Raw genomic sequence first — 128,344 nt, 5'->3', positions numbered from 1 at the left:
AACGAAGTGGTATTAGAGTGTTATAGGGTTATGGAGAATACCTTCAATTACCAATTACAGGTTTTAAATTTACCTTGGCTTTTAAAGGAATAGGGTACACTGTTTTTTCCTTAACTAGTTGTCTATCTCTCCCTTTTTTTTCTTTCTTTTTCTCTTTGACTTTGTCTCTCTCTTTGACTTTCCTTTTGCCTCTGTCTTTTCCTCTCTGTCTCTGTCTCTCTCTCCATCTCTCTCTCTGTCTCTCCTTGACTCCCTCTTTGTCTCTGTCTCTTCATCTCTCTCTGTCTCTTTTCCTCTCTGTCTCTTTTTTCTCTCTCTCTGCTGGTCTTTCCTTGCCTCTGCCAGCCACTTATGCTGCTGTTCTCTCAACCACTGTGGGAGGGGTCTAAAACCAGCTGTAACGAAGTATCTATGTACGGGAACTGGTCTGGGTGCCCTGGCTTACAGGTTACCTTGTCCCATATCTTTGAAACAAGGGACCTGTCCAGGCTTCCTTCTGATGGCCAACATACCTTTAATGCTGGCCAGTTTATCTTACACAAAGTTTCAAGTTTTCCTGGTGTCGTAGTAGTCCATAGTCTCCCTTAAATCCTTTCTTGAAAATTTTCAACATAATTCCTAGTGGGGTGGGCTTACTTTATGCCTCACCCATGTTTCCTCGAGACAAAATACCATGCTCACACCACATGCACACCACAAAAGAAAGAATGGGTAAAAAGGGCACATACACACTTTTATAGTTTATGCCAAACCAGAATCAAAATCGAAATCAGAGTATCAAGAAATCCAAGCTAGGTCAAAATCAAAACCAAAGTATCAAGCAATCCAAGTCAAGTCAAAAACAAAAACCAAAGTGCTGGTACAGGCACACCGTGGGTGATCAGGCCACGCTTCCACTCAAATGGAGTAGGCAAGTTCCCAAGACCAGTCCTGTCAAGCAATTCAAACCAAGTCAAAACCAAAACCAAAACCAAAGTGCCGATAAAGGCACGCCATGGGTGATCAGGCCATGTTTGCACTCAAACAGAGTGGGCAAGTTCCAAAGACCAGTCTTACCAAGTTTTAGATGTCCGGACTCCAAGTGCCAGTTCTTTCCCGGTGTTCAGCCACTGTGTTTATCCTGCTACACACTGCTCTGGCGAGGTGTCCCACCGGGGCAAACGCCTACCTGGAGTGCTCTCAGGATCCGCGTCACTCGGGCTGGTTGGAGTTCCCCGCATGGACGTTCCACAGGGCAGGCCTGAGCCACCTAAGGAGCTGCCTCGACCATCCGCCATTCACCTCGCTTCCTGGTCAGGGAACAAAGAAATGTAGCAGGACAAGCCACACACAAAACTCCTCAGACACCGAGTTAAAGAAGAAAGGGCTTTATTCAGCTGGCAGCTTCGGCAAGACTCACGTCTCCAACAACCGAGCTCCCTGAGTGAGCAATTCCTGTCCCTTTTAAGGGCTCACAACTCTAAGGAGGTCCGTGTGAGAGGGTCGTGATCGATTGAGCAAGCAGGGGGTACGTGACTGGGGACTGCATGCACCAGTAATCAGATCGGAACAGAACAGGACAGGGATTTTCACAGTGCTTTTCTATACAATGTCTGTAATCTATAGATAACATAACGGATTAGGTCAGGGGTTGATCTTTAACTACCAGGCTCAGGGTGTGGTGCCAGGCTGTCTGCCTGTGGATTTCTTTTCTGCCTTTTAGTTTTTACTTCTTCTTTCTTTGGAGGCAGAAACTGGGCATAAGATAATATGAGGGGTGGTCTTCTCCCTTAGTCCTACAATTCAATTCCATTCTGACGCTAACTTCAGTAGTTAGTGTCAGATTCCACAGATTTAAGGACTCAGCCCTACCATACTGCCTTCATTTCAAACATCAGCTTCAAGTCCCAGCCACATGTACTTCTGACAAACCAGCTGTAACTTGGGGATTCCCAGGACCCTGTCTTCAGTTTTGACAATTTGGTAGAACAGCTCACAGAATTCAGGGAAACACTTTACTTATGTTTACTGCTTTATTATAAAGGATACAACTCAGAAGCAGCCAGACAGAAGAGATGCATAAGTCAAGGTATGGGGTGGGGGTGCATGGAGCTTCCATGCCCTCTGGGGCAGGCCACCATCCCAGCACCCCCATGAGCTCAGCACCCTGGAAGTTCATCAACTCTTGTTCAAGAGTCTTCAGAGAGCTCGTTTTCCAGTGAGTGGGGCTGAAAGTTACAACCTCCTAATCACCTGGTCTTTCTGGTTACCAATCCCATCCTAAGGCTATTTAGGGTCCCCACCATAAGTCACCTCATTAGCATAACTTAAAGGTTGCTAGAAAGGGACTCTTTAACACGGACAAAAGCCACTCCTATCATTCAGGAAATTCCAAGCGTTTGAAGAGCTTTGTTGCAGAAACCTGAGACAAAAAACAAATATATATATATATGTATTTTTCTTTTTTTTAGACAGAGTCTTGCTCTGTCATCCAGGCTGGAGTGCAGAGGCGTGATCTTGGCTCACTGCAACCTCTGCCTCCCAGGTTCAAGCGATTCTTCTGCCTCAGTCTCCTGAGTAGCTGGGATTACAGACACGCACCACCATGCCCATCTAATTTTTGTATTTTTAGTAGAGACGAGGTTTCACCATGTCGGTCAGGCTGGTCTCGAACTCCTGACCTCGTGATCTGCCTGCCTCAGCTGCCCAAAGTGCTGGGATTACAAGTGTGAGCCACTGTGCCCGGCCAAATATATTTCTTGTTATACCATAGTGCAGAGCCAAAGGGCTTGGATATGTACTCAAGCACCACGACTTAGGAGCTGTGTGACTTGGGTGCCTTAAATAATCTCCATGAATCACAGTTTCCTCATCCGTTAAATGGTGATAATAATAAAACCTACCTAATAAGCTTGTTGTGAGGATTAAGCAAGTTAACAAAAGTATTTAAAATAGTACCTGGCACATAGTAAGCAATTCGAAAGTGTTTGCTCACTATTCACTCACTGGCTCACTCCTTCGTAAGGTAACATTCTAACTATGCTCTTCCCTACAGGTTAAGTTCCCAAGGGCTTTCAAGGTTCTCTATTTTGCAAAATGTTAAATTCCATATTATTCACAGCAAGTAATTTAATAAGTGTTAAATAGAGGTGAGACTGGCTAGAAGTGATCTTCATTCTAAATGAAAACCTTGGGAAGCAGTGTGTGTGTGTGTGTGTGTTTGTGTGTGTGTGTTTATGAGAGTGCATGAGTGCATTTGTATTCTAGAACTCCACCTTCTGGAATATGAATATTTAGGAAGAACATATCTAGGCTTTCAGTACACCTATTGAAATGGGAGAGTTCCCTTACCTCCCTCACATTGCGTGTGACTGGCTTCTTTGGTGCCCTGCTGCTCAAACCCCTAGGGGAGCATGCAGACGGGCAGGTGCAGAGGTCGTGGGGAGCGTTTTTGGGCTCTGACCCCAAGGCAGGGTCTGGGGGTGAGTGTTTACGACTCCTGAAGCTCAAGTGGGCGTGTGTTACAGTGTGCTCCTTCAGCTTTGCTGTCTGCTGACGGCTTGTGTTAATCAGCTTGATAGACCCTCTGCCTTACCGCAAGGGCAGAGGGCTTCCTGTATCCTGAGTTCTTGCCCAGTGTACTGGAAAAATCATATCACACGTGAGCTCAAAGGATGAGTGCAAGGTTTTATTGAGTGGTGGAGGTGGCTCTCAGTGAGATGGGTGGGGAGCTGAAAGGGGGATGGAGTGGGAAGGTGGTCTTCCCCTGGAGTCAGGATGCCCAGCGGCCCCCAGTCAAACTCCCCTCTGTGTCCACGTAGTTCCACCATCCCTGGTCTGCCGGTATCTGCTGGTGTGTTCCTCTGCTCCTCTTGATGCCCAGCCACTTGTGTCTGTGCCTGCTAAGGTCTCAGGTTTATATGGGCACAGGCTGGCGGGGGCATGTCAGGCCAGAGAGGTCTTGGAAAATGCAATATTTGGGCACAAAATCAAAACAGGAGAACCTGTTCTCATTTAGGTCTGTGAGCACAGGGCCAAGGGTGGAGCTCTCGCCAGGGACCCTGCCCTTCTTTACCCAGCACTTTCCTGCCCCCGCTCCCGTATCACTGTCAGTATAGTAATATATACAGGTAAGTATCAAACCCTTGCTTGAAAAATGAAAATCTTTTCAAATCAGAAATTAAGTGATTTTTGGCAGAGGCATTGAAATAAATTATGTTCCTGGTTGCTGGTGGAATGTATTTCCATTATAAATGTCAATTCAAATTCAGATGCCATAGGATGGAGTTCACTGTGTTCCATTAAAGCCTTTGAATTCAAGGATGTGTGTGCCCTGATTCCTTTCAGGTTATTATACAGTTTTCCTTGAAACATGGATAAAATTGGCTGATTCATTAAACTCCTCATGACATTATTCTAAGTAATAAATTCAAAGACAAACCCATACAGGAAAATCAGGTCGCAAAAACTAACGATCTTTCTTACACATCCACTTGTTTCATTTGTAGCCATTTTTATGTACTTCAGTTTAATTTATGAGGAGTTCAGTTTAATTTATGAGGACTCCTAGAATCTTTTGAAGGATCTGCTAGGAATTTGTTGCTCTGTGCAAGCAAAGACCTATGCTTCCTTTAAGACCCAACTCAAGTCACACCTCCCATTAATCTTACTTAACCCGAAATCTTAGGTAACTCTTCTTATGGACTGTGTGTTGTGTTCCCCAAAATTTGTATATTAAAATCCTAGCCCCCAATGTGATGGTGTTTGGAGCTAGGGTCTCTGGGAGGTGATCAGGTTATGAGGGTGGAACCTTTATGAATGGGATTAGTGTCCTCATGAAAAAGACCCCAGAGAGCTCCCTCGTCCTCTTTCTGCCAAGTGAAGATACAATGAGAAGTCAGCAGCCTGCACCCAAACAGCGCCCTCATAGGAACCCAGTCATGTTGGCACCTTAATCTCGGACTTCCAGCCTCCAGAATGGTGAGAAATACTTATTTATTGCTTACAAGCCACCCAGTCTATGGTACTTTGGTATAGCAGCTTGAACTGACTAAGGCATTCCCTGGCCCAGTGTTTCCACTGGTTCATCATCATAATCACCTATGAGTTTTTGAAAAAAAAAAAAAACAACAAACCCAGGCCAGATTTCTAAAGATTCCCATAGGTAAATCTGGAATAGGCCCAGTAACAATTGTAAAAGTTCCTTTGGGGATTATGATGATCAGACAGATTTAGAAGCCACTTGTCTATCTCAATCTTCTAGTACTTAATAGGTGTGCAGTAGATGAGTTTAGAAATACTGAGCTCTTGCAGACCTGCTTTTCTGAGAACTATTTCTCTATCCACAAGTAGTGGGTCCTGACAAGTTTAATTTGGGTACATTATTTTCTTTTGGGGCACAGTGATTTGACCAACAGAAGATATCTGACCTAAGCTGAGCCAGACTTTTTTCTTGTTTTATTTGAATTGAGAGATTGAGCCTGAAAGAGGTGGGAACTGTGTCACTTAGAAGAGCATCAGACTCAAGGTTCACAGTGCCCCTGCTGGGCTTCTGGGGCTTTTCTGCTTCCCGCGTTTTCTGAGGCGCATTATGGAGTTCCTGTGGAACACTCTGTATTAGGGCCCTAGGACTGCCATAAAAACTACTGCCACCTGAGTGCCCTCAAACAATAGAAACGGATTCTCTCACAGTTTAGGAGACCAGAAATCCAAAATCAGCATGTTGGCTCACGCCTGTCTTCCTAGCACTTTGGGAGGCTGAGGTGGGTGGATCACCTGAGGTCAGGAGTTTGAGACTAGCCTGGCCAACATGGCGAAACCCCATCTCTACTAAAAATACAAAAATTAGCTGGGTGGTGGGCACCTATGATCCCAGATACTCAGGAGACTGAGGCAGGAGAATCACTTGAACCTGGAGGGTAGAGCTTGCAGTGAGCTGAGATCACACCACTTCACTCCAGCCTGGGCAAAAGAGTGAAACTCTGTCTCAAAAAAAAAAGAAAAAAAAAATTCAAGGTGTGGGCAGGATTGGTTCCTTCTGGGGGCTTTTAAGGAGAAACTGCCCCAAGTGTCTCCCCTAGCTTCCTTCTGGTGCTGCCAGCAATCCTTGGCACTCCCTGGTTGCAGACACATCACTCCAATCTCTATGCCCCTCATTTTTTTTTTAGGACACCAGTCATTGCATATAGAGCTCATCCTAAGTCCAGGAAGAGTTCATCTCAAGATCCTCAACTAATTACATCTGCAAAGACCCTATTTCCAAATCAGGTCAGATCCTGAAGTTCTGGGTGGACTAGATTTCAGAGGGACACTATTCCATCCCCTACATGCTCATTTGCTTGAGTGAGTTGCCAAAGACAACATGCTCAAAATCTCCAAGAGAGAGGGGATCTTTCTTCCCCAACATTTATATCAGTCCCATAAGGAACTCAGGAGTCAGCTTGGGTCATGTGACCACCCCTGGACTGTATCAAGGGAGGCGGGCACTCTGATTGGCTGGCCTGAGTCACATCGTCATGTGCATTGGGGAAAGAGGAGTCACGTGACTGACAGCTTCACCAGAGTCACATGGGATGGAGAAAGGAGTTTTCCAAAAGGGAAGGAATGCTGGGTAGATATAATTGCAACTCATCTGGTTTCAGATTTGAAGGAAAAATAAAAATTGCAATTGATATTTCCATAGTTCATAAAATTTATAGCAAATTGACCCCCAAACACTCCCTCTTTCCACAGACTTAGTAAGCTTTAGTTACAGGGTTCCTACTACCTATTAATAAAAGATAAAAATTCTCAGATAAAGGACTTAAACCTTAGTCTCTCCATCTCAAAATTGTTATCCATAAAATCACTGACTATGTTCAAAGAAGTGATAGTTGTTCACATTGACACAGCACTTTGCACGTTCATATCTATTATCAAAATTGATGAGCACAGTGACTTCGGGAGACGAGCACAGTGACTCCCGGAGACAGGCACGTGCTATTATCTCCATTTTGCGGATCTGGAAAACGGAGGGGCAGAACATGTAAGACATTTACCTGAGGTCACATGATCAGCTTGTGCAGAACCAGCCTCAGAATCCAGACCCGCCTGATTCTTGAACAGCCTCTGCACTTATTATAATGGCCCGATTCTGGGATCCCTTGAAAGCCAGGAGAGCACTCTGGAGAACACTGTCTTCCTCTCAAGCAGCTTCTCCATGACACAGGGTTGCTCTTTTGCTGGGAGACGCTGACAAACTTTTGATCTCACAAACACGTTTTTCTTCCTCAGAAACACACATTCTCATTCCGAAGAAATGCAAAGCTCAGAGGTTGTGGAAGAATCAATCTTTGCTCTCTTCTAGAAAATGAAAAAACACGGAGCTTTGATATTGTCTTTTCCTCCTTATAATAAAACAACAGGCCGGGTGCGGTGGCTCATGTCTGTAATCCTAGCACTTTGGGAGGCCAAGGCAGGGGGATCACTTGAGGTCAGGAGTTTGAGACCAGCTTGGCCAACATAGCAAAACCCCATCAACACTAAAAAAAATACAAAATTAGCTGGCGTGGTTGAGTGCCCGCAAGCCCAGCTACTCGGGAGGCTGAGGAATGAGAACCGCTTGAACCTGAAAGACAGAGTTGCAGTGAGCTGAGATCACGCCACTGCCCTGCAGCCTGGGGGACAGAGTGAGACTCCATCACACACACACACACACACACACACACACGTATGGCTCCATTCTCCTCTAGAACTTTGAGGACTGAGGCTTAGGATGATGGGCTTCAGTTGTGACAGGAGGGACTCGTCAGGACTTGGGAAGATATCTGTGCGTAGGTGTGTCCATGTACTTCGTGGGCATATGCATGTGTGTGGCATGAAGTAACAATGTTAATTTTCCCGCAGTGTGATTAGTTCCCAGGCAATAACAACAGAAACCAGACAGCTTTTCTTCACTATCTGCAGAATTGCAGGAATTTGCACCATCTGCCTCATTCCAGGCCTCCTGAACAATTGAAAAGGAACCCAGGAAAAAGGGTGGAGAAGAGGGTTAATTTTAGATGTCAGCTTGGGTAGGTCATGGTATCCACATATTTGATCAAACACCAGTCTAAAAACAAACAAACAAAAACAAACACAAACCTTTGTTGTTTGTTTGCTTGTTTTTGAGTCAGTCTCACTCTGTCACCCAGGTTGAAGTGCAATGGCATGATCTCGGCTCACTGCAACCTTCCCCAACTGGGTTCAAGCGATTCTCCTGCCTCAACCTCCCTAGTAGCTGGGACTACAGGCACTGGCCACCACACCCGGCTAATTTTTGTATTTTCAGTAGAGATGGGGTTTCACCATGTTGGCCAGGCTAGTCTCAAACTCCTGGCCTCAAGTGATGTGCCCTCCTCGGCCTCACAAAGTGCTACGATTACAGGCATGAGTTCCGCACGCAGCCTCAAACACCTTTGTTGCTGCAAAGGTTTGTTTTTTTGTTTTAGTTCCTTTTATGTTTTTTGAGACAGGGTCTCACTCTGTCACCCAAGCTGGGGTGCAGTGGTGCAGACATGGCTCACTGCGACCTCCACCTCCTGGGCTCAAGCGATCCTCCCACCACGGCCTCCCAAGTAGCTGGGACTGCAGGTGAGCATCACCATGCCCGGTTAGTTTTTGTATTTTTTGTAGAGGGGGTTTCCTCATGTTTCCCAGGTGGTGCAGAGGTATTTTAAAGATGAAATGAACATTTAAATCACCAGACTTTGAGTAAAGTAGACGGTCCTCTGTAATGTGGGCGGGCCTCACACAAGCAGTTGAAGGCTTTATGAGAAAACTGACTGAGGTTCCCCTGAAGAAGGAATTCTGCCAGCAGACTGTCTTGGGGTTTGACCCACAGCATCAATGCTTCCCTGGGTCTCCAGCCTGCCGGCCTACCCTGCGGACTGTGGGCTCACCAACAACACTGTGTGAGCCTCCAACAGGACTGTGTGAGCCAATTCCTGGGCACGAATCTCTGAATATAAATCTCTACACGTCCTATTGGCTCTGTTCCCTCCCACACATCCTCGCACACATGCTTCTGGCCACCCCAGGATGCCTGCTTTCTCCCTTCACTGGTCACATGGCTGCTTTGTTTCCCTGTCACCCACCCCGGGCACATGGGCTCTGCTCTATCTTGTCTCTTCCCATGTGGGCCGGTCCTACCGAGTACAGGGGTTGTTTTCACACATACTGTCATTGTCTCATATCTCTCCGTCCCCTGCTCAGATACACTCTGCCCCTTGGGCTGTCCTTGAGCTGATGACTACCAAGCATCGCTGCCTTGCATCGGCGCTCAGGGACGTCAGCATCACAGCTCCTTCTGGTTTCCTAACTCCTCTTTGAAAGGCATTTCTAGGGGAAGCCATCGTTTCTAATTACCTTCAGAGGTTATCACCAAAACCTCCTTTCTGAAAAAAAAATTAGTACATGTATACAGTAAGTCCTCACTTAACATCACAGGTAGGGTCTTGGAAACTGTGACTTTAAGCAAAGTGTATGTAGCAGGTCCTTGAATAACGTTGGTTATAATGTCGATGAGGGAAAAAAAAGCTGTTTCATTATACATTGTTTTGCTTAAAGTTACAATTTCTAAGACCCTATCTATGACATTAAATGAGGACTTCGTGTATATTCAAATGAATTCTCTGAGTCTCTAGATACAGACTATAATGTGAATTCTAATCATCACGTTATTTCCTGAGCTCCTGTACGCTCAGTTATATGCCTTAGCTTTGATTTTGGATATGCTAATCCTCATGTTAAGTTCACCATCATTTGGAAAGTGAAACATCAGATCCTCTATCAGCAGGCTAGGGATGCTCACATTTAATTAAATACAACTGGGAAGATACTTCTTTAACAATTGTTTAGTCTACTACCACTTATCAAGCAAGTATACAGCAGCTCTCATCTTCAGGAATAAATGACTTTCACCTGCCTTCTTTTCTGTAAAATGCACAAATTGCCATGAGCTCTTCTTGGTATTGGAGCTACTTTTCTTTTGAGGGTGACAATCTGTTCCTTTACTACAGTACTTGAAAACTTGTCCTTGAAAATGACCCAAGAGACCAGGGAAAAATGCAGTGAGCCTCCTCTTTGAGAATCACATGGTCAGTGCTTTTCTTTACCTCCCTCCCTAGCTCCCAAGATCTAATGAAAAGGATATACAATATCTTTTCTTAAGAAAATCAATCCATTCTCCATCACAGAGATGGGAAGGAAGAAAGGCTGCCATCATTAAAGCAGAATTTGGTGGTGGTGGGGCGGGTGGTGGTGGTACAGATTTCTGGAATATTGAAAACAAATGGCCTCAATTTAGAAAGAAACTAAGGCAGAGAGTTCCACCACTAAACACAGGCATTGTCAGAGGCGTGCCATTCTCCCAAACAGAGACCCAGAGAAACTCTAAGCTTAGGGTCAACAGTAACGAACACAGACCTTAGTTACTGACTGTAGATTGTCATGTCTCACTGCCACTTTGCACATAAAAATATGAAAACATAAACATCAAATAGAGATGTGTGTAAAGGATACTGATAGAGAAATACACATGGCCCTTATGCACATAAAAAGATGCTCGAATTCTCTAGTAGTCTAGTAGATAAGTGCAAAAAGAATGACGACAATATACCATATTTTACTCATTTGAAATTGATACTATCCTGTTTCAGTAAGTGTATGGGTGAATGGTCTCTGCCTGTTGGTAGGAATGTAAAGGTATAGTTTTTTCGTTTTCCTTAGCTGCTCCAGAGCTAACTCCTAGGCAGTGCACCTAGAGTGAGTCTAAAAGTACAGTCTTTTGGGATAATAATTTGTCATCATCTAACAAAATGTCCCATGTCTTCATACAGCAATTCTTCTTCAACTTTACAGAAACATTGACACATGCAGAAGAATACAAGTGCAGGAATATACCACGTAACATTGTTTGCAATGGCTAATAATTAGAAACAATCTATAGAGAAATTGATAAATTACAGTCTATTCACAGTAAGGAAAACTACGTTTAAAACATCTGACATGGAAAGACCCTCAAGATATATTGTTTAAAAAAATAAGCAATGTGCACCCGGGATAATCCCAGTGAACCCAAGGTAATGACAAGTGTCCTTACAAGAAGGAGGCAGTGGAGTTAGGGTTGGAGAGATGATGTGAGGATGAGGCAGTGGAGTTAGGGTTGGGGAGATGATGTGAGGATGGACACAGAGGTCAGAGAGACGAGACGATGCTTTGAAGATTGAGGAAAGGGTCTTGAGCAAAGAAATGCAAAAGCCAGAAAAGGCAAAATCTTCTCTGTAACCTATACCGCTTTTGTTGTTGTTGATTTTTAAACAATTACGAACATACTGAAATTTTCAAGAATAGTAGGACTTTTTTCCCTGAACCACGTAAGAGTAATGCTGACATAATGCCCCATCATTCTGAATTCTTTAGTTTGTGATTCCTACAAACGAGGAGATTCTCCTACACAAGCAAAAATACCACCAGCAAAATCAGGAAATTAACAATGAAATCTTCCTATCACCTAACTTTACAGATTCCACCCCAGTTTCTCCAATTGCCCCAGTCATATCCTTTATAGCCAAAGGATCCAGGACAGGGTCTCCCGCTGCGTTCACTGGTCATGTCTCTACCCACCTTCAATCTAGAGGCTGTCTTCTCATTCTATCTATCAGGTGGCACATGATTCCGATTTGTCCATTTCTGCTGATATCAACTTGATTAAGGTGGTATTTGTCAGATTTCTCCACTGTGCATGACTAGTCTTTTGGAATCAGTAAGGAAATGTGAGACTATTTAAATATCCCATTTCTTTCTTTCTTTTTTTGAGATGGAGTCTTACTCAGTTACCCAGGCTGGAGTACAGAGGCATCATCTCAGTTCACCGCAACCTCTGCCTCCTGGGTTCAAGCAATCCTCCTTCCTCAGCCTCGTGAGTGGCAGGGATGACAGGCGCCTGCCACCACATGCAGCTATTTTTGTATTTTTAGTAGAGATGGGGTTTTGTCATGTTGGCCAGGCTGGTCTGGAATTCCTGACCTCAGGTGAGTCGCCCACCTTGGCCTCCCAAAGTGCTAGGATGACAGGCGTAAACCACTGTGCCCGGCCTCAATAACCCATTTCTTATCAAACATTGACTCACTGATTTTAGCTTCCATTGATATTTTTGGATGAATTAATTATCACCCTATTAATCACCGAACAGTGCTTTTTCTAATTGCACCATTTTTTTCTACATTTACTTGTTGCCACTTGCTTGAGTGTCCTATTGTATGTCATATTGCATTCGTGCTGCTATAACAAACTACCATAACCTTAGTGGGTTAAAACAACTTAAATGTATTATTTTATAACTCTGGAGGCCAGACGTTCCCCATCGGTTTCAATAGGTTAAAATCAAAGCATTGGCAGGCCTATGTTCCTCTTGAAGGCAGCAAGGAAGAACCCGTTCCCTTGCCTTCTAGCTTCTAGAGAATGCCTGCATTGCTGGGCTGTGGCCCCCTCCTCTACCTTCAAGCCATCAGCGTAGCACCTTCTCTCCTCTCTGATCTCTGCTTTCATCCATTTATCCTCTCTCTGATTCTGCTCCTCACGGCTGCCTTGTGTAAGGACCCTTGTGACCACATTGGGGACCTCTCCCCCATAATCCAGGACTATACACACTCATCTGTATTTAAATCTACATATTATACATAATATAGACATATATTTATATATGTATTATATCTATATTTATCCATATAATTTTTTTTGAGACAGGTGTCATTCTATCACCCAGGCTGGAATGCAGTGGCACGATCTTGGCTTACTGCAGCCTCAAACTCCTGGACTCAAGCGATCCTCCCACCTTAGCCTCCCAAGTAGCTGGGACTACAGGTATGCACCACTGTGCCTGGCTAATTCTTAATTTTTTTGTAGAGAAGGGATCTCACTATGTTGCCCAGGCTGGTCTGAAACCCCTGGCCTCAAGTGATCCTCCCACCTTGGCCTCCCAAAATGTTGGGATTAAAGGCAGGTGTGAGCCACTGCACCCAACCCTTATCTATGTATTCAAAGTCATGAGTTTGCACCAATGCCTTTAATTCCAATCCAACACCGTAAGGTTCAGATTAGTTGTCTTATTCACCCTGCAGGTCATTTCCAACAGTGAAAAGTCTGACTCCTACCACTTTCAGTATCTTTCACTATTGGACTAATCCCTCTTGTGTGTGTTCATTCTCCCTTCCTGGCCAGACTCCTCCACTCTCCTTACCCTACGCGGCCTGCCTGGTGAAAACAATACAGAGACTGCCACTAAGCCCTACTTTTTAAATTTTATTTTTTTCCCTCCCTCCTTCCCTTCTTTCTCTTTTTCCTCCCTCCCTCCCTCCTTCCCTTCTTTCTTTCTCTTTCTTTCTGTCTCTTTTTTTTCTTCCTTTCCCTTCCCCTCTCCTCTTCCCCTCCCTTCCCTTCCCCTCCTCTCCCCTCCCCTCCTTTTCCTTCCCTTCCCATCCCTTCCCTTCCCCTTTCTTTTTTTTCAAGGTTGGTCTGGCTCTGTCACCCAGGCTGGAGTACAGAGTGACCCAATCTCGGCTCACAGCAGCCTTGACCTCCCTAGGCTCAAGCTATCCTCCTGCCTCAGCCTCCTGAGCATCTGGCACCACAGGCCCGCACTACCACACTGGGATAATTTTTGTGTCTTTTGTAGAGACAGGGTTTCATCATGTTGCCCAGGCTGGTCTCGAATTCCTGAGCTCAAACGATCTGCTCACCTTGGCCTCCCAAAGTGCTGGGATTACAGGCATGAGCCACCGGGCCCAGCCTGTTTTGTTCTTAAATAATACTACTTATTTAGAACTAAATATCAAATCATCCAAATTTCATAGTATCCCAAATTAGATGAAGATGATTACTGTTGACTGGAAAAGGTAGTATTACATGTGGCTTAATTCCTTTACTGTGTAGTCCACAGAGATTGAGACTTTAATCTTCACATTGAGTGGAAAATAAGAGCAAATATGTTCAGATGACAATAAAAGAAAGATTAGATTTTCAGACAAAATTACATTAAATATATTTCGACATCGAAACAAGTGACCAAGAGCAGTTAAGGAATTTCCTTGACTCATGACCTTTATAGTAAGAGTTAACAATAGAATCCAGGCACAGTGGCTCACACCTGAAATCCCAGCACTTTGGGAGGCCCAGGCGGGCAGATCATGAGGTCAAGAGATCGAGACCATCCTGGTCAACGTGTTGAAACTCCGTCTCTACTAAAAATACAAAAATTAGCTGGGTGTGGTGGCACACGCCTGTATTACTAGCTACTCAGGAGGCTGAGGCAGGAGAATCGCTTGAACCCGGCAGGCAGAGGTTGCCGTGAGCCGAGATCGCGCCACTGCACTCCACCCTGGGAACACAGCAAGGTTCCTTCTCAAAAAAAAAAAAAAGAAAGAAAGAAAAAGAAAAACTCAGCTGTTAAACATTTCTTGCTCAAATAACTTCTGTAACATGCTTAATAGAATATAATCGTATCAGTCAGGGTTCTCCGGAGAAACAGAACCAATAGGAGATACATATGTGTGTGTGTTTGTATACAAAGAGAGAGAGGGGGAGAGAGATTTTAAAGAATTGCTCAAGTAATTGTGGAGGCCGTCAAGTCTGAAATCTCTGGGACAGGCCCACAGGTTGGAAATTCAGGTAGGAGCTGATGTTGCCATCTTGCATCCGAAATCTGCAAAGCAGGCGGGAGGAGGGGGGGGTTGGTGGGGGGCGGGGGGGGGGGGACGGGGCAGGGAATCTATTTTCCTCAAAGTCAGCTGATTATACATATCAATCACATATACACAATACCTTCGCGGCGACATCCAAGTTAGTGTTTAACCAAGCAGCTGGGCCCCACAGCCAAGCCACGTTGACACATAATGAACCGTCACCGTAACTCTCTCTCTTTTCAGAGAAACATTGATTTTCTTTCGCAATCACTTCCGTAAGTTTGACTTACTATTTCCTACGCACTGTTTAACTAACATTGAATTAAGTCTTAGTTCCTAATAAAGTTTTGTTAACACAGACATACAAATCTTATTAGAAAATTGATTTGCATGTGTTAGAAAACATATTTATTGCGTTATTTTGGAACAGTTTTTAGTTTTTGCATTTTCTCTTCTGTGGTCATATATTAGATTTTCTTTGATGATTTTCACTGATGTCAGCTATTTGGGGGAAAATATAGATTATTTTTACAAAACGTGTCACTGAAAGGGTTTGGGCAAACAACAGTGGGTCTTTTGGTGCAGGCTGGCACTCACACGTAGAGATGCTGCAGCTCAGTCTCCAACCCTCAGACCTCTGCGGAGGGACACTTGGGTCTGGCTAGTTGGACTAACACAGCCCCGGACTGTAAGAGAAGGCCTCAGGGCCCCCACCCCCACTCAGTTGCGTTCTCTTTTTAAAGAGCAAACCCGAGTGGCCTTGCCAGGGGGAACAAAATGTCTGCTTGGGCATCGGGCAGGCTGGGCTTAGGTGACAGCTGTTCAGGCAGTTCGCTGTCTGGAGTGCCTGTTGCCAGCACCTGTTGACCTTGTGGGAAGTTCCATCTGGGCACAGCCCCTCCTGTGAGGGGAGGGGGGAGGTTCTGGTCCCATTTAGATTGTTGCCAGGCAACCCATATCTTCAGGGTCAGACTGTCCTGTTTGTCTTTCCACAAAGTATACAGACAACCATAAACAAAGCATAGCTTAAGTAACATTTAGATTGTTGAGGGAACATAAAATAGGGCTTGTTTTTTCAAAGATGTTACTGATTTGAAACAACTTTTAGATGATCTGCGTGCAAGAAAAAACACAGGGATGGCCAGGCACGGTGGCTCATGCCTGTAATCCCAGTGCTTTTGCAGGCGAAGGCAGGCGGATCACCTGAAATCAGGAGTTCAGTTCCGGCCTGGCCAACATGGCGAAACGCCGTCTCTACTACAAAATACAAAAATTAGCTGGGCTTGGTGGCACGTGCCTGTAGTCCCAGCTGCTTGGGAGGCTGAGGCAGGAGAACTGCTTGAACCTGGGAGGTGGAGGTTGCAGTGAGCCGAGATGGTGCTACTGCACTCCAGCCTGGGTGACAGAGTAAGATTCCGTCTGAAAAACAAAACAAACAAAACAAAACAAAAACTAAACAAGGACAAATATCCCATAAGCTAACGCTGTGATGATGATGTCACAAATTACGAATGGCCTCAATGGAGTGTGGTAGTTTTACAATTTACTGTTTAAATAATGCAACAAATACAAAATACTTAAGTGGTGTATGTTCAATAACACCATAGAACTATTTAATTGTTTAATCATTTAGGGCTACATTTCATTATTTCATCTCTGTTATATTTTAATCCATCCTCTATCAACACCATAGCAAACCTTCCCTCTAGACCTATGTGTCCAATAAGATAGCCACTAGCCACGTGTGGTTATGTAAATGAAAATTGCAATTAACTAGTTTAAATGAACAGTTAGTTCCTCCCTCACCCTAGCCACATTTCAAGTGGTCAATAGCCACATGTGGCTAGTGGCTACTTTATCAGGTAACACAGCTAAAGGACACTTCCATCATTGCAAAAAGTCACACTGGACAGTGTTGCTGACCTTTGGCAGGAAACAAAGTCTTGAAGTGTCTGGTGTTCAGGTTTCATAAAAAAGCTTGTTTACACCAGAAATGGGCAGAATAAAAAAGAAAAAAAAAATGCCTGCTTAGGAGAAGCAATATTTACGGACGATTGGTGGAAGGGTGCCCATCTCCGTAATTTATTTGAGTTTTAGCTTTGAATCAAGCAAGCCATAGCAGTGTTTCTGGATCACAGAGTCTTGGCGCTCTAGAAAACTTTTCTTGGAGCCACATTTTAGGATTTTGTCCAAGAACTCATTAAGAAATAACCCTGTGAATATTGCTGTGCAGAAAGTAAAGAATTAAGCATGATGGGGACCTGTCAAAGGACAGATGTGCTAGCCTGATGTGGCATTTGCTGGACAAATCTGAGAGAAATTGAGCAGCAAAATAAATAATGATGAAATGGATTACAGAATTAACCCAACAAGAAAATAGTCTGTACTGGCCGGGCGAGGTGGCTCACGTCTGTAATCCCAGCACTTTGGGAGGCCGAGGTGGGTGGATCACTTGAGGTCAGGAGTTCGAGACCAGCCTGGCTAACATGGTGAAACACTGTTTCTACTAAAAATACAAAAAAGTAGCTGGGCTTGGTGGCAGGTGCCTGTAATCCCAGCTTCTTCGGAGGCAGAGGCAGGAGAATCACTTGAACCCGGGAGGCAGAGGTTGTAGTGAGTCGAGATCACGCCATTGCACTCCAGCTTGGGCAACAAGAGCGAAACTCCGTCTCAAAAAAAAAAAAAATTGTCTGTACTGACGTAAATTAATACGTGGAGGCGAATGGGAAGTTGTTTCTAACCATGGAATGTCAACAAATGAATGCCGAGGGAATAATAGAACTCAAACATCCCCACTTGGCTATTGTTGTAGACATAATTGTTTTCTGCAAGAGTCAGCAAAGAAACTAGTGGGTTGGATATGAGACAAGAGATTTTTATGACACCAAAGTGTCTCCTTATAAGTATTTATTAATTATAAAGGTAAAAAATAGTAACTTTACAGTGGAGAAACAGCAGACCCTACCTTAACCAAGCATTCAAAGGTAACGTCACCAGTAATGGGAAAAGTAGATATCTCATGCCCCCTGACGGGATACACTGAGGACTCACTACTACTTCTGAGATGTTCCTGCCAAAAATACTGAATCTGGATCTAATGAGGAAGAAGAGACAAACCCAAACTCGGAAACACTCTACAAAGCATCTGGCCTGTGCTGTCCAAAATGTCAAGGGCTTGCAAGACAAAGAAAGATTTAGGAAGTGTTCCAGATTAAAGACCAAAGAGACATGATAACAAATACAAATTTGAGCCTAGATAAGATCGTTGAGCAAAAAAGAACCTCTTTTTTTTTCTTTTCCCGTAAAGGTATTTAAGAAAAATGATAATATCTGAAAAGTCCTATATATTAGGAAATACTACTGTATTCATGTTAACTTCCTGATTTTAGTCATTGCACTATAGTTACAGAAAAGGACATTCTTGCTTTTAGGAAGTATGCACTGTAGTGTTCAGAAGTAAAGGGACACAGTGTTTTCAGCTACCTCTCAGATGGTTCAGAAATATGTAATCCCCCACTGACAGTCCAAGGTCTCCAGCGGATGTCTGAAACCAATCCACGTGTATACTGTATTTTTCCTATATGGGAACACCTATGGTAAAAGTCAGTTTAGAAACATGGCACAGTAAGAGATTAGCAACAATAGTTAATAAAAAAAAAAAAAAAGAACAATTATAACAGTATACTGTAATAAAAGTTATGTGAATGTGGTCTCTCACTCTCTCTCAAAATATTTTCAGACCCCTATGATGCAGGCAACTGAATCCACAGAAAGTGAAATCGCTGATAAGGGAGGATTACTGTATGTATGTACATGTATAGAGAGAAACAGAGAGAGAAATACATTGGGAGAGAGGCAGAGAAGGAGAACAGTAAAGAAAATATATGGGAGGCCGGGCACGGTGACTCATGCCTGTAATCCCGGCAGTTTGGGATGCTGAGGCAGGCAGATCACCTAAGGTTGTTGTAACCAAGAGAGTTATAGAGAAACACTACACTTTGAGACAAATTAAGGAGTCCTTTATTAGCCAGCGACCGAGAGGCAGCGACCAAGAGGCAGCTAACGCTCAAAATTCTCTCGGCCCCGAGGAAGGGGCTGGTTTTGTTTTTATACCGTGGTCTAAATAGGGGAGGGGGAAGTTTAGCTGAAGCAATTTTTACAGAAGCAGAACTGGCAAAAAGTTAAAAAATTAATTGGTCACAAAAGTGTTACAAAAAAATAAACAGTTCCAGGTGTAGGGGCTTAAACTATCACAAAGAGATAAATGCAGCGGCTTTGGGTGCCATCCACAACGCACATCCCCAGGAGCTGCTGGTGCAACTTACCTCAATATCTTATCAGTAAGTGCATTCCTGGACGTGCTTTGAGTCAGTTTACACTAGTTATGCCCTTAAGGGAGGGAGGTAAAGGGCACTGCAAGTGAAGAAACGAAAATGGAGTCTGTCTGGCTCTCTTTCTGCTAGGAGAGAGTCACTCAGGTTAAAACAAGGTAGGGTATCACAAGGTCAAGAGTTCAAGACCAGCCTGGCCAACATGGTGAAACCTCATCTCTACTAAAAACACAAAAATTAGCTGGACGTGGTGGCGCGTGTCTGTAATCCCAGCTACTCGGGAGGCTGAGGCAGGAGAATCGCTTGAACTCAGGAGGCAAAGGTTGCAGTGAGCCAAGATCGAGCCACTGCACTCTAGTCTGGGCAACAAGAGTAAAACTCCATCTCAAAAAACTAAAAAAAAAAAGTGAATATATGGGAAAGTACAACAAATATAACATTGGGGAATCTAGATGAAGAGTATTAGCAACTTCTTTGTACCTTTTTTGCAATTGTTTGTGGTCTGAAATTACTTCAAAAATGAAATGAATACAAGAAATAATCTTATGAAATCCGTTACTGTACTTGTGGGAGGCTTAAACCTCTGCATCCCAATTGTGAAACTTCATATGAGCAAATTCTTACAATTAAAAGCTATAAAAGCTTTAAGTTTTTCCAAAGATTGTACATTTTCTCTTTTTGCCTGTTAAAAGTATGGAACTGTTTCCCTTTCATCCTTTATGTTCAGAAGGCTCAGGGCTAAGTAGCATCTGTAGTTCCTAGCTAACTGTAGTGACCACGGAGGACCCTATAGAAAATGCTCTGTGGGCCGGGCATGGTGGCTCACGCCTGTAATCCCAACACTTTGGGAAGCCGAGGCGGGTGGATCACCCGAGGTCAGGAGTTCGAGACCAGCCTGGCCAACATGGTGAAACCGTTTCTACTAAAAATACAAAATACTATACATAGAACCCCACCAGGTGGCGACTCATGTTCCTGTCCCCACTTTACAGATGGTCAAACTGAAGTACAGACAAGTTAGGGAGCACACAAGCTCACCAGCTTAGAAAGCAGGAGAACCAATGGTGGAACCCAGGCAGCCAGCATTGTTAACAAACTGAAACCACGCTGCCATTCAAAGGTGATAATCACAGAGGGAGGGAGCTCACTTCATGTTTGCATGAAGATCTCAGAGCAGATCTCAGTGCAGAGTTGACAGAGGCAACAGTTAAACAGTGTTGAAAATAAATACACGTCCACATTATATTGTTAAAATTTTTTTTTTTTTTTTTTTTTGAGGCAGCATCTTGCTCTGCTGCCCATGCTGGAGTGCAGTAGTGTGATCTGGGCTCACTGCAGCCTCAACTTCCTCAGGCTCTAGTGATCCTCCCACCTCAGCCTCCTGGGTAGCTGAGATTACAGGCACGTGCCACCATGCCCACTAAATTTTGTATTTTCACCATGTTGGCCAGCCTCGTCTCGAACTCCTGGGCTCAAGCCATCTGCCCACCTCGGCCTCCCAAAGTGCTGGGATTACAGATGTGCACCACCGCGCCCGGCCTATTGTAACAATTTTTAAATTAGCATGTGGAAACGTCTAATAAAATAAGAATTTTAGCAAAATACAGGGTATTTTTCCTGAAATTTTCTTATAAATAATTGAAACCCATTGCATTTATTTTGGGGGTTTTATTTATTTTTACAGAGTCTTACTGTCACCCAGGCTGGAGTACAGTGGTGTGATCACAGATTACTGCAACCTCTGCCTCCAAGGTTCCAGTGATTCTCCTGCCTCAGCCTCCTGAGTAGCTGGGATTACAGGTACCCATCACCATACTCATCTAATTTTTGTATTTTTAGTAGAGATGGGGTTTCACCATGTTGGCCAGGCTGGTCTCCAACTCCACCGTGCCTGGTCTCCCGTATATTTACTTTACTGTTCTCCTTCTCTCTCTCCCTCCCAATGTATTTCTCTTTCTCTCTTTATACATGTACATATATTACAATAATCCCCTCTTATCGGCGATTTCACTTTCTGTGGATTCAGTTGCCTGCATCCACCCATCTCAGCCTCCCAAAGTGCTGGGATTACAGGTGTGAGCCACCGCGCTCTGCCCCCATTACATTTATTGATGATGCTCTCACGTATGATACCAGAGAAGAACTGGGCCAGGGAAGGGAGGACTTCCAGGCTAGAAAAATATTGTTAGGGAGTCGCAGATAAGGCAAAGGTATGTGGGTGACTATGAGTCACCCTAGGACAGGAGGGTGTTCTGGCCAGGGGGGGTTCCACCTGGTGCCCTAAGCTGCTGTGAAGGACTGTGTGGCCACTCCCGACCCTGAGCTGGAATAAGCAAGTTTTTATCTGACTTGTTTCGATTAATCCAAGATGTGAAAGGAGTAGGAAAGCTGGCTGTTTCTCTCCATTATTGTTGTGTAGGAAAAAATTTAAAAAAGACCAATATAGATATAGTAATCCCTCAGTATCCACAGAAGATTGGTTCCAGGACCCCTTCAGATACCAGAATCCAAGGATGCTCAAGTCCCTGATATAAAATAGCTTAGTATTTGCCTAGAACCCATACACATCCTCCCATATACTTTAAATCATCCCTAGATTCCTTATAATACCCAATACAATGCATTGCTATGTAAACAGTTGTTATATTCTATTGTTTAGAGACTATTGACCCTCCCAAAAATGTCTGTACATGTTCAGTACCGGCACAATTTTTTCCGAGTATTTTCGATCCACAATTGGTTGAATCCAGCAATGCAGAACCCATGAACATGGAGGGCTGACCATATACGTATGTGTGTGTGTGTGTGTGTATGTGTGTGTGTATATATGTTTTAAAACATACATATGTATATATGTAAAACTGTTTAAACTGTTTTTAAACATATGTATATGTATATACATATTTAAACATATGTATATAAGTATGTTTTTAAACATTTGTATATATGTGTATATATGTATATACATATGTACATATATACATATATACACACACATATATGTGTATATACACATAAACACACATTTAAAAACATATACATATATATACACACACGTTTAAATATGTATATACATATACATATGTTTAAAAACAGTTTAAAAACTGTCTGCGGGGGAGAGGCTGAGTAGAGAAATGTGGTCTTTGGGCCAAACACAAGTACCCACCAATGATAATAAAAAAAAGCAGGAGTAGGCCAGGCACAGTGGCTCATGCCTGTAATCCTAGCACTTTGGGAGGCCAAGGCGGGTGGATCACTTGAGGTCAAGAGTTGGAGACCAGCCTGGCCAACATGGTGAAACCTTGTCTCTACTAAAAATACAAAAATGAGCTGGGCATGGTAGTATGTGCCTGTAATCTGTAATCTCAGCTACTCGGGAGGCTGAGACAGGAGAATCGCTTGAATCCAGGAGGTGGAGGTTGCAGTGAGCCAAGATTGCACTCCAGCCTGGGCGGCAGAGCGAAAACTCCGTCTCAAAAAAAAAAAGAGTATTTACTAGCTGACTTGAATGTCTTATGTACCATCCCAGGCTGGCCTGGCCTGGCCCAGCTGGAGTCCCAGAGGCCTAGGCAGGACGCTGCCTGCCTGGAGCAGGGATGGGGGATGCAGAGGTTGGCTACAGGCACCTGGCTCCCTTTTCTTAGCATGAATTGTACCTACCACCTGGCTACTGCCAAACAAGTGTGGGTTCTTCCCATCAATCTAGCTCATAAAACCCTGTATTTTCCTTCATAAAATCTACTGTAAGTTGTAATTATAAGCAAATGTACTTCTACTTAACTTTTAACAGAACAGCTTGCACAGAACTATCAAAGAAATTAACCAAAGAACCAAAGAAATTAACATCATGAACAGAGGCTGGGCACAGTCATGTTGAGGGTGACCAACTTGTCAGTAATTTTCTTGTTCTATCACTGAAAGTCCTGTGTCCTGGGAAACCCCTCAGTAGCCTTACTATTGGGTGGTTTATCTTGGCTGCAGGATAACTGCTGGGACACACAGGCAGCTTTGTGCAAACTGGGAAAAGAAGACCCATCCTTTTGGCAGACCAATCAGGAAAAAGGTTTTCTTTGTCCACATTGAGACCGTCTCAAGCCTGGGCACACAGCTCGGTGATTCACGTGAGCCCCTTGAGCAAGTACAAACACAAAGTACAAAAAGGATGGCCTTGCTTTGCTGGGATCACAAACTCATGGTCCAGGGGCTGAATTCTAGCCCATGGCCATATTTTTTAGGCCTGTTTTTACAAATATTTTAAGTATACCGGTGTGTAAAATTCAGGAGAGTCTACATAAAAACACAACTTTTAGGCCAGGTGTGGTGGCTCATGCCTGTAATCCCGGCACTTTGGGAGGCCGAGGCAGGTGGATCACCTGAGGTCAGGAGTTCGAGATCAGCCTGGCCAACATAGGAAAACCCTGTCTCTACCAGTAATACAAAAACTAGCTGGGTGTGGTGGCACACGCCTGTAATCCCAGCTACTTTGGAGGCTGAGGCAGGACAATCGCTTGAACCCGGGAGGTGGAAGTTGCAGCGAGCTGAGACTGTGCCACCACACTCCAGCCTGGGAGACAAGTGTGAAACTCTGTCTCCAAATAAATAAATAAAAATAGAAACACAACTTTTTGTCTACTCTTTAAAAGATCTAGTAATACTCTACTTTTCTTCTTCCATGGCACCAGCAGGCTGGAGTCACATAGCAGCGGCTAACTTTGAACTCCACAAATCACCATACTCCGCATTACCCCTCACTGTCACTGACTTGGAGGCTGAGTAGAAACTCATCATTCCTTAGTCCTTTGTGTTGTTTTTTTCTCTAAACCGAACCTGCTTACGTTTTGTGACAGCCCAGCCCCTGTAGGCTTTGTGGTTTTCGTCTGTTTGAGACAGGGTCTTGCTTTGTCACCCAGGTTGGAGTGCAGTGGTGTGATTATACCTCACTGCAGCCTCAAACTCCTAGGCTCAAGTGACCCTCCTGCTTCAGCCTCTTGAGTGGCTGTGACTGTAGTTTGAGCCATGGTGCCCAGCTCCCGGGCGTTTTTGTAGCATTCAGTCCCTGCTACTATCTGACTCTCCACTGATGACAAGGTGAGGCTGCAGCAAGTTCAAACCTTACAGCCTCTTGACTTAAGCCAGAAAGCAAGAGCATCTTCCTTGGAGTCCTGCCAAATCTCATTGCATACTACTGGTTCGTAGTAAGTCCAGACCAAACCTTCCTTGTTGGTTTTTGTTGTGGTTGTTGTAGTTGAGACAGAGTTTTGCACTTGTTGCCCAGGCTAGAGTGCAATGGTGTGATCTTGGCTCACTGAAACCTCTGCCTCCTGGGTTCAAGCGATTCTCTCCTGCCTTAGCCTCCTGAGTAGCTGGTGTTACAGGTGTGCACCACAATGCCCGGCTTATTTTGTATTTTTAGTAGAAACACAGTTTCACCATGTTGGTCAGGCTGGTCTTGAACTCCTGACCTCAGGTGATCCACCCACCTCGGCCTCCCAAAGTGCTCGGATTACAGGTGTGAGCCACTGCACCCGACCCAGACCAAACCTTCCAACAGCACATGAATGTTGTATTTTTGCACTTCCATTTGCTTGCAATCTCAGATTTGTCATGCATGTCTTTAGGGTTCTGGTGGCTTGGAGGAAGGATCACGTATCTACTGTGTGTTTAGATTTCAGGGAGAGTAAGGCTTCTAGGAGGACATTGCTCCGGAGCCAGATTTTGAGGAAGGTAAAGGACAAGAGGAGCGGGATGAGTATTTCCGATTGAGGATGTGGGCCAAGGGAGAACCGACCGCCCATAGCGAGGGAGAACAAGCTGCCCTGGGGCTCCTTGCAACTTTCCCGGCTGTCTTTCTCCCCCTTTCTGTAGAGGCTGATGCTATTTGTGATGCCCATCTTCTATAGGCTGTCAGCCAGAAACATCTGCTGAAATAAAAGCCATCTGCTCAGATTGCTGAATGCGAGGTTGTTGGGATCTCCCGAGAAACACACACACACAAATGAACTTACTCCAAGGAAGCCAGACTTGACATGGACCCTCTGGGGCTTTGACAGCCCTTGGCCTCCAGTGGATGTCCAGAATCAGGGAAGACATTGCTGTGGCCTTCTCGGTCCACCATGGGCTCCTATCAGGCAGAGGCCGCGCTATGTGAGCTGGTGTCTCTGTTTGGACTCAGGGAACGTGCTTGCTTGTCTGCACTGTAGTGAGTCCCCAGTGAAGTGAAACGGCAGGTCTTCAGAGGCACAAAAATGCCAGCCGTTGTGTGTCATGGAAAGACACACCAGCCTCTGAGTCAGAGACAACCCAGAATAAATGGATCCACTGTGAAATGGGATTAACACCGGTTTCCACCCCATGTGGAGATCAGAGACTGGGCAGTTATATTAAAGTGGATCTTTGCTGTGCAGGTCAGCAGAAAGAGGGGTATTGAGCTGGGATGGGTGGGAGATCAACCAAGGGCTTCCATTTTTGTTATCTGAGAGATACTAGAGCATGCTTGTTTGCTGAAGGGAATGATCCGGTAGATAGAAAGTGGATACAAGAGAGAAAAGGTTGACTTGTGGAAGCCTTTTGAGAACATTAGAGGCAATGGGGTTTAGAACCCAAGTGGGCCTCGGGTAAGAGCAGAGGCGTTTGATCCTGTGCACCAGGAAATCGAATATGGGTACTCTTATAGCCAGGATGTAGCTGTGGTGCTGGGCGGATGAGTTACTTAAAGCAAAGAATTTTCCTCCAAACATAGAGTGGCACTTAATTAGAGGCATTAATATGAGTTTCATGGGGAAAGGGGACGTGAACTTAGGATATGGTTGAGAGAGGCAGGTAAGGGGATGGGACATGAAGTTGGAACTCTGGGGTTTTACCGTAGCATGTGGGCTCTGAGCGTCTATGGAACAGTGCATCTATGCCGGGACAGGGAAGAGAGGTGGGAAACAGAATTGCCATTCTTTACAGTTTTGCCTAGGCTGTCTATGGTAGTGCCGCAAGTTTTGAGTTAATGACTCTTCACCAAAATCTTTTACTTAAGTGTCCACTGATCTACCTATTCCTGATTTAAGCTGTAAATCCAAGAAACCAAATTCTGTTGAACCAGTCAATGAAGATCAGTTTCAGCCGGGCGCAGTGGCTCACACCTATAATCCCAGCACTTTGGGAGGCCCAGGCAGGCAGATCACTTGAGGCAAGGAGTTCAGGACCAGTCTGGCCAACATGGCGAAACCCCATCTCTACTAAAAATACAAAAATTAGCCGGGTGTGGTGGTGTGGTCCTGTAATCCCAGCTACTTGGGAGGCTGAGGCACAAGAATTGCTTGAACCTGGGAGGTGGAGGTTGCAGTGAGCCAAGATCATGCCACTGCACTCCAGCCTGGCCGACACAGCGAGACTCTGTCTCAAAAAAAAAAAAAAAAAAAAAGTTTCCACCACAGGGAAGAGTTAAGAAAATTGCTAGGGAAGCTGCCCAGCCCAATAGCCTCAGAAGAGGGACAGAATTCCCTGGAGTCAGATTTAGACATGGGGTCAAGTGTTTACTTTGCAGCTAGACCTGGGCCCATAGTCTAAGTGGAGATGACTGCCAGGTCTTCCCTTCTGACACACTCACTCAGCATTTCTTTCAATAACAAATAAAATCACTGAATGTGCGAAAGGGAAATGATTTAAGGGTGACATTTAGAAAGATGAGGAAATTTTAAACTGATTATCAGCTTCTTCAGAATGATGTTTCTCCTTTCACATAAAGAATCACAACATGGAGGCCGGGCACGGTGGCTCACACCTGTAATCTCAGCACTTTGGGAGGCTGAAATGGGTGGATCACCTGAGGTCAGGAGTTCAAAACCAGCCTGACCAATGTGGTGAAACCCTGTCTCTACAAAAAATACAAAAACTAGCCGGGTGTGGTGGCACGTGGCTGTAATCCCAGCTATTCGGCAGGCTGAGGCAGGAGAATCGCTTGAACCCGGGAGGTGGAGGTTGCAGTGAGCCGAGATCATACCGCTGCACTCTAGTCTAGGCGACAGAGCAAGACTCTGTCTCAAAAAAAAAAAAAAAAAAAATAAAAAAAAATCACAACATGTCAGTTAATAGGATTGCAAATAAAAGAAAAAAAATCACAACGTACGTGTAGAAATTGAGTATCTTTTTGGTTTTTAATCACTGACACAATGCAGAAGTAAAGTAGATGTTCTGATTTCAAGCATGATGCAGTTGGAGTGACAGGTACAGCTCAGGAGGGAAACAGTGTACAACAAATTCTGCAGCTTATTAAGAAACAGCAGGCTTGCCGGGTGTGGTGGCTCATGACGGTAATCTCAGCACTTCGGGAGGCCGAGGCGGGTGGATCACTTGAGGTCAGGAGTTCGAGCCCAGCCTGGATCAACATGGTGAAATCCCGTCTCTACTAAAAATACAAAAATTAGCCGGGCATGGTGGCGGGTGCCTATAGTCCCAGCTACTCAGGAGGCTGAGGCACTAGAATCGCTTGAACACCAGAGGCAGAAGTTGCAGTGAGCTGAGACTGTGCCACTGCACTCCAGCCTGGGCAACAGAGCAAGACTCAGTCTAAAAAAAAAAAAAAAAAGAAAAGAAAAAGGAGGGTTAAGTAAAATGCAGGATTTTGCTCTATATTATACTTTGCTCCATTGTATAGGTAGAAAAAAAAATAAAATTTTAAAGATGTTATTTACTAACAGTGGAAAGTGGTCAGGTTTTTTTTGCGTGTTGTTTTGTTTTTTCAGTCTCAGACTGGACTCTCTAGGACATTTGCCCTGTTAAATGGGTTGGTGCCAGAGATAAAACGCTCTGGACACTCCAACTAGTGGATTGTTAGAATTCACCAGACTGACTCCCTGCCACCTTTGGCCCAATCTAAGCACTGTTCTGGTTCAATTCAAGGTCATCTGATTTGATTCCACTGAAACCCTCGCAACCATTGAAGTCAAGCAGCAACTTAAGATTTAGAAAAGTGGTTTTCAATTTTTAAAAATAGAACTCACAGATTTTATGTCACAACCCAGTACTTAAACATACACACACTCATTCTAAAGCAAGCCAAAAATGTTTCACAAACAGTATCTACTCTTAGACCACGTATTGCATTCTGATCAATATATTCTATTCAACTCTGTTCTGTTCATTAAAAAAGATGTTGCTAAAAATCTACTACATTGACATTGATTTTTTTTTTTTTTTGAGATGGAGTCTTACTCTGATGCACAGGCTGGAGTGCAATAGCACTATCTGAACTCACTGCAACTTCCGTCTCCTGGGTTCAAGTGATTCTCCTGCCTCAGCCTCCCGAGTAGCTGGGATTACAGGCGCCTGCCACCACACCAGGCTAATGTTTGTATTTTTAGTAGAGACGGGGTTTCACCATGTTGTCCAGGCTGGTCTCGAACCTCTGACCTCTTGGTGATCCGCCTGCCTCGACCTCCCAAAGTACTAGGATTACAGGCGTGAGCCACCGCGCCTGGCCCTAAATTGAATTTTTATCCACTAATGGGTTACAAACCAGCCTGCCTGAAAAACACAGGTTTAGAAAATGTATTTTTCTCTAGTTTAATCATTTATGTATTAGAATAACAGCCAAGATTTTATAAACTGGAAAACATTTGATATTAATATTCAAGGACATCTGATTAGAACAAAGGTGACAAAGGTATTTATTTTAAAAATAATGACCACCACTTATTGCCTACTCTTATAGTATTAGGCTCTTTACAATATAATATTTTCTCGAATCTCTGCAACAACCTTGTAATTTAGGGTACATTCCCACCAAGGGATGAACCCCAACCTCACAGAGGATAGCCAGGAGTAACAAGACCCCAAAGGAGACGACCAAGCAAGCAAACAGAGGGTCCTGCCACAGCGCATGGTTGCTGGCAGTAGATGAGACTCGGTGGATCTGAGCGAGACAATTCATGACTCTCAGCACAGCACACGACAGCAGCTCAGCGTGACAGAGCTTGGTCTCCTGACCCCAAGTCCCGTGGCATAGGCCAGGCTCTGCACCTTTGATAGCAAGTGGGAAGAGCCCGTCTCCTCCCCGTGGGGCAAGCAGTGGCCTGGCAGTCATGCTGTGGTTGCCTCTATGAGTAGCTCCACAAATGGCTACTGGCCAGAGGGTGGAGGGCCTTGCAGGTTGGCACAGTCTGCAAAGACACGCAGGGTCCCGGGGCCCGTGTGGACTGACTCTCTCAATAATTCTCCATTTTATAGTGGAAAGACACCATTTTCTTTCTTTTTTTTTTTGGAGACCGAGGCTTGCTCTGTCGCCCAGCCTGGAGTGCAGTGGCGCAATCTCAACTAACTGCAACCTCCGTCTCCCAGGTTCAAGCGATTCTCCTGCCTCAGCCTCCCGAGTAGCTGGGATTACAGGCGTCTGCTAACACGCCCTGCTAATTTTTGTATTTTTAGTAGATACGGGGTTTCACCATGTTGGCTAGCCTGGTCTCGAACTCCTGATCTCAGGTGATCCACCTGCCTCGGCTTCCCAAAGTGCTGAGATTATACAGGCGTGACCCACCTTGCCCGGCCGAAAGACATCATTTTCTTAAATCTACACAAATAATGTGGCAGGGTATCCATTCTCATACATTCCCCTTACTCTGATGCAAATGCTTTTCTTTGATCCCCTATCTAATCTGACGCCTTTGACCCAGGACATACCTGAAGATACTGATGAGTCTGGGCAAGTAATGACACAAGACTTTATCCCTTGTACATGGATCACTTCACACAGACAAGCATAGACGTGGAAACAATTTCTAGAAGTGGAATTTCTGGACCAAAGGCCTTTGTGATTTTGATGGATATTGCTAAATTGTCCTTTTTCAAGGTTGCATCAGCTTACACTCAAAACAACTTGTGAAAGAGAACCGGTTTCCCCACACCTTTGATACGCCACCAAGCTATTCTGTCTTCGCCAATGTCACAGGAGAAAAACAGAATCTCTCTGCAGTTTTAATTTCTCTTGTGATGAGGGTGTGTCCTTTTGTTTAAGAGAAATTTACATTTCCTTTTCTGAAACTGTCACATCTAAGAGTTTGTTATGTATAAGGATACTAAAAGTACTTTTTCTTAGGTTTATTTATGCAATCTTTTTCCACGCACAATTTTTTACATTTATGTCATCAAACGTAACATTTTCTTTATGGCTTCAGAGTCTTGTGTCATACTTTGGGAAGGTTGTCTCATCCTGAAACTATTTTTAAAATCTCCTTTTTTTTTTTTTTTTTTTTGAGACAGGGTGTTGCTCTGTTGTCCAGGCTGGAATGCACGGGCGTGATCACAGATTCACTACAGCCTTGACCTTCCCAGCTCAGGCGATCTCCCACCTCAGCCACCTGGCTAGCTGGGACTACAGGCGCATGCAACCACACCAGGCTAATTTTTTAAACTTTTTGTAGAGATGGGGGTCTCACTGTGTTTCCCAGGCTGGTCTTGAACTACTAGGCTGAAGTGATCCTCCCATCTTGGCCTCTCGAAGTGCTGGGATTACAAATCCATTTTATTTTAAAAGTTTTTTTCAGCGCTCTGAATTTACTGCAATGTTAAGAGTGAGATAGAAGTACCTTTCCTTTTTCCCCCAGTGGCTGGTTGGCTGTCCAACACCACACACTGAAGAAATTGCATATTAAATTTTCTCATATATATATATATATATATATATATATATATATATATATATATATCTATTTCTGGGCTCTATTTTCTTTCCGTGATCTGGGCAGGTGTCAGCACAGTATCATTTTAATTCCTGCTGCTGGAAATGTTTGACTAATTTTTTTTTTTGAGACGGAGTCTTGCTCTGTGGCCCAGGCTGGAGTGCAGTGGTGTGATCTCGGCTCACTGTGATCTCCACCTGCCGGGTTTAAGCAATTCCCCTACCTCAGTCTCTCAAGTAGCTGGGACTACAGGTGTGCACCACCACACTCAGCTAAGTTTTGTATGTTAGTAGAGACGGGGGTTTTTGTATGTTAGTAGAGACGAGGTTTCACCACGTTGGCCAGGCTGGTCTCGATCTCCTGACCTAGTGATCTGCCCACCTCGGCCTCCCAAAGTGCTAGCATTACAGGCTGAGCCACTGCGCCCGGCCATGTTTGGCTAATTGAAAGAAATAAACTCACATCATAACTGTTTTTGAACTTTTTTTTTTTTGTCTATTCTGGTATGCTTAGTTTTCCTTAAGAACTTTGGAATCAGCTTTTCTTTCTTTTAAAAATCCAGTTGCATTTTTGCTGGGATTACCTTATTTATAGGATTGCCTTATTTCTAGGATCAGTTAAGCAGAACTAATGTTATTATCAATTGATTTTTTTTTCAATTGCTTAGGCCAAAAACCAATTTGGAGTTATCTTTGATACCTCTAGCTCTCCCATATCCTTCATCTGATTCACCAGCAAGCCCGACAGCCGTTCCTTCACTATATATCCAGAAACTGACCGCTTCTCACCCACTCCCACCTCCCACCCTTGTCAAGGAATCGTCATTCTTCACCCACTTCCTCAACAGCTTCCTAACTGGCCTTCCTGCCTTCCCTCTTGCTTGACTATTCTCAATACACAAATCAGATCCCCTCCCTCCTCCGCTCAATACAGACACTCTGGAGGCTTTCCGCCTCACTCACTAAAAAGCAGAGTTGGAGCAGAGGACACAGCCAGAACAAAGGCCACAGGCAGGATCGTGTTGGGGAGGAGCAGGAGGGGAGGGCTAGAGTTGGCAGGAGTCTACACGGCCTTAGAGACCAGTTCACCCTGAAAGTAGCCGAAACTAGTTACCCCCGCAGGGTGGGGACTGTGATAGGAGGCAGAGATCTTCTTTCACAAAATTAAAAGCCTTGCAGAACTACTTGCCTCTAAAACTATCTGCATGTATGACTTTGATAAAAATACAAAATAAGAAATTTTAAAACACTGACATGCGAAAAGAAAAATATAGAAACCAACAGAAAAATGTAACAGATGGTATTTGTCAGCATGCAGTGGGAGTTCAACTTTCCTTTAGCAGATGGATGGACATTCTTATAACCAAAACTGCATGATTTCCCGGTTATCATGAGGATTTCAAGCAGAAAAACTAACATCTATCAATTTAAAATTTAATTTGTGAGATGCCCCTGGGAGCTAAAGAATATTGTGTTAGTGTAATTTATCAAGTGAAATGGCAAAGTCACAATGGTAGGTTTAGCGATCTTCAGAAAAACAGAAGGGGGAGGAAAAGGTTTTATAGTTTGTTTTTTTGGTTTGGTTTTTTTTTTTTTTGAGACAGAGTCTGTCTCTGTCACCCAGGCTGGAGTGCAGCGGCATGAACTCGGCTCACTGCAACCTCTGCCTCCCAGGTTCAAGCAATTCTCCTGCCTCAGCCTCTGGAGTAGCTGGGACTACAGGCCACCCAGCTAATTTTTTATTTTTAGGAGCGATGGGGTCTCACCATGTTGGCCAGGCTAGTCTCAAATGCCTGACCTCAGGTGATTCTCCTGTCTTGGCCTCCCAAAGTGCTGGGATTACAGGCGTGAGCCACCACGCCCAGCCAATTGTTTTGTTTTAAAAATAATTATACTGTTGGGTAGATATTTGAAAAAAGTGTGATTCTAGGAATACACAGGATAGTGAAGAGAATAGGAACGCTGAAGCTTCCTATGAAGACGCCTCAGAGATGAAAATCTCCCGTAGGCTCCGGGGTCCAAATCTTCGTATGTTCCTTCACAAACGAGATTGACTGTAAGCGACGCAGAATGCCTGCTGCCCTCCGTAAAAACAAGCATATGGCGCATGCAGCTTCATCTTGCCGTAGGAGCAGAAGAATGAAGAGCCGGAGCAGTTAGGAGGAAAAGCTTACTCCTAAGTTGATTCCACAGCTACATTAAACACAAACCTCCCCGATTGCTTTGTGTACTCTAAAAACCGTCCCAGTGTTAAAACTCTTAAGGCTGATTTCTAATCACCCAATTATGAAGCAAAATATTTTAAATCTACATCCCCTTCCACTCCCCAACAGTTTCCTCCTTTTCTAAGTTGGATTCCCTTTCACTAACAACAGAGCATAGATGTGGTTTGGTATTTAAAATATCAATAATAGTTTCCCAACAGGCCAGACTTCGTGGCAGGCCCAGAAAAGGACCTATTATAGCTCCAGAGGGCTGTAGCCAAACAGGCAAGAGCACTTAAAACTTCCCAGGTGCCAGCAATAACAAACGGAAAACAGGCAGGGGTGGGGACGCTTCCTGTCTACTGTATCACCACCATCAACCTATTATGACAATTTATTCTGGAAACTAGACTGATACAGGAAGCTCAGCAAGCAAAAATGGTATTCCACTAGAAATGAGAAAGTTAAACTAATTTTCTTATTTTAGGTTCATATTAGTGAGAAATTAAGGCTATTAAAATTACGTATCTATTTATTCAAGCATTGCCTCTTAAAAATGTTCTCAGCTCTTCATATAAGCAAAAATTATCATGCAAGAATTTTCATTATTCAAATTTACGAAGTCATTAAAGATCTCACTCTCAATCAAACACCTGCTCCTCTCCTCATACTGGGCAATGTAGCTTCACTTAACTGATCTTCAGGAATAATGCAAAAATCAATGATAAAAGTCCTTAGCACTTTGAAAGGCACATTTTGTGCCTCTGAAAATTAAGTCTTCATATAAAAGTCGTTTCATCTTTCGCATGCTCTGATCAGTGGCTTTCACACCTTTTTCATGACTCATTTTAGTAAATTTTACATAGTGATTCAGTACCCATACATGCACACCCCAAATTAAAGTTTTCACAGTGGGATAAAAACCTCTTACAACACGTAGTGCATGCTGGTATTTTCTGTTCAATTCTATTGCCTCCCATTCCATTAAAAAATGCTAGTAAAGACCCCTAATTAATTTCCTCACTAAAGGAACACAAATTTGAAAATCACTCTAGGTTACATATTATTTTTTTGTCACATTAACTGAAAATACTGAAATTTTGGATCTTAGATGACCAGGCAATCCCTCTTGTTCTGTTTTCACTATGGAATATTCAAAGGTAAAAACGCGCAAACACAAATCTCTATTGTTACTACATAGCATGACTCTTATATTTATTATTTTTGAGACAGGGTCTTGCTCTGTTGCCCAGGCTGGAGTGCAATGGCGCAATCTCTGCTCACCACAACCTCCACCTCCCAGATTCAAGCGATTCTTGTGCCTCAGCCTCCTGAGTAGCTGGGATTACAGGCGCCTGTCACCTTGCACAGCTAGTTTTTTTTTGTATTTTTAGTAGAGATGGGGTTTTGCTGTGTTGGCCAGGCTGATCTTGAACTCCTAGCCTCAAATGATCTGCCTGCCTTGGCCTCCCAGAGTGCTGTGATTACAGGAGTGAGCCACCGCACCCTGCCAAATTTATTGTTAAAGCAATCACAGACAGCCTTCCGGAAACACTGGCCGAATCCTCAAAACTGCCCTCTTGTCCGAATCTGGAGTCCTAGTTACTTGGGAGCCTAGGTCCTGGGGAGGCTGCAGTGACTTACGATCATGTCACTGCACTCCAGCCTGGGTGACAGACAGGGCAAGACCCTATCTCTCTACAAAAAAAAAAAAAAAGAAAAAGAAAAAGAAAACTCTCCAAAAAAAAAATCCAAGATCCAGGGTTAGGCCTATCTATAGAACCAAGCAGGGCTTGGTGAAAGTTTGAATCAACCAACAAATAAAAAAAGTTGTGGCCTGTGAAGAAATGATGTGGAATGATTCTAATGCTGCAATCAAAAGGAGAAAATCCAAAATGCCGGCTTCGTACCAGTTTCATTCCGTAGGATATTTATACGTATCAGAGTGGTCAAGGTTCACTGCAAGTGTATTTGTCATCTTTAACTTCAATTTCAATTTTTTCATTTCAAGAAGTTCTCTTTGGTTTTCAAATCTTGTCTGATAATTTTGTTGTTCCCTATTCAGTTTCTTATTTATCGGAAACACACTGTACAGTATCACTATACCCTTGCAGCTCCCATTCCCCTAAGATTTTTTTGGCAGGCTCTCATGCTTTGCTTTTATGTATTGTGATTTTTGACTGTGAGGGCACATTCCATAAACTCTTTATGGGGCACCTGGTTGGTGGTCTGGGTTCAAGTTGAGTTCTGAAAGAACAGAGCAGATGTGTGTTCATTTCTCACAGTCACCTAGAGCCCCTAGCGATTTGGTTCTACTTTCAACTAAAATATTGGCTTGAGGGTTTGTCTGTTTTAAAATCACACGTGGGGGAGGAATTTGGGCTGAAATCCAAGTGTGAGGTAACCTGGGGGCACAAACTGTCAGGAGTGTGTGTACATACACTTACATATGTGTATATATATGTATATACTTATATTTTACTCTTCCATTCAGAACCACAGTTCAAGCCAGAAATGTTCTCAGGGTTCACACTGCAGGATGGGCCTCAGTCTTACAGATGTTTCAGGGGTGTGACTCCCTAACCTAGGCTGATCCTGGCCTTCATCTCGTGTCTTCTGGACCCTTGAAACTGAAAACTAAAGCCGTCCTTAACCTCTAGGTTCCAACTTTCACTGAATTTTTTAGCCTCTAGGCATTCCTTATCATCTGTGAGCTCATTTGAAAAACAATTTTTAGGCCGGGCCCGGTGGCTCACACCTGTAATCCCAGCACTTTGGGAGGCTGAGGCGGATGGATCACAAGGTCAGGAGATCGAGACCATCCTGGCTAACACGGTGAAACCCCATCTCTACTAAAAACACAAAAAAATTAGCCGGGTGTGGTGGTGGGTGCCTGTACTCCCAGCTACTCGGGAGGCTGAGGCAGGAGAATGGCGTGAACCCGGGAGGCGGAGCTTGCAGTGAGCCAAGATCGCACCACTGCACTCCAGCCTGGGCGACATTGTGAGACTCTGTCTCAAAAAAAAAAAAAAAAATTTTTTTAATCCAACATTTTGAATAGTTTCTAGTAGGAGGGTACATCTTGTACCATAAGGCCATGCAGATTTATAAAATCAACAATTCTCTCTGAAGTGATGTGAAATAAAATGTGAAGAAAAATCACTGTGTATAATTCAGACTTTATTGCTTATTAATTATGTCACTCCACAACATTTTAAGTAAACAGACATTGCGAAAATATACTGGGAGTGTTAAACAGATGACGGCAATATTGATGAGGCTGTTCAAGTGTTTTACATAAGGTAATAAGAGGCACCACCATCACCATCACTCCTAGAAATTTGTACATTTCATATAAAAAGAGTAAAAATAGTTCATTGGCATGTAACTAGCATCATTCTCTGTAATCTATGAGCCATAATAAGCCTGAACAGTTTCAGTCTCCTCAGAGCAAAACAAAGTATTTTATTCCACCAGCAGATGTTTCTTCCAAAACAAAAAACAAACCAATACAACGACAAATACTACCCACACACAACCCTGAAACATAAGTTGCCATATTCCAGTGGTCCTGAATTTTAACACGTTTTACTCTACATTAATTCAAGAAATAAAATGTGAAACAGCTTTTGAAAATGAGATGAACTCCTTTGCTGTCATTATACTTACTCTATAATTCAAACTATTTAGCTGAAGTCAGTTAACGAGTGAAAACTGCGGACACAGCTCAAACTACTCTTAACTTCTTTAAACGTTTATTGTTCTGTCAAAACTCAGCCCCAAGCTGCACAGGTGTAACTTGAGGCACTAACAATCTCCCTACCAGACATAACAGTTTTATGTGTTCTTAAAGCTGGGCGCATATACAAAATCACTGTACAAACACATAAACATCAGAAACCTTTCCTGGTACAAGTAGACTAATAGTTTCCTCTACTATTATTATTTTTAAATCAAGCATGTGTAATGATTCAGCATATAAAAGACTCCCATGTACATGATTAAAAAGATGCTCAGGTTGAGAAATACATTTGAATACTTGAAAAGACACTCCAAAAAAGAAACAAGACTTGAAATGTGGTTTTATGTTGAACCATTTAGGAGACCTCAGTTATCCAACAACTAAAAGCACACAACAGCAGATAAATAGGATTTTATTAAAATCAATGTCTCCAACAATACAAAAATTAAACATTAAGGCATCTTTTACTCCCATCCTGGTATATGCAAGAGAAATGTTTTAAAGAAGGGCCAGTATTTCTTACTGAAATGCTTTCTAGTGTATTTGGCAGGTTTGTTTTTATATTCTCCTATTCCGCATATCACTCAAAGCACTCATGATCAAACATCTTGAACCAAATCAAGAGAAAAGTATAAAGGGAAGCAGTTGACCTTTCAAAAATTAAAAGAAACTACAGAAAGTATCATGTATAAAGTTCAAATACCAGCATTTAAATTTCTCTGAAGCAATTTACGGTTCAGTAATTAAGCAAAAGAAGAGATGAAGATTTTAAGATGAGAAGCCTATTAATATGGATTGCACTATGGAGTAACTGTTCACTGAGTACTCTGCTCCACTGGGATGACAGTTTGAAAAGGGCTTCATCCTCCTTTAAGAAAATAGCACATCCACCAGGATAAGATCATATAAATTAACACTGATTCTTATTCCCCATGCCTGTCCATTTACAAAGCTCAAGAGGCTTCATAAAGTATACTAAACATTAACATTTTCACCTTTTATTAAGGCAAGTTTGTGAAAATAATTTAATACAACCAGATCTCTTCATGAACTTTCAACTTACAACCTTTTTAATGTAAGAAACATACAAAAAATTGTTTTATAAAAAGCCACCTCAATACCAGAAAATAGTAATGAAAGATTTTGAACCCAGTTTTACTTTTAAAAGAATGCTCTTTCCTTGTCTCAAATTCCAAGTGCTACTCACTCATCATCCTTAGAGCCAGTTTTGCTTAACTATAAAAAAAAGAGAGAATATAGTCAACAAGTTTAAGCGATGTTTTCTGAGTTCATTTCCATGGAGTATCAAAATTAAACTATAGGCAACAAGGTTCAAGTAACTTAAATCACCTGTAGCTTTTATCACATGTAGCTACTTTTCAACTTCAAGCTCAGCTACTTCAAACAGGTTTCAAAATGTAACCTCGACAAATATCTAAACTCAACAGAAAGAGGTGGTGGGTGGGTGGGTGAGTGAGACACTCTTGAAGCTTTCTAGGAAGTAAACTGGAACCAAGAATATACAAATAGAAGCACCATCTATAAAATGAATGACATTCTTCAAGTTCTTGTTTTCTATCACACATTCTTTTTAAAATTTTCTAAAAACAATTTTAAATTGTAGTCAAATTAAAAAAATACGTAATATAAGATTTACCATCTTAACCAGACAATAAATTCTTATGGTTTTGAAAATATAAAAGTCTTATTTTTGCATTGCAATTTTTTTTCTAAGAAAAATCTTTGGCAGGGGTTGGCAAATTTGGGGTAAGGGGGGCAGATAAAATACAAAGACGATTCTGATCAGACTAGTGCTCCGACTACTGAGAAAGGCCACTGCACCTGACAAGAACGCTAGAGAGTGTGGGAAGTTGTGAAAAGCAGAAACTACTAAAGGTGCTGGTTCTCAAATGTTTCGGCCTGAGGACCTCTTCCCATTCTCAAAATGTTAAAACTTTTTGTAGAGAGGGAGTCTCACCAAGTTTCCCAGATGGTCTTGAACTCCTGGGCTCAAGCAATCCTCCTGCTTAGGCCACCCAAAGTGCTGGGATTACAGGCATGAGCCACCACGCCCCACCCCAAATCTCTTTATTATCAAGCTCAGTGGACGACAGCTGGCTTCTCACAACTATGCTTCAACAGTAAATCAGGTATAATAGAAGACAGCTAACAACAACACAGTAGAAGTACTAAGAACCTGGGTTAATATGCACATCTTCAACCTACTAATTGAGAAAATTCTGGTAAACACAAGAAAATACAAGCACACGTTCTCTTAGTGCTTTAAGAGTATTAGTGATGGCATCATCAAATGTCATGTAGCCTCTGGAAAACGCCAGAGAAGTTTCATAAGAAAATGGGTTAAGGCCAGGCCTGGTGGCTCACACCTGTAATCCCAGCACTTTGGGAGGCTGAGATGGGCGGATCACTTGAGGTCAGGAGTTTGAGACCAGCCTGGCCAATATGGTGAAACCCCCATCTCTACTAAAAATACAAAAATTAGCCGGGTATGGTGGTGCATGCACATAGTCCCAGGCTGAGGTAGAAGAATCGCTTGAACCTAGCAGGTGGAGGTTGCAGTGAGCTGAAATTGCGCCACTGAACTCCAGCTTGGGTGACAGAGCAAGACTCCATCTCAAAAAAAAGGGTTAAAGGGCACACATCATCTTAGTATTATGATGCAAATAGTTTTGACCTAGCCTACCCTCCGAGACAGTCCCTCAGGGACATCCCAGGGGTCTAAAGCCCACAGTTGGAAACTACTGGCTTAGCATAATAGATTCAGAGACCAAATTATGTCTAAGTGGTAAGCTCCTTAAAAATACCTTCTTTCGGGCTGGGCATGGTGGCTCATGCCTGTAATCCCAGCACTTTGGGAGGCCGAGGCGAGTGGATCACCTGAGGTCAGGAGTTCCAAGATCAGCCTGGCCAACATGGTGAAACCCCATCTCTACTAAAAAATACCAAAATTAGCTGGGCGTGGTGGCAAGCGCCTCTAATTCCAGCTACTTGGGAGGCTGAGGCAGGAGAATCACTTGAACCCGGGAGGTAGAGGTTGCAGTGAGCTGAGATTGCGCCACTGCACTACAGTCTGGGTAACAAGTGCGAAACTCTGTCTCAAAAACAAACAAACAAGAAAAACAACAAAAAACTTCTTTCATCTCCCAAGATTACTGGATAATTTGAATTTTACTCTTTGTAACAAATTGGAGTTCTATTTATATTAACAGGGACTCTTAAAAATGAAAACTTCTGGAGCTAGGGAAGGAGGAGCACTATCAACACCTTTAGATCAGATTCTTTTTCTTCTCACTTTCGGCTTAGAGCCGCACTAAGAGAGGCAACATTTTGACTAAGAAAATTACTCATTCTGGAGCACAGTATATTTGGAGGAAAGAATGAATTTAGCTGGTTAGGCTTTACGTTGGTACACGTAGGACACATGAGTATCCATCGAGCATCAGTGAAGAAGGGCCTGGGAAAATGAGAGAATGCCAGAGGCTTCACTCATACAGCTGTCTTATATAGGGGAGGAAGAAATACTGCGTTTCTTCCAATTGTAAGTTAGGGCCCCACTCCCAGGAAATAATTTTGTACTAGCTACTGGGAGCACTAAGATTATTTTAAAGTTTCAATAGAAAATACATTCCATGGAACAAACAGCTGGCTTTCACATGAAGTTTAAGAAAATGGCCAGGGCTGGGCACCGTGGCTCATACCTGTAATACCAACACTTTGGGAGGCAGAGGCGAGGGGGATCGCTTGAGGCCACGAGTTTGAGACCACCCTGGTCTACATGGCGAAAGCCCATCTCTATTAAAAACACAAAAATTAGCCAGGTGTGGTGGTGCGTGCCTGTAGTCCCAGCTACTTGGGAGGCTGTGGCACGAAAATTGCTTGAACCCAGGAGCAGAGGGTGCAGTAAGCTGAGATTATGCCATTGCACTGCAGCCTGGGTGACAGAGCGAGACTCAGCTTCCAAAAAAAAAAAGCCAGGAGCAGTGGCTCATGCCAGTAAACCCAGCACTTTGGGAGGCCAAGGTGGGAGGATCACTTGAGCCCAGGAGTTCAGAACCAGCAGCCTGGGCAACAAAGTGAGACCCTGTCTCTAGTAAAAATAAAAAAGTTGGGTGCGGTGGTACAGGTCTGTGGCCCCCACTACATGCGACGCTGAGGTGAGAGGATCGCCTAATCTGGGGAGGTCAAGGCTGCACTGAGCCGTGTTCATGCCACTACACTGTAGCTTGGGCAACAGAACCAGACGTTGTCTTCAAAAACAAAACAATAACAAAAAACCCAAAACAAAAACCAAAAAGGTTTAAGAACACACTGCTTGTAAATTACCTGTATTTGTGGGTCCTCACTAAAATCCTAGTCTTTAACTACCCTTGCATCACATTAAACACTTCTCACAGTATTTGTGGCACTAAATGGAATGCAAAATTTATTTCATTAAGTCCTACAAAGAGAATTAATTTACTGTGTTAAAAATTAGTTTAACGTATTTGAAACTACAGCTAATACAAGAAAAATTTGAGACATGTAGGCAGATAAATTCAAAATGAAAGCAAACAATTTTAAACAAAAACAGAAAATTGTTCTTGATATGATAAACACCTATGCTTAAGATCTGTCCTTAAAAAAACCCACAAAAACTGGGGCCAGGTGTGGTGGCTGACGCCTGTAATCCCAGCACTTTGTGAGGCCGAGGTAGGAGGATCACCTGAGCCCAGGAGGTCGAGACCAGCCTGGGCAACATATCTGTCTCTGCAAATAATGAAAAAAAATTAGCCAGGCATGGTGGCATATGCCTTTGATCCCAGCTAGTCAGGAGGCTGAGGCTCACTTAAGCCTGGGAGGTCAAGGCTGCAGTGAGCTGTGATCATGCCACCAGCTAGCCCGGGTGATAGGGCAAGATCCTGTCTCAAAAACAAAAAACAGAAACTTAAAAGTAATTTCTACTAAGAAACTAAAACATTCTTTTCCATATCTGGTTTTCTTCAGTTTCCACATATTGTTGATAACTTGGAGTCATATTTAAGAATCTGCATTACTTTTTCTTTTATTTTTGAGATGGAGTCTCACTCTGTCGCCCAGGCTGGAGTGCAGTGGCACGATCTCAGCTCACTGCAACCTCCGTCTCCTGGGTTCAAGCGAATTCTCGTGCCTCAGCCTCCTGAGTAGTTGGGACTACAGTCGTGTGCCACCATGCCCAGCTAATTTTTGTAGGGTTTCACCATGTTGGCCAGGCTAGTCTCAAACTCCTGACCTCAGGTGATCCAACCACCTTGACCTCCCAAAGTGCTGGGATTACAGGTGTGAGCCACTGTGCCCTAAGCATCTGCATTCTTAAGATGTACTTACACAGTCATACTATATTGTAGTTGTAACTTCTGCAAATTTTCCATTATTTTAAAAAAAAAAAAGGATCTAAAATTGAGAGTGTAGGGAAGAGAAGAACGTAAAAGGTATTTCAAAAATACTTACATGCTGAATGTAAAAAAGAAACAGACATCCCAGTAAATTTCAAAGGTTGTGAAGGGGAAAACAAAAAATAAGAATTTCATTATTTGCTGGTAATAATCATAACAAGTTTAAAGACTAGAATAAAAATGTTATATACCTTCACAACATCAACCCAGTTCCAGCCTCGCGGAAGTTCTCCTTTGTGATCTAGAAGATAAAAAATAGTAACTTTATTTCTAAGACCAACCAGTTAGCTTTAAACTAATATTCTAAATAATATACAATAATATAAGATTTTATATACTATTGTGTCCGGAGCTGCACGCCCCGGCCATAGCGAATAATAATTGATGATTAAAAACGCCTGAGCTTTATTCATTTCCACCTTACACCTCCTCCCTATCTTTGCCTTTTCCCCTGTATTAATACCTCATAAAAGATGGCGCTCTTCCTGCTTCTTCTTCACCCATTTTTCCCGCGCCCGCGAAAATTGCTACCTGACAGCGCAGGCGCCACATGACCTTCGACCAGAGAAACCAATACCTATCTGGCCACACCCTCCGCGATGAGATCATTTTCGCCTTGGCCCAACCCCTTCCCCTCCAAGTGTATATAAGGCACTGCATTACCGCCATTAAAGGAGAGAGACTTGATCAGAGCACTGTCTTGTCTCCATTTCTCCTATCTCTTGTTCCCCAAATTCCCACCCCCTCTTCCAGGGCCTGCAGTGACGATCCCGCGGGCCGGGATACTATTGTACACAAATAGGTTAAAAATTTAAATGACATATTACTAAGTTGGAAAAAGAGTTTATCATTATGAATCGATACTGTTCTCCTGGGGATACTTGCAAAATATTTTAGGTATACTCCGTTTTTACATTTATGGTATTGCTATCCAAGACAAAACCTGGTATCAAGGAAAAAATATGGAGATGGGTTGGTAATGCCAGGAAGAGCAGTTAATCCATTTATTAGTTTCATGCATCTGCATGAAGCTACTGCTTTATATAAGGCCACTGTTTAGTTCAGTAAGAAGTTGTATTGTTCTGTTTAATACATCAGTGTTTCACGCCCAGAAGCTTGGCTTAAGACAGGAGGACTCACAAATATATGCTGGGCTTGGCTTCAAGACTAAGAGGAGGGCTGGCTAACTTATGTATTAGTTGCTATGCTCTGATAAAAGATTCATTATTTAATCTAACATTCTTTAAAAAGGGCTTTAATCTGTTGGGATTGCTTGGAAACTAGCTTATAATTCATAGTTTACAAAGTGCTTTTATTCTTTTTATCAGAATATTGAAATTTAAAGAATAGTTTAACAAATACTATCTAAAAATTCTTCAATTTAAAATGGTTTGATTTCCTTCATGCTTGATGTATAACACACATGTCTCAACTTTATGAAACCTTCAAAATTGACACTCAAAACAAGCACATTATATGAATTTTCCAGCTAGGGAAAAATAAATTAACCCATGATACTTATAGGAGAGAAGCAATATTACTGGAGCTCAATTTTAGATGCTATTGCTTCTTTTCTCTTTCACGCCAAGAAGAATTGTATCCCACTGGTTACTGGTTTTAGGGGGCACATCACCAGTTTTGGTTAACTAAAACTTAGCCACAGTGCCGTGGTGTCCCATTAAAATTTTATTTAGAATGAAAGCTCCAAGTCACAAACTCCTATACTGTCATTATAAGAAGGCAATGGCTCTAGGTGGGCATCATCAAAGAGATGAAGGTAGGGAGATATTAACGAAACAGAGTGATCACAGGTCATCATGTATGAAGGCAATAGTACCTCACTGACATACAAGCTACAACATTCAAAGAGAGATAAACCAAACTCTAGAAAACAGACTGTAATGGCTAACAACTTACTGCTTCAGTTGTTTTTATACTTTAATGCTGCTCTGACATTAGGTAGAATGAATTCCTACTTTTTTTTATTTTACAAACCATTACCATTTCAAAAACGTATTTTGGGGACAAACACAGAGTTGCTATTTGTCATAGACAAACATTAAACAGAACATAAACCACAGAAAACCTCCCATTCCATTACAAAAGAAAGGGCATTTAAAAGGCCCTCACCAGGCTGGACGCAGTGACTCAAGCCTGTAATCCCAGCACTTTGGGAGGCCGAGGCGGGCAGATCACGAGGTCAGGAGACTGAGATCAGCCTAGCCAATATGGTGAAACCCCATCTCTACAAAAAATACAAAAATTAGCCAGGTGTGGTGGCACATGCCTGTAGTCTCAGCTACTTGGGAGGCTGAGGCAGGACAATTGCCTGAACCCAGCAGTTGCAGTGAGCCGAGATCCGGCCACTGCACTCCAGCCTGGGTGATAGAGTGAGACTCTGTCTCAAAAAAAAAAAAAAAAAAGGCCCTCACCACAATAAAAGGGTCTGTTCTTCTCAAGAGAAACTTTTAACCTCACATAGTAGCACACACATAGATACAAATGACAATGTCCTCATTTGCCCGGTGAAAAGGTTTACAGACTGTTATCAATTTGCAAGTTTTCAGGTTAAGTAAAGAAAAGCAATCAAATATTATTGTTGGTATGGCCTGGAGTTTATAATCTTCTTCTAAAGAATTCTTGTTTAGAACATATGAGAATTCTATTCTCAAATATTATTGTTTTATAAATAAGTTAACTACAGGCAAAAATGTTAAATTATTTATCACAGTAACACCTAATGGTATACCAGTATTCATTTCAAATGAAAGCTGTATTTCAAAAAATTTTTGATAACACACAGCTAATAAAGAGGTAAACAAAATCCCAAACATGTAGGTAGGACATGTTTTTGTAGACTATTTGAATGTTCCTCAACCTCTAGACTCATTTATACTTTGCCACTCAGTTACCTTTTTTTTAAAATGGCGACCTCTTGTGATGAAGTAGTAGTAAATATTTTTCTTTTTTTTTTTTGAGACAGTTTTGCTGTTGTTGCCCAGCCTAAAGTGCAGTGGCACGATCTCGGCTTGCTGCAATGGCTGCCTCCTGGGTTCAAGCGATCCTCCTGCCTCAGCCTCCCAAAATATTTTCAATATACATATGTGACCCAAAAGTTCACTGGCCCAAATGCTCCAAGAAAGAGTAGAGAATTAATCTAGATATATCCACCAGATCACACTAAAAAGCAATCCATTTATCTAGGTTATAAAAGAAAAAGAACAGCTGGGTGTGGTGGCTCACACCTGTAATCCCAGCACTTTGGGAGGCAGAGGCAGGCAGATTACCTGAGGTCAGGAGTTCAAGAGCAGCCTGGCCAACATGGTGAAACCCCGTCTCTACTAAAAATACAAAAATTAGCCGGGTGTGGTGGCGTGTGCCTATAGTCCCAGCTACTCGGGAGGCTGAGGCAGGAGAACTGCTTGAACCTGGGAGGTGGAGGTTGCAGTGAGCTGAGATCATGCCACTGCACTCCAGCCTGGGCGACAGAACAAGACTCAGTCTATAAAAAAAAAAAAAAGAAAAGAAACACATACAAACCTGTTTTGTCTGCCAGCTTACGCTTCTGGGCTTTTGAAAGTTGTTCTTTTTTGTCTTTTTTCTTACTTGATGGGGCTGTATTAGGAGTTTCAATTGAGATGATATTGCTTATCGATGTCTAAAAAAAAGAAATAATTATCAGCCTCATACCTTACAACTTGTGTTACACTAAATACAGCTACACCCCGAAGTGGGTTGATAATTTTTACACTTATGAAATAAAAGAATCCTGTATTAGTATGATTCATTTTTAAAATCAAGTGCCCTTAACACATTATTGGTTTCACTCTTTTAAAAGTTCAGATCGAAGGACGTAATATTAGTTCAATTGTTATAACCAACATCCTGGGAAGGAAGATCTGATTATCAGCATTATGTTAAAGATCTGAGGTTGCAAGGTAGTTTTACAATTCAGTTAACTTGCTATTATTTGGAAATTCAATTAAAACCTTTTTTTCTTTACAGAGCTGTTTCTCAGTGTGAATATTTGACAGTTTAAACATGTCTTTAGAAAAATCACATGTGCCTACCTAGAACATCCTGGTTTCCAGAAGAAAAAATTTAAGACATTTGGGTTAATGCAGTCAGGGTATATGATAGCTAAAATTTAAAACGCTTACTAGGTCTATCTAAGCACTGCTGCAAATGTTTTCCATATACCACACATTTGATCCTCACCACAATCTTAGGAGGTAGATACTATATAACCCCCATTTTACAGACAAGGAACTGAGCACAGAAAGATTAAGAAACTTGCCCAAAGTCACAGAGTTGGTAAGTGGTGCAGTGATGTGAACCCAGGCAGTCTGGCCCAGAGTCCATGATCTTAGCTACCACCCTCCACTGCTCCTCCAGTTGCCTCTTGGGGTTCTGTGCCCTGTTGGGAATGTGAAAGCCAAAACCACTCAAACAGAAGACAGGCCTTGCTGCCAAAAGCCTACCACTGGGTTCACAAGACAACTCTAAATTACACTGAACCACTCAAAGTCTTTTAGTGCATGACGTGGTGCAAAGGGGTCTCATATACAGATGTTTAAGGTCATGAAAGAAATATTTCCTAAAACTATTCTAGAAATAATAATAAAACAATTTTTTCTATTCAATAAAGTTTCCACATGCTGCAACTTCTACAAATTGAACCGTGGCAAGACTACTTACAACAAAACAAGCCTCATGGAGATAGCAATTTCATACTTATTTTAGCACTGCATAACAGATCCCTTAGCTGTCTAAGCTTTATGAAGAGATTAAACAAATACTGGTCTTTGATAAAGGATAAAAATCTAGAGAATATAATATCATTTTTTAGGTTAAATAGAAAAATTCTGAAATTCATTGTTCTTATTTAACTCAGGGGTAACTCTCACTTTAACAAAGTCTTCCAATTCTGAATAGATATTAACTAGTACAAATGTATTACTAACAGCAAAACCAAAACAACAAAAGAATCTGGCAAAAAAATAATCACACACTCACTGCGGAATTAACGGGATTGTGATTCTCCATGAACTGCTCTTTATTGTCTTTGGCATATTCAAACAATGTATAGGTCATCGCGGTTCCCAGGTTAGCTTCCACTGCCTCCTGCAGCTTGGCTAATATACTCTGCTTTACAGCAGACGATCTACAAAGCACAGCAAAAATACCTTGCTGAGAGAAAAGTGTAACAGAGCGTGAAATGAAAAGCAGTAAAAACAAGACACTACTCACATGGTGTTGTTAAAAAAAGCGTTCATAGATAGAATTGGAGGTGTTTGGGGATACGTTTCTGTCCAGGAAATCTCTATTAAGAAGGCTTTGGGATCGCCATTTTCACCTATCTGAAGAGAAGGGGAAATCTTAGGCTTGTAAAAAGTGATACAAAGACAGAAAACTAAATTATAATCTTCAAAATGGTGAATTCTTTCCAATACTCACGCTCAGATCAGAAATGTAATATTTTGAAAAGTCCAGGGATACAGGCTAGGACTGAGCAGGGGTGCAGGGAGTCACAGGACAGTCTGATTTGAATTTAGTCCTAGCATGCCTTTATAGGTTCTGTTTATGCCCATGTCCTGTCCCTAACCAGCCTATCAGCTTTTCTAGTGCCACGCCTACATCTCAGGGATTTTTTAGTGTTTTCACCAGTTTTCTGAGGATGAAAGTAAGACATCAACTTATCCGTGGGATACAGAAAGAGAAGGGGCAAAAGTAATTCACAAACTCGACACACCTCATCTTTGTTTTAAGTTATCCAACTGCTAAATCCCAACAGGCACAACCCCAAGAGGTAAGAAAACGAAATTTAAAACTGAGAGAAAGAAGGAAAAGGCAAAGGATAAGGGAAAGGAATGCCTTCAGCTGATAATAATTTCTGAATAAAGACGCCCTTCTTTTGCTCTGCCAACTTTTTATTTAAAATTTTTAATCTTAAAGAAAAATTGAAATAGTATAATGAACACTCACTGACATTGATCTCATTCACCAAATACTTTTTGCCCCATTTACTTTATCCGTCCCCCTTTCCACCATAGCATCAACCCCTACTCTCCCAATGTGATTTTTTCCCCCTTTGGTTTTTGCTGAAACATTTAACAGTAATGAAATTTCCTCAATATTTGAGTAAAGTATCTTAAGAAAAGGACAATCTTCTTCATAACCACAAGATCATTATTACACCCAAGAAATTCAACATTGGCACAAAAATACTACCTAATGCATAAACTCTATTAAAAACTACCCAATCATATCTAAAGTGTCCTTTAATAGGCATCATCCCAATCCACAAATCCATAATCCATTGAGGGATCATGGATTGCACTGGGTTGCTCTGCCTCTTTATTCTGCTTTAATTTAGAACGGTCTTCAGCCTTCTCCCCTGCCTTTTTTTTTTTTTTTTGAGACAGGGTCTCACTCAATTGCCCAGGCTGGGGTGCAGTGGCACAATCACAGCAGTTGCAGTGAGCTGAGACTATGCCACTGCACTCCAGCCCAGGCGACAGAGCAAGAGTCTGTGGCAAAAGTAAAAGAATAAAATAAAAAAAGAAATCTGCTGGGTGTGGTGGCTCATGCCGGTAGTCTCAGCACTTTGGGAGGCCGAGGTGGGCAGATCACCTGAGCTCAAGAGATCTAGACCATCCTGGCCAACACAGTGAAATCCCGTCTCTACTGAAAATACAAAAATTAGCCAGGCGTGGTGGCGCATGCCTGTAGTCCCAGCTATTCGGGAGGCTGAGGCAGGAGAATCGCTTGAACCCAGGAGGCGGAGGTTGCAGTGAGCTGAGATCGCACCACTGCACTCCAGCCTGGGCGACAGAGCTAGACTCTGTCTCAAAAAAAAAAAAACAACAACAAAAACCTCCCACCTCAGTCACTCAAGTAGCTGGCGTGTGCCCCATGCCAGACTAATTTTAAAAAACTTTCGGTAGAGATAAGGTCTCCCTATGTTGCTCAGGCTGGCCTCGAAACTCCTGAGCTCAAGTGATCTTCCTGCCTCAGCCTCCCAAAGTGCTGGGATTATAGGCATGAGCCACCGTGCCTGGCTTCCCCTGCCTTTTAAACCAAAAATAATACAGGCTAGTTTTTTTATACAATGTCCCCAGATCTGAACTCATTCAAATTAAACATTTTTGGTAAGAAAACTATAGCGGTGATGTGGCATCTTCCCATAGCATCATATAAGGAGGCACACAAGATCTTCCAGAATCATCACTGGTGACACTAAGATTGATCACATGGTTAAGGTGATCTTCTCCAGATCTCTTCAACGTAAACCTTTTCATTTTGTAATTAAGGAATAATCTCGCTGGGTGAGGTGGCTCATGTCTGTAATCCCAGCTCTTTGGGAAGCTGAGGTGGGAGGATTACTTGAGGCCAGGAGTTAGAGACCAGCCTGGGCAACATAGCAGGACCCTGTCTCTATTAAAAAAAAAAAAATCATCGTCATCTGTGGGGCAACTCTACAAAACAAGGTATGAATACCTTGTTTCTCAACAACCTTTCACCCAAAGGCTTTAGCCTTCATTAACAGTCCTTAACGGTAACTGAATCAACTATCATACTAGTGGTTGCAAAATGGTGATTTTCTAGTAAAACTGTGGAATGATACATGAATCAACATCTCATCCTTGCACAGGGCTATGCTAATCTCCTCTGTATTGTTATTAAAATAAATGTAGGGATCTACTGATAGACCTGGATAAGGATTATCTGCATAATAGATGTCATTGGTTTATGTTTATGTTTTAAACATAGATGATAAAAAGTGATAAAAGTTACCTGCTTCATGCAATCACTACGTCCTTTCTCATGGTGCATTTAGGAATAAATTAACACATGCCTCACACTGCGCTGGGTACTGAAGATACAAAGACAGAGACAAGGCCATTCCTATCTTCAAGACAGATATTTATATAACTTACAAAACTGCAATATGAATAATAACTCAAAAGTAACAAAACAAAGTATGAAGAAATGGGGAATGGCTAATTCTGATCCAAAGTCAGAGCTGACACAGGAGACATGGCCCAAATATTAATGTGTCGCAGAGGAGGCCTGAGCTAGGCCTTAAAGGAGAGGCAGGGGGATAATGGACCTGAGGTGAGGGAAAGATTAAACAATGTGTGCAAAAGCACAGTACTAGAAAAAAATATATGGGGGAAAATCTAACAACCCATTATGTCTAAGGCATGTGAGTGGTGGGAAAAGTTTGGAGAGACAGAAACAAACAGAAAGATTTGGAGTGTCATGTGGAAAAATTTAGTCCTCATTTTATAGGCAAGAGGAGCCCATGGAGAAACATTTTTGAACAAGAGAATGGGATGACTACTTGAATGTTTCAGAGAGCCAGCTAGTACTGTTGGAGGACTAATGGTGGAGTATAAGGGGGAAGCTAAAGAAAGTATATCAGGGAACTCAACTAGGAGGCTACCAGACTGTTCTGTGCAAGAACTGAGTGGCTGACCCTTTGACTATCAACACGCTGTCTCCTAATCTCATGTCTCATTCCTCCTAAATCCATCCTATGGGTCACATCAGTGTCCGTCTTATAGTACATATAAATGTCCCACAGCATTCTGCACAGTGTGCTCTAAATCACTGCCATGGTGAATGAGACATTTAGGAAAGTACAGGGAAATTCTCAACCTCCCATTTGCTAAGGAGAGAGTAGCAACTGGATAAAAATAGAAGGGCCTAGGACTTAGCTCCACTGTTAACTTTGGACATTTGAGGTCCCTGGTCATTATATACTTGGAGATGATGTAAGGACTGTTAAGCTTGAAAGGGAATTGAGAACAGAAACTTATTTTCTGTGACGGTCATCCATCGATCCTGCATAAGGATCATTTCTCATAGTTTAAACTGTGACAATGTTAATAATAACTGTAAATCTTTTCCAAAAAACTTTCCCATTCCGCTACTTATAATCATTTGCTTTTTTTGTGTCCCACTCTGTCGCCCAGACTGGAGTACAGTGGCACAATCTCTGCTCACTGGAACCTCCGCCTCCCGGGTTCAAGCGATTCTCCTGCCTCGGCCTCCCAAGTAGCTGGGATTACAGGCGTGCACCATCATGCCTGGCTAATTTTTTTATTTTTAGTAGAGACAGGGTTTCACCATGCTGGTCAGGCTCGTCTTGAACTCCTGACCTCAGGTGATCCTCCTGCCTCAGCCTCTCAAAGTTCTCGGATTAAAGGTGTGGGCCACTGTGCACCACCTACTTATAATCATTTGAATAAAAGGTTTATATGACTTATTTACGAAAAAAATACTGTTACTTTTTTTTTTTTTTTTTTTTTTTGAGGCAGGAGTCTTGCTCTGTCGCAGTGGTGTGATCTCGGCTCATTGCAAGCTCTGCCTCCCAGGTTCACGCTATTCTCGTGCCTCAGCCTCCCGAGTAGCTGGGACTATAGGCACGGGTCACCACGCCCGGCTGATTTTTTGTATTTTTAGTGGAGATGGGGTTTCACCATGTTGGCCAGGCTGGTCTTGATCTCCTGACCTCGTGATCCACCCACCTCGGCCTCCCAAAGTGCTGGGATTACAGGTGTGAGCCACCGTGCCCAGCCCTACTGTTACTATTTTATGTTAAAGATAAGATCACATAATTTTTAAGGTTTTTTCCATTTCTAACAGCTTATGATTCTGGTACAATAAAAAGTTTATCCTGGTTTTTTAAAAGTTTCTGAATTAAGTTTTCAAATGTTAAAAATGACTGATGTTTAGGTGATATTTCCATTTAAATGCTATAGAAAATACAGACATAATAAATTTAAACAAGTTTAAAAAACAAAATAAGCATTTTTAGCCACTTTTAGTCTTTTCTAGCAAAGTTCTAAGTGCTCTTACTCATGCCATGTCTTACCCTATATTGAAAAGAAACTGGACTTAATTCCCGGAAACTTTCATCTCCTTCGTAAATAGAGCGTAATGCTTCTAGTTCCATCTGAAATAAAGAACTGAATGAGTTTTGTTCAGTGGCATAAATGAATTAGAAATAGAGGGTCTTTACTTTCTCATTCAAGCCCACTCAACTATGTAAAGCTTGACTAACTTACATAACCTTAGATACTTACCACATAGGTGCATGCAGCAACACATGACAATATTACTACCAATGATACTTTCAAACTCCGTGTCAGGCAGTGCTAAGCACTGTACAATGTATTATCGCACTGACTTCTCAAATCAACCCTGTCGAGAGGCTCCTACTATTTTCTCCTTCCTACGGAGGCAAGGAAGTCTCCGTTTAAAGCCACTCCAGAGCAAGTGCTCTTAGCACTCTGCTGAAGAGGACCCTGGGTGCAAAGAGCATTAAACCTGAAGACAAGAAATACGAAAAACAATACTTTCCCATTATTTACATACATTTCTTTTATATGCAATCCTTCCCACAGTGATACAAAGCTTTAAAAAACATCTAAGGGCAAGAAAAATAACTTTAAGAAAAATGCTGACAAGTATCTACCCAAGACGAGACAGGACTGTCAGAGAAAATGTAACTAGTAATCCTTGCTTGGACATAGTTCTTAGAACATTTTGGTATTACAACTGAGAAGTTCATCACTGTGATCACTGATGAATACCCGAGAAAATAAGTAAAGGAAGACTGCACTTCGGTACACGTTTGAGTTTTTCAAAAAGATGCAAGTCATGAATTCTACAAACTAAAGATGGTGAAAGTGGGCTTGATCTACAGTCAAAATTTTAGAAAAGAAATTATTGGACGGGCGTGGTGGTTCACGCCTGTAATCCCAACACTTTCGGAGGCCGAGGTGGGCAGATCACCTGAGGTCAGGAATTCGAGGTCAGCCTGGCCAACATGGTGAAACCCCATCTCTACTAAAAATACAAAAATTAGCTGGGCATGGTGATGGGCACCTATAGTCCCAGCTACTCAGGAGGCTGAGGCAGGAGAATCGCTTGAACCCGGGAGGTGGAGGTTGCAGTGAGCCGAGATCAGGCCACTGCACTCCAACCTGGGCTGCAGAGCGAGACTCCGTCTCAAAAACAGCAACAACAACAACAAAAAGAAATTACTGAAGAAATAGTGTGTGAGGAACCGGGAGATGAAGGAGTAGTCCCTAAGACCTAGCAAGCATATGAAAAACAAGATATACCCTTCTTAGAAAGGGAAACTTGATTGGCACAAAGAAGAAAGGCATAAAACACCGACTATACAGATTTCAGCCAGGCTCCACAGGTTTCTCTTGCTACCTTTACAGAAAAAAAAAAAAATACAGAAATTCAAGCTGGATTAAAGAATAACTAAGATTAGATTGGAACAAAAACCTTACTCAAGATACAGTACTACTCCTGCCCCTAATCCTTTCCCATATTTTAATTAATGACTTGGACAGGTACAAAAATAGAAGGCAAGTTTATTAAATTTGTGGATGACAATTTGTTGGGATAGTGAATAATGCTGATAGCAGAATAAGAACCCAAAAAGTCTTTGAAAAGCAAGCTAATGATGAAATTTAGCAGGGTAAGTAGAACTTGTATTAATACTTAGATGCCTAAATATAGAAGTTGAAGATGAAAGACAAATTGCTTTGTATAAAGCACTTAAAACATTTTAGTTGACAGTAAATTCAACTAGACAAAACAACATGATGCCACAATTTTGAAACAGGACATTTAAAAAATTAAAATCTGTCCACAGACATATGATTCCAGGAGAGTGAAGAAATTAACAAAGAATGGATATATGAAGACAAGCTAAAAGGAACCACTTCATCTGAGAAGAGGTCTGAGAAACTGGGCAGGAAACTATCTTCAAAGATCAGAACATCGATCATCTGAAAGAAGAATGAAATTTTCCTGTTAAACTGGAGATTCCTGGGCCCACCACAGAAATTCTGATTCAGTAGGTCTGGGGTGGAGTGCAGGCATCTGTTTTCTAGCAACCATCTAAATGGTTCTAAGGTAGGGGACTATGGTCAAACTCTGAGAAATATTACACTGTATGTTCTTTGCTTTGCAGGGAGACAAAGCTATTAATGCATTCACTTAGAAATTTACCTGGCAAGAATATTTTAGAAGAGATTCAGGTATCAATTAGCTAGCTTGTTGAACTTTGGGTTCTTTAAAGGTTAACTTCCAATCCAGAGATTCTATTACATTTATCATGTAAAAGTAGTAAGTTTCAAGCATTATACTTTAAATTAACAGTGAACTTATCTACCACCCAGTAAAACCTGGTTTCTAGTCCCGATTCTACCACATACTTACCGTGCAGCCCTGCGGCTATCATCTACCTACCTATCAAAGTTAGAAGGTTCCCCTACAGATGGCCTGTGGCACCCACCTCCAACTCTATAATATTGCATGATTCAATGTCAAAATGGCATCTCACCAGGAAATATCTGAGCATAAACTGTAAGTTCAGGTGGTACATGAATGCTCAAAACACACGGGTAAAAGATTTCCCCAAACAATATGGACAGAAGCACCATTAACGTCATTTTCTTCCATGAGAAATGTAACTAACTCAATTAGCCCTCTACTAGCCAAGAGATTTAAAAAGGTGACCAGACTAAAATTTAAAGGTGATCAGCCTAACTCAGTAAACAGGCACTGAACACATGGTATTCAAGGAGAGCCAAGAGCACAGGATCGTGCACCAAGGACGCTCATCCCTGTTATTAAGGAAACCAGGGGAGACTCCAGGATTTGCAAACATGAAAAATGAGGGGGGAAGAGAGGCAGAGGCGGACTCCTGCCCATTCACGCGCGCTTGGGTGGGACCCCGGTGAACTCGGGGCACCCCGGCCGGCTCCGAGGGCGCAGGGCACGTGCCGGGCAGCCCGTCCGGGCACCAGTCTCACCGGTGCCCGGGGCTGCGCGCCGCGCCCGCGCTGGGAGAGGGCCCTGAGCCGGGTGGCTCACCTCCTGGTCCTCGTTGGCACTCATCGCGCCGGTCGCGGGGCGCCTCCTGAGCGGACGGCTTTCCCAACAACGAAGAGACAGCGGGGGCAGCGGCCCACAGGCCGGGCGTCCCCCTTTGGCGCCTCGGTTGTGGCGGCGGCACAGTCTTCGCACTGGCAGACGCCAATCGCGTGCGCCCCGGGTCTCGGCAGCGCCCAGCCGCCGGCGGTGGGCTGTGGGCTCGGGGCAGGAGCCGCCGCTGGTGGGGCCTGGGAAGTGCAGCGTCTTCCTGACGCTCGGAAGAGCGGCGTAAAGTTCCGGGACAGCCATTGGTGTAGAGCGCTGTCACTCAGGCCCAGAAAGTGCTTCCTGTGCTGGGGGAGGTGGGTACAGGGAAGTCTCGCCTGTTGGAGCTGCCTGTGGGGCTGCAGCGGTGGGGACGGGCCCCGGCGTTCTGTGACATCCCCCCGCCTCCCCTCGTCTTGTCCCGGCTGGCGGCGACAGGCCTCAGCTGCAGCGGGCCCGGGGCGTGGGGCCTGGGTGAGTCCGGGCCGGGAGACCCGCGGGGCCAGGCGGGATCGCCGAGGAAGAGAGCTAGCTCTTAACAATGCTGGTTTGGGGGCCTGCGTTTTGCAATCCCGTCGACGAGTGCAATCCTGGCACTTCTCTTTTAGACCCAAGGAAAGACGCACCCATTTCTGGTGCCTCCCAGGTTTGAGACAGGGGAATAAGAGGAGGAAGATATCTGCCTTTAGGGACTGCAATGTTATTCCTCTGCCTTTCCTCACCGGAGCTACCAGAGCAGATACTGCGACCAGGGGGGCGGTGTTTCTCCTAGGTTGGGTTGTTTTCTTCTCATCTTTAACATCGAAACATCATTTCGTCCCCACACTGTCGTTCCTCTTTTGTTCGTTTTGTAGTTGAACATCTCTCAATCCCATTCTCAGGAGCCTTGTGTCCTACACCCTGAACTTCCAGTTAGTTAAAAGGAAAAAAAGCAACCACATTAGGTTTTAGGGTTATTTTAGTTCCCAGTTTGATCGGGCCACTTTTCTTACCTCTCACGCTAGTTTCCAGTTTACTTCCCTTGCATTACTGGATCTCCCATCCATTATTCACCTTCTATAGTTGCGCTTCCTTTCATGTATAGTTTCGTTGGTTGCTCCACTGGCTTCTTCCAGGATAGCTGAAAATTTCTCCTTCCAGCCTGTCATTGAGATCCTTTCAGTCTGCGCCTGTGCGTATCGGCGTTCTCATTCTTTTTTTTTTTTTTTTTTTTTTTTTTTGAGACGGAGTCTCGCTCTATCCTTAGGCTGGGTCCCAGTGGCCGGATCTCAGCTCACTGCAATCCTCCTCCTCAGGTTCACGCCATTCTCCTGCCTCAGCCTCCCGAGTATTTCTGGGACCTACAGGCATCCACGCCACCTCGCCAGAAAGCTAGTTTTTGTATTTTTTAGTAGAGACGGGGTTTCACCGTGTTAGCTAGGATGGTCTCGATCTCCTGACCTCGTGATCCGCCCGTCTCGGCCTCCCAAAGTGCTGGGATTACAGGCTTGAGCCACCGCGCCCGGCCTGGTGTTCTCATTCAGATTCCTTTGCTGCAAAATAAGCACGACCATTTCAAGTGCCATGGGAGAACGTGGCAATAATTTCTGTTACAATTTTCATGCCGTGATTTTGGAACAGATTTCCCATAATTTAGATCTCTGCTGTCCAGTTCTGTAGCCGGTAGCTACATCAGGCATTTGAAATAGGCTAGTCTGAATTGAGTTGTTCCGTGAGTGTAAAATACACACCAGATTTTGAAGACTCCGTGCAAAAAAAGGTAAAATATGTCATTAATAACTTCTATATTAGTGTCAGGATGATAATATTTTGGACATACTGTACTGCGTTAAATTGAATATTATTAAAATGAATTCCATCCACGTTTTACTTTTTAATATGACTGCTAGAAAATTTTAATTTGTTTATGTGACTCGTATTTGTATTGGATGACACAGTCATTTTTAGTTCCTCTTATTTCAGCTCCATATTCAAAGACCACAGCTATGTCTTTTGGGCCTCTGGAGTTATTACAGGAAATGGCCTCTAGTCTAGACTCATATTAAGCGAAGGTGCCCGTATTGTATTTTGGTCACCTGCTTTTTGTTGTCGTTGTTGAGACGGAGTCTTGCTCTGTTGCCCAGGCTGGAGTGCAGTGGTGCGATCTCGGTTCACTGCAATCTCTGCCTCCCAGATTCAAGCAATTCTTCTGCCTCATATTCCTGAGTAGCTGGGACTACAGGCGCGCTGTCACCATGCCTAGCTAATTTTTGTATTTTTAGTAGAGACGTGGTTTTACTATATTGGTCAGGCTGGTTTTGAACTCCTGACCTCGTGAATCGCCCTCCTTGGCCTCCCAAAGTGCTGGGATTACAGGCGTGAGCCACTGTGCCCAGCCTGGTCACCTGTTTTTAATTTTCATTCCCAAATTACCCAGAACTAGACTGTTTCTTTCTCTGAACATGCAATCCTTTGCCCTCATAACTTAATCCTGTCCTAAAAATATTTAAACAATTCTAAAACTATCTGTTGTAGACATTTCTGGGAAGCTTTACAAATCATTTATTCAATACCTATTGTTCTCTCAGTATGTAAACATGAGAAAACTAATAGTCTTTCCTAAATTAACCTTTCAGCTGAAAATATTCCATGTTTTGGGGATCAGGTATTAGCCTAAGTGTGCCTCACTTTTCACAAAGATTGTATTAGACTTCTCTATAATATACTGGTGTAGATTACCTTTTAAAAGAGCCTCATGACATACTCGTTTTCAAATAAGATTAAATTTAAAATATAGTGATAATATTGTTTGGAATAATTTTTTTTTTTTTTTTTGCGACACAATCTTGCTCTGTCACCCAGGCTGGAGTGCAGTGGCACAATCATAGTTCACTGTAACTGTAAACACCTAGACTCAAGTGATCCTCCCATCTCAGCCTCCCAAGTAGCTGGGACTACAAGTGCGCACCACCATGCCTGTCTATTTTCTTTTTTATTTCTTTTAGAGACAGGATCTCACTGTGTTTCCCAGACTGGTCTCGAACTCCTGGCCTCAACAGTCCTCTGGCCTTGTCCTCCCAAAGTGCTGGGATTATAGGCATGAGCCACTTGTGCCGTACGTGAATTCTCTATAGTATAGTGGTATAGATTATCCTTTAAAAGAACCTCATTTGGGAGGCCAAGGCGGGCAGTCACCTGAGGTCACGAGATCAAGACCATCCTGGCCAACATGGTGAAACACCGTCTCTACTAAAATACAAAAATATTAGCTGGGCGTGGTGGCACATGCCTGTAGTCCCAGCTACTAGGGAGGCTGAGGCAGGGGAATCACTTGAACCCGCAAGGTGGAGGTTATAGTGAGCTGAGATCATGCCACTGCACTCCAGCTTGGTGACAGAGCGAGACTCTGTCTCAAAAAAAAAAAAAATATATATATATATATATATAAAATATGACAGTCTTGCTTGTGATAAACATAGTTTTATATACTTACAAAGTCAGGGCATACTTTAGATTTATTATGGACTGATTCTTAGCTAAAGAATGCAATGGAAACATCCTCTGAGAAGTTTCCATTCATTGTTAGTTTTTCCCTTACAGATTTTTCTTTAAAGAGTACATTTTATATTGTGGCAAATGACACAACATAGCTACTATTTAGATAATTACATAAATTAAAGCCTATTATTTTAATAATATCCTAGGTATTCAGAAACTCAATATTAGCAATTACAGAGAAATCAGAGGAAGTTTATTATATGTAAGTCAACTTTTTCTTTTATATTTTTCTTTCAATATATTTTTCTTTTATAGATGAAATAGATCATATAGATCTATTTTAATTTTATCACCTTCTTGCTTTCTTAGTCTACTAATTTCAAAGTTCTGTGTGCATTTTGAGACATTACTTGAAAATACCCATTTGTCTTGAAGTTGACTTCAACATTTTTAACATGAAAGATTTTTTTTTAAATGTCATATAGTTATCACATTTTAATAGATCCAATTCAGGAACTGAAATTTTCCCTTTTTCTCTCTTCTGTTTGCTTGACAGTTTGCAGATACTCAAATCCTTTTGACTTTTTGTAATGATTATTTATTTCATTTTTTTTGAGACAGAGTCTCACTGTCACCCAGACTGAAGTGCAGTGGCGTGATCTTGGCTCACTGGAGCCTCTACCTCCTGAGTTCAAGCGATTCTCATGCCCCAGCCTCCAAGTAGCTGGGGTTACAGGCGTGTGCCACCATGTCCAGCTAATTTTTTGAGTCTCGCTCTGTTGTCCAGGCTAGAGTGCAGTGGTGCGATCACTGCAACCTCCGCCTCCCGGGTTCACACGATTCTCCTGCCTCAGCGTCCGAGTAGCTGGGACTACAGGTGTGTATTTTTAGTAGAGATGGGATTTCACCGTGATAGCCAGGATGGTCTTGATCTCCCGACCTCATAATCCACCTGCCTTGGCCTCCCAAAGTGCTGGGATTATAGGCGTGAGCCACCATGCCCGACCAATTTTTTGTATTTTTAGTAGAGACAAGGTTTCACTGTGTTGGCCAGGCTGGTCTCAAACTCCTGGCCTCCAGTGATCTGCCTGCTTTGGCCTCCTAAAGTGTTGGGATTACATGCATGAGTCACCATGCCTGGCCTTGTAATGATTTTTTTTTGTAATGATTGTTAAATAGAGATTTATATATTGGAAATGAATATGAGGTTTTTTGTTTTTTGTTGTTGTTGTTGTTGTTGTTGAGACAGTTTCGCTCTTGTTGCCCAGGCTGGGTAAATGAATATGAGGTTTTAAAAATTAATTATGTATATATTAACCTTTGTATTTCAGGGTTTTTGTGACATCGTAAACATGAGCCCCACACAGTGGGACTTGCCTGTGGAATTGTGTTGCCGGCCTATGGCCTTTGTTACTCTTACGGGCCTGGATGTAGTTTATAATGCAGTGCATCGAGCGGTCTGGGACGCCTTCTGTGCCAATCGGAGAGCTGATCGAGTACCAATTTCTTTCAAGGTGCTCCCAGGTGACCATGAGTATCCCAAATGCAGACCCAAGGTAATGGCACTGTACTGGTATGTGTTCTCTCCCTCTCTCTCGATGTGTGTGTGTGTGTGTGTGTGTGTGTGTGTGTGTGTGTGTGTCTTTTTTGTTCTGTTGTGTGTGCCGAGTTTATCAAGACAGTGGTCACAGTGGTGCATAAAGAAAGCCTTAGGCATTTTCATGTAATACACTGCATGTATATTTAATAATAGTTCTTTTTTTTTAAACTCAGGAATAATTACTTCGTAAAGCTTCTATCCTATGAACTTAGGTTTTCCCTTTTTTGTTTTTAGGAAAAAAACCCAAGTCTCCATATTTTTAACATAGTCCCCTCTAAAAGGAAGGTCTTGCAGTCCCCACCGTCATTACTAATGTCATTTTTGAATCCCATGGTCTGTGTAATTTGGCTCAGTTTCACAGATTTCTTGAGCACTTGCTTTGTGATAGGCACCTGGAACCGTGCAACAAGCCAGTGATACGAATTTAAGACAGATTCCCTATTCTTGAGGAGTTACACATAAACTAAGGCAGTTTCTTCATTGCAGAATGAAGAAAGGTATTAAGTTCAAAACTGACTTTTAAGGTGAACGACATAGTAAAGACTACTTTACCTTAGGTAATAATTATTATCATAATGATAGTGTCACTAATAGCTAACATAGTTGTAAAAACAACAGTAAAACAGTTTGCTGTTTTATGCAATTTATGTATATTTATGTATATTGATTATTTGTTATTTATTATAATCTTATGAGGTTGGTTTGAAAATTAGATGATAAAACCCTTTTAGTTCTGAAACATACCCTTTTTTTTCCTTTTGCCCTAGAGCAGTGTCTCTGACACAGTAATCTCTGGACCAAGTATGTCATCATAACCTGGGTTATTTATTAAAAATGTAGATTGCATGCCTCTTCAGTTGGTCTCTGGGAATATAGGACTTGGTCACCAGCTGATTATTTTGTGTGTGTTTGAGAACCACACACAGGAGACACCATTTCATATATCCAGCCCTGGAAACTGAGCTGTCTGAAATTGTGCAAGTAATAGCATCCCAGCCCTCGCCCTTACACGATTATTTTTCTTTTCTTTTCTCTTCTTTTTTTGAGATGGAGTCTCGCTCTGTCCCCAAGGCTGGAGTGCAGTGGCGCGATCACTGCAAGCTCCGCCTCCCGGGTTCATGCCATTCTCCTGCCTCAGCCTCCCAAGAAGCTGGGACTACAGGCGCCTACCACCACGTCCGGCTAATTTTCTGTATTTTTAGTAGAGACGGGGTTTCACCGTGTTAGCCAGTTTGGTCTCGATCTCCTGATCTCATGATCCACCCGCCTCAGCCTGGGTGGTGGGATTACACCCAAAGTGCTGGGATTACAGGCATGAGCCACTGCACCAGGCCTACGCAATTATTTTTCTTTAGTGTCATGTTTGTGTCAAGAAGGCAGGGGGCCCAGCACAAGCCCTCTTTTCTCCTCTTTTAATGCTTGAATTCAAGCTGCTTTTCATTTCTCTATTCCCAGCTCTTGGCTGAGTCCCCATGTTATTTTGTGTCAGCCTTCCTTATAGACCTCATCTTTCCTTAGTGGAGGCAGACATTGGATCAACATGAAGTGGAGTAGTCTGAGCCAGTGCAGGTGATTTGGAAGGAATGTGAGGTTTCAACTGCATCCTTCTGGGCTAACACTCAAATCCACAGTATCCTCTTCCCACTGTGTGGCACTTAGTGCTCAGACCCAAGTGACTCCTGTGAGGCTTCTGGTTAAGAATTGTTCTCTGCTTTTTACTTCATCCACAAGTGAGGTGAAATGCCATCATAGCAGTATGTCTTTGAAATAAACAAAGCCATATGGGATTTTAAGTAATATTTTTTTTTTAGCAGTTTTATAATAACAGAAGCTGGAATGGTGAATAATATAAGTAGAACTTACCTGGAAGTGGACTACTTCTTTTTTTTTTTTTACAAAGTATTTGAGACCCTTGACATCATTAGACATGCATCATCGTTTTATGCATTCAGTTATGGGGCTGATAGAAACTCTTTGGCTTTAGTCATTCTTTAAATGGGAAGTATAGCTTCTCCAGGATTGAGATTCCACCTTCAACACTTACTAGTTCTTTCTGAATCGGTAAGCCTGAGTTTCCTAATCAAAAATGGGAGGTGTGTATATTGAATGAGATCAATGCACATAAAGTGCTTGGCACTCAGTAACAGGTGGTTTCTGCTGCTCTCAGGTAACTTTTCAATTTCTGCCAATGTTTGCAGAGAACTTCATATGAGTGGTACATTCCTAAAGGGATCTTAAAGACTGGCTGGATGAATAAGCATCTGAATCTGGTGCCAGCCCTGGTGGTTGTGTTCTATGAACTGGACTGGGATGAGCCTCAGTGGAAAGAAAAGCAGTCTGAGTGCGCCACCAGAGTGGAGATAGTCAGGTATGATCTTCTGTGTCAGGGTGGCTATTTCAGTTTGCACACGTGTGTTATTCACTAACATTTCTTGAAGGCAATGGAGTATCGTTCAGACTGCAGTGGTCACTTGGGGATTGACCTCCAATTAATCTTGTTCTCTTCCTCACAGGTAGCATAATTATTGACTGTATTTAATGCTGGGTATGTGAAGAAATTTAAAAGACTAATTGGTCTCAATTTCCAAATGTTTTTCTTGTATTTATTATCTTTTTTGGAGACAGTAATTTACTGTTTAGTCTCTTAAAACACTTTGCTTTATCACTAATCACTATTTAAGTTTCAAATAATCAATTCTCTTGGATGACTACTCTGCAGTGTATCACCATAAAGAAGTAAGTTGCATTATAACTTTTACCTAAAAGTATAAGTTAATCTGTTCCTTTTAAGGAAGATTTTTAAGATTAGAAGATGTGAGATCCTACTTTTAGAATTTAAATCATTGTGACATATATGTGCTTTGTGTACAGGAAAAGATTTCTTCTAATCTTGGTTTTTTTAGTTGAAATTTATCTTCAGTTGAATTACCAAGGTTGTATTTTATGTGAAGTCGTGAATACATTTTTTTAAGTTAAAATAATTAATGTTATTATTGCTTTTTCATTGCAGGCAAAGTTTACAAGGAAGAAACACAAAAGTTGCAGTCGTTCTGATTCAGAAGAAAACCCCTTTGCCCCCAGGTATCAAAAGTCTATTTAATTAATTAATTGTTTTATACCTCCAATTCTTATTAAAGGGAGATAGGGGTTTTTTGGATGTTTAAATCTTTTATGCATTCAGTTACAGGGCTGATAGTGTGTTAACTTTAAAAAGCACCAATGATACATGGACAAATGCAAACTGTAAAAAATTGAAGATAGTAAAGAATGCAAATCTTAAGTCCTCTTCCCCTAGTTCCACTTGTCTTCTTATATAGGGGATATAGGAAGACATGTTTAATTCACGAAACAATTAATTCACTTGAATTTTTTTACAAGAATATAATTTTTTTTGGCTTCCAAAGCTTTCCAAAAAGGAATATAATTTACTTATCTAAGATAGATTTGAAACTGTATTCCTTATATGAAATTTTTTCATTAATTTTCTGTATGGCAAAGAAAAAGGCTGGATTTGTAGTTTTCTCTTGGAAAATGTCTTAGTTTCAGATTCTTATTTCCCCTTTCCCAGGCTTTTGTAGACCAAAATATATTTTTATTTCTATGTTGAAACTTACGGCATCCAAAATGGTTTTGGAGACTTCTTTCATGAATTATTGTTTCCAGTTTTAGTTATGTTTTTTGAAATAGTTAAGTGGTATATCTGTTGGCATTACTTGGCCACCTATCCTGGCTCCGTAGAAAATTCCACAGTGTTTTCCTAAAAGGCATATACAGTGTAACCTCTAAGAACCACATAGAGCTCTCAAGGACCCCGTGAGTCCTGTTGATGTGATAAAAGCCGTTGGGGTTTTTATTCCTAATTCTATTGTTCAGACTTGGGGAAATATTTATTTGGGAAGCACATTAGTTATTTTATTTCTCATTCATCTTGATGGGGATTATCAACAGGAGAAGACGTCATTGCTTCAGAAAGGGCTGCAGCTTTATGCAATGCATGTGAGCTCTCAGGAAAGTCTTTGTTCGTACTGCCGCACACTGACCACCTTGTGGGTTATATTATAAGGTAAGTAGAGGTCTTTTAAAGTTTTGTTTTTTTAGATTATTAAGAATTGAGAAATTGGTAGCTTAGACCCATTTATGTTTTTAAAAAATCATGTTCATGGAAAACATTGATATGATACAGAGGCTCTGGAGTAAAAATAAAAGTCTCTTGTCAAATTCTTAATCCTCTCCAATTCCTGGAGGTAACCAATATCAACAGTTTCTTGTTTCCTTCCAAAAAAATGTCTTTTTGTATAGGAAGAAATGTATGTATTTCTTTATAGTATCCACGCCACACCCACAAACACAAAACCATAAATGTGCTCGTATAATACACAGTGATCTTCCACTTAACCTGTCCTCATTAACACTCTTCCATATGTGCATCTAGGTCAACTTTATTTAAAGAAACAAAGTTTGTATGTTTTTCCATTATACTTTCCAGTAATTACCTAATGTCCTTGAGTGACATTCTGTCCTCTTTTGTGAGAGTGTCTCCATTCCATTCTGGCCTCTTTTTACTTCATTCTTGAGATGTCGATGTATCTATGTAAGTAATTTTTTAGGAAGGGTCTGAGCCCTATCATATCTTAAATATCTTTATAAAGCCTTTGTGTGTAAAAGGCAGATTACCTGGAGACACAACATTACCTCAAAAATTACGTGGCCATTAGTCATTGTTTTGTAGCATTTATTGTTACACAGAAGTTTTGCAGTAGTACATTTTATGCTAGGATGTATTTAGATATGAATATTTTCATTGATTTTGACTGTAAAATGGTTTTCCTTTTCGTTCTGCATGTGTCCTTTGTTAGCTCGAAGAGTTTTATTTATTTTTGATTATTGCTTCTCTTGCATTTGTTTCTTTCTCAGAAGCAAACCTCTGAAAATGACCTGTTGCAGGAGGCTACCTGGCCTTCTCACTGGTATATAAATGACCAGGCTTCTAAGAAAGAGAAGCATATATTTAGCAGAGAACATGCAGAGGATTGGGATCAAATGAAAAGATGAATTGCAAAGAAACTTAAATGCAGTTAGCAAAATAAACCTTCACACTGGAAGCAATAAACAGTAGAATTCACACCACAGGAAATCAAGTCAGTGGTGCCGAAGATAACATTGAGATAATTGCTTGGAATTCAGAGGAAAAGAATAAATGAGTTTTGTTCCTTAAATGCAGACATATTACCAATAGGGAACAGAGAGAAGAGAGGGGCAGCTGGTAGCACACGCAGGCAGCTTTTCTTTCCACTGAGGCTCATCCCAGCATCACACCTGGACTCAACTCTCCAGGCCTGGACAGCTCCCCCTTGACTCTGCACTTCAGTGCTTTCCTATTCGCAGTGCTGTTCCTTGTCAGATGCTTTCATAGTCATGCCCACCTGCCAGCTCTCCTTTTCTGGGCTCTCTCTTACTCAACATTTAAGGCTTCAGTGAAGCCTTCGTTAGAAAGCCATTGTCCTCTGTGCTGTACCCTGCCATACTGACTCTTCACCGAGCAGCATTACCTTCCAGAGACTATTTGGCAATGCCTAGAGACTTTTATGATTGCCGCAACTGAGGGGGTTGCTGTGTTGGGTTCTAGTGGGTAGAGGCCAGGGATGTTGCCATACACTGTACAGTGTACAGGACAGTGCTGCACAACAAAGAATTACCTGACTGAAATGTCAGCAGTGCTGAGCTTGAGAACCCTACCTTAACCATCAGTGATCTTGCCTGCCTCAGCTTTCAAATTTAGGTGGTTATGGATTCAAGACAAGCAGAGGATGGGGCCCTGCCCTTAACCACTTGTAGTTTTGTTGTGGATGATGAAACATCTACATAAGGAGTACTTTGTCAAAATAACGGATGTAAAAAGCAAGTTCCCTGGGTCCATAGCCTCCAGTATGTGGACACAATATGGGTAGTGCATAAGACAGTCCATTGGAGATAAGGAAACACATAGACCCTTTCTTCAGATTTATATTTTATCTTCAGAGGGAGAGTAAAGCTGAATATCAGGACATCTTCATCTCATTGATCTGGGAGGGAAGTAGCAGAGCTACTGATGGCATACTTATTCCTGTGCTTTCAGAGCCTTTTGAGGTATTACATATACATGCTACAATGATTTCATTAGTGTTTTTTTAAGTGTCAAAATGTTAGAGTCTTTATAAAACTTCTGTAATGCATTGGGAGTGATTGTGAAAATCTTTTGTATTGGAGAAGTTTGCTGATCATTTCAAAGCAAAATACAGGAGTTGTCCAAGTTAATGATTCGAGTAAGCATTTTTCTTTTATTAAAAAGTAAGTTTTCCCAACGTTCAGACCTTTCCTCTTAGGACAGTAGGCTGCCTGTGTCATGCTTACTAGCAACTGTTTAAAAACCACACACATACTTTGCCTTTCAAAGCAAAGGTGACAGTTGAATAATGAGTAAGAAAGCAAATGCTTCTCAGAGGAAAGTTGTGCTATAGAGAGAACATGCCAAAAATGGCTCTGGAAAATACTGGAAGCAGTTTTCTTTTCTTTTTTTTTTTTTTTTTTAAGATGGAGTCTCATTCTGTCACCTAGGCTGGAGTGCAGTGGCATGATCTCAGGTCACTGCAACCTCCGCCCCCCAGGTTCAAGTGATTCTCCTGCCTCAGCCTCCCAAGTAGCTGGGATTACAGGCCATCTTAACCAGGCTGGTCTCGAACTCCTGACCTTAGGTGACCCGCCCACCTCGGCCTCCCAAAGTGCTGGGATTACAGGCATGAGCCACTGTTCCCGGCCTTGAAAGCAGTTTTCTAATTAGTTTAAAATTATTTGAAGCAAAGAATTTCAATGGGCCTGAACTCTGTTGTTAAAAATACAAAACAACGTATGCAGATGTACAGATCCGTGCAGTTAGATTTTTGTCTCTGATCTTCGTCTTTCCATAAATTAAAAATCGGAACTGCTGTAAGCATTTGGCTGGGCGGGACGGTATTGAAGCAGTATTTCAGTCCCCCTTCTGTCCCCTTTTACTGAAAAGCCTAGAGGGGAAAGGAAGAAAGGATGTAAGGACCCCACCCCTCATTCCCCCCAGCCCCAACTGCTGCTCCTGCTTCTGCTCTTGTGCCTTTTATTTGCAGTCGTTAGCACAGGATCTACCTTCAATATAACTTCCTTTTACGTACACAGTAGTTCCTCCTTTTGTCCTCCAAAGTTGTGTGAATATTTTTGCCTCTTAGGTACTTTACAAAATTCAAGAACACCCCTTTTAGACATAAATTTGCATCTATAACTTAGAAACTAGAATGTTCTAGAATGTCCTTTACCTGAAAACTGGTAGCTCCTCTCTTTCCTGGAATCAGTGCTAGTTTTTCAAAGTTAGTTGCAGTGGCTAAAATATATGTTTGTATGCTCTGAAAAATGTGCTTACTTGAAGCTAGTGCAGTGATAGCAGAAAATGAACTCCAGGTGATTTTTATATTATTATTGCTAAGAGTAAATATACGTGTTTTCTAATAAGTTAGAATAGGGAGCAGTTTGTAATTAAAGTTTAACTAAATTATCTGGTAGGATAAATTCTATTTCGGGACAGGTCAAACAATAAAATATAGATAACTGTGTGCGTATTTGTATATAAGTATGTACGTGTGCATCTTGTCTAGCTAAAACAAGTTGATCAGGTTCCTACCTTCATAAAGAAGCTGATTTAATTGTGGAGACCGAAAGCATCCATGTTAAATCCCACAGAGCAGTGCAAGTGTAAATTCTGTAATATAGTTGGTAAGTTTTACAGGATTTCAGAGAAGAAATGAATAGATGTGATCTGGGAAGGTTTAAGGAAGAGGAAGGTCTGCAACTTGCTTGAAGGTGTGGATTAATGGGAGGAAGTAGTGTTTATTTCGGACAGAGGAATGTCATAAAAAAGCATGGACATTTGAAGTTCAGCCGGTTTACGGGAAGACTGAATCAGTTGAATTTTTTTTTTAATGTAGAACAAAGAACACTCAAGGTCTCTTTCCTTAAAAGAGCATAATCTTAATTGTTTGGTGTTGCCTTAAAAGCGTAATGTTTGAGTATCTGGTAAAAGAATTAGTCTTTTCACCAACCCCCTTATGTCTTGACTAGATTTGTCATTTCTTTCTTTATGTTTGTGAATTATAAGGTTATAAGGTTTTCTCCAGATAAACCTCAAATAATAAAGAAGTGTATGAATTAAAAAGTGGAAGTCTTACAACACTTATGCTCTATATCCCGTGGTGTCTCTGTAGCCTGTCACGGTTAACTCGAGGGAAAGATTTGACTCTGTGTCCCTCAGTTGAGAGGAAATAATAGCACTTACCAGGCTACTTACTCTCAGTCTTCTGTATTGACTGTTTAACAGGTATTTTATCTCTTAAGTGCACATTCAGCTTGAAAACTAAAACCACGCTTATCTTTGGTATTTACTGAGACAAGCTAGATTAATACCGATTCCCTGTTGGGAAGGATTTTTTGTTTTTGTTTTTTTAATCATTCAGAATAGCCTGTAGACATATTTCTGGCTACCATAACATTAGACATTCTAGTCAGTGCCTTGTTGCTGTTTGCAATTTTTTTTTTTTTTTTTTCTGAGACGGAGTCTCACTGTGTCGCCCAGTCTGTAGTACAGTGGCGTCATCTCCGTTAATTGCAAGCTCTGCCTCCTGGGTTCATGCCAGTCTCCTGCCTTAGCCTCCCGAGTAGCTGGGACTACAGGCGCCCGCCACCACACCTGGCTAATTTTTTGTATTTTTAGTAGAGATGGGATTTCACCGTGTTAGCCAGGATGGTCTCGATATCCTGACCTCGTGATCTGCCCACCTCGGCCTCCCAAAGTGCTGGGATTACAGGCGTGAGCCACTGCGCCCGGCCCCCATTTGCAAAATTTAAAGGACAACTTAGGTTAATACATTCCTTCACACATTATTTGGTTCAAGGTTGATTCTAATTTTGTCATATTTTAACATTTTTAAAACTACAGTTTTGAAAATAGAAAAATCTTAAAAGGCCGGACATGGGGGCTCGTGCCTGTAATCCCAACACTTTGGGAGGTTGAGGCAGTTGGATTGCTTGAGTCCAGGAATTTGAGACCAGCCTGGGCAACGTGGCAAAACCTTGTCTCTACAAAAAATATAAAAGTTAGCTGTGTGTGGTCATGTATGCCTGTAGTTCCAGCTACTCTGGAGGCTGAGGTGGGTGGATCACTTGAGCCCAGGAGGCTGAGGCTGCTGTGAGACTTGATCCCACCACTGCACTCCAGCCTGGGCAACAGAGCGGGACCCTGTCTCAAAATACATAAATAACATTTTAACCTAGAAAATCAAATTTAAATATAATATCAGATATTTAAGTTCGTCTTTTATCTGGCTATGAGTTCTGCTTTCTTTCATGCCCTAGGCAGATAACTCCTGATGACTTCTCTTCACCAAAGAAAACTTGAGTTGTGTATCCATCTCTGGTCAAATTTTCTTGTTCCTGTGTAGGTTATAGAATGATGGACGATTTAAATCACACAAATGTTTTCACCTTATTTGCCAGTTCTCATTTTTGGTTCTTTGCCCATTAGTTTTCTTATTCCTTTAAATTCTAAATACTAAAATCACAAAAAAAGTGAAATCTAATTGAGTAATAATTTTTTTCAGACTTTTTATAAAAATGTAAAATAGTAGGGCAAATGTACTTTTAGAGATTCCGACCAAATTTTAGGCCGGGAGCAGTGGCTCACACCTGTGATCCTAATCCCAGCACTTTGGGAAGGCAAGGTGGGCGAATCACTTGAGGTCAGGAGATCGAGACCAGCCTGGCTGGCCAACATGATAAAACTCACCTCAACTAAAAATACAAAAATTAACTAGGCGTTGTGGCACATGCCTGTAGTCCCAGCTACCCGGGAGGCTGAGACACAATAATTGCTTGAACCAGGGAAGTGGAAGTTGCAGTGAACCAAGATTGTGTCACTGCACTCCAGCCTGGGTGACAGAGCCAGACCCTGTCTCAAAAAAAAAAGAGATTACCAAGTGTTTATGAATCAGAAAAAGGTATTTTTATTTGTTGTATCCTGTGTTATAAATAATTTTAAATGGCTTTTGGATGGTCTTGTTTTTAGACTTTTTAATCTGAAAATTCAGGTTATCTTTTGCTTCACTTTGTCTTATTCATAATGTAAAATAGAGATTTCTGTCACCGTTTTACTTTCAGGTCTCACAAATATGATTCTTGAAAAGTTTGGTTTAAAATAACTGTAATATTTAAATGCTGGTTTGGTTTTTTTTAACAGATTGGAAAATGCCTTTTATGAACATGCACAGACTTATTACTACACTGAGATCAGAAGAGTGAAATCTCATAAAGAATTTTTGAATAAAACAACACACCAGGTATGTGATTTTTTGCAATAATAGAAGCATTCTAGAGTGGATTATTACTGTTTTTGAGGTGATTATTACATATTCTTAATACTTTAATGTTTTCAATGGTTTCAGCATTTCTAAAGATTTTTTAAAGCTTTTAAAAATTAATGTATTTTTAAATTAGACTCTTTGCTCTTAAAGTTCTTAAAGGTAGATTTTTGTAGCCTTCTTAACTGTACCCTTGCTTGTGGGAATAATTCTTGGATTTCAGTTTTGAATATTTTTCTTCATTCTTTTATGTTTCCTTGTAATGCACATTATTATAATTTTCACATTTTAAATAAAATATGTATAATAGTGATTTGTTTTGTCTCTTTTTAGCTTTTATTTGTTAGGCATCAGTTCAAAATAGCTTTCTTCAGTGAGTTGAAACAAGATACACAAAATGCGCTGAAGTAAGTTGTTAAGCTTTCAAACTAAATGTTTCCTATTTTTATATTAACAACATGAAATGGCAATTTCTGAATCTCAACCAAACTATGATTAATTTTAAAGTGTTCATATTGCTTAGATTTAGGAATTAGTCTAGAGATGAATGGAATATAATATTTTAGGATTTTAAAAAATTTTCATTTTTATTATTGGAAGTAAATTTCATTGTGTCATAAAGCTTTCTGGTTTGATTAATTAAATTTTGTGAGCCACAGAAATGTAATATTAAAATTTTCCCCATCTTCTTGACTATTTTTTTATTCAGTAAAATTCTTGTAAGAGACTGATTTAAACATTATCTAAATCAGACTTGACTTTTTTTTTCCAAAATAAATTTTTAAATGTACCTCTTCATGAATTTGCATGTCATCCTTGTGCAGGAGCCATGCTAATCTTCTCTGTATTGTTCCAATTTTAGTATATGTGCTGCTTAAGTGAGCATCAGACTATTGATTGTTATAGGTTTATATACTAGTGCATTTATTGAATTCAATTATTTTTTAATTTAACAAATTTTAATAATATCAGTTGCTTCATTTTCCATTTGCAGTCTCTGCTTAGAGCTTTGAAGATTTAGTTGCAGATGTGTTGGCAGTGGTTAAACATTTTAGTCCTTTGCTTTTACCAAGGAGAATTTAATGAGACTTGACCTCTTTGTAGCTTTAACTCCGTTTTTGAAGACAAAGGTATTAAAAACAGCTATGTATCCCACAATTGAGAAGGGGAAAGGAAAATAGAAATAAATAAAAATAGTTTTAGTATTCACAGGAATATTGCAGAAATATCTTATCTTTGTTGTTTTGAGAGGTTTCAGGACAAGAGCGCCACGTTGTGTTTCCCGAATCTCAACAACTTCATATAACTGGCTGTAATGTAGGTTATTTGTATTGTTTCGAGACAGAGTTTTGCTCTTGTTGCCCAGGCTGGAGTGCAGTGGCACGATCTCGGCTCACTGCAACCTCTGCCTACCGGATACAAGTGATTCTCCTGTCCCATCCTCCCGAGTAGCTGGGACTGTCGGCACCTGCCACCACGCCCAGCTAAGTTTTATATTTTTAGTAGAGACAGGGTCTCACCATGTTGGCCATACTGGTCTCGAACTCCCAACCTCAGGTGATCCGCCCACCTTGGCCTCCCAAGATGCTGGGATTACAGGTGTGAGCCACTGCACCTGGCCTGTAGTTCATTTTTATGGATGGTATTAGTTTAAATCCTTCAATTTCAGTTCTGTTCAGAAGTAATTCTGGAAAGAAATACTTTTACCTGGAGAAGTTATGAACAGACTTTTTCTATGAAAAGCCTGTTTTGAGATTTTCTCATTACCTTCCATGTGCAAGGTAGGCCCTGTTCCTACCAGGCCCTCCGTTCTCACCATGCTTCTCCTTCAGCATGAGCTGCCCTGAGGACATTCTTCCCTCCTCTGTAGACTTTCCCTGAGGCCACTAATATTCACTTAACCTCTAGAGGTACTTGGGGTTAAAAAGCTGTTAACCTGTGCCTTTTTTTTTTTTTTTTTTTGGAGACGGAGTCTCGCTCTGTCACCTGGGCTGGAGTGCAGTGGCACGATCTCAGCTCACTGCAACCTCTCCCTCCTGGGTTCAAGGGATTCTCCTGCCTCAACTTCCTGAGTAGCTGGGATTACAGGCATGTGCTACCACACCTGGCTAATTTTTGTGTTTTTAGTGGAGACGGGGTTTCACCATGTTAGCCAGGCTGATCGCAAACTCCTGACCTCGAGTGATCCGCCCACGTCAGCTTCCCAAAGTGCTGGGATTACAGGTGTGAGCCACTGTGCCCGGCTGACCTGTGCTGTTTGATATCACCTTTGCTAATACAATTTCTATTTGTTTGAGAGCTTGTAATGGTACTTTAAAATACTTACGTTTTTTAGCAGAATGCTGATTTTTCTGAACAGTTGTCCAATTTCCTTTTTTAAGTTACCTGTTTGTTACTGACAGATGTTGATGATGAAAATAACAATGCACATGTCATGGTTCTGTTCTTTATGAAATCATTGATTCCTCTCATATATATTTATTAATAGCTCATTTATCAGGAAATCAGAGATTGACATTATTGAGCTCTTGAGCACTAAGAAATGTTGAGTAAATATTCTGTTATTTCTAGTGATTTGGTTGTAGAAATTGTTTATTAAACTAATATATATCATTATTAACCACCCTCCCCATTTAGGAATTATAGGACCGCCTATAATCTTGTACACGAATTGAGAGCCCATGAAACTAATATTCTGGAAATTAAGACTATGGCAGGATTTATAAACTACAAGGTAATAGTTCTGCTTCCAAATACAGGGCATTTGTGTTTAAATATTAAATGATCTTTTAAAAATTTGAACATCAAAATTAGTTTCTTGCTCTGAAAAGTTAGTATTTGATTAATTATGATCTCTCTTTTTATATCCTTTTTCTCAGAAGGGCCTTGATTCTTAGTAGCCTATTTATAGTAGTTGTGTTTTGAATTGATAAGTTCTAGAGGTTTCTAAAGTTTGGAAGGTTTTTTAGTTTTTGTTTATTTGTTTTTCAGTGGGAGCAAGGAGGAGTTGAGAAGAAAGCTGCCTGTATTACTGAGTTTTAAAAGATAAAATTATTCGAACTATGTGACTCCTTCTTGGTTTAATGGCACAGAAAAGGTCTATCTATTCACCTTAGAGGAAACTTTTTTTTTTTTTGAGACGGAGTTTCACTCTGTTGTCAGGCTGGAGTGCAGTGGTGGGATTTTGGCTTACTGGAACCTCTGCCTCCCGGGTTCAAGCGATTCTTCTGCCTCAGCTTTCTGAGTAGCTGGGACTACAGGCAGGCGCCACCACACCCAGCTAATTTTTGCGTTTTTAGTAGAGATGAGGCTTCACCATGTTGGCCAGTATGGTTTCGATCTCTTGACCTCGTGATCCGCCCATCTCGGCCTCCCAGAGTGCTGGGATTACAGGCGTGAGCCACCGTGCCCGGCCAGAGGAAACTTTTATACCTACTGTTTGAGCATTTTATTTTGAGATTGTGTATCACAGGAATAGATGCCCTCAGAAGTCAAGCAACAGCTATTTGGTTTGCTTTTAGTTTTTTCACATTCATATTGAAGATGCCTGACACTGTGTTGGTGATGTATGGCCAAATAGATGCTTTAATTCACTGTTTTTTTCCTAATAGGAAAAGATTAGAAACAACCCAATTATAAGTGATTGGTTATGTAAATTATAACTGTAAACAAAGGAATATTAAAAGCTATTGAGAATAAGGCAGCTCTATGTAGTGATATGGAATGATACCCAAAATATATTGCAAGATGAATAAAGTCACAGATTAGCATATTTAGTGTGATGTTGTTATTTGTATAGAAACAATAGTTTTATAGAAAGGCACACACATACTTATCTGTGTGTAGAATATATCAGGAAGCATATGGCAGAAACTGCCTCTAGAAAGGGAAATTAGATGGCCGAGGGACAGGAATGGATAAGAGACTGACTTTTCATATGTTCCTTTGTACTTAAAAAATAAAAGTGAAAATTGTAACAAGCATATGGAAATACATTTAGGCTTTGTTTCTTTTTTCCTTTTACCCCACGTACGTAAATATTAGTACTATTTTGAAATAGCATACCAGACACAAAATTTTCAAGAATTTCTGTAATACTTGTTTGATATAGAGGTAACTTTGCTTTAATTATGCTACAGAAAATCTTTAGCTTTACGGCAAATCTAAAACTTAAAATTGGTCAGTCTTTTCTGTTACCTGTTGGACATCATTTATTTTAGTCCATCTTTGTGTTCTTCGTTGGGGATAATTTTAAAATTCTATTCCATATTTTTTAAAAGCTTTTCTAAAGTTTAGAATAAATTATGTACAAATACTGAGTTATTTTATTTCATTTCTAAAAGGGGTATATAACCTTTGGTTTTAGCATAACCATTCTGATGAGGAAAATTAATTGTATTGCAAAGAGCTTCAGAGAAGGAAATTTCATAGGCTTTTTTTAATGTTATTCTCAAAATAGTTTTTAAATGAATATGCCTTTTGACTTTCTTTTTTTCCCTTTATTTTGGGATCAATTTGACATTTTGCAGATCTGTAGGCTGTGTTTTCAACACAACACCCCATTGGATGCAATTGCTCAGTTCCGGAAACACATCGACTTGTGTAAGAAAAAGATTGGAAGTGCAGAGTTGTCTTTTGAGCATGCTGCATGGATGTCTAAACAGTATGTTTTACATTGTACTTTTAGAATATTTTTAAAAATAATATATAGTATTTGGAGAAATAGCACGGACTCTGGTTCTAAAACTGAACCAGGTTTTTGGTCACTAAGTAGGTTTTTGATGATGTAGCATAAGTATGTTTGTATGTTTCTGGTAATACTGTAGATTGATATTGTATACAGTTCCTTAATGGCAATTATTTAGTTCATGGTACCATCTTTTTCATTCAACATATATTTATTGAGTCTCTACCATGTGTCTAGGTCCTAAGGATATAGCAGTAAACAAAATTCCTGCTGTCCTGGAGCTTACTTTTTGAGAATGAAGTTTAAAAATTGCTAAAATGAAATTGTTGCCAGGAACTTGGGTGTATTTGTTTGAGTGGTAGGAACTATATTGAGATCTAGTTTGATGGTATATTTATGAAGACTTGTTAGAAGAGATGACTTAAATATAGAACCTATCTGTAACCTACAGTTAGTGTGTATTAATCTTTACAAAGAAATTACAACAAATATTAACTGTTCATCACTAGCACCATTTTAATACAATCTGCTGAGGTTAAGGTTCCCAGGATGAATTACCAGAAATAAGCTTCTTTTTCTTTTCATTCCTTTTTATTTCTTGATTTTTTTTTTCTTTAAGATTCCAGGCCTTTGGAGATTTATTTGATGAAGCGATTAAGTTAGGGTTAACAGCTATTCAAACTCAGAATCCCGGTTTCTATTACCAGCAGGCAGCATACTATGCCCAGGAGCGGAAACAGCTTGCAAAAAGCCTCTGTAACCACGAGGTAAGTTACTGACTCCGTATTATCTAGCACGTAGAAAAGTTATTCTTCTTTTGAACTGATTGGTGTCGATAATTTCTTCCAAGTCTTTAAATTTAATGAGTTTTATTTTTTATAGTTTTAGGAATTACACTGATGTTTGGTTTTAGCCCGAGTACTCTATTTTCACCTGTGAATTGAGCAGACATTTTTCTTTGAAGAACTAATTTATTTTTGGCAGTAAGTTAGTGACTATTTAGACAAGAGAAAATTACTTTAAAGTAAAAGCCGCATTTTCATCCTTGTTACACTATAAATCCATTGTTTTGTTTCTATGATCACTGCTGTGAGAGTTTAGAAATATGTTTTGACCCGCTGGAGGGGATAACTTTTGACTTCTTTCTCTTCCTGGGGTTTCCTGTATGGAGACTCTTTTTTGGAGACGGAATCTCTCTCTTGTTTCCCAGACTGGAGTGCAGTGGTGCAGTCTCGGCTCACTGCAACCTCCACCTCTCGGGTTCAAGTGATGCTCCTGCCACAGCCTCCTGAGTAGCTGGGATTACAGGTGCCCACTGCCATGCCGGGCTAATTTTTGTACTTTATTAGAGATGGGATTTCGCCATGTTGGCCAGGCTGGTTTTGAACTCCTGACCTCTGGTGATCCGCCCACCTTGGCCTTCCAAAGTGCTGGAATTACAGGCGTGAGCCACCGCGCCCGGCCTCCTGCATGGAGACTCTTTAAGAGTCTGAGGAATAGTGTTAATTGCATAGTTTCTTAAACGTGATGTTTCATTTTGCCTTTTTCTTGGATGATTATGTTTAGATATCAGTTTTCCTATAAACACCTTTAAAATAAGAACGTGGTATACATATTTAATACATTTATTTTTATAGAGTTACATCAATTTATTTTCACTGAAAACCTGCAGTTCTCTGAAGATGAGTGAATATTATCAGTAGTACTATCATTAAAACTGTTCCAAAAACAAATAGATTGTATGTTAATACTTAATGAATTTTTTCTCTGAAATGATGAGTTAACTGTTTTTACAATGTTATTTGTATGATTTATAATTTTGTTGTGTGTATTATATTTCTAAAGTTTGGCATATTCTAATTTGAACACAGTATTTTAAAAAGTGATTAAAACTAGATTTTAGAATGTAAGGAACTGGGCATTAATAAATATCATTGGTTAAAATGTAAAATAATATTTCCATCAAATAATAATTTGAGAAGCTTTAAAACTATGCATATCTTTTGACCTAGAATTTAATTTTTGGAGATACTAAGGCAGCTAATACATTCTGAGATAAGTACCAAAATTTATTTATAAAGTTGTTCTCACAGATTTATTAATTGTAAAATAGAAATAAGATGAATAGCTGTACGGAATTCGTTAAAATATGCACTAGCAAGCAGCCATGAAAAATAATGTTTTAGAAGAATATTTAATGCTGGGTTAAATATACAGAATATATTTAAATGAAAGAAGCAGGTTGAAAATTAATCATTAACAAATTTTTGCATGTGAAATCTGGAAGAATGATAACATACTTTCTTAATAGTGGGAGTTGGTAGTAGGTTTATAAGTAATTTAGATTTTCATCCTTTTCCTTTTGAATGTTTTCTACATTTTTCATGTATTACATTTTGGTTTCAGAGGGAAAAGTTAAAAAGAAGAAAAAGCACTGTAAATCTGTCAGTTCTGGTGCCAGAAATATTCCCCCACAATACAGCACTTAATACAGAAGTGATAAAGAGGGGAAATAGTGTCTTCTGTGTAAAACTCCTCGTAACATTGTTTTCATTTACACAAACAGCATGTATGCATGTGGAATATAGAGCATAATTTGTAACATATTTTTACTGGTTTATTAGAGCAAAGATTTAAAAAACTGAAGAAATTACTGTGAAATATTCGTCAGAATCAGATTGATTTTTGTAAGAGTACCTAAATATTAAATGAAACATTTTTAGCTTAATTTTTGTTAAAATTTATGTTAAAATATTCACAAATTTGATAATTGAATGTATATTTGGTGGTTGTATTTATGAAAAGTTTTTTGTTCAGTCAAAGATTGGGCAAGAGTTGATTTGCAATGAGTTCCATAAACTATTATTTAGGTTTGTGTTTTAATTTACAGGCTTCTGTAATGTATCCCAATCCTGATCCCTTAGAAACACAAACAGGCGTTCTTGACTTTTATGGACAAAGATCATGGCGACAAGGAATACTAAGTAAATAATTTTTCCCTCCATCTTTTCCTGTCAACCTCAAAAGGCAGCAATAGCTATAATAGATTTTCCATTGGCTGCACGTGCATAAGAAATTATGTTGAAGTAAAAATGTGTGCTTTTTAAACATTGTTTTCATTTTTAGAATGCTTTGTATGTATCACTACATCTTAGAGTGACTTTATAATTAAAGTCATTGATGTGATTAAAACATTTATCTGGGTGTGGTGGCACATGCCTGTAGTCCCATCTACTTGGGAGACTGAGGCGGAAGGATAACAACTGTGAACAGCCACTGCACTCCAGACTGGGCAACATAGTGAGACCTCATCTCAAAAAAAAAAAAAAGTACAACATTTGAACATCTTTTGTTTTAAATGACACATGCCACTGCTGTCTTATTTCAATATTTTAATTCCAGTTAACTGTAACAATTGATTTGACTTTTTAAAACAGCATGTACTTGTATTACCTTAAAAACAATTTCTCTGCATTTTTTAAATGCTTTATACATAATTTAATTCAAGCAATTGAACTAGAACTGTTAAATTACTGGCGAGGCGAAGTGGCTCATGCTTGTAATCCCAGCGCTTTGAGAGGCCAAGGCGGGAGGATTGCTTGAGGCCAGGAGTTTGAGACCAGCATGGGCACCATAGTGAGACCCCATCTCTACAAAAAAATACAAAAATTAGCCACACATAGTGGCACGTGCCTGTAGTCCCAGTTACTTGGAAGACTGAGATGGGAGGATCACTTGAGCCTAGGAGGTTGATGCTGCAATGAGTTGTGATTGTACCGCTGCACTCCAGCCTGGGCAACAGAGCGAGACCCCGTCTCAAAAAAAGAAAAAAAGGAAATTATTTAATCTCCAGTGAGTGTATCCTCTATAGAGGATGATATTGACATTGCTTTTCAGATCACTGATTCCAGTAGGTAGAAGAACATGGAGCTCAATAATGTTCCCATCAGAACAGAACACGGAAGTTTCCATGTTAATAAAGCTGCCTCTTAGCATGTTTAAGATTCTAGAATGTTGAAGAATCTGAACTGATTATATTAAATAAAGGTTTCAAGGAGTGTACACATACAATATTCATGTGAACATTTATATTAAATGAGCTATCTAGAATGGGTTGTGTCTCATCTTATGCAGGTTTTGATCTTTCTGATCCTGAAAAAGAAAAGGTGGGAGTTCTTGCCATTCAGCTGAAGGAGAGAAATGTTGCTCACTCTGTAAGTTTTGTGTCCAATATAAACTATTTTTTACACTGTTAAAAAAATATATTTGTATTGAAATGTTTTGCACTCTACTTTTTCTACTAGGAAATCATCATAACTCTGCTGAGCAATGCTGTTGCACAGTTCAAGAAGTATAAGTGCCCGCGAATGAAAAGTCACCTAAGTATGTATCCACAAACGTCACCATTGCATGCAACTTTGAATGACTTTAAATTACATACATAAATCTTCTTTCCTTTATAGTGGTTCAGATGGGAGAGGAATATTATTACGCAAAGGATTATACCAAAGCTTTGAAGTAAGTCTTGTTCATGATTTACTTTTACAAGTATTTGGATTATCTGAAGTGAAATTGAAATAGAAATCGGTGTGGAAGGAGTTCGTATTTTCACGTTTATTTCTATTGCTGTTAAACTCCATTTTGTAATGTGTTTTCAAGTGCCATTAATGGCACAATCTTTTTCAGCACTTTAAGAAATCTCACGTTTAGCTAAATATGGGAATAGCTGTTCAACCATCTCAGTAAGATTTTTCTAAACTTACATAAAATGAGGAAAGTACTTTTTTCTCCATGAACTCTTCAAACCCTTTCTTGTGAAGCCGGTTCAGTATTACGTTTTGTCTTCTTTGAGGTTGCTGGATTATGTGATGTGTGATTATCGGAGTGAAGGGTGGTGGACTCTGCTCACGTCTATCTTAACTACAGCTCTGAAGTGCTCCTACCTCATGGCCCAATTAAAGGATTACATTACTTACTCCCTAGAACTCCTTGGCAGAGGTAACCTCATGTTTTTTGAGTAAAATTCTTGATATATAAAATTATTTAGCTTAAAAAACTTTAAGCTTTTTAAAATTTAAAGAATAATTCGGTTCCAGAGAATTAGTATACTTTTACTATGTGCAAGTCACTGTGCTTGGTCATCTTAAAGAGGTATTTATTGTTATATAAAGTTTTTAAAACAATAAATGGGGGTAGTAGACTTAATTATAAGTACTTACAATGTTTTTCCTTCATTCTTCATACTAGCTTCAACTCTGAAAGATGACCAAAAGTCTCGGATAGAAAAGAACCTCATAAATGTTTTAATGGTAGGTTGGAATTGTTTATATAGAGTGTGGTATTAGGAATATGTATACCTATATCTATATCAACTAATGCAAGCCGTGGTTTTTTTCCAACTAGTTGAATGAATGTTAACTCTGTGTTGATGCAGAATGAAAGTCCTGATCCAGAACCCGACTGTGATACCTTCGCTGGGAAAACTGCTCAGAAGCTGTGGGCAGACCGAATTTCTCTGGCTGGCAGCAATGTTTTCACAATAGGAGTACAGGACTTTGTGCCATTTGGTAGGTAGCTAACATCTACAGTGTGATGTCAGAGAAATTGTCTTTTTCTACAAAATGAATAGATGCAGAATAATAAACATAAAAGTCAAGAAAGAATTTTCAAAGTATAAGCATGTTACAGATAAACTGATTTTTGTGTGTGTATCCCCTCAGTGACTTATAAATATAGTCAGGATCTTAAATACTTGATTTATGTTTTAAGATATACTTTGCTCATTTGTAGTTCAGGTGTTATTGGAAACACTTGATACTTATTTAAAAGGTTTTGCTTTACTGTCTAGGTAGGTATTTTGAAATAATAAATTATTTTCTTTTTCGTTTAAAATCTTGTCATCTACATTTCAAGAGTAGCTGTATTTTTAAAATTAAAGATGGTTTTGAAGCTATATTTATTTAATTTTTATTTTATATTATTTATGTATTTATTTTATTTTTCTTTTTTGAGACAGGGTCTCACTCTGCTGCCCAGGCTGGAGTTCAGTGACATGATGTCAGCTCACTGCAACCTCTGCCTCCCAGGTTCAAGCGATTCTCCTGCCTCAGCCTCCTGACTAGCCGGGATAACTTACAGGCGTGCACTACCGTGCCCAGCTAATTTTTGTATTTTTAGCAGAGTTGGGGTTTCACCGTGTTGGCCAGGCTGGTCTTGAACTTCTGACCTTGGGTGATCTGCCCGCCTGAGCCTCCCAAAGTGCTGGGATTACAGGTATGAGCCACCACACCTGGCCTATTTATTATTCTTTTTGAGATAGAGTCTCGCTCTGTCGCCCAGGCTGGAGGGCAGTGGTGTGACCTTGGTTTACTGCAACCTCCACCTCCTGGGTTCAAGTGATTCTCCTGCCTCAGCCTCCCTAGTAGTTGGGATTATAGGTGTACACTACCACGCCCGGCTAATTTTTGTATTTTTAGTAGAGACAAGGTTTCACCATGTTGGCCAGGCTGCTCTCAAACTCCTGACCTCAAGAGATCCGCCTGCCTCAGCCTCCCAAAGTGCTGGGATTACAGGCATGAGCCACTGCGCTCAGCCTAAATTTTATTTTTATAATAAAAAGAGCTCATTTGTCTCTTGAAGTGCCTTAAGTGCAGAAGTCAGGAAGAATGGTCAGTGCAGATGCATCTTTCTGAAGAATGAATTTGGTTGACAGGATGTTGTGGCTCATGGGTGTCTGCTTGTGCATAACGCAGTGCTTGTGTTTTATTTCTAGTACAATGCAAAGCCAAGTTTCATGCCCCAAGTTTTCATGTTGATGTTCCTGTTGAGTTTGATATTTATCTGAAGGCTGATTGTCCACATCCCATTAGGTTTTCCAAGCTCTGTGTCAGCTTTAATAACCAGGTAATGGTGCCCTTTCCTGTGTTTTTACCACATTTATCTTATTGTAGCTTGTGTTAAACTAAATAAAATGAGCTTAGTGAATTTTATGTCTTAATGGTTTCATAGTAACAAATGAACTTTGGTAAGGTCTATTTAAAAATATATTTCTAGGGCCGGGCATGGTGGCTCATGCCTGTAATCCCAGCACTTTGGGAGGCTGAGGTGGGCAGATCACAAGGTCAAGAGATCAAGACCATCCTGGCCAACGAGACCATCCTGGCCATCTCTACTAAAAATACAAAAAAATTTCCTGGGCGTGGTGGCACGTGCCTCTAGTCCCAGCTACTCGGGAGGCTGAGGCAGGAGAATCACTTGAACTCGGGAGGCGGAGGTTGCAGTGAGCTGAGATCGTGCCACTGCACTCCAACCTGGGCTACAGAGCGAGACTCCATCTCAAAAAAAATAATTTTATATATATATATATATATATATGCACACACATACACATATATATTTCTAAACTTCTAGCAATTCAAGTTTACATTTTGCTTACTCCAATTTTTGTTTTCATTCTATGTTTATGAAGTCTAAGAATTCTCTGTGTTTGTATATATATGTACCCACACAGTGTGTGTGTGTGTGTGTGTGTGTGTGTGTGTATATATATATATATATATATATATATATACTTTTTAATTTTGTCTTTTTTGAAATGGGGTCTCGCTCTGTTGCCCAGGCTAGAGTGCATTGGTATAATCAAAGCTCACTGTAGCCTCAACCTTTTGGACTCAAGAGATCCTCCCACCTCAGCCCTCTAAGTGACTGAACTACAGGGACCTGCCCCATGTCTGGCTAATTTTTGTATTTTTTGTAGAGACAGGGTTTTGCCATGTTGCCCAGGCTGGTCTCAAACTCCTGGGCTCCAGTGATCCACCGACTTCAGCCTCCCAAAGTGTTAGGACTACAGGTGTGAGACACCACATCTGGCCTCCTATTTTTTTATAATGTATACTTGAATTCCAAATAAGGTATGTTCAGAAAGAATAAAATTTTAAAAATAATTTGGTTTATATTCTACTTCAGCATTATTAGTTAATGTTACTAGTTTATGGTTATGAAACTAATTTATGTTTGACATTTAAAAAATTGAAATGGAATAGATGGATATAATGTGAAAAGTAAATGTGTGTCTTCTTTCCACTCCATTCTCCCACACACCCTCTATGTTAACTTCTTGAATAACCTAGATATTTTCTGGGCACGAATATATAAGCAACTTTTTTTCTTGCAGAATTGGGATCATATCATATTTCCTGCATTTGAATATATTTGAAGCATTATATAGTATATTGTCAAGTACTTCATTACAACTGTGTTATAAACTCACTTAGTAGATAATCATCTTTTGATTACCCAGAAAGTATAGTGAATCTTTCACCAACAAGCATTTATTGAGAGTTAGATATTCTTAACATGCTGAATCTGAGTATAGCATATGTCGACCTCGTTAAAATGTAGGCATTTTGGGGACAAGGGCCAGGACAGAATCAAAGATTGTCCAAGTAGGTAATGAAGACTAAATTACATTGTGTAGGCTAGAAAGAAGTACAGCTATAGTGGGCATGCCAGAGAAAACGGAGGGAGTTCCAAGAATGAAGATGAAATTACAATAGGTCCAAAAGATGGGAGGGGAGAACATGTTTGGCAATGAGAAAACGCTGCAGGAAACAGAAGTGCACAATCTGTGTTTCTGGGAAAGTGAAGCCTCACTAGATGAGAGGGATTATAATGCTGGGTAGTGGGAAGTAAGGCCAGGTGGCTTAAAGGAGCCTTGAAGAGTTAAGCGGGGATAGGCTAGCAAACAGATGTCCCTCAAGATTTATTCGTTCTTTTATCTGTGTTTTATTTATTGGATGGTGATAAAGAAATGATGTTATCTGTTTTATTAGAATTTGATTCATAAGAAATGAGAAATATCTCTGTAATATAAATGATTAGATGAAGCTGGGTCACCTGAAGATCAGTATGTTTTCTTCAACTTCAGACCCTTACCCAGGGTTTTCCTCTAATCAGTTTGAGAATTTTATTTTGTTGTGTGTGTGTGTGTATGGTTTTTTTTTGTTTTTTGTTTTTTGTTTTTTGTTTTTGAGACCAGGCCGCACTCTATCTCCCAGGCAGAGTGCAGTGGCTCCATCTTGACTTACTCTCCCAGGCTCAAGTGATCCTCCCACCCCAGCCTCCTCTGAGGAGCTGGGACCACCATGCGCAGCTAATTTTTGTATTTTTTTTTTAATAGAGATGGGGTGTTGCTGTTTTGCCCAGGCTGGTCTCGAACTCCTGGGCTCAAGGAGCCCACCCACTTCAGCCTGCCAGAGTGGTGGGATTATAAGTGTGAGCCATCATGCCTGGCCCAGTTTCAGAATTTTAAAGCAAGAGCATGAAATTTATTCTTAAAGTTTTAAGAAACTTTAGTAGCAAAATAGAAACAATATCATGGAAGCCAAATAGAGGCTCTTTATATTAATCCACGTACAAAAGTACAAGTGTTGGAATTAAGATGCTGGTGTTGGGAATGGAGATTTAGGGATACAAGAGGCATTTAAAAATAGATAAATCTGCATTGCCGAGTACATATAGTGGCTGAAAAGTGGGGATAGCATGAATGAAGGACAGAAGCTCTTATACATGCCCTTTCCTCTGCTTGAACTGGTTTGCCCGCCTCTCCGACTAGTTTATTCCTCCTTGCCTTTTCTCACTTAAAAGCATCACTTCTTCAAGGAGGCCTCCCTTGACTTACATGACTGAGTCACTTAGCCAGGCTCTCATAGCCTTAGTGGTACTAATCACACTGGTTTCACCGTTGTCTGTGTGATTATTTGGTAAATTACCTGTTTTCCTCACTAGAATCTAAGCTCCGCAAGGGAAGAAGGGCAGGGTTTTTTTTGTGTGTGTTCGTTTGTTTTGTTCATTATGAAATTAGAGGGTCAAAACAAGGACTCTTTTTTTTTTTTTTAAAAAAAGATACTCTGTTGCACAAGCTGGAGTGCAGTGATGTGATCATAGCTTATCTCAGCCTCAAACTCCTGGGCTCAAGTGAAGTATAGGGACTCTTATTTTACTTTTCCCTTAATAGCCTACTATTTCTTTTCTTTCCTTTTTTTTTTTTAACAAAAAACATAAACTACTACAATTAAAAACTAATAAAAACTCTAAAATGGAATGTAAAGCAATTAGTTTTAAAGTTTAGATTATATTCTGAATATATCTTATTTGAAATTCAAAATACAGGCCAGGCGCAGTGGCTTACGCCTATAATCCCAGCACTTTGGGAGGCCAAGGTGGGCGGATCACTGGAGGTCAGGAGTTTGAGACCAGCCTGGCCAACATGGTGAAACTCCATCTCTACTAAAAGTATAAAAATTAGCTGGACTTGTTGGTGGGTGCCTGTAGTCTCAGCTACTTGGCAGGCTGAGGCATGAGAATTGCTTGAACCTGGAAGTCGGAGGTTGTAATGAGTTGAAATTGTGCCATTGCATTTCTAGCCTGGGCGATGGAGTGAGATTCTGTCTTAAAAGAAAAGAAATTCACAATATAAACCATAAGACAAAAAGTAGAGTAGGTTTTATAAGCATGGAATAGAAATGAAAATTAGTGGGAAAGTATAAAACTTGAACTGTGTAAGAGTTTCTATGAAGGTAATTTATATGCTGGGATTGAAGATGGCTCTTTGAAAGGTCTTGATATTTATTGAACAGGTGAGAATGGTGATTCCATAGATGGAAACATGAAAGGTGTCTTCCTTTACTCATCTGTGAGGATTGTTCTCTTCTGGGAAGGCAGATGCACTTTCACTTTGGGACATGCTGAGTTTCAGGTGGTAGTGGACATGTCCTCTAGACAGTTGTGGATATAAGCTTGTAATTAAGGAAATAAGACAGAATAGGACAACTGTATGTGAGAGATACTAGCAACAATGGTATGGTGTATGTGGAAACAAATACATTTTCCAGTGAAGTGAACGTAGAGAGAAATGAAGACCTGAAAGAAAGCAAAGGAATGGGGCTGGGCTTGGTGGCTCACGCCTGTAATCCCAACACTTTTGGAGGCTGAGGCAGGAGGATCACTTGAGCCCAGGAAGTTTGAAACCAGCCTTGGCAACATAGTGAGACCCCATCTCTACAAAAAATAGAAAAATTAATCGAGTGTGATGGTACATGCCCATGGTCCCACCTACTTTGGAGACTGAGGTGGGACTATCCCTTGGGTCCAAAAGGTTGAGGCTGCAGTGAGCCGAGATCGTGCCACTGCACTCCAGGTGGGAAAAACAGGAAGTAACTAAGCGGAACGAGAAACCCTAAAGATTATAGCATCACAGAAGCCAAGTAAAAAAAGACTCTTCAAGAAAAGGAGGTGATAAGCAGTAGTGTCCAGCACAACAAAGAATAAACTGTTTCTCTGGGAGAGAGGTATCTAAATATTTTCAAAAAGCAGTTCATGTGTAGTGAATTGTTTTATTATGGCAGTAGTGAGTGGATAAGTGCCTCTATTTGGCATAAAAATACTTCCTTTTATTAGTAACGCTTCATAATGCTTCAGTGTTTGTGGAGTTAAAACCAAATGAGCTCCAAAGCACTTGGCATTTAGTGTTGGCAGACGTCTGACATCTGATGACCTCTCTTCACCTCTTTCAGGAATACAACCAGTTCTGTGTAATAGAAGAAGCATCCAAAGCAAACGAAGTTTTAGAAAATCCGACTCAAGGAAAGATGTGCCTAGTTCCTGGTAAAACAAGAAAACTGTTATTTAAGTTTGTTGCGAAAACTGAAGATGTGGGAAAGAAAATTGAGGTTAGTTATGAAATTTGTGTAAAAATATTTTTAATAATAAAAGCATGTTTATATCAGAATATTTTAAATAATACAAAAGCTTATTAAGTGAAAAATGAAAATCTTCTACCTGGGCTTCCTAAAGGAAACCATTCATAATAGTTTGGGAGGTTTCCTTCCAGACATTTTCCCGTGAACTATTTGTGGTATAAATGTTTTTTCAATTAAAGAATTGAGAATACATGTAATAAACCATAGCTGGCTTTTATCACTTGATAGTGTCTAGTAGATATTACTTCTTGTTAGTACGTAAACCAATCTTGTTTTTTAATGACTACATAATCAGTTAAGGAGTTTTAAACAATGTATATTATGTAATATAGCAAATATATTTTTTATGTTATTCAGACTGAATATCTTTTGATGTTTAAACATTACCGAGTACATATTCCTAAAGAAAAATGAGCATATATATTTTAAAGATTGATATAGTATAGATAATTGAAATGCCTTTTAGAAATATAGGATCTAGGTAATATCTTTATTGAGCATAAACTCTGGAGCCAAACTGTATGGGTTTAAATTGCAGCTCTCTAGCTTACTAGCTTGTGGCCCTGGGCAGTTACTTAGCTTCTTTGTGTCTTCTCAGTGTATTCATCTGTAAAATGGAGATCTTAAGAGTACTAATCTCTTAGGATTTCATGAGGATTAAATCAACTAGTTAATGTAACTTGCTTGGAATAGTGATTAGCACACAGTAAGCACTCATTAAGTGCTTGTTTTTCATGACTTGAATGGGAATGGTTAGTTAGCTAATCTAAACTTGGTACCATTGCTAAGATAAATGGTTTATAAAGTTGTACTACCAATGTAAACATAACAGTTTCTATGAACATGTTGATTTTATTATTCACCAGTATCCAGAATTGTTTGCTTATTCGTTAAAAAAAAAAAAAAACCTTCATGATTTTGACTAAATGCCGTAATTGCATATTTGATTTTTTCATGCCTAAGGAAACTTACCAGACATAAATTATAATGAGTAAGCCTATTTTGGGTCCTTTGGTTAATGGTTTTAGTTGAATAGAACATGTATTCAATTAATAAAGCATTTTATTGCTAATACTATAAATATTTTCAGGAAAAATATTTGTGGAATCAGAAATTAGGTTATAATGTATCCATAGCCATCACAATATTTATTTCATTCAGCAACCCCTAATTGAGCATTCGTTACATCAGGGACTATGCCAGATGCTAAAATCATAACACTACTGTACAGTCAGCCTCTCAATAGAAAGTCAGGTTATTGTCTCTGTTTTAAAGGTGAAACCTGTTTAAAGTTGGAACCCAGAGCGCAGTTAGCCTCTGTCCCAGCCCGAGTAAGACCTTAATAGCAGGTGTTCTGACTTCTGTCACACTGGGGGTCTCTAGATGAATTCCATGGTCTAGCAGTCGACGATGTAATTTTGGTGAGAGGGGATGGTGACAAGCACATACGAGATGGCATTTCTGACACCTTTTTTTTTTTAGATTACTTCAGTGGATCTTGCTCTGGGCAATGAGACGGGAAGATGTGTGGTTTTAAATTGGCAGGGAGGAGGAGGAGATGCTGCTTCCTCCCAAGAAGCCTTACAGGCAGCTCGGTCTTTCAAAAGGCGACCTAAGCTACCTGACAATGAAGTTCACTGGGACAGCATTATAATTCAGGCAAGCACGATGTGAGTCTGCTTTGCTAAGCTGGTATTAAAGGTCACCCTCTTATTTTTTTAGCTATTTTTTTTTTTTTTTTGGAGACAGAGTCTCTCTCTTGCCCAGGCTGGAGTGCAGTGGTGTGATCATGACTCACTATAGCCTTGACCACCTGAGCTCAAACGATCCTCCCACCTCAGGTGCCACCCTTGCCTTCCCCAGTAGTTGGGACTACAGCCAGGTGCCACCATGCCTGACTAATTTTTGTATTTTTTCTGGAGATCAGGGTCGTCTTATGCTGCCCAGGCTTGTTTCAAACTCCTGGGTTCAGACGATCCTCCTGCCTCAGCCTCCCAAACTGCTGGGATTACAGGCCTGAGCCTCCACACCCAGCCTCTTATTTCTTTTAAATACTTTATTTAAATAGTTTATTTGCTTTTTTTTTTTTTAATCAGTTACTTAGTTAAGGTTTCTTTTCAAAGGATCATTTCCAGAGTTCCAAACATTTCTGTACATCTGCAACACGAGCCCCCTGCTCTGACTAATGAAATGTATTGTTTGGTGGTGACTGTTCAATCCCATGAAAAGACCCAAATCAGAGATGTGAAGCTCACCGCTGGCTTAAAACCAGGTACGCATCCCTTTTTGTAAGTTTGATCAGTATTAATCCAACATTAAATAAGCATCAGTGATGTCAACTCTAGGACTCTTGTTTAAAAGAAGGTATGGCATAGTGCTCTTCACACAGTATTGATTATTGGGATAATGTTTGAATTCTTTGTTTTGAAGAACCAATATTAACTCTTTTAGGACAGGATGCCAATTTAACTCAGAAAACTCACGTGACTCTTCATGGAACAGAACTGTGCGATGAATCCTACCCAGCTTTACTCACTGACATTCCTGTTGGAGACTTACATCCAGGGGAACAGGTAAACTTGGTCAACTGGGATTGAAGAGGAAATCGATTAGTTTGTAGTTTTAAATATAGAGTGAGTTTTTAACAGTTCAGAGCATTTTAACAGCATATTCTCGAACTGAAAAAGTGATTTAACTAATGAACATTTCATACACATTTTACACATTTAAGTATGTAAAATGTCTTAAGCAGTTTTTCTGCAAGGGAATTTAGAAAACATGCTTAACATGAATTAGTTGGCTAATAAAACAACCATTGTTTGTAACTTTAGTGCAGTAACTTCTCAGTCAACTTCTGCTTCCAAACTAGATACAAAACTGTTTTGGAAGTTGAGAGTAATAATCTCTAAAAGATGCAGCAGTAATGATCCCACCCTTATGCTCTGGCCAGAGTGTAATCAGAGGGCTCTTCTACAATGGCGGCTTTGGTCAGTTACATTGTAACGTTCTGTAAAAGTGATAAGGAGTTTAGCCAGTTGGTATAGATAAGCTCTAGAAGGTGGGAACACTATCCTAGAATATATATCAAGAGGAAATATCTGTAAAATTAAATATTAAATTACAACATTTATTTTGTTACAGCTGGAAAAAATGTTGTATGTTCGCTGTGGAACAGTGGGTTCGAGAATGTTTCTTGTATATGTTTCTTATCTGATCAATACAACCGCTGAAGAAAAAGAAATTGTTTGCAAGTGCCACAAGGTATTTTTTTTATAACTACTTTATGAAGCGTCATATGTGGAGTAGTTCCATTCTGTGTTATTTTAGTGTACCTATGAAATAAGCAGCTTGGCTGCTTATAGTCTGTTATAAATTTTAAACTTTTAAAAAAATCACTTATATTGAGTTTTGTTGAGGCTGGTATTCACTGCTCAAACATTAAACAGAAAATGTTTGGCTTATATGGCTTTTTTTTTTTTTTTTTTTTTTTGAGACGGAGTTTTGCCCTTGTTGCCCAGGCCGGAGTGCAATGGCACGATCTCGGCTCACTGCGACTTCCACCACCCGGGTTCAAGCAATTCTCCTGCCTCAGCCTCCCAAGTAGCTGGGATTACAGGCATGCAGCACCACGCCCAGCTAATTTTTTGGATTTTTAGTAGAGACGGGGTTTCTCCCTGTTGGTCAGGCTGGTCTTGAACTCGCAACCTCAGCTGATCTGCCCACCTTGGCCTCCCAAAGTGCTGGGATTACAGGCGTGAGCCACTGTGCCTGGCCTATATGGCTTTTCATATAGAGGATCAACAGATTTGAGATCTCAGGCAAATCACACATGAGATAAAATCTGTAAGTTGACTTATATATAGAAGGTTCTGGAGAAAAGGAGGTCTCCCTTTGAAAAAAAATTTTCTGTTATTAAAAAATACTGGTAAAAATTGTTTTTGGTAAGTGCACGTAAAAGTGAAAATACGAACGATCACAGTTACAGTTCACAACTCGAAGGCAACTGCTAACTCTTTGTATTTCTTTTTGGTCTCTTTTCTATTTCTAGAGATTTTGAACAGGCCATGTTTCTAAATAGATTTAACTGTGCTGTATATAATATTTATGTTCTCTTTTGTTAATAGAACATTATGATACTTAGTATCTTCTTGGTCCTGACAGTAATGTTGTCTTAGTTTTCTCTTAGGAATTGGGTCCTCAACCCAGCAGAGCAGAAGGCCTAGCAATGTGGGGATTTGTAGTTTTGTTACTGCACAGAGTCTGGGCTGTGGGCTATTTACAAGTCTTTAGGAAAGAAAACCATCTCAAAATTGTTAGTATTTTCCAAGTGGGAGAGAAGAAGGCATGTAATGTACTGTTGAAAATTTCTCATAGCCTGGTATAATACATAGAGTCCTATGTGGTAACTCAGGAGATAAGGGTGCCAGTGTCAGCACATTATATCTATTGTCTCATCTGGTTTTTCTAACAACCCTGAGGATTATGAAGCTGGGACTGAAAGACACTGCATGAGTTGAGCATCCCAAATCCGAAAACTCAAAATCCAAAACTTTCTGGATTTTCAGATTTTCCAAAATCGGAAACTTTCCGAGAGCCAGCATGACACTCAAAGGAAATGCCCCTGGGAGCGTTTTGGATTTGGAATGCTCAGCCAGTGAGTACAATCCAAATATTCCAAAATCCAGAAAATCGGAGACACTTCTGGCCCCAAGCATTTCAGATAACCTGTATAACTTTCCCAAGGTCACATCATTAGGTTCAAGGTCTCAGAGCTAGTAAGTATGTATTGAGCCAGGATTAGAATTTGGCTCTGTCTGGCGTTACAGCCTGAGCTTTTAACCAGTTTGACCTTTTTTAAAGGTTTCTTACCAGGAGGTTGTGTTATTTGATTTGAAAGATGAAATAACCCCATTTTATTTTCTTTTTTCTTTTTTTTTAATTTTGACATGGGGTCTCACTGTGTTGCCCAGCTTGGAGTGTAGTGGCACGATCTTGGCTCACTGCAAACTCCACCTCCTGGGTTCAAGCCATCCTCCCATCTCAGCCTCCTGAGTAACTGGTACTGTGAGTGTGCACCACCACACTCAGCAAATTTTTTGTATTTTTGGTAGAGACAGGGTTGTGCCATGTTACTCAGGCTGGTCTCAAACTCCTGATCTCAAGCAATGTGCCCACCTCAGCCTCCCAAAGTGCTGGGGTTACAGGTGTGAGCCACCATGCCCATCCCTCATTGTTTTTCTAACAGACTCTTTTAGAAAGGAGATGTAGCATGTTGGTTAAGAGTGTAGGCTCCATGACCAGTTTCAGTTCTGCTTCTGTGCCTTTGTTACCTTCTGGCTGTGTGACCTCATCTTAAAGTGGCAATCATAATAGCACTTGTTTCCTTGTGTGATTATGAACATTATATAATACATGTATAGTGATGATAGCAGTGTCTGTCCCATTACATTATTATTATCTTATTAGTCATTTTGAGTTGAGGTGTAGTAAGAACTTAGACAAAAGGAAGACACTAGCTTTTTGGAACATCTGATTCCTCCTCTGTAAAATGGTGACGATGCCTGCCCTGCCTACTTCATTAGATCCAGAGATAAATAATGTGTAAGAAAACACTTTAACCGGGTGCTGTGGTTCACTCCTTTAATACCAGCACTTTGGGGTTCTGAGGCAAGAGGATCCCTTGAGGTCAGGAGTTCAAGACTAGTCTGAGCAACATAGCAAGACCCCATCTCTAAACAAATAATATATGGTAGCCGGGCATGGTGGTGTGCGCCTGTAGTCCCAGCTACTCAGGAGGATCACTTGAGCCCACGTGTTCGAGGCTGCAGTGATCTGTGATGGTGCCACTGTACTCCATCCTGGTTGCCAGAGTGAGACCCTGTCTCAAAAAAAAAAAAAAATAGTACTCAGTTCTTTCGACACAAATGTTTACAAATGTTATCTAAAAGAAAGGCCTTTACTTCTTAGTATGTATAATTTGGGATTATTATTGATCAGTGATATATTGTGTTTTTTAAAACTTTATACAAAAAGATTTAGAAAATCCATTGAATGTGCCCTTTACATTTTCTTGCAGGATGAAACTGTAACAATCGAAACAGTCTTTCCATTTGATGTTGCGGTTAAATTTGTTTCTGCCAAGGTATGTTTCTGTGAGGCAAACTGGAAATCATTTAGGTTATAGAAATGGACCGAAATGATAAAATGGATTAATGTAATTCCCGACAGACCTTTTATCTTCATTTGTGACAGTTTGAGCACCTGGAAAGGGTTTATGCTGACATCCCCTTTCTGTTGATGACGGACCTCTTAAGTGCCTCACCCTGGGCTCTCACTGTTGTGTCCAGTGAGCTCCAGCTTGCTCCATCCATGACCACAGTGGACCAGCTAGAGTCTCAGGTGGACAATGGTGAGTCTGGTTCATTCCCGCTTAAAAGAGCAGGAGAATTGTGTGCATGCGTGTGTGTGTGTGTGTGTGTGTGTAATCTTGCAATGGAAGAGTTAATTAACTTTTTCTAAGTGAGGGAACTTGAGACCTGCACTCGTGAAAGCAAATGCATATGGAATTAGGGTGGAATTAGTGTCATTTATAATACCATTTGCTTGAGTATACCTGATTTTAAAAGGTCAGATTTTTTTCCTACTCTAAGGAAGTTATACTTTGAAAATGCACTTCACCAAAAGAATTCTTTTTTCATTTTTGAATTTTTTAAATATTTTTTTTCTCATTGACTCTCAATGTTTACTGTTTTTCATAACTTGAAATGAGAAAAGGTATTTATTGAAGAAACTTTGGAAAATATAGAAAAGAAGGAGATGAATTTTCTGAGTCACCCAAGTAAAACAATTTGTAAGACTGATTGAAACCCAGGACAACACCTTTCTGGTTTCAAAAAGTACTAATAATATCTTTTGCTTTCACAATGTCTTCATGAGTTTTTTTTCGTCTCTCCTTGAAACTTGGTTTTCTCTTGTGTGTTTGAAAATCATTGTCTCTGTCCTACTTTGTTTTTCTGTCTCCTTCCCTTTTTCCTCATTGTGCTAATTGGGAGTAATGAGCTTCAGGGTCAGACTGAACTGGATTCGGTTCTCAGCCGTACCACTTGCTCTTTTGTGAACTTGGATGGTTCCTTTCGTCACTTCTTAGAGTCAAAGAGGATGGTGTATGTGAAATAACTAAGTAATATATATGAGAAAATATGAACTAGCTTAACCCAGTGCTCATTTTCTAACAGCTCAACAGAAGCTGGTTCTTTGTCCGTTCTTGCTGATTCCTTTTCTTTCAGCGTTGGTCATTTCCGGTGTCCTGACGCTGGTTCTCTTGTTCTTTGTCTGCAAGTCTTCAGCTGCCACACGACCTTAGGCTGCCTGCGTTCCCTCGTCCGGTGGGAGGGGTGGTTGTACGTACACTTGATCCAAGCTGGAAACTGCAGAAAAAAACTACAGTCCTTCACACACACATCCATCCTTCACACCTACATCCATACATTTTTTGAATCCAGCTTTTCATCTCCATTCTCAGTGCCATCCTCACCATCTCTCACCTCGTCTATAGAAGTAGGTCCTTAACCATTTTCTTCCTTGGCAGTCATTCTCTTCTGTAGCCTGCCTTTCATATTGCCACTAGAGTTTGTGACACACTGGACCTCACCTGGTCAGGCTCTGGCTGACCTTCCCAGCTGCCTCTACCCGAGGCTGTCTATTGCCCTTTGTTCTCTCCCAGTTTTCAACCAAGACAAACTTAGGGCATTCGTCAAACATTGCCCCCAGCTACTTTTGAACATATATTTGGAACTTTTGTCTAAAACCTTCATCTTTTTCAAGCTGTTGAACTCTGGCTTGAATCTGAGAGATTCATGAGCTCGTCAGGGCTCATGTATACTTGAACTTCTTATTCCTCCCAAGCAGGGCTAAGTACTCTTCCTTCTTTACTCCCATGGTGTTTTGTACATACCTACATTGTAACACTTACATTATGTTGCAATTACTTATTTGTACATATGTCTCCCTTACTAGACTGTGTGTTCCCTTAGAACCTGAGCTGTGTCTTATTCATCTTCATATTGCCAGCATCATAATACTTAGCTAATAAGTGTTTACTAAATCTCTGGCTTGAACTTCCAGTATATTAGTTTCTTACTGCTGCTCTAACAAATGACCACAAAGTTAGTGGCTTAAAATGACACAGATTCAACTATATTAAAGTTCTACAGGTTAGAAGTCCAAAAAACAAGGTGTCAGCCTGGTTACATTCCTTCTGGAGGCTCTCAGGGAAAATCTGTTTCTTTGCCTTCTCCAGCTTCTAGAGGCCATCTGCACTCCTTGGCGTGTGGCTCCTTCCCCTGTCTTCAAAAGTAGCAGTGTAGCACTTCTTTCTCACAAATTGACCCTAATGTTAATTGTTCATAAACATTGTGATCATTTTGTTTAACTTCTTAGAATTCAGGAGAACTTTGGTAGAGTTTAATATGAATGGCCCAGGTTTTTAAAAAGGCCATCTCTAGAGGCTCAAATTGATGTGTATTTTATTTCCTGGGCTACAATACCATTTCCAAGTCTTTAACATTATTTAAAAATAATTAAAGCAAAGGTTGATCCAGCTTTTTTCCCTTTCACTGCTGTTATCTGTCCACAGTCAGAACTCCATTCATCTGTCACAACCTTCTTCATTAGAAAACCATAAAAATAACCTAATGTTTAGAAACTTTGTTGTTGTTATTACTTCAGAGTTTCACTCACAGATTGCTAAAATTGCTGTTAAATGAGTACTATTGCCCGCTTGCGTTTAAAGGTGAGACATTGCAGGCTCTGAAGAGCTGAAAGGTGGAGAAGACTTGATTTGAATGTGTGCTTATCTTGTCATCAGGGAATTTACTATAAAATTGGCAGGAGGAAAGCATTCTTGCACAGAGGTGAATAGCCATGTGAGGCAATATTGAGGTGGTATGAGTGCTATTAGTAATACAGGCTGAGCATCTCTTACCCGAAATTCTTGGTAGCAAAAGTGTTTCAGATTTTGGATTTTTCAGATTTTGGAATATTTGCATTATACTTAGTGGGTGAGCATCCCTAATCTAAAAATCTGAAATCTGAAATGCTTTAAAGAACATTTCCTCTTTTTAAAAAAAAATTATTTTCATTTTGGAGCCAGGGTCTCACTCTGTCACCTGGGCTGGAGTGCAGTGGCAGGATCATGGCTCACTGTAGCCTTGGACTCCTGGGCTCAAGCTATTCTCCCACCTCAGCCTCCCAAGTAGCTGGGACCACAGGTGCACACCACCACGCCTGGCTACTTTTAAAATTATTTACAGGGACGAGGGCTCCCTGTGTTGCCCAGGCTGGTCTCAAACTCCCGGAGCTCAAGCAGTCCTCCCGCCTTGGCCCCAGGTGAGATTACAGGAGTGAGTCACCACACCTGGATGCATTGCCTTTTGGAATAACCTTTGCGTGTCATGTTGGCACTCAAAACATTTCAGATTTTGAAGCATTTTGGTTTCAGATTTTTAGATTAGGGATGGTCAACCTGTATGTGTTTACTCAGAGAAAGCCACAATTTTCTGGAATGATATTTTGAGTACTTTAAGAGTAACTGAAGTTTTCTATTTTCTTTTTCTCTACCCCAAAGTGTTGACTTTGGAGGCATGAAATAATCTGGAAAAAGAAAAACAATCACCATAAAATATTGATTCTGTCTCAAAGCTTTTCGCATTTACTAGTTTCCTTAGGACTTTCTCGCAGATACACAGCTGCCTAATTGGATTTTATTGTGATGGAATATTGATACATTAGCAAAAACAGTGGACTTTGTGACCTTGAAAAAGTCATTTAACATCTCTGAGCCCTACTTTCTAAGTCTCTACAAATAACATATAGTGGGTGAGATGTTCTTTCTTTGTTCTGTTACTTGGATGTGAAACTCTCTTTTCGTACATGAAACCATTGCATAAAGAGTGAAAAGACTCTTCCCTGTAGTTGTCTTACAGACTGGAGAGAGCGCCAGTGAATGCTTTTGTCTTCGATGCCCATCTCTTGGAAATGTTGAAGGTGGAGTAGCAACCGGGCATTATATTATCTCTTGGAAAAGGTAAAAATTATGTCAATCCTGTCTTTTCTTCAATGTCTTTGTTATTCTGATACCTTTCTTTTTCATCTTTGTCACTTAATATTTGAGAGTTTCTGTCATTCTGAAGAGCAGAAGTCACGTGGATATGAACACAAAGCTGAAAAAGATAATTAAACCTGAATTTGTGCTTGTCACAATTTGTGACTTCTATGCTATTGAAATTTTAGCCAAACTAAATCTGTACACAAAGAGTGTATGTATAAGAATGTGCATGGGCTGGGCACAGTGGCTCACACCTGTAATCCCAGCACTTTTGTAGACCTAGGTGGGAGGATCGCTGGAGCTCAGGAGTTCAAGACCAGCCTGGGCAACATGGCGAAACCCTGTCTCTACCAAAAATATGAAAATTAGCCGGGCTTGTTGATGCACACCTGTAGTCCCAGCTTCTCAGGAGGCTGAGGTTGGGACGATGACTTGAGCCCAAAAAGTGGAGGTTTCAGTGAGCTGAGATTGTGCCACTGCACTCTAGCCTGGGCAACAGAGTGAGACCCTGTTTTAAAAAAAAAGTTCATAGCAGCATTGATTGTAATAGGAAAAAAATGGGGGGAAAAAACAAAAACAAAACAAAAATGCCCATCAATAGAAAAGAGAATAAATTGTGGCACATTCGTACAGTAGAATACTATATATCAATGACATGAATGAACCAGAGCTACACCATCACCATCTTAAGGTAAAGTGAACCATGCAAGCTACTGATGAAAATATGAATAAATTGCTTTTATATGACATTGAAAAACATGCTATATATTTCTTAGGACTACATACATAATTTGGAAAAGAATAAAATACATAGGAATGATAAATACCCAATTCAGGATAGTGGTTACCTTTTGGGTAGGGGGATACAAGCAGCTCTGCAGGAAGATTCAATTGTATCATTGTAAGTTCTTTCTTAGACTGGGAAGTAGATACATGATATTCATGTGTATCCTCTTGGTGTGGCCTAGTTATTTTCAGAAATTTTAAAACAGAATAAAATGAGAAAAATGAGAAAGGAGTCAGAAGATACTAGTTTTTGTTTCTTGTTTTTTTTTTTTGAGACAGAGTCTCAAGCTCTGTGGCAGGCTGCTGGAGTGCAGTGGGCGCCATCTATGGGCTCACTGCAAACTCATGCCTCCTGGATTCACACCATTCATCCTGCCTCAGCCTCCTCGTGAAGCTGGGACTATAGGCATGCATCACCATGCCTGGCTAATTTTTTTGTATTTTTAAGTGAGGCAGGGTTTCACTGTATTATTTAGCCGGGATAGTCTCAATCTCCTGACCTTGTGATCCACCCGCCTCGTCCTCCCAAAGTGCTGGGATTACAGGCTTGAGCCACCGCGCCCGGCCAGTAGTTTTTGTTTTTGTTTTTGTTTTTGTTTTTTTTGTGAGACGGAGTGTCACTCCGTCATCCAGGCTGGAGTGCAGTGGGTGCAATCTCTGCTTACTGGAAGCTCCGCCTCCCGGGTTCATGCCATTCTCCTGCATCAGCCTCCCTAGTAGCTGGGACTACAAGCGCCCACTACCACACCTAGCTAATTTTTTGTATTTTTAGTGGAGATGGGGTTTCACCGTGTTAGCCAGGATGGTCTCGATCTCCTGACCTTGTGATCCACCTGCCTCAGCCTCCCAAAGTGCTGAGATTATAGATGTGAGCCACCGCACCTGGCAGATATTAGTTTTAAGGGAATGTTTATACAACTCAGAATAATGAGTGGAAGATCTGAATGTTATGGCTGTCACAGAAAAGTTATAAATTATCAAAATTGACTAAGGGAAAATTTTTTAACCTAAAAACCCAGTAACTGGAGGAAATTCATGAAATTACCTTCAAAGAGTATATGTTTAGTATATGTAATTACATGGTATGATTTATTGTTTTCATGTTATACATTATATGCAAAGCATAGAACAAGAAGGAAAATTCCCTGGGTTTGTTCGTGAAGAGCACCCATACCTAAACCTGACAAAGGCAGAAAATAAAAAGACAACTGTAGGGCAGCAGTTCTCAAACTTTTTGGTCTCAAGACACCTTTACACTTTGAAAAATCATTGAGAACCCTAAACAGCTTATTTATGTGAGTTATATGCATAAATATTTACCATGTTAGAAACCAAAGCAGAAACTTTTTAAGAATGGAGAAATAGGTAATTTTATTGAGAAGTAAATAAACTTGTCTTTTCCCCATTCCTGAATTTACCATATTGATGTTTAGTTTTATTTATTTGTTTGTAGGTGTCAAAACAGCATTTTAAAGGCACTGCTGAATTATTCCATCATACTACAGTATTATCACAGAGATATATTCATTTATTATTGATGAAGGCTTAGATGCTTTGCCTGTTGCTTTTGCTCTGTGATAGTTTGCACGTCATGTCAGCTGCTCCACCCTTAGACTCACAAGGGATTTCCCTGGCACCACCCCTGTAGTTCCCACTTTAACTGTTCCACAGGGAAAATATTTAACAGTTTCATGATATTACTTCAGCTCCATAAATATTGGAGCAGCACTATGTTTGTTGATAGTAAAATACTTTTAGTTCTTCAGTTTCTACCATATACTTGTAGTGAGTTACAACAGTGCTCTTCAGAGTGGTCTGGGGCCCGCCTGTAAACCTTCCTCAGTGAGTTAAGGAATTTATGTCATAATTTAAATCACTGAATTGTTCCTGAATTGAGAAAGCCTTGCTACCAAAACACTGTATTAAATGGTGTGCATCATGATTGACAGTCTCACACACCTCCTGACTTACCCCCGCTGGTAACACACAGCAGCCCTGGGTTATAACAGTTTGTTAATTGGAAATATTCAGAAGTGTGATTTTAAAAGTTCTTAACTTCACAAAACTGTTTCCATTAATAATGTTTTGGGAGGCCAGGTGCAGTGGCTCACGCCTATAATCCCAGCACTTTGGGAGGCTGAGGCTTGTGGATCACCTGAGGTCAGGAGTTTGAGACCAGCCTGGCCAACATGGCAAAACCTCATCTCTGCTAAAAATACATGAATTAGCTGGGCGTGGTGGCATGCTCCTACATGTAATCCCAGTTACTCAGGAGGCTGAGGCAGGAGAATCACTTGAGCCCAGGAGGCAGAGGTTGCAGTGAGCCAAGATTGAACCATTGCACTCCAGCCTGGGTGAGAGAGCGAGACTGTCTCAAAAAAAAAAAAAAAAAAAGGCCAGGAGCGGTGGTTCATGCCTGTAATCCCAGCACTTTGGGAGGCCGAGGTGGGCAGATCACGAGGTCAGGAGATCGAGACCATCCTGGCTAACACGGTGAAACACCGTCTCTACTATAAACACAAAAGAAAAAAGAAAATTAGCCGGGTGTGGTGGCGGCTTCTGTAGTCCCAGCTACTCGGGAGGCTGAGACAGGAGAATGGCAGGAACGTGGGAGGTGGAGCTTGCAGTGAGCCAAGATCGCGCCACTGCACTCCAGCCTGGGCGACAGAGTGAGACTCCCATCTCAAAATAATAATAGTAATAATGATAATAATAATGTTTTGGGAAATGGATAAGTAACATAGTTCCTTTGAAACTAGTTGTTGAATACACGTTTCCTGTTTTTGATGAGCTTCTTTCATAAAATGTGAGTTTAAAAAGATGACCTCTTCTGCCACAGGACCTCAGCAATGGAGAACATCCCTGTCATCAGAACTGTCATCACTCTGCCACATGTGATTGTGGAAAATATCCCTCTCCATGTAAATGCAGGTAGCGGAATTCAAATTTTACTTGATAAGAAGGACCCAGTAACAATAGTTATTTTAACTTCTAAGAGTTTAGTTATTTTAACATTCTATTATGAAAGTTTTTCAACATTTGTAAAAGTAGGTTATGGCCAGTCTTGTTTCATCTCTACTTCTACACACTCCTCCTACCCCTGTTATTTTGAAACAAATCCCAGATACCATTTCAAGCCCTAAATACTTTCATATGCCTGACTTAAAAATAATAGCTATTTTAAAATATATAATGACAGTACCATTATCACAACTTTAAAAATTAGCAGTAGTGTCTTAATGTCATCAAATTCCAGTGTTGAAATTTTCCTAGTTAACTCTGGATGGTTTTTCAGTTTATTTTGAGGTCTATACACTGTAATTGATGGATAAGTCTTATACTATACAGCTATAACCTATATATAGGCTGGTAAGCTATCTCTCCCTCCCCCATGCCCTTTCTCCTCTCCCCCTTGACCATGAACCCCTCCATCACCTCTTCCAGTACCACTTTCTCTACCACTCTGTCCTTCTCCCTCCCCCTATGTCTTCCTTGCTGAAGAAATTAAGTTATTTGTCCTATAGAGTTTCCCATGGCCTGGATTTTGCAGATTACATGGTGTTATTTTTCGATGTTTCTCTGTCCCTATGAATTGGCAGCCTGTCTGTAGGCTTGATCAGCTGCAGGGTCAAGTTTTTGGCAAGAATGCTTCATAGTTAATGGTATGTGCTCCCACTAGGAGGCAGGTAGTATCTGTCCATCATTCTTTCTTTACTGGAATACTTTATCAAGAGAAACTTCCCTTTATCAACTGTTTGGTTATCCTGATGTCTCTAATTTACAAAACCTGGGTGTAGTGCTCACCAGTAGCATATATGTTAGAATGGGAATGGTGCAGAGATTAGCATGGCCCCGTGCAAGGATGACACTCAGATTCAGGAAGCATTCCATACTTTTGTATCCTAGGAAAAATGAAACGGCAGAACTGCCAGAACACACACACACACACACACACACACACCCCAAACAACAGTGTATCCACAAACGAATGAATGAAGTTTTACTTACAACTTCACTAAAACACAGCTTTTGCTTATTCTAGTTTAGGAACCATGATTAGTATTTTGGGAAATCTTTTATGGATTTAAAAAATGATCCCTAAAATATAATTCAGTTCCTGATAGCCAGGACCCTGTCTGGGCCAGTCATTTTTTGAAGGATACTTATTTCCTTAGCCTGTTTTATCATAGTCCTATTGCTGTTGTCCGATCAAAGAATTGTCTTATCTGGCGAGAGTACAGTAACACCATTAATTTAAATGATACTATGTCCGTAGAATGAGATTCATTTACAAAACGAAGCCATAAGTGGTGAGCTATTTTTGAAACCAAGAGAAATGTGTCATCTTTCTCTGTAGATCTGCCGTCATTTGGGCGTGTCAGAGAGTCCTTACCTGTCAAGTATCACCTACAGAATAAGACCGACTTCGTTCAAGATGTGGAAATTTCTGTGGAGCCCAGTGATGCCTTCATGTTCTCAGGTCTCAAACAGGTACAGGTCATATCCTGTGGTGTTTATGTTGACACAAAACTGCGGCGAGGAGACGGAGAGCTGTACCTTTAGTTTTTATGAATGAACTGAGTAAAGCTGACTATGGCCCCCGTTTTTTGGTAATAGTGAATTTTTAAGCACCTTAAGTACAGCTACCTATAAAGGTGGGTTACCCTTGTGACATCATTGAGATCAGACATGTGGGTTCTTATAAAACAAAAGTCCACAAATCCTTGGACTGTATTATAATATGTTATAATTTCTGAAAAACTTAAAGATGTCCCCTTATTACTGATGAGTGTGTGTGTGTGTGTGTCAGTGTGAGGCCTGGAGACTTCACTGTACTAATACCCTTTATTACTGATGAGTGTGTGTGTGTGTGTGTGTGTCAGTGTGAGGCCTGGAGACTTCACTGTACTAATACTAACAGTCCATTTTTCTGTCAGTGAAGTTTTGTAGAAATTTTGATTTTGCATAGACTATACTTAACCTTTGGTGTGTTTAGATACAATTTTGTTTCTATACTTTAAATTACCTAGACTTTTTTATTCATTCAGTCAAATCAGAGTTGGAAAAGTTCATCGGGTTTTTAAATGAGCGAACAAAACACCCAGGCAAAACTATGCTTCAGTGGGAGTCCAGTCTTCCGCTGTCAGAGGGATAGCAGAGATGCCCCTCCAAAGTCAGGACATACTTTGTAACGAACAAGGGCATAATTAGAGAACAGATGTGTCTTAACGCCTGGAAGTGTCCACCCTGACTAATGAGCTGCTCTGCGCATTCTGAGTGCTGTGCTTGTTGTTAAACGCAAAATAGAAGTTTATATGAAATATGCAAATATGCTGTATGTTCAGGTACTGTTTTATATTTATAATATACAGTATTAAATATACCAGCTATCATATTTACAAATGAGTAAGCTTTTTTCTTGAGTGTCTTGATTTTTTCCAGGTGTTCACTTTTATAAATAGTAGGAAATATAAAGATGCTAAAATCTTACCAGTTTGTGTACTTCCTTAAAGTATTGTCAGAAATTTTCAAAATGTCTTTTTTTTCCTCCTGCAGTTACTTAACACAAAGGTAAAATCCTTAAAAGAAAACAGAAACAACTAAATAGATTAGAAAGAACTAATTTGTCTTATATTGGCATAATGTCTACAAGTAGACACTTCTACAAATTATCCCCTTAATATTGTGACCTCCCGTCTGACTAGACAAAAGAAAATGTTAATTATGCCTAGTGCTCTCATTCTTTTTTTTTTTTTTTTTTTTTTTTTTTTTTTTTTTTTGTTGCCAGGTGAGTCTCAGCTTTGTAGCGCCAGGCTGGAGTGCAGTGGTCTGATCTGGGCTCTTTTCTGGCTCCATGCCTGGGTTCCACCTTCCATTCTCCTGCCTCCAGCCTCCTGAGTAGCTCTCATTCTTTAGGAGGTACAAGTTACTGTTGCAGGTGGTAGAAACAGAAATCATGCATGTGTTTTTTACACATTTCCTGTCTGCCATGTCCTCAACTCATACTAATTCAGCCCTACACTTTGGAATCTGTTTGGAAGGTGGACTAGGAGAGAGTGAATATTTCACTAGAAGGATTTGGTTATCCAATCTTTTGTAAATAATTGAGGATAACAACATATAGATATTGCACATATGTCTATTTGATTATCTTTCTCTGTGACTTTTTATGATGCAGATTCGATTACGTATCCTCCCCGGCACGGAGCAGGAAATGCTATATAATTTCTATCCTCTGATGGCTGGATACCAGCAGCTGCCGTCTCTCAACATCAACTTGCTTAGATTTCCTAACTTCACAAATCAGCTGCTCAGGCGTTTTATTCCTACCAGTATTTTTGTCAAGGTAAAGCTTAAAATTTTTCTGCTTTTTAAATTCAAAATCTTAAAAACAAACCGACTTCTTTTTCATGTACACTTCACTGAACAGTATTTTGAGACCAACAGTGATAGTTTTGCCTTCTATTCTATGTATTTGGCAGTATTGCTATTCATTTCTATAAAGTTGCTTTTTATAGAATCTAATTTCAAAGATTTGTATTTCCTTAGGTAAATAATGATTTATCTTTATAATATCCTTAAGCATATTTTCTCTTTGGCTTAGTAAAGTATGCTTTAAAATTGTAATTTGTTTGTAACTAGTCTTTCATCAAAATGAATTGACTTTAAATATTCTTAAACTTTCCTGATTCCCTGTAACTGTGTAATACTGGATTTAGCTCTCTTCTGAAAATGACCATCTCTCAGAAAGTATACACTGATTTAATGTTGTTGTTGTTTTTTTAAATTACACAATTTCCAGGTTCCTACAATAAAAGCATACGTAGGATGGGCAGTGTGTAAGAGAGTGGATTGGAGGGATGAGTGGTTCATTTAGTTCAGCAGTCCACCTCTGATTGTCCCTCCCTGATACCTAAATAAGAGCCATCCCATCACATGCTTCTGGTGTCCCTCTAACATACATATACATGAATATACATATACATGAATATACATATACATGAATATATGTCACTGCTCTGTGCCCTCTTTTAAGTTTCTACCCTCATTTGAAATGACAGTTTATATTGCTCACTACTTCCTTTTTTGTGTCTGTCTTATGCAAGTTCAGGGGAACCATTCCTTGTTTATATAATCCAGGATTTGGTAAATTATCTGTTAATATATTCTCCGTACTCTGCCAGCTTTTATATTTCCAGAGTTTTATACAGAGTTTTTTCTATCTGTATAAAAACAACCCTCCCAAGCTCCTATTCCACACCATACTTTTAAATTGTAAAAGAGGCTGGGCGCGGTGGCTCATACCTGTAATCCCAGCACTTTGGGAGGTGGGAGGATCACGAGGTCAGGAGATCGAGGCCATCCTGGCGAACACTGTGAAACCCCGTCTCTACTAAAAATACAGAAAATCAGCCGGACGTGGTGGCGCATGCCTGTAGTCCCAGCTACTCGGGAGGCTGAGGCAGGAGAATGGCGTGAACTGGGGAGGCGGAGCTTGCAGTGAGTGGAGATTGCGCCACTGCACTCCAGCCTGGGCGACAGAGCGAGACTCTGTCTCAAAATAAATAAATTGTAAAAGAAAAATCTCGTAATTTTGGATCTCCTTGTGTTTAAACAGTGACTTTGTGAACGTTTTCACTGGATCCCTTCAGTCTGATGCTTCCACTGGCCGCACACTCCCATGGTGAAGTCACTCTGCAGGGCAGGGGAGGAGTCTCATGACTGGGTGGGGAACGGGGGGAACAAGTGGCCTCTGTCATGTCCCTTTAGCTGTTTGACTTTTTGAAGTTTGCTATTTTTAAAGTTAGAAGTACTTTGAATCCTTTAGACGTAGACTTGATCATATTCTAGCTGCACAGAAATAGCTTGTTTGAAATACTAGAGTAACGAATATTGAAAAGGAGAGAATTTTTTTTTTCTTTTTATAATCTTTTTACTCATTTACACCAAGGGAATATAGCACCTTTCATCCAAAGAACTGAAGGTGCTTTACGAACACGAGCATTTAAAAAAATGATGATACTTTTAAAACCTGGAGTCTTGCTGTTAAATCTCTTTGATTCCAGATACACAGTTATCTGGAAGTGATTATGTTAGGGACAATGAAAGAGGCTCAGAAAGAATTCTGATTTGAAAAGGAGAGATTTTTGATTCCATCAATTAATTGCTTTCATTCCTTTCTCTGTTGATCAGGAAACCCAAACCTAATCCCAACTAATGCTAGTTCAGTCTTTTGATTTTCTCTCAAGGTAAACCTCTTCTGGGTAGTGTTTAAATTCACAAGGAAAGGTTCTAGAAAATAAACATTTTTAAGTTTTAACATAACTCGCATGCCCTTTTTAACTGCAGGGATCCCTTTTCTCAGTACAAGTACCACCTTTTAGCAACTTGACTGCTGCCAAAATTGACTGGACTCTGCAGAGCCAGCTCTTTTATCAGTTAGGAAAACTTATAATTAAAAAATTTTGGCCGGGCGTGGTGGCTCATGCCTGTAATCCCAGCACTTTGGGAGGCAAAGGCGGGCGGATCACCTGAGGTCAGGAGTTCGAGATCAGCCTAGTTAACATGGTGAAACCCTGTCTCTACTAAAAATACAAAAATTAGCTGTGTGTGGCGGCGGGCCCCTGCAATCCCAGCTACTTGGGAGGCCAAGGCAGGAGAATTGCTTGAACCTGGAAGGCAGAGGTTGCAGTGAGCCGAGACCGTGCCATTGCACTCCAGCCTGGGCAACAGAGTGAGACTCTGTCTCAAAAAAAAAAAAAAATTGCCATTCCACAGTGTATATATAGTGTACATATTTCAGAACATCATGTTGTATGCCATAAATGTCTACAATTTTGTTTTATTTGTCACACTAAGGACGGTGGCTGAGGATTACCCTTTCCCACTTATTGGACAATCACTGACTAAAACTTTAGGTCCCAGTGCACCTGTATTAAACTTCAGAGCTGTGCTGTCCAGTATAGCTGCTAGCCACATGTGGCTATTGAGATCAGTTTAAATTAAATGTACTTGGTTACACTGCTGCTCTTCAAGTGCTCAATAGCTAAATGTGTCTAGTGGCTGCCATAGCGGACAGTGACATCCTAGGCAAGGTTGAATCCATACTCTTCTTCCTTTGAATAAAAGACTTTGGTTTTCTAATGTATGATGCACTCATGTTTTGCTCCTGCTTGTAAAAGCTACATTTGGCAGGGATTTCACTAGCTTGAGCCATGATTTTGTTTCTAAAATTGAGCAGCTTCTATCCGTACTAAAAAAATAGTCAAGAATCAAGGATTGGGAACCTATTTCACTCACTCCGTTCCTGCCGTGAATGTCTGGAAGCTATACTTAACTGTGTTTATGTATGTATGTACACACACACACACACACACACACACACCCCTATATACATCTGAACAACCACAGCAGCAACACACTGAAAGAGGAGTGCTGTCTTCACCGCCTCAGGAATTCCTCAGAGTCTTTCTGCTGAAAGCATAGCAAATCACTTCTGATTGTGAACACTCTTCTGTTTCATTTCCTGATCATCTTTCTCCTGCTTTCCCCACAAAGGTCTGCTATTGTATATCTGTAAAATAAAATAAAATTATTTGTAAGAATTTTATTCTTTCAGCTGCTAGATATCCCTCTGGGATGTTGTTAACCTGCCAGAAATTTTACAGCTAAAAACAGTTATGATACCTTTTATTCATTCTTAGTCTTGACTTTTCTGATGTGATGTTTTAAATTCTTTCAATCAGTGATCTTAGAGATAGGGCAGTTTTTGTTTTTATCTGCCGCTTTTATCCTCACAGCATGCGTTGGAGTTCACTGCAGAAACTTTTTCTCAAACAGGATATTAGGCAACCTTGAGTCCCCAAAAGGAACTTACCTGTCAGCTCAGGCTCTGGGCCTGCTTAAACCTTGAGACGTAGGAGGGCCCTGAGCAAGAGGGAGAGAATAAAACTATCAGTTAAGCAGGAATGATAAACAAGGTTCCATTCCACATGCCGTCAGTGGGAGATGGCTTGGCAGTAGCTGCTGGAACGCAGGGTTGAAAGAGAAGTACTGACCGAAGAGGATTGGGCGGGTGGAAGTGCAGAGTCAGCTGGTGATGGCTGCGGGAGAGGGCAGCTCCCAGCCTGTGCCGTGGCCATCCCCAGGTGCAAGTGAAGAAAGAAAGAGTTGGGGTGAGAGGAGGAGAATCACCACATAACCATTTTTATTTTGATGCTTACACTCGCTTATTCTGTTTCTGTAAAACAGTTTCAAGAATTTCAAAATCCTTCCAGTTAATAGAGCTTTTGTTATATTGTAACTTTGTAAACCCACTTTGTTTTCCCACTTTAAAGCCACAGGGTCGACTCATGGATGATACCTCTATTGCTGCTGCATGATGTTCAAGACGGGCCCTTGGCTGTTGTTACAGAGACGTGGGGCAGAGCTATACAGGTGTTCCACTGTGAACTCTAGCTTTGATCATGGTAAAAAGTTAATCTTTTCTATTTTTTAATGGATGTTATACCAACTATTCAGAGGAACCATACTTTGAAAATATTAGGAAAATCTGTCTTACAGTTTCTCTAATAAATATTTGAAATCTCAATATGACATGAAAGGATGTCAGACCATTGTTATTGTTGAAAGTCATTTGATGAATGGTAAATTCTATCAAAAGTAAGTGATTTGCATGTATAATATCAGGAAAATTCAGCATCCCAAGTATGACTGGACAAAGAGAGTAGATGCACCAATGCCTGTGCCATAAATTTCCGAATCCCCTATGTGTCTCTTTCAGAACTGGCCAGACCGGAAATAATCTATTCTCATAAATTCAGTGTGTACGCAGAATACATACACAACAATATAGGGAGTTGCATGACTGATAGGGAAAACTTCCAGAAAGTTTTAATCAAAGCAGTTTAATTAAGGTATCAAAAATATCTTTGCTTAGTATCAAAAAATGTCAAATAGGTTCAGCTTGCAGCCAAAATATGGATCATTTATGAAGCAGGTTCATATTTTAGAGGTGTTAATAAAATCCTCATCTGAAAAGATCCAAACTGCAAGGATTTTATTATAAACATAATTTCATAGACTAAAAGTTTTTGGAAAAGATGCAGGGTCTGAGTCAGACCTTTTGGTTATATTGTGCAGTTTCAAAAGAACTATTTAAAACTCTTGCAAACTCATGTAAATAAAAATCATAGGGTGAAAATTGTATTCGTTAAAATAGCTTAGTAATTTAAAACTACCTGATTTCCTGGAAAATTTTATTATTTGAAAGGTGGAGGAATTGTAAAAAGGAAATAGTGATGTAAATAAACATGTTCTCTTTCAGATCTGCTTGTCTGTCTGTATCTTTTATTTTGAGCTTGTTTAATGAATGAAGAGGTTTTACAGAGCATGGCTCTTCATGTTTTTCAGAATGTCTTCACATTACTTGGAGATTCATTATTTTTGTTCAAATTCTGTCATTTCTTTCATGGCCCGTGTTACATTTCCACCCAGAATATAAAAAGCCCCCCAGTTGATACTCTGAAATAATAACTGTGAAGAATTCCAAGCTGTGATTTCCATGTTGGTGTTGTAATGAGAGAGGGAGTGCTTTTAAGGAAAGGACAGCAAGTAGACAAGTGAAGCTCACCTTTTAATGGGGAGGGTCCATGCAGTCCCAGCAAATACCCTTCTGAAGCCTCCTCACTTGGCCTTAAAATTCAGAAAAAGCACCCAAAGTGTCCCAACTCAGTTTAAAAGTTAGACGTGGGTTGCATTATTTAATGGTAGAGCGGATAAATAGCAGTGATGGTTTTTTTCAGGGCGGTTGTGTACATGCAGCATTAGTGATTAGAGATTGTCGAACAAATATGTGATAACCAAATAGAAATCTCGTCTCCTCATTTTTTCATGCCATGTGGATTCACCCCACAGGACTGAATCTTCTCTAGCTAAAGCATTATGAATGAATGCTAAGTAAAAGCATTCAGTTATATAAGGAAACAAATTCTTATATTATTTTATTGTCCCAGTATTCTTACATACACTTTTTTACACTTACAGATTTGTTCTGAAACGTTTCTAATGAGTGACACTCCTGCCATTCTTTTTTTTTTTTTTTTTGAGACAGAGTCTCACTGTGCTCATTCTGTTGCCCAGGCTGGAGTGCAGTGGTTCGATATCAGCTTACTGCAACATCCGCCTCCCAGTTTCAAGCAATTCTCCTGCCTCGGCCTCCCTAGTAGCTGGGATTATAGGTGTGCACCACCACGCCCAGCTAATTTTTGTATTTTTAGTAGAGACGGGATTTTGCCATGTTGGCCAGGCTGGTCTCAAACTCCTCACCTCAGGTGATCCAGCCACCTCAGCCTCCCAAAGTGCTAGGATTATAGGCGTGAGCCACCGTGCCTGGCTATACTCATGCCATTCTTTGGTGACCATAAGCATACCCTTTATTTTAGCAAACGATGTTATTCTCAGACACACCTACTGAAGAGCTCCATAAAATTCACTAAATGAGTATAAAATTCCATGTTTTTCATGAAAAAGAAAAATGCATAGTTCAGTTATATTCAGGTTTTGCTTAAAGATCAAATTGGTGAAATAACATTCCCTTCCACTCAATTTACTTATGCCTTCAAACAAAAGAGAACGTGATCACAAGGCCTTATTGTTTCTGCTTTCTGAAGCATGTTTTACTGAGGGGGAAGTAGAACCAAGGTCAGAACTGCCATGCATGTCCACTCAGGGTGCGCGGCCTGAGTGAGCCCTGCTCTGCAAGGAGCTGTATTAAAAAGGAAAAACCTCAAACTGCCAAGTACCCCTGCATGTCAGGGCCTCTGGATCATCCAAGTTACACTCCAAGCAACTTTTTTTTCTTTTTTTACTATGCTCACTCCAAACAGTTTTTTTTTTAACTTCTATTTTCTCTCCATTGAAAGAACATAAAATTCATAGTAACCTTGAAGTTGGTTTTTTTATTTACAGAATACACCCCTCCAAAATGTATCAACTTGAGGCAGAGTGCGGTGGCTCACACCTGCAATCCAAGCACTTGGGGAGGCCGAGGCAGGCGGGTCATTTGAGCCTGAGAGTTCAAGACCAGCCTGGGCAACATGGCAAAACCCCGTCTCTACTAAAAATACAAAAAAATTAGCTGGACGTAGTGGCTCGTGCCTGTAGTCCTGTAGTCTCAGCTACTCAGGGGGCTGAGGTGGGAGGATCACTTGAGCCTGGGAAGTCAAGGCTGTAGTGACCCATGATCACATCACCACACTCCAGCCTGGGTGACAGAGCGAGATCCTGTCTCAGTACTGAGTACTGTGATGTGCCACATGAGTATGTTTTTATCTCATATAATACTCATAAAACTCAATGTGGTTTTAGGTACTCTTATTACTCCCATTTTAAAGATGTGAAAACTCAATAGCAAAGACTTGGAACCAACCCAAATGTCCATCAATGATAGACTGGATTAAGAAAATGTGGCACATATACACCATGGAATACTATGCAGCCATAAAAAAGGATGAGTTCATGTCCTTTGTAGGGATATGGATGAAGCTGGAAACCATCATTCTCAGCAAACTATCGCAAGAACAGAAAACCAAACACCACATGTTCTCACTCATAGGTAGGAACTGAACAATGAGATCACTTGGACACAGGAAGGGGAACATCACACACCGGGGCCTGTTGTGGGGTGGGGGGAGGGTTAGCATTAGGAGATATACCTAATGTAAATGACGAGTTAACGGGTGCAGCACACCAACATGGCACATGTATACATATGCAACAAACCTGCACGTTGTGCACATGTATGATAATTTAAAAATACATGATAAATAAAGATGTGAAAACTGAGGCGCAGAAAGGTTAAGTAACTTGCCCAGTGTTCTGGTTATCCATTGCTACAAAACAAATCTGCCCAGTGTTTAATGGCTTAAAACAACTGCCATTATCTTTATGGTTTCAGTGGGGCAGGAATTTGGGAACAACTCAGATGGACAGTTTTGGCTTGGGGTCACTCATGTAGTTGGAGTCAAACAGTAGCTGGAGTTAGAATAGGGCCAACTGTGAGAACCAGGGGAACCGAGGCAGCTTGGAGCTAGCCAGGCACCTCTCTTTAGTTAGGGTCGCTCCATGCGTTCACCGGGATTCCTCACGGCATGGCCGGCTCACGGTGGCTGGACTGCTTACCCGGCAGCTCAAACCTCCGGTGAGAATGGAACCAGCAAGGGAAGCTGCATCACCCTTTTTGACCTTGCCTTCAGTATCACATAACGTCACTGCTAGGGTCACAGTCCACCCAGATTCAAGGGGAGGGAACACAAACTATAAATGTCACCTCTTGAGGGGGAAACGGCCTCATCCAGAAGGTATAGGACAGGAGGTGTTATTGCATCCATCTTTGGAAAAGAGAATCTGCTGTACCTAGTGACATGGCAAGTGGGAGAAGAGCTGGGACTAATCGAGGCACTGTTCTGTAGAGGCCGTGACACTACACAGCCACCATTCTAATGCTGCCAGGGCTTAGTCCTAAATAAATCTGTCTTCAGCTAAGTTATGTATGCCTGAAGTACTGTGCATTTTATGAATTAAGACCTATCCAAGCCTGGGTCTCTGTGGCTCAAGCCTGTAATCCCAACATTTTGGGAGTCTGAGAGGTAAGGATCGCTTGAGGCCAGGAGTTTGAGACCAGCCTGGGCTAGCAAGTCCCCGTCTCCACATAAAATAGAAAAATTAGCCAGGAGTGGTGGTGCCCACCTGCTACTCTGGAGGCTGAGGCAGGAGGATCACTTGACCCCAGGAGGTGGGGCTGCAGTGAGTCATGATTGCACCACTGCACTCCAGCCTGGGTGACAGAGAGCCTGCCTCAAGAAAAGAAAAAAAAAAAAAAATTTCCTTCAGTCTATGGCAGTAAATCTATTGCCCTGAATTACACAAATTTATTCCAAGTATTTACTGTGGGCCTCCTGTGGGCCAGTTTGTGGGCTGGTTGCTGTGGCCATAAAGGAATCCCTATTCCTGAAGACCAGTGGTCCAGCAGGAGACTGCCACTGCAGCAGGCCCTGACACAGTGCGGTCAGTGCGGTAGAAATGAGAAGACTGGTGAGTGATGGGATGTCTGGGATTTCCTTTTAACATACCTGAAAACAAACAAAATACTCAGATTGGAGAGAAATGGATGAAACAAGATTTGGAAAAGGTTGATAACATTGAAGATGGGTGGGCCTGGGGGCTTTACCATTCACTCTCCTTTTGCATATGTCTGAAAATTTCCACAATAAAAACATAACAAAGGATACAAGGTAGAAAGGAGCCCCAGGGAAGGATTAACTTTAGAAGAGTATGAGGAGGAAGCTGCAGGGAGGTAGGGCTTCCTCAAGGAGTGACATTGACATTGACATTGGAGTTGTTTTTGTTTTTGTGTTCATAATAAAATGATTCTGTGCTTTTGTTGTGTGGGAATGCATTTCCATCATCCATGAACAGATAATATGTGAACTGGATTTTGGAGGACATAGAAACGTTTGTAAAATAAACAGATCAAGGAAGAGCTTTCCAGGTGATGAAAGGGACTGTTGGCACGCACCCCTGCGGCACCCTGGCATGCCAGTGCTTTGAACATAGACAGACTTGTCCACTGTTGAGTAAACCTAACCTTTATTTTTTCTACCTTAGATATTCAGTGATAAGAGAATGGTGGGTGGGGGATGAAACTCATTTAAGAATGCAAGAGCGCCTGCTGCGGTCTCCCTGCCACCTCTGGGGAGTAGGGCTTGTCTCCTGGAGCTTTTGGGGGAAGCTGGTCTTCTTTTTGGTAATGCTCGTCAGATTGAAGAACTGTAGTCTGAAAAAATATTTGATCTTGGAGAATAATTCAAAATCACTATCTCAACAAGGACTGAATTCCAAATGCCAAATTTAACAGGAACAATTCAGAAACCCTTAATTCAAGATGAAATAGGCCAGGCGCGGTGACTCAGGCCTGTAATCCCAGCACTTTGGGAGGCCGAGGTGGGCGTATCACGAGGTCAGGAGATTGAGACCATCCTGGCTAACACGGTGAAACCCCGTCTCTACTAAAAATACAAAAAATGAGCTGGGTGTGGTGGCCAGTGCCTATAGTCCCAGCTACTCAGGAGGCTGAGGCAGAAGAATGGCGTGAACCCGGGAGGCGGAGCTTGCAGTGAGCCGAGATCATGCCACTGCACTCCAGCCTGGGTGACAGAGTGAGACTCTGTCTCAAAAAAAAAAAAGAAAGATGAAATACAGAATTATTCAGTCATAGGATGGGAGGAGCTCCGAGGAGCTATTTTTAAAATCAAATAGCTGATATATTTTTTTAATCAAAGGCGTTAGTGACACAGTTGGTCAGACTACATTTATGATATTCTCTCCCCTTCTGATTGCCATCCTTTATTTCATTTTACTTTTTTATTGTGACCATTTCCAAACACTGTAACACACTTCCACGCTATACTCAGCTTCAGCCATTAATGCCTTGCCCTCTACCATCCATCCTCCCTAACTCATTTCACCAGAAAGAAAAGGACTTTTAAAATTACATAACCACAATGCATTATTACATCTAATCAATTATTTCTTTACATTGTCTAGTATAATAACATATTCAATTTTCCCTAAGTCTTTTTACAGTTGGCTTGTTTGAATATGGATCCAAACAAGGTCCATCATTATATTAAGTTTCATTTAATGTAGAACCATCCCTTCTCCCTTTATATCCCCTATTGACTTGATGAAGAAATGGGTCAGTTCTTTTGTAAAATATCCCACATTCAGGGTTTGGTTAATTGCAACCCCAGGGTGTTTATGTAACTTGTTCCTCTATCTACTGTTTTTCCAATGGACCAGGAGTTAGATCTACAAGATGGCCTGAGCTCAAATTCTTTCTCCCTTTCATCCGCCCTCCAGTTCTTCTCTCCTCTACTTCCTTCCTTCTACCCTCCTTCTCTCTCTCTCACTCCTTCCTTCCATCTTTCCTTTTTTTTTTTGATAAGACTATTTCATAGGTGATATTTCCTATTGCCACACTTCATGTCTAGTTGTCTTGCTTTTCATGATAAGATTGATCAATGGGTTTAGAAGGTGGCAGCCTAATTCCTTTATCATAAGGTTCAGCTAAACAGCCATCGATGCAGTTGTCTGAATTGAATGACGTTCATTGCATTGACGCATCGATCGCTGTTTAGCTGAACTGTATATTTAACTTAAATATGTTTTAAAATTAGAAGTTATTCAATTAGAAGTTGCAAAATGTAATTAAAGAATGCTATTCTGCATTCATTGACTGGAATTCTTAGAGATTTTTTTTTCCTCATCCACTAGGTCTATTTAATTACCCTACAATATAGTTTCCACAGCAAAGAGAACTTTTTTTCTTATTTCTTATTTCAGCTCATCAGACAAGTAAGCAAAAGATAGTTTTTAATAATCTAATTCCTTATCTTTATTTGTAATTTTCTTCCTTTTTTTTTTTTTCAGAGCCTAACTCTGTCACCCAGATGGGAGTGCAGTGGCATGATTTTGGCTCACTGCAACCTCCGCCTCCCGGGTTCAAGCGATTCTCCTGCCTCAGCCTCCCAAAAGTAGCTGGGATTACAGGCACGCACCACCAAGCCCCGCTAATCTTTGTATTTTTAGTAGACACGGAGTTTCACCAGGTTGGCCAGGCTGGTCTCCAACTCCTGGGCTCCAGTGATCTGCCCGCCTCAGCCTCCAAGTGCTGAGATTACAGGAGTGAGCCCCAGCGGCAGGCCTCTTTTTAATTTCAGTGTAATGAGTTGGTGGCCCTCCTATCTTATCCCAGAGCTTCGGTGTTTGTGCTTGGTGCCCTCTCCGTTTCTCCCCTGTTCTTAGGGAATAATGATGTAAATTAGGCGCCTGGGGTCAGGAATCTCAGCTTAGGGTGAGGGCTTTCCGGTGGCGTTGGCAGCAGCTGGCGCCTGCGCCCTCCGTGCAGGAGAGCAGCTCCCTCCAGCGGCTTCCCTCCTGCTTTGTGCCTTGCCTACCGCTCAGTCGCTCTGCTCTGAAATTCACAAGGTATCTTCAGCTGCAAGGATAAAATCAAGACGGCAGCTTCAAACACAACCTTTAGCAACTTAAAATCAGTATTAATGTAAGGATGGTCCGAATGCTCACCTTGGGAAATCAGTGAAAGGGCCTGACATGGAGAAGAGTTTAAATTATGTTTAATAAATGTTCACTTTATGTTTATTCTTTGAAAACGGGTACTTACTGAATGATCTTTTACCACACACACACTAACAGATACGCGTAACTGCGCCCTGCAGCATTTTATTTTCCGGCTGCTTCCCCCCAGCCCGCGGTCAGGTGGCAGTGTCCGCGGTGCTTACGGTGCTTACGGCGAACGCAAGGGAACAGGAGGGGTCCTGGTGCTGGTTCTCTGCACACACAGAAAATTCACCCAGGCCGGCGCGTAGGTTCGATGCCTGTATCCCAGCACTTGAGAGATTGGCGGGGTGGATCACATTTGAGGTCAGGAGTCTGAGACCAGCCTGGCCAATACAGAGGGAAATCATGTGTCTCTCTCATTTTAAAAATACACAGTGAATTAGTTGGGTGGCGCCTGTAATCCCAACTAGTCGGGGAGGCTGAGCAGGAGAACGGCTTGAACCCGGGAGGCAGAGGCTGCAGTGAGCCAAGATCACCCGGCACTGCACCCAGCCTGAGCGACAGTGAGCTTATAGACCTCATCCCAAAAAGTAAAAACAAAAACCCACACCAGTCCATGCCTCCCCTCTAGCTTTTTCAGGGCCTGGCTGTCTGCCCCTGCCCTGTCCTGCCGCCTCTCCCGCCAGGCCGCGCCTGCCTGGCGTGGGGCGCGTCAGTATTTCCCCTGCAGCAGCCAGACTGGCCTGGGGACTCGGGACAGAACCTTCTGTCTGAGCCGAACCCAGCGGGGCCACGCCGCGAAGAGGCTCCCCTGCGCCTGGCACGAGAGACCTGCAGGAACTTGTGCGCGCCAAGCGGGGTGGGCGCTGTGGGGCTGGGGGATCTGAGCAAAGGGCCGCCAGGAGCGGCCGTGGCGGGACCAGGACTCCGGTGCGCTCCGCCGCCAGCACCCGCCTGGGAAGCCCGTCCGACGCGGACGCTGCAGGGGCCTTCTGCGCTGTCGCCACCTGCAACCGCGCGCCGGTGGCCGTCTGCGGGCTCCTGTGGCTTTTTCAGGAAGCCACAGTGCAGAACGTCCGGTGAGGGTTTGCAGCCGGCCCCACCTGGTCTCCCTGCCTGGCATCTGGTCTCTGTGCCACACTTCTGGCTTCTGGCTGCACCTGTCTGTCTGTTGCACTGGTCTCTTCTGCTGATCCATGGTCTGCTTATCTGGCCTCTGCTACACCCATTCTCTGCTGCATCTGGCCCTCTGCCCCACCTGGCTCTCTCACTGCACTCCACTTCTGGCTGCAATGTGGTCTCTGCCGCGCCTGGCTTCCGCTGCACCTGGCCTGCTGCAATGCAATTCTCTGGCCCCCACCTGGTTCTCTCTTCTGTTGCACCTGGCCTCATGTATCGTGGCCTCTGCCCCACCTGGCTCCCCTCTCTTGCTGCACTCCATTCTGCTGCACGTGGTCTCTGCCGCGCCTGGCCTCTCTGCTGCATCTGGCCTCTGGTGCACCTGGCCTTTCGGCTGCATCTGGCCTCTTGGCTGCACCTGGCCTCTCGGCTGCAACTGGCCTCTCAGCTGCACCTGGCCTCTGCAAACTCGGGTGCCCTGGAGCTTCCAACCCAGAAGTGAGTGCGTGCACACTGCAGGTGCTAGGTGCTCCTGACCCCATGCCCCTCCTTCTGTCTGTTCTGTTTCGTTTGGCAGATGATAGTGCTCTCAGTGGAGCCTGAAACCTTGATAATCATGGCTTTCTTTGTAAGAAGGACCTTCTTCCTTCATGAAATAACTTTTATTCGGATTATAGAGATCTGTCATAGAGAGATTCAGTACTTAACAATAACGTGGGGAAATGATCACTAGGTCCTGTCGAAGAAAAAAAGCAAGGACAGAACAGTGTCTATGGTAATGATCCTGCTTTGTAATGCAAAACAAAACAGACACTGCACAAATACAAACCCAAAGGAAAATGATCATGCATAAAAAGATTGTTCTGGGGCTGGGGGCTGTCACCCATGCCTATGATCCCAGCACTTTGGGAGGCCAAGGCAGGAGGATCATTTGAGCCCAGGAGTTCAAGATCAGCCTTGGCAACAAAGCGCGACTTCTTCTCTACAAAAATTAAAAAGAAATTAGCCAGGCTCTGGTGTGGGCCTGTAGTCCCAGCTACTCAAAAGGCTGAGGTATGAGGATTGCTGGAACCCAAGAGGCCAAGGCTACACTGAGCTATGATTGTGCCACTGCACTCTAGGTGGGGTGACAGAGCTGGGCCCCATCTCTCTCTCTCTCTTTCTCTAGAAAGAGTTTTTGGATTGTTGGATTGTACAGGTGATAATAATTTTATTTTACTTATATGTTCTGAATGGTTTACCACAGTAAGCATGTTTTTTTTTTTCTAAGAAGGGCTAATAAATGCTTATTTTTTGAAAGGAACATAGATCTGCCGGGCATGGTGGCTCACGCCTGTAATCCCAGCACTTTGGGAGGCGGAGGCGGGCGGATCATGAGGTCAGAAGTTCGAGACTACTTGGGAGGCTGAGGCAGGAGAATTGCTTGAACCTGGGAGGCGGAGGTTGCAGTGAGCCGAGATGGTGCCACTGCACTCCAGTCTGGGCATCAGAACGAGACTCCACCTCTAAATAAATAAATAAATAAATAAATAAATAAATAAATAAATGGAACAGATCACAGCACCAGAGGGAAGAGACCCAGCAGATGGATCATATGCACAAACTTACTCCCCAGTGATCCACAAGTCACCCAGGAGGCAAAATACATGAAAGCTACATCAATGTTCCAGGATGAGGGTTGCCATTAACAAGTTTGTTTCCAGCCCTGAAATCTGTTCCCATTTGAACAAATACTACTCTTAGGAATAGTATAGGGCTCCCCACCAAGATGGTTTAAGCAAAGGTCATGGGCCCTGCATGTCTAAAAATGTAACCCTGACGTTCTCTTTGGGTGAAAGCATTGTTACGTGTCTCAGACAAGGAGTGTTCTATTCAACACTGAAGCACACATGTTTGCTTGTGAGCTGTTACTACAGACTTGCCTGAGATGCATCCAGCCCAGAAGGGCAGGCACAGTGGGCAGCGTGTGGATGGAGGGGGCCCAACCAGGAGAAGACACAAACATATGTTTTTGAGGCTTCATTATTTCCCATCTAAAAGTCCACCCCCATTCTAGTGGCCAGAATTGACTGTGGAGAAGGCAGGGTGCCCAGGAAGGGGACTGTATGGTGAACATAGCATTATTACTGCCACAGGAGCTTGCAAGGCTCAGCTGAAACTCCACCTCCCTCCACAGCCTTCAGGGGTCCTTCAGGTTCTATGGACTCTTTTGGCATTTCCCGTATGGATGCCCATCTCGTACCTTTTAAGTTTTAAAATTTTCAATTATATTGATGTATTTATTTGAGACAGAGTCTTGCTCTATTGCCAGGCTGGAGTGCAGTAGCACTATCTCAGCTCACTGCAACCTCCGCCTCCCAGGTTCAAGCAATTCTCCTGCCTCAGCCTCCCAAGTAGCTGGGATTACAGGCACACGCCACCATGCCCTGCTAAGTTTTGTATTTTTGGTAGAGGTGAGGTTTCATCATGTTGGTCAGGCTGGTCTCGAACTCCTGACCACAGGTGATCTGCCCTCCTCGGCCTCCCACAGTGCTAGGATTACAGGCATGAGCCACTGTGCCCAGCCCATCTTGTATTTTTTAAATGCTGCATTCTGTCTCTCGACTAGCTCTTTGTCCTATACCTCTTTTCTCCCTAGTGACCAACACAGGGCTCAGATGGGGTTGAACACAGCCATCAATGGCCAAGGGATGACTTAGATGCTCAAAAGTGTGCAATCTGGGCTGTCTTGTTACTGAAAACAGTTCTGTGAAATGCCACAGTCAACAACCACTTGCTGGTTTAACTCAGTGACTGAACTGGATACAGTGACTAGAGAGAATCCACATAGTATGGAGGCCCAAGGTCAGCTGCGTTATGGAGTCAGTCAGCAGGGAGAAAGCTCTCCACCAGAGTACCCAGAAGTGTAGCGGGCTGCCTTCAGGGACCTACGTCATGGATAGCTACAGGATGTGGTTCTAGGTGTTCTGTCAATCATATTATTTGGTGCAGTTAAATAAGGATTTATTCACTGATCAAGCAGAATTTTTAAAAATGTGTACCTCCCGAATGCTAAAAATGGAATTAAAAGCAGCCAATTCTTGTAGAATTGCTGACTTCCCTTTCTCTATTTGTGAGACAGATATGGAGAGATCCCGACCTTAACAGAATCTTTTTTTTTTTTTTTTTTTTTAAATGGAGCCTCACTCTGTCGCCCAGGCTGGAGTGCAGGGGCGTGATCTCGGCTCACTACAACCTCAGCCTCCTGGGTTCAAGTGATTCTCCCACCTCAATCTCCCCAGTAGCTGGGATTACAGGTGCCCACCGCCACGCCTAATTTTTTTTTTTGTATTTTCAGTAGAGAATGGGGTCTCGCCAAGTTGGCAGGCTGGTCTCAAACTCCTGACCTCAAGCGATCCACTTGCCTCAGCCTCCCAAAGTGCTGGGATTAGAGGCGTGAGCCATTGTGCCTGGCTAAATGTTGTATTTTTGCAGAGATGGTTTCACCGTGTTGGCCAGGTTGGTCTCGAAATCCTGACCTCAAGTGATCCACCCGCCTCGGCCTGTCAAAGTGCTGGGATTACAGGTGTGAGCCACCACACCCGGCCTAGATCCCAGACCTTAACAAGATCTACTGTTTAAGGGCACATCCCCAGTTTGGCCAATGCTAAGAATACCATTTTGCCAAATAGTAGCTTGTTCTGCCTTCTGCACAGCTCTCCACGGGATTCTGTTCAGTCGAAGGGGATGGCACGAGTGAACGCCGCCGAACTGTGTGTGTAAGGAGAGGGAGGGGCTGGCAGACATCTGTGATTGACAGCAACCCAGTGTCGGTCCATCCATCATTCATTGGTCTCTGACCCCAGCACAAATCCCACTGAGGCTGTTGGAACCTGGGTAGAGGAAGCTGGGGTCTCACACCAGAAACAAACGTTCCTTACTTACAAAGGGGCAGCTTTCCCTGGAAGTTGGCCGGGTCCTGCATCTGCTCACATATGCCTTTCCACTGCCTGGGAAGACAGAGTGGGAAACTGGCTGGGCATTTGTAACCATCTTATCCGGAGTCCTATTTGCACGTGGATGGAGACTTTTCTTATTGTACTCTGAACTGTTCATTCTTTCACTTAACAGATATTGTTTGTTTGTTTTGTTTTTGAGATGGAGTCTCGCTCTGTTGCCAGGCTGGAGTGCAGTGGCACAATCTCTGCTCACTGTAACCTCCGCCTCCCGGGTTTAAGCAATTCTCCTGCCTCAGCCTCCTGATTAGCTGGAACTACAGGTGCACGCTGCCACACCCAGCTTTTTTTTTTTTTAATTATTTTTATTTTTATTTTTGTATTTTAGTAGAGACAGGGTTTCTTGAACTCCTAAGCTCAGGCAATCCACCCACCACGGCCTCCCAAAGTGCTTGGATTACAGGCGTGAGCCACCGTGCCCAGCCACTTAACAGATGTTTATTGAACACTAAAAATGTGTCAGGTGCTCTCTCAAGCCAGTTCAGGTACATTGGTGAACAAAACACACCAAGACTCCCACTTCCAGTCTAATGTGGCCAGGAGGGGTTCTCATAGCAGACACTCTGAGGTGTCTCAGCCTTTAGATTGCGGGAGATAGATCTAGACTTAGGCCTCTGGCTTAGGGGATGCCGCCAAGTGACCTAAAGCGTTTCAGAGCCCTAATTAAACCTGAGGGCATAGCTTCAGTCTTGCCACAGCTTCCTAAATGGGTCTTCCAGCAGAACCATTAGACATGCCAAACAGACATGTTGTATTCACCGCCTCATCTCCAGCTCCCCCAGAACCATCCATGGTGCATTAGAAGAGAAGAATATTTGTTGCATATATAAGTGAATTTAGGCCTACTCTTTAGAAATGATTTATTCCCCAGTTGCAGATTCCTGTTTTTTTTTTTCTTTCCTATTCCTTGTTCTTTCTTTCTCATCTTCTTTTTATTTATTTATCAATTTATTTATTTCAGGGACTTGCTATGTTCTGCAGGCTAGTCTCAAACTCCTGGCCTCAGGCAATCCCCTCACTTCAGCCTCCCAAAGTGCTGGGAATTACAGGTGTGAACCACTGCACCCAGCCTTTCTTCTTCAATTTCCACATTTACGTTTACATTTGAGAACTCCCCTCTCACCCCACCCCATGTCCATTTGTCATTTGCTCAGAATCAAACCACAGAGGCCCAGGCCAGGCACGGTGGCTCACGCCTGTAATCCCAGCACTCTGGGAGGCGAAGGCAGGTGGATTACCTGAGGTCAGGAATTCGAGACCAGCCTGGCCAACATGGTGAAAACCCATGCCTTCTAAAAATACAAAAATTAGCTGGGCGTCATGGCACATGCCTGTAATTCCAGCTACTGGGGAGGCTGAGGCAGGAGAATTGCTTGAACCTGGGAGGCGGATGTTGCAGTGAGCTGAGATCATGCCACTGCACTCTAGCCTGGGTGACAGAATGAGATCCTGTTTCAATAAATAAATAAATAAATAATGGGCCCATATGAATGCCCGTAAAAGCACTGGCCATATTCTTATCTAATACCCTAATACCTGGAAGCTTCCAAGTCCCATCACAGCAAAGTCCTGATGCTTTTGAAAGCAGAAATCGGCTCATGCCTTTAATCCCAGCACTTTGGGAGACTGAGGTGGGCGGATCATGAGGTCAAGAGATCGAGGCCATCCTGGCCAACATGGTGAAACCCCGTCTCTACTAAAAATACAAAAATTAGCTGAGCATGGTGGCGCACGCCTGTAGTCCCAGCTACCTGGGAGGCTGAGGCAGGATAATCACTGGAACCTTGGAGGCGGAGGTTGCAGTGAGCCAAGTGGCAACCATGCAACCCAACCCAGGAAAAAGGGGGAACCCGGCCAAAAAAAAAAAAAAAAAAAAAAAAAAAGAAAAGAAAAGAAAAAAAAAGAGAAAGCGGAAACCAAAGCACAGTGATTTTGACTGCACCCTTTATTCTCACGGCTAGTTCCAGGTAAGTTGGAGATGTACCACGGCCTACATAATGTGCCTAAGGATACCGAGAATTTCTGTCGAAGTGTAAAAATGAGAGTTCTATCAGACGCTGCAGGCTGATGGCCGTGTCGTTCATTCACCATGGGCACTCTAGCCCTAAATCTCTTTGCAAAAGTTTTTTTGTCTTTTCCCAAGCCACGTTTCTTTGTCCTCCCACCAGGGACAGCCCCAGCTGGCATCTTTTCTTCTGGAGACAGTAGAAGATGGCGTCTTTGGAGGGCTCTTCAAATAAAATGTGAGGCAGATAATAACAAGATTTTGCCTTTTGGACACTTCCTCAGAAACCCCTTATGGTATTTCATCAATCACAAAAGTGGGAGTTGAGTCACCTGCCCAGCCCGGTAACCAGGACAGTTGTAGCAGACGCGGGACGATGGCCCTGACAGATGTGACTGAGTCTCCCTCGCCTTCTCTTTTGTTTGTGTGTCCAGAACTCCTATTTGTGAGAAAATTGTATTCCCTGCGCTTGAGTCCCAGTCTTCTGTGCTGACACAAGGAATTGTAAGCAGCAGGGCCGGGGCTGCCGCGCAGCAGGGCTCCATCCGCCCCAGGTCTCTGTGCCTGCTGCTGGCTGGGCAGAGGCCCTGGGTGATCAGAGGCTGCACCGGTGAGCCTGGGCAGCCCGGCGCATCCCAACAGGCCGCGTGTAGTTTCTGCCTCTCAGTGAAATCTGCCTGCAAGATTTGCTCTTATTTTCTCTGCAGCAAACACTAGGATGAACTTTATTTTCTCATTGAAAACAAGGTACCGGGAAGGGATTGCGTCCCCACAGACGCACAGAGCCTTGGGCTTCAGACTCTCCCTTGAAGCCCAGGAAGCCACTCTCATTGACCACATGTACTGAGTGCCCATCTGAGCAGGACTGCAGGAGCCGCTGGACTGTCCACGATCCCTAACAACCCACATGTCCAGAGAGGGCGTTTCTGTCTTCTTGGGAGGGAGGCCTGTTGAGCTGCGTCCGCACCTCATGATGCCAGCAGTGGCACGTGGAGCAACACTTGCACACTTGGCCTCTGGCTGCAGGGGTGCCCAGGGCGTTCACCATCAGATAGCACCCCACTGCCTGCCTCTCCTCTGCCCTCCTGAGGGACACTCCTCGGCTCCCGTGACCTCTTGGAGCCCACATCTGCCCTCCTGCTCACCTCACCAGGCCCCGGAAGCTGCAGGCTGCAGGTGGGCAGGGGAGGCTGCCACCTCTGCTTGGGATCCGGTCTCCTGGTGGCTGCCTGCAGAGACCACCCAGATAAGGGGACGAGGAGTCGGTGTCCCGTGAGACAAACTTCAGTCAATGGCAGACAAGAGTCAGCGGATAAAGTCCGCCTTCCTTCATGGACGGTTTCATGATACTGTTTACAGTTTAGTCAGCCTCTCCAGAGACATCTGTAAGGCAGAAAAATCATGGCTTTGTGAGGAGCTCAGCAGTGCGCTTGTATTTGCTCTTCTTCCTTCCCTCCTTGCTCCTTCCTTCCTTCCCTGCTTCCTCCTTCCCCTTTCTTCCTTTTCTCCTTCCTCTTTTTCCCCTTCTCTCTTTTTTCTTTCCTCTTTTCTCCTTCCTCCTTCCCTCCTTCCTTCACTGATACTTTTTGGGATTGCTCTCCCTGGTAAAGCATAAGCACAAATGCCTTGTCCTTGGTTCTGGTTTCCAGAGAACCTGGGCTAAGATAAGTTTATTCCAGAATATCTTGATCTGAATTTCCTTCCTTCCTTCCTTCCTTCCTTCCTTCCTTCCTTCCTTCCTTCCTTCCTTCCTTCCTTCCTTCCTTCCTTCCTTCCTTCCTCCTCCCTCTCTCCCTCCCTCCCTCCCTCCTTCCTTCTTTCCTTCTCCCTTCCCTCCCCTCCCCTCCCGTCCCCTCCCCTCCCCTTCCCTCTGTTCGTTTGACAGGGTCTCACTCTGTCGCCCAGGCTGGAGTGCATGGCGCAATCTTGCCTCACTGCAACCTCTGCCTCCCATGTTCAAGTGATTCTCCTGCCTTAGCCTCCCGATTAGGTGGGATTATAGGCATGCACCACCATGCCCAGATAATTTTTGTATTTTGGAAGAGATGGGGTTTCACCATGTTGGCTAGGCTGGTCTTGAACTCCTGAACTCAAGTGAATTGCCCACCAAGGCCTCCTGAAGTGCTGAGATTACAAGTGTGAGCCACCACTCCGGGCCTTGAATTCTTTTTGCAGTTTAAAACAGTGTTTGCAAAATTTTTGACCTAGGCCATTCATTTTCTTATTTTTACTATGTTATTTATAGAAGGAATATATATTTATAGTAGAAAATGTGGAAAATGCAGCAAAATATAAATAAGAAAATGAAAATAATTCACCGGCCATTACTGAATGATGAAGACCTTGAACTTTCTGGAGAATTTTCTTCCAGTTTTTATTCTTTGCATCAAGAGTGCTTATTTTCTAAGTAGTTGTCCTCAAAACAGCCAGACCTATTATTTTTAAACTAGCTCTCATGCCTGACACTAAACGCATTTGCAGATTTTTAATTTGTATTTGTTAGAGACAGGATCTCGTGCTGTTACCCAGGCCAGAATGCAGTGGTGCAATCATAGCTCACTGCAGCCTTGAACTCCTGCACTCAAGTGATCCTCCTGCCTCAGCCTCCCGAGTAGCTGGGACTACAGGCAAGTGCCAGTACACCTGGCTACTTTTCTTAGCTTATGTTTTTGTCTCGCTCTGTTGCCCAGGCTGGTCTGAAATTCCTGGGCTCAAGCTATCCTCCCACCGTGGTCTCCTAAAGTGCTTGGATTACAGGCATGAGCCACCATGCCCAATCTTATTTGCGGTTTACATGGCCAACTTAAATTGGAGTGATACAAATCCATAGGGTAAGATTTCTAAGAGTATTCTCAGGAATTAATGGACATTGCCACAGTGGCTAACATGCTTTAAAAATGCTTTAATCATTGGTAGTTTTTCTGCACACACATTAAGCACTAATAATACCCTCTCACAATGACGCTCAGAGAACAATAGGGCGTGGGAGGAGGGCTGGTGATGCCTTTCTATAAATAAGAACTAAAGAACCATCCGGAGGTTCAGTTGAGAGATGTTAGGCAGTTAAAGTGATTATTGCTAAAATAAAGAATATTCGTTTTGGTTTATTGGAAGCTATGTTAGCATTTTGGGAGACTGTGATTAGTTATTAATAGCACAGACAGTGATGAGTCAGTCTTGGCTTCTCTGCTTGTAAGTTGTTTGACCTTGGGGTATTACTTAAACTTTTTTTTTTTTTTTGATACAGAGTCTTGTTCTATTGCTCAGGCTGGAGTGCAGTGGTGCAATGTTGGCTCACTGCAACCTGTGCCTCCTGGGTTCAAGCGATTCTCCTGCCTCAGCCTCCTGAGTAGCTGGGTTGACAGGCATGCACCACCATTCCTGGTTAATTTTTGTATTTTTAGTAGAGATAGAATTTTACCATGTTGACCAAGCTGGTCTGAAACTCCTGACCTCAGGTGATCCACCAACCTGGGCCTCCCAAAATGCAGGGATTACAAGCGTAAGCCACCGTGCCCAGCCTACTTAAACTTTTTGAGTTCCAGTTTTCTCATCTGAAACATGATAATAGGTAATAATAATAAAAAATAAAAATCTTGCAGAATTGTTCATTTATTTATTCAACAATTATTTGCTTAGTGCTGTCTAACAAACAACTGCTGAGGAGGCTGTAGTGTTTGGGATATAGTAGTGAATGATACAGGCAAGGTCTTAGCTATCTTGGAGCCCACAGTAACAGCTCAGCAAAGGACAGCGTCATCAGCACTGCCACCTCCACCATTGTCATCGTTGTCATCAGTGAAATTTCCCTTAACGTTGAATATTGATTTAAGAACATTGGTTAGCCCAGAGCACTGCATTTTTTAAAAACTAGATTAAACTTTTTATGTTGAGATAATTATGGATTCACATTCATTTGTAAGAACTATTACAGGGAGATCTTTTGTACCTTGCAAAACTAGAGTACAAGATCACAAGAGAACATTGACACTGATATAATCCACCAGTCTTACTCAGATTTCTCCACTTTCACTTGGCGTGTGTGTGTGTGTGTGTGTGTCTCTGTGTGTGTGCGTATATTTAGTTCTAGGCAATTTTATCGCCTATGTAGGTTGATATACCCACCACCATAGTGAAGATACAGAATAGGCCAGGCACAGTTGCTCATACCTATAATCCCAGCACTTTGGGAGACCAAAGTGGGAAGATTGCTTGAGGCCAGAAGTTTTTGAGAGCAGCCTGCAACACAGTGAGACCTATTTTTTTTTCTAAGATAAAAACAAAACAAAACAACAAGATACGGAAAAGATCCATCTCTAGGAGGATTCCATGTGTTGTTAACTATTGCCGCCCCCGCGCCGCCCCCCCCCCCCCCCGCCCCGCCCCCCCCCCCCCCCGCCCCCCCCGCCCCGCGCCCCGCCCCCCCCACCACCCCGTCCCCCTTACACAGTTCCTCATCTCTGGTAACAACTAATCTGCTCTCCATTTCTTTCATTTTATCATTTCAAAAATGTTATATAAATAGGATAATACAATATGTAACTTTTGGGATTAGCATTTTTCACTCAGCATAATTCCCCAGAAATTAACTTGATCCTTTTTTTGTTTTTTATTTGGAGGCGGGTGGAAAGGAACATCCCTCTGTTGCCCAGGCTGGAGTGCAGTGGCGCGATCTCGGCTCACGCAGCTTCCACCTCTGAGGTTCAAGCGATTCTCTCGCCTCAGCCTCCAGAGTAGCTGGGATTACAGGTGCGTGCCACCCTGCCTGGCTAATTTTTGTAATTATTTTTTTTTAGTGGGATCGGGGTTTCGCCGTGTTGGCCATGCTGGTCTTGAACTCCGGACCTCAAGTGATCTGCCCACCTCTGCCTCCCAAAGTGCTGAGATTACAGGCATGAACCACCGCGCCCGGCCTAACCCGTTCCTTTTTATCGTTGATTACTATTGCGTGATGGATGGACCACAACTTAACTAACCATTCACAAATCGAAGGACATGTAGGTTGTTTCTAGTTTTTAAATACTATGAACAGAACTGCAATACATATTTGTTTACAGGTTTTTGTGAACATAGTTTTCGTTTCTCCGAAATAAATTTCTGAGAGTGCAATTACTGGGTCTTATGGTAATGATATGCTTCAGTTTACAATAAACTGCTAAATTGTTTTCCAGAGTGGCTGTACCATTTTACATTTCCACCCGTCATACATGAGCGATTCAGTGTCTCTGCGTCCTTGCTACCATTTGGCATTGTGA

General features: G+C 41.6%; 2 protein-coding genes, 1 non-coding gene and 2 pseudogenes across 9 annotated transcripts; 2 read left to right on the top strand and 3 right to left on the bottom strand.

Annotated features, from left to right (window-relative positions):
- Positions 1-36,034: 36,034 nt before the first annotated feature.
- On the bottom strand, positions 36,035-56,173 carry RWDD4 (RWD domain containing 4). Of its 5 annotated transcripts, none has more exons than XM_009207934.4 (8): positions 55,996-56,173; positions 51,933-52,013; positions 47,300-47,409; positions 47,066-47,213; positions 45,590-45,707; positions 42,241-42,290; positions 42,105-42,107; positions 36,035-37,853 (listed from the first exon to the last, which is right to left on the bottom strand). In XM_009207934.4, exons 2-8 carry the CDS (start codon positions 52,011-52,013, stop codon positions 37,821-37,823), a joined length of 543 nt encoding a protein of 180 aa, XP_009206198.1. In that variant the 5' UTR covers positions 55,996-56,173; the 3' UTR covers positions 36,035-37,820. The 5 variants fall into 5 exon arrangements, with proteins under 5 accessions (XP_009206198.1, XP_003899446.1, XP_021794658.1 ...); XM_003899397.3 differs by lacking the exon at positions 55,996-56,173 and adding an exon at positions 54,959-55,250; XM_021938966.2 differs by lacking the exon at positions 55,996-56,173 and adding an exon at positions 54,959-55,231 and having other exon boundaries at positions 47,300-47,405.
- On the bottom strand, positions 49,659-49,763 carry LOC116274294. The gene has a single exon (XR_004182926.1). It is a non-coding gene; the product is annotated as a U6 spliceosomal RNA (small nuclear RNA).
- On the top strand, positions 55,329-109,156 carry TRAPPC11 (trafficking protein particle complex 11). 3 transcript variants are annotated; one of them, XM_009207933.4, is made up of 30 exons: positions 55,329-55,477; positions 59,812-60,036; positions 62,279-62,448; positions 63,091-63,161; positions 64,029-64,143; positions 70,372-70,471; positions 70,826-70,899; positions 73,130-73,226; positions 75,022-75,155; positions 75,799-75,946; positions 78,070-78,163; positions 79,314-79,393; positions 79,484-79,562; positions 79,643-79,697; positions 80,032-80,177; positions 80,427-80,488; positions 80,614-80,746; positions 81,952-82,082; positions 86,753-86,908; positions 88,421-88,608; positions 89,062-89,210; positions 89,390-89,511; positions 90,080-90,199; positions 93,015-93,080; positions 93,191-93,347; positions 96,911-97,022; positions 100,669-100,760; positions 102,187-102,320; positions 104,008-104,175; positions 108,167-109,156. In XM_009207933.4, the coding sequence occupies exons 2-30, from the start codon at positions 59,833-59,835 to the stop codon at positions 108,209-108,211; spliced, it is 3,402 nt and encodes a 1,133-aa protein (XP_009206197.1). In that variant the 5' UTR covers positions 55,329-55,477; positions 59,812-59,832; the 3' UTR covers positions 108,212-109,156. The 3 variants fall into 3 exon arrangements, with proteins under 3 accessions (XP_009206197.1, XP_021794657.1, XP_009206196.1); XM_021938965.2 differs by lacking the exon at positions 55,329-55,477 and adding an exon at positions 56,437-56,762 and having other exon boundaries at positions 108,167-109,154; XM_009207932.4 differs by lacking the exon at positions 55,329-55,477 and adding an exon at positions 59,307-59,357 and having other exon boundaries at positions 108,167-109,154.
- Positions 71,266-71,378, bottom strand: LOC116274247 (annotated as a pseudogene).
- Positions 101,626-101,726, top strand: LOC116274288 (annotated as a pseudogene).
- Positions 109,157-128,344: the final 19,188 nt, after the last annotated feature.

Source organism: Papio anubis, chromosome 3 (assembly GCF_008728515.1).
Source record: "Papio anubis isolate 15944 chromosome 3, Panubis1.0, whole genome shotgun sequence".
NCBI lineage: Eukaryota > Metazoa > Chordata > Mammalia > Primates > Cercopithecidae > Papio > Papio anubis.
The sequence above is the reverse complement of the archived record's forward strand: the minus strand, read 5'-3'. Positions and strand labels throughout refer to the sequence as shown.

Bases quoted from the DNA above. Each gene is read 5' to 3' on its own strand.
- RWDD4 (XM_003899397.3), bottom strand. From the start codon at position 54,982: ATGAGTGCCAACGAGGACCAGGAG. The intron at 52,014-54,958 runs GTGAGCCACCCG...TCTTTATTTCAG, and splicing joins GTGCCAACGAGGACCAGGAG to ATGGAACTAGAAGCATTACG. The intron at 47,410-51,932 runs GTAAGACATGGC...CCTTCTCTTCAG, and splicing joins CAGTTTCTTTTCAATATAGG to ATAGGTGAAAATGGCGATCC.
- TRAPPC11 (XM_009207933.4), top strand. From the start codon at position 59,833: ATGAGCCCCACACAGTGGGACTTGCCTGTGGAATTGTGTTGCCGGCCT. The intron at 88,609-89,061 runs GTGAGTCTGCTT...TTCTTTTCAAAG, and splicing joins ATAATTCAGGCAAGCACGAT to GATCATTTCCAGAGTTCCAA. The intron at 102,321-104,007 runs GTACAGGTCATA...TTTATGATGCAG, and splicing joins TGTTCTCAGGTCTCAAACAG to ATTCGATTACGTATCCTCCC.